This window comes from Callorhinus ursinus, unplaced genomic scaffold (assembly GCF_003265705.2).
Source record: "Callorhinus ursinus isolate GAN/ISIS: 27379988/994484 unplaced genomic scaffold, GSC_fseal_2.0 scaffold13, whole genome shotgun sequence".
NCBI lineage: Eukaryota > Metazoa > Chordata > Mammalia > Carnivora > Otariidae > Callorhinus > Callorhinus ursinus.
The window spans coordinates 8,445,283-8,588,286 of record NW_027397075.1 but is presented as its reverse complement, the minus strand read 5'-3'; the positions used below and the strand labels follow the sequence as shown (position 1 = coordinate 8,588,286).

General features: G+C 47.2%; 1 protein-coding gene, 1 long non-coding RNA gene and 1 pseudogene across 3 annotated transcripts; 1 reads left to right on the top strand and 2 right to left on the bottom strand.

The window, feature by feature from the left end:
- Positions 1-41,246: 41,246 nt before the first annotated feature.
- Positions 41,247-59,931, bottom strand: LOC112814616 (uncharacterized). The gene is made up of 5 exons (XR_003205818.2): positions 59,210-59,931; positions 58,739-58,817; positions 56,667-56,784; positions 44,338-44,438; positions 41,247-44,162 (listed from the first exon to the last, which is right to left on the bottom strand). It is a non-coding gene; the product is annotated as an uncharacterized lncRNA (long non-coding RNA).
- Positions 59,932-60,308: 377 nt separating this feature from the next.
- On the top strand, positions 60,309-115,912 carry HAPSTR1 (HUWE1 associated protein modifying stress responses). 2 transcript variants are annotated; one of them, XM_073899528.1, is made up of 4 exons: positions 60,309-60,976; positions 61,641-61,721; positions 72,546-72,821; positions 115,778-115,912. In XM_073899528.1, exons 1-4 carry the CDS (start codon positions 60,751-60,753, stop codon positions 115,786-115,788), a joined length of 594 nt encoding a protein of 197 aa, XP_073755629.1. In that variant the 5' UTR covers positions 60,309-60,750; the 3' UTR covers positions 115,789-115,912. The 2 variants fall into 2 exon arrangements, with proteins under 2 accessions (XP_073755629.1, XP_025716006.1); XM_025860221.2 differs by lacking the exon at positions 115,778-115,912 and adding an exon at positions 84,913-87,999 and having other exon boundaries at positions 60,311-60,976.
- Positions 110,077-110,967, bottom strand: LOC112814622 (PIH1 domain-containing protein 2 pseudogene; annotated as a pseudogene).
- Positions 115,913-143,004: the final 27,092 nt, after the last annotated feature.

Sequence of the window (143,004 nt, the reverse complement as noted above, 5' to 3'; positions counted from 1 at the left end):
TCATTCTTCAGAATAGTTTTTGAGCCCCAATTAAGGGCAGGCCCCAAGGAGATGGTGAAGAGGCAGAAGCAGCTCTTCCTGCCTCCCGGAGCAGACCGTCAAGGGGAGATGGGAAGTAACCATCTGAACAAAGGGTTATGGTTATGATCATGGACCTATGTATAGAGGTGAGTTGGCCGTATGCCTCACTTCAAGGTACAAGATTGGAACGTAAGCCACGCCTCTCATTCTCTTGTTTCCTCCTTCTCTTCCCTCGCTTCCCTTCCCCTTTTCCTCCATTCCCGCCCCTCGCTTCTTTGAGGACTTGACTTTTTAAGCCGTGCCTTGAAGGTACGCAAAGAAGGAGCAGAAGACCCCCAGAAGCTCCAGAAGGTGCAAGACAAGGATGGGGGTTCCTGGCCGCCCCTGAAGCCGTGGGAAGAACAGGATGGGCTCTCGGTTGGCCGGTGCGATCAGTCCGGGTGGCAGAGAGGAGATCGGGTTAGGTTTCTAATCTTGGTTCTGCTCCCACACCTTGGGCTTGACCTTGGACCATCTTTCCTCTGAGAAGGAAACATGTCCTTCTCTTCCTTACCAAGGTGGTCCTCAGAAGACTTCCTAGGGCTGCTCCCAATCATGTCGGGAATGTTCCCTGTCTCTGCAGCCCAGCGTCCAAGCACCATCACCCCACCCAGACTCCTGTAGTAGACTCTCACCTGGCCCCCACGGGTACTCTTGTTTCCTCCCATCTGCAGGGTGATGTTAGGACTTCATCTTCAACAGTTGAGTGTCTGTCTATTGAACACCTATCAGATGCCAGGCCCTGTTTTATTTATTTATTTATTATTTTTTAAATTTTTTTTTATTTTTTGAGGGAGAGAGAATGAGAGGGGTGAGGGTCAGAGGGAGAAGCAGACTCCCCGCTAGACCTGAGCTGAAGGTAGTCACTTAACCAAATGAGCCACCCAGGCGCCCCTGCCAGGCCCTGTTTTATGTGGCAGGGACACTGTGGTGAGAAATGTCCTTGGCTTTGAGGTAGGTGGAGAGAGAGAAGCCGAGAGGTGAAATGCGTAGGGTCCCAAGGGGTCCCTGGAGAGGAATACAGGTGGGGGGAGGCAGAGGTAGAGGGCTGTGTGCAGGTCAGATGCGTTGTGTGTTTGGTGGGGGGCTGAGAGTGCGGGGAGTCTTGTCCAAGCCCCAGCAGACACCATCGCTGCTGATGGGAAGTCCAGGCTGGGGAGAGGTGGTCCTTCCTGGGGTGAATTAGGTCCCGGCATTCCCTGGCTTCACACCCTCAAAGGCCCCTATTACTCTTAGGACAAAGACAAAGCTTTCCAAGGGGGGCAGCCTGCGTGTGTGACTTGGCCTCTGTGGTCCTCCCACTCCTGGCTTCTTCCATCTCCTCTACCCTGTCCCTGCCACACAGGCCACAGGGTCTTTGCACAAGTGGCTGCTTCCTCCACCTAGAATGTTCCTCCCTTCCCACCTCTGCTCGGGGACTCCTACTCATGTCTCAGTTCCTGACTGTCACTTCCTCCAGGAGGCTGTCCGCAAACTCCCCTGACTAGCTGGAGTCGGTTTTCATGCCCTTTTCCAGGTACTTTCCTTCTCAGCACGTGTCTCCGTTGTGAATACACATCCATCTGGGCGAGTGGGTGAACGGTCTCTCTCTCTCTGTCTGCTGAACCCCAGCATTTGGTACAGGACCTGGCACATAGCAGGGGTGCAGCTCATGTTTCTCGAACGAAAGAACTAAAGGATGAAGGGGTGAGGGGGCAGCCGCGGTACCGCCCTGTGGTGCTTGGTGTTCCTGACAGTGTCGAGCACGCTGGGACACAAGGCAGGCTGAGCTGCTCCCAGCGCCGTGAGCCTGGGCAAGCACAGGTGTCTCTGAGCCTTGCTTCCTCTCATTTGTCATATAGGTGTGATCACCACAGCTCCTAGGAAAAGGAGCAGGCATGTGCAGTTTCCCCGGCCTGCCTTATGCCCAGGTGTGTGTGCGTGGGTGGGGAAAACCGACATAACATCGCATTTACCGTTTCAACCATTTAAAGCACACAGTTTGCAATTGGGAGGCAGTGAGGACATTCACAAGATTGTGCAACCATCAACGTTATCTGGCATTTCCATAACCTATTGTTTTGTTTTAAGTGATCTCTACACCCAATGTGGGGCTTGAACTACAACCTCGAGATCAAGGGTCACATGCTCTCCTGACTGAGCCAGCCAGGTGCCCCCAGAACCTACTGGATTTTTATGAAGATTATATCACATACCTAAAGCTTTCAGGGGTTCAAGGAGGGCTTGTTAAGTATGTTTAATTATTACTAAGCAGTACTGGTAATGGTACCAAGAACACTTAATTCTCACCTGCGGAATCACAGGCAGCAAGCACTCTGGGCCCATGACATACATTCATACTCATTAACTCACTCAATCCTCACCTCAACCCAAAGTGGTGTAGGCCCCATGATCCCCGTTTTACAGGTAAAGAAACCAAGGAAACAGAGCGGTTCGTTAACTTGCCTAACATCACACAGCAAAGCCAGGGGTTCAACCTGGCTCCAGAATCCACACTCTTGACAGTTCTGTGTAATGCCGAGCTCAGGTGAAGCCAGAGCCCTCTGTGTTTTCCCAGAAGCAGGGAAGAGCAAGTTCAGGTTTCCCAAGTGAAAACAGGGGACAGTGTTCTTGGCTCACTCCAGGTGCCCCCTGTAGGTGACACAACCCACGGCTTGCAGGAAAGCAGGGCGGGTGCACAGAAAGCATCTCCTCCCTCCTTCTGCCGGCCTTCTCTTTGATGTCTGGCCTTGTACACCATAGCTGTCACCTTGTTAGGCTGCTAACAGGTCGCTGAGCCTCGAATTGCCTTTGCCCCGGGGACCCTGAGGGACCAGCTGTGGCTCTGATGGGCTGAGCTGCGGCCAGACAGGAAGGCAGGAAGCACCCATTTGCTCCTGGCGTGGGCTGGCCGGGAGGTGATTCAGATCCAGCACTCAGCGTCCCCTCGGCACGTCTGCCATCAGAGGGATGCCAGGCAGCAGCGTCCAGAGAAAGGAAAATGAGCAGGCATGTCCAGTTTCCCTGGCCTGCCTTATGCCCAGCTGCTCGTGACATCACAAACAATGGGCTGTAATCTTCTGAGGTTCTTTTTTTTTTTTTTTTAAAGATTTTATTTATTTATTTGACAGACGGAGACACAGTGAGAGCAGGAACACAAGCAGGGGGAGTGGGAGAGGGAGAAGCCGGCTTCCCGCGGAGCAGGGAGCCCGATCCCAGGACCCTGGGATCATGACCTGAGTCGAAGGCAGACGCTTAACGACTGAGCCACCCAGGCACCCGATCTTCTGAGGTTCTTAAAAAGAGAGAGCAGTTTTTCAATTTAGTAAGCCTAAGAATCTCTGGGGAGTTTTTTTAAAAAAATGCAGATTCCTACATCCCGCCTCTGGTCAGGCTGGGCTGAGGTCTGGGCATCTGCAATTTCCACCAGCACCCAACCCATCCCAGCCACACACACACACATACACACACACACACACACACACACACACAAAATGACTCCAATAGTTGTGGTTTTTGTTTTTGTTTTTGTTTTGTTTTGTTTTTTTAAAGATTTTATTTATTTATTAGAGAGAATGAGAGATAGAGAGCACAAGAGGGAAGAGGGTCAGAGGGAGAAGCAGACTCCCCGCCAAGCAGGGAGCCCGATGCGGGACTCGATCCCGGGACTCCAGGATCATGACCTGAGCCGAAGGCAGTCGCTTAACCAACTGAGCCACCCAGGCGCCCAATAGTTGTGGCTTTTGGACCATGCTTAGGGAAACGTAGGAATACAGCATGGATTTTCATTTTATTATCATTATTATTGTTATTGGTATTTTATTTTAGTTATTTTTTAAATTTTTATTTATTTTATTTATTTATTGTTTAAAAGATTTTATTTATTTATTTGAGAGAGAGAATGAGAGAGAGAGAGAGAGAGCATGAGGGGGGGAGGGTCCGAGGGAGAAGCAGACTCCCCACTGAGCAAGGAGTCCGATGCGGGACTCGATCCCAGGACTCCAGGATCATGACCTGAGCCGAAGGCAGTTGCTTAACCAACTGAGCCACCCAGGCGCCCCTAATTTGATTTTTTTAAAGATTTTATTCATTAGAGAGAGAAGAGAGGGAGAGCATGAGCGGGGGGTGGGGAGAGGCAGAGGGAGAGGGAGAAATAGACTCCACACTGAGCCGGAAGACTGACATGGGGCTCCATCCCAGGACCAGGAGATCATGACCCAAGCCGGAGGCAGACACTTAACCCCTGGCATTTTTATTTTAAATAGGGATAACTAACTAGCTATAGATTTTCCTTTCTCTTTATTCACGTTTATACCAACCGATGGGACCACCTGGGTCTAGAAAATGTACCCCCTCTTAGTTTCCTATCACTCCTATTGAGATAATAGTAAAACCAAGAGCAAACATTTATTTAGGGCTGACTAGGCAAATTTGCATGACATTTGCATTTTTACCCTTGCAACACTCCCAGGAGACGGTACTATAATTATCATGTCCGTTTCTTGAGAGGAGAAAATAAAATAACCTAACCAAACTTACCCAGCCAGTAAGAGGCAGAGCGAGGATTTGAATTCTGGGCTGAGTGCTCAACCACTGTGCCACACTGCCTTCCTACCTGGGGCACCCTGAACAGGAGGCAGGCTCCGATGTGCACCACACATCGTGTGGTGTGGGCATCCCCAGGGAGATGTTTCCCAGGGCATAGGGTTGGCATCCAGACCTCGTTTGTCTTTTCCTCCAGTGGCCACAGAGACATCTCTCAGACATCCCATCAATCCCAAGGACACCATTCACACCAGGAAGGGAAACTGGCTGGGAATTCTGTGTGTGGGGCTGGGTTGGTCAAGGCCACAGTTTGGATCCAAAAAGCACTAGGTATGTTCTCAGCATGGTGCCACCCACAATAGGGTAGATTTTTAAAAAGATTTCATTTATTTATCAGGGCGCCAGAGGGGCTCAGTCAGTTAAGCATCTGCCTTTGGCTCAGGTCATGATCCCAGGGTCTTGGGATCGAGTACCACATCAGGCTCCCTGCTCAGCCAGGACCCTGCACCTCCCTCTCCCACTCCCCCTGCTTGTGATCCCTCTCTTGCTGTGTCTCTCTCTGTCAAGTAAATAAATAAATTAAAAAAAAATAAATTTTAAAAAATTAAAAAATTATTTATCTGCAAGAGAGAGAGCTTTTTAAGGTGACTCAATTAACTGTATCAGTCAGGATAGGGTTCCACTGCATAACAAATTACCCCGAGAGCCCAGTGACTCCAGCAGCCAAAAACAACAAAGGTTTACTTCTTGCTCACACTACACATCCATTGCCAGGCGTCAGAGGCTCTGTTTCTCATGGTGACTCAGGATCCAGGCTAACATGGCTGGATACAGTGCCAGAGAGAACGGGAGCCACTAAATGTCTTACACAGTCCCTTTCACGCACAACTCGGCGGCTGGACGAATCAGGGAGCCTCACATATACAGCAAGGGGCAGGAAGTGCCATCCCACTGTGTCCCCAGAAAGGGGGAACTGGGAACATGACTTCACACACGACCCTCCTCACCCTTAGCAGAGAGTTTCTGGAAGCCATGTTTGGATGGCATGCCCCCCGTACCACTTACTAGGCTAGGGTTGTATGTCTGACTCCTTTGGGGGCAAAGAGGAATTCTTTTCCTGGGAATTTGGAATTGGGACTGAGTAAGAATTGGACTCTGGAGCCAGGTTGCCTGAATCCAAATCCAAGCTTATTACCTGGGGGGTCCTGAGGAACTTACTTTTCCTGCTTGGCCTCAGCTTTCACATCTGTGAAATGGGGATAATTACAATAGCACCTACCTCATAGGGTTGTCATAAGGAGTAAATGAGTCTACACAAAACGTGCTTTGAACAGGGCCCGGCACATAGAAAGTGCTCAGATATGTCTGTTCTTGGGACAGCTGTTGTAAGTTAGGGTTCTTTGGTTGTAAGCAGCATACAACTTTACTCTGACTATCTTAAGCAACAAATAGGCATTTGTTGCAAGGAGAAAGGATAGATCAGACAATCAAAGGAAAAGATGAACAGGGACAAGAGCAGCCTTGCGGATCCAGGAGGCAGGATCAAACAGTCTCTCCAGGCACTGCTGCTGGGCCAGTAGGCTCCCAGATTGAGATTCCAAGACAGACCTAACTTCAGCACATCCTTACCCTTTTGATACCTTGATTGACAATCCCAACCAAGCTGCAAGTAGCTGGGAGAGAACAGTTCTTTGAAGGGATTCAAGGGCTGTGACTGGAAGATGAGTCCAGAGTTCACCCTGGGTGCCACTAACCCATCCAACAGCTTTGATGAGTTAGGGGAAGAACTTCCCTGTGGGTGGAAGTGCCCCTGAGCCTGTGCACATGGCTTGACAAACACAGGGGGGGTCTTCTAGCTCAGGAGTCCTTGTCCAGTGTGGAACCTGCCAAACTGTCCATGGCGACCCTACCTCCTTTGCCAGGCCGCAGAGAAAGAGAGTGAGAGAAAGACACCATGTGGCCAGGACTGAGCTCTAGACCTGCCACAGCCCTTGGGAAGTCAGGCTGGAGAAAGAAAGAAGAAATCCGACTTGCAGAGAAAAACAGAGCCAAGAGGCTCCTGAAATGAAAATCTGGTTTGCAATTCTGATGGCTTTCCATTTCTGGACCCTCCTGAGGCCTTTAGGTTCTGCAAGACGCTCCGTATCCTTATAGTAAGCCCTCCCTTTTGCTTAAGCTAGCTGCATTCCAGCCCCAGCCGACTCCTAACAAAGGAGGAAGCATTTGGTTACAGCTATCATTCTCGTGGGTTGACAGGGAGACTCTCTTGCTGAACACCCCTGGGAGGTCAGATTCAGACGATATCCAGGGTACAAAGGGGAGCGGTGTGGTGGAGTTAGTGTTCCGGGAGGTCGTGATGAAAAATGACGTTGGATTCTCTGTGGATGATGGATGAGAATTTAGCTACTTCCACCCCCTGCACCGTAGCTATTCTCGGAACGCAGCTCTGGCAGCAGGGAGAAGCCTCTGTGGGTATATTAAACAAAATGCCTTTGATGAGACCCTAAAGATTCCTGCTAGACAGTCTGACACCAGGTCTTTCCCATTTTTTCTCGGTCGCAAGGCCCAGGATGATGAGTCCATGTCAAGCATCAGGGTAAACATGGCACTTTCTCCCTTCGCCTGTGAAACACCCGGGTGAGGCGCCTGGGTGGCTCAGCCGGTTAAGCGTCTGCCTTTGGCCGCGGTCATGATCCCAAGGGCTTGGGATCAAGCCCGGCATCGGGCTCCTTGCTCAGCAGGGACCCTGCTTCTCCCTCTCCCTCTGCCTGCCTCTCTGCCTACTTAAGCTCTCTATCTCTCTGTCAAATAAATAAATAAAATCTTAAAAAAAAAATAAACTTCAAGGTCCTATTTCCCTGACTGTGACTGGTTCAGGAATCCAGGCCTAAGCCAATCAGCTTCGGGCACTTCCCAATCCATGGGTAGGTATAAGACCAATTACACTGCAAAGATCTGGAGGGAGAGGGGGGCTCTCCATCGCTCATTGGGTATGAATAAGGCGTATAGCCTCAATTACCATGAAAAGCCACCCAGTAACCCACCAAAGAAGCTCAAGCTTAGCCTGAAGGCGAAGCCTGGATAGAGAAGGAAAGTTTCTGGGTTCTTGAGGACCAGATTCAGGTTCTGGATTAGCCATACCTGAAGGACACCCCATCTCTGGGCTCTCTGCTATGTGAAATGATACATTTTCTTATGGTTAATATAAATTTCTGCTCCTCCTAGACAAAAACATCTGACTGAAGCATGTAGATATTTACCTTCATTTTACATTCGAGAAAGCTGAACTCCAAGATGTTATGTAACACAAATGAGTCACTCGGGTAGTGAGTGCCGGATCTGGGGCTGTCTGACTTCCATGCTAATGCCTTCCATCATGCCAGTGTATGGATTAGCTTGAGCATCCATGTCCCACTTCCCCCATTTCTGCAAAGCAACTAATGACAACATCAACAGCAATAATTATGATAGCTAATACTTGTTGAATTGTCTATATGCCAGGTACCGTTCTAAGTGATTCACCTTTGTAAATTATTACTTTTTTTTTCTTTTTGAGAGAGAGAGAGAGAGCACGCTTGAGCAGAGGGGCAGAGGGAGAGAGAGAATCTCAAGCAGGTTCCACACTCAGTGCGGAGCCCGACGTGGGGCTTGATCACAAGACCCTGAGATCATGACCTGGGCCGAAATCAAGAGTCAGTCGCTTAACCGACTGACACTTGGCTGAGCCGAGAAACTTGTGGCCACAGACCTCACCAATACCCTATCCTAACACTCAGGCTGCTTCACTTATTGGCAAAACCAGCTAGCTCCTAAAGGCATAGAGTTTCCAAACCTTGATGCAGAGCAGGGAGGCAAAAAATAACGGGCATTATTTTTCTATATCCATTTATTTCCTGGTTGATTTTGCTTGTTGGCTAGCTTTTTCCAGCTTACTTTTGTATCTGCACTGCCACCCACTTCCGTATGTTATGACTTAAAATGAATTACATTCTTGGAACATTCACCTCCCTTCTTCCCTCTCCTGTCTGAAGCTCAGTAAACCCAGTTGGCAAGAGGTTCATCTCCTCCTTGTTTCTTTTTTTCTTTTTTTTTCTTTGGACAGAGAGAGACAGTGAGAGAGGGGATCACAAGCAGGGGGAGTGGGAGAGGGAGAGGGAGAAGCAGGCTTCCTGCTGAGCAGGGAGCCCGATGTGGGACTCGATCCCAGGACCCTGGGATCATGATCATGACCTGAGCTGAAGGCAGACGTCTCACGACTGAGCCACCCAGGTGCCCCTATCGTTTTATTTTTAGAAAAATTTAAATTACATACATGTCTTACATTATGTTTCTATTGGATGTCACCCTTCCAATGCCCCTTCCTCCAGGAAGCCTTCCTGAACAACCTCACCTAGAGTAAGCCCCTTTCCCTTAGATGGGTTCTAACCACAAGTATTTAGTTCTCTGTCACCTATCGGTCTGAACGTGGGCAGTGCAGAGCTGGGATGGGGCTTCCTGGTGTCTGGATTCCAGGCTCCTTCTAACTTGTTGCTCTGCTGTGCATAGCCTTCCTTACATGGTTAAGATGGTGCTCCAGCATTCGCCTTTCCAGCAGGAGAAGGACCTGCCTGCTCTTTCATGACACTTCCCCATCAGCTTCCATCTCATGGCCAGGACTCAGTCACATGACCATGCCTGCTGCAAGGGAGCCTGGGAAATGTTGCATGGCCATGTGCATGGCCAGCTACAAAGTGGGGGACTCCATGACTATAAAAAAAGAAGAGAGATGGGAGAGACAACCAGTCATCCCTGTTCCATCTCCTAGAAGCAGCCTCCTCTTGATTTCCTAGCACAGGTTACAATCTATTACTATTTTGATTGCTTATCTCTTTCCTTTGGGACACACTCCCTCCTTTGATAAGTTCTAAGAGGGTAGAAACTTAAGTCTTTTAAATTGGTTCCCACTAATGGTGATGTGCTACCCAGCACAAATGAGGCACATAGTGGCTGTTTGTTTCTTAGATCAGTGTTTGTTTGGGGGCACCTGGGTGGCTCAGGTAGTTAAGCGTCTGGCTCTTAATTTCAGCTCAGGTCTTGATCTCAAGGTCATGAGTTCAAGCCCTGTGTTGGGCTTCACGCTGGCCGTGGAGCCTGTTTAAGAGTCTCTCTCCCTGGGGCACCTGGGTGGCTCAGTCATTAAGCGTCTGCCTTCGGCTCAGGTCATGATCCCAGGGTCTTGGGATCGAGCCCTGCATCGGGCTCCCTGCTCAGTGGGAAGCCTCCTTCTCCCTCTCCCACTCCCCCTGCTTGTGTTCCCTCTCTGTCTCTCTCTGTCAAATAAATAATAAAATCTTAAAAAAAAAAAAATAAGATTCTCTCTCCCTCTGCCCCTCTCTCCCTGCTCACATGCACACTCTCTAAAAATAAATAAATAAATAAAATAAAAATAGAGCAACATTTATAAAAGCCCAATCATTTCTAGGAGAGCCATCATGCAGGTAATGAGTGGGGTCTATAGCATTTTGCCTATCACAAAGTCAGGGTACTAAAAGAGATAGCATTCCAGATGATTGCTGGGCAGGTGTGGGGCTGACATTACTCTAACTTCCCTTTACTACTAAATCAGAGCAGTGCCCCAGCGGGAGTTTTTCCAGAGAGAACAAATCCTACCTTTGCGTGGCTAAGGGCCTTCACCAATCTTGGACACCTCTTAGAATGTTCCCTGGAATGATTATGGCAACCCACCAAGACTCCAATCCTTGCTGTCAAATTCATCTCCCTCAATCCTACTTAGCTCCTTCCCCCAGCCCCAGTGTTGTGATGTGTGTGATCAAATCCCAGCTCCCACAACTGTCCTTCAGGGATTTCTCTCATGACCACACCTTAAGGAGGAGTGGCCCATTCTTGCCAATAATCCCAACGATGAGGAGGAGGATGAAACAACTCAATTCTGTGTCAGGCGCTGTCAGAGCCACAATAACACTTTTCATGGGCTTGGGGCACCGGGCTGGCCTGGTCAGCAGAGCATGCCACTCTGGATCTTGGGGTCGTGGGTTAAAGCCCCACATTTGGGGGTAGAGATTCCTTAAAAAAAAAAAAAAGACTTTCATGGGCTCTTCCCTTTTAAAAAATATATTACATCTTGTGACTGTGTTGTTACAAAGATAAAAACCAAGGGGGATGCCTGGGTAGCTCAGCTGGTTAAGCGACTGCCTTCGGCTCAGGTCATGATCCTGGAGTCCCGGGATCGAGTCCCACATCGGGCTCCCTGCTCAGCGGGGAGTCTGCTTCTCCCTCTGACCCTCTTCCCTCTCATGCTCTCTCTCTATCTCATTCTCTCTCTCAAATAAATAAATAAAATCTTAAAAAAAAACAAAGATAAAACCAAGGTAGGTGGGATTATGTTCATTTTTTCTTGATATTAAAATGAATTAAAATAGTTCCCCAGGCCCCTAAAAGTATCAGGGCACCTAGGCCTACTGGAGAACCAGCCCTGGACACTGTCCTAAACCAAGTCTCACTTATTTGTCACGACAGCTGCCTGGAGCAGGGACAGGACGGAGCACCTTGCATGTCTGGGATTCCTTCGTAAAGATGTGGCATGGTTTTAAAATTTATATAATTTACCATAAAATCCAACCCAAATTGGCAAATACTTCTATTTCCCAAAGACACGATATAGCAGGAGTCATCAAACCATATTCAATATCCTGAGCCTCACATTCCTGGTCATTTTAGAAATTTTATGATTCCTGACACATTTAACATTTGAGAGGCCATAAGGGCTGCAGGAGCTCGAGGGACTTTACTACAAGCCCCCCAAGGAGGGCGCTGGGCAAAGCTGCTGGCTGCTGGGTGCTGCTAGCCCCCGGATGCCGGAGGAACAGGGCCCTGAAGAAGTATCCAGGCATACTCCAAGGGCCTGCCAAGTAAGCACACGGCCCCAGGAAGTAAAGCCCTTTCCTCCTGGAGTGTCTCTCTGGTGCTGTCCCTTGACAAAGCTTCAGCACCAGGTGGCCCGGGAAACGAAGTTTCAAAGGGCCCAGATCCATTTTCACAGGGCCGATAAAAAGGGTAAATTTTGGTAACTGGCATACACTATAATGATTAGGATTCTTCTGGTGGCAAGGGACAGATATCCAATTCAAACCTGCTTTTTAAAAAGCTGTATGTGGGGCGCCTGGGTGGCTCAGACGTTAAGCGTCTGCCTTTGGCTCACGTCATGATCTCAGGGTCGTGGGATCAACTACAGCACCAGGCTCCTTGCTCGACAGGGAGCCTGCTTCTCCCTCTGCCCGCCACTTCCCCTGCTTGTGCTCTCTCTCTTTCTCTCTCTAAATAAATAAATAAAATCTTAAATAAATAAATAGATAAATAACATTTTTTAAAAAGCTGTATGTGTTGGGGTACCTGGGTGGCTTGCTTGGTGAAGCATCTGGCTCTTGATCATAGCTCAGGTTTTGATCTCAGGGTCATGAGTTCGAGCCCCACATTGGGCTCCATGCTAGGCATGGAGCCTACTTTATTTATTTATTTATTTATTTATTTTAAGATTTTATTTATTTATTTGACAGAGAGAGACACAGTGAGAGCAGGAACCCAAGCAGGGGGAGTGGGAGAGGGAGAAACAGGCCTCCCACCGAGCAGGGAGCCCGATGTGGGACTCGATCCCAGGACCCTGGGACCGTGACCCGAGCCGAAGGCAGACGCCTAATGACTGAGCCACCCAGGTGCCCTGGAGCCTACTTTAAATAAAAAAATTTAAAAATAAATTAATAAAATAAAATAAAATAAGAAGCTATGAGTACGTGTAGAGGTGGAGGTATACAGAGTCTTAAACTATCACCCCACAGGTTACCTATCAAGTACCAATGACAGAAGATGCCTTTATGGGGGATAAATCTGGAAGATGCCACCTTCAATAAATGGCCAAATTTAACATCACCAACGGTGAGAAAAATCAACATTAAGTGCCCTCTGTTGGTGAGGAACTAAGGGACACAACATCACTTAGGAAGTACTCTCACTAAAAACATTTCATCAGCATCTTAACAGTGGAGGTGCGCCCAGCTGGCTCTGTCGGAAGAACAGGTGTCTCTTGATCTCAGGGTTATGAGTTCGAGCCCCACACTGGACACAGAGATTACTAAAAATATAAATAATAAATAAATAAACTTTTTGAAAAAGAATCTCAGCAGTAGAAACCAATTTTACAAATCCAAATTGAGATACTCTACAAAATAACGGTCCAGACGGAAGCATCAGTGCCACGAAAAGCAAAAATGGTTGGAGAACGGCTGTGGGTTGAAGGAGACGGGGGATCTGACAGGAGAGTGCAGCGTGTGATCCTGAACGGGAGACAAGAAGGACGTTGTGGCAACAACTGGGGCAAATTGCCTGTGAACTATCTATCAGAAGACAGTAGGGCGTTAATGTTAAATTTCGTTCTTTTTTTTTTAAGTTGAAGATAGTAATAGACAAACACAACAAAGAACTAAAGAAATGTAGGAAAAAATAATTTTTAAAACAGGAGCAGAAGAATTTGACCCACACAACTGAAAAGGCATATACTAGCTTCGGGCATAGTCGGATACACGTGTCAAGTAATGTGTCAGGAATCTGTCTTTCTTTTTTTTTTTTTTTTTTTTTAAAGATTTTATTTATTTATTTGACAGAGAGAGAGAGCAAGCACAAGTAGGCAGAACAGCAGGCAGAGGGAGAGGAAGAAGCAGGCTCTCCGCGGAGCAGGGAGCCCGATGCGGGGCTCGATTCCCGGACCCTGGGATCATGACCTGAGCCGAAGGCAGGCGCTTAACCGCCTGAGCCACCCGGGCGCCCAGGAATCTGTCTTTCTCTATCATCTCTGCTTTGCTCCCATTGGTTCTCCAAGCTCATACCCTACCAGCTTAGCCAGGCCAGTGGGTAGACAATATCTCTTTCCAGGGCTGATGCTCATTGGACACACGGGTCACATGTCCACCCCCAAACCATTATGAGGATGGGGTGCCCTGATTGGTTAAGTTGGGTCATGGGTCCACCCCAGGAATCTAGGAATGGGATCAGCCCCAAAAACACAACTTGAGCTAAGATGAAGGACTGGTCATTCCCCAAAGAAAATTGGGGAAGGTGTTACCAGAAGAAAGAAGAATCAATGCAGGGTAGGTAAAAATAACATATATGGTACATACATATATATATATATATATATTTTTTTAACTATCTATACTTTACATCCTTTTCTGAGACTAACATTTTTCTTTTTTTTAAGATTTTGTTTTTTTAAGATTTTATTTATTTATTTTAGAGAGATAGAGAGCATGAGCAGGGGGAGGAGCAGAGGGAGAGGGAGACAATCTCCAGCAGACTCCACACTGAGCCCAACACAGGGCTTGATCCCACAACCTCGAGATCATGACCTGAGCCGAAACCAAGAGCCAGATGCTCAACCAACTACACCACCCAGGCACCCCAAGATTTTAAGTAATCTCTACACCCAATGTGGGGCTCAAACTCACAACCTCAAGATCAAGAGTTGCATGCTCCACCAACTGAGCCAGCCAGGCACCCTGAGACAAACATTTTTCATTCATCAAGATATCACTATCAATTATATCTCAATAAAGGTGGGAAAAAATATTCATCACAGACAAGAACAAAATCACGGACAGTAAAGAAACCTGAGAGACATTACCTCATCCAGGTCATCGTCAAGGTCAACACCAACAGTGAGAAGTTACACTGGTGATCTGCACCCTTGATTTGATGCAATGAGAATGGCACTTCATCTCTGTGGTCTTCCTCCCCAGCTCCATCATCCCAGGCTCTTCATGTGAAAAACATCAGACGAATCCCAACTGAGGGGCATTCTGCAAACACCTGGCTGGTACTCGTCAAAACTGTCAAGGTCATCAAAGACAAGGAAAGTCTGAGAGGAACCTAAAGAAAAATGACAAATAAATGTAAAGTAGTATTCTGGAGGGGACCCTGGAACAGAAAAAGGACATTAGGTAAAAACTAAGAACATCTGAATAAAGTTTGGATTTTGGTTAATAAAAACGGATCAATATTAGTTCATCAGTTGTAACAACTGTACCATACTAATGTAAGACAGTGATAGGAGAAACTGAGTGCAGGTAGATGGGAACTTTTCATGCTATCTTTGCAATTTTCCTGCATCTCTAAATAAATTTTATTTTTTTTTTTTTAAAGATTTTCTTTAGCGTCTGCCTTCGGCTCAGGTCACGATCCTGGGGTCCTGGGATTGAGCCCCGCATCGGGCCCCCTGCTCAGCAGGGAGCCTGCTTCTCCCTCCCCCCACTCCCCCTGATTGTAAGCTCTCTCTCTGTCAGATACATAAAATCTTTAAAAATAAATACATAAAATAAACCAGGGATCAGCAAATTTTTCTACATTGGGCCAGAGAGTCAATTTTTTTGGCTTTGTGGGCCAGGCTTTCTTGCAACTATTCTGTTCCTCAGAGGCAAAAGTAGCCACAGACAGTACTGGGTGAATTGGTGTGGCTCTGTTCCAAAAAAAACCTTGTTTGCGAAGACAGGTGGCAGGCTGAACTTGACCTGTGAACCATAGTTTTCTGACCCCAACCCAAACCAATAGAGCTGGGCCCATATCAGTCTGCACAACATCAGGATGCTGTGAGCCAGAAGAAAGAAATGGTTTGCTGGCAGGGGGAGAGGCGGGCATGATGGTGAACTTCTCGAAGACAGGAACAGTGTTTCCTTCATCTAGTTGTGTACGGTCTCTAGCACAGGGGCTTCTAGCTCAGGCAATGTTTAGTTGAATGAAAACAACCAAAGTGAGTAGTTTATGGAAAGGCTTGCAAAACATTTTTCCTGAAACACGATTCAGGATCAGTCGAATCTCCAAAAATGGTTTGGGAAGAAATGTAGTAAGATCGGGCAAGTGTCTCTCTTCCTACCCTACGGTAGGCAGAAGAATGTCCCCCAAAGATGTCTGCGTCCTAATGCCTGTAATCTATGAAGACATATGTTACTTGGCAAGGGGGAAATTAAGGGTGAGCATGGAATCAGGGTCGCTAATCAGGTCACCTTGAGATGGGGAGGTTATATCTGGATTATTTGGGTCGATCCAGTGTAATCATAAGGGGCCTTCTAAGGGGAGGCAGGAGAATCAGAGAATTAAAAAGGGATGTGTTGGTGGACGCAGAGGTTGGAGATGTGCTTTGAGGAGGGAGAAGGGACCACAAAGCAAGGAATTCGCTGGTGTCTAGAAGCTGGGAGAGCCAAGAGAAAGGATTCTCTCCTAGAGCCTCCAGAAAGGAAGTCATCCAGGGCGCACTCTGAATTTAGCCCAGGGAGACCTGTTTTGGACTTCTACCCTCCAAGACAGTCAGACAATAAATACATGTTATTTTAAGCCATTAAGTTTGTGGTGCATTGTTCTAACAGCCATAGGACACTAGGACATCATCTCTGGTGTCCAGACCCCAACAGGGGTAGCTCCCCCGCCACACACTGAGTCTGCATTGCCTGGGGCTTCCTAGTGGGCAGTGACAGATGAGATTCGAGGTCAGCTCCAGACCCAAGCCTCAGAAGGGCTGGTGGCTCCACCCTGCACTTTTGGGGAGACCCCAGTTGCAGTAGACAAAGCTCTTCGGTCCTGCTGGAGGAAGCTGGTGGACAGGAGAGATCCTCAGGCAGGCAGCTTGGAGTGCAGAGGGGCCCAGTCTTCTCAGGGTCCCCCTGGAGCCTCCAAGTGACCCCAGCCTGTCAGACCCGAGGTGAGACCAGCCTGCCAGGTCCACCCACAGAACTGGAAGGATAATAACATGGTTGTTTTAAGCCACTGTCTAATTTTAGCTACCATGAATTGAGGCCCTGCTGTGGGGAGTGCTGGGGAGCCATGGTCTCCTATCACTGTCCTGAATGTCACCCCCACTTCCAGGATGAAGAAACTGAGGCCCGCAGAGGGAAAGTAACAAGAGCTGCTGGTAGATAGGAGAGCTGGGTTGAACCCAAGTGCGTCCACCTCCAGAGCCCCAGGCCCTTAGCACCTCCCGGTGCCAGTTCTCCTCTATGCTCCTAGGCCTGGCCCCAGCCACAGCTTCAGCTGCCCGTGGGGGCCGCCATGTTGGTTCAGGCGAACTCAGAGCTATGCTTCTGCCCTTTTCTTCCTCTTGCTTTCAAGACTCACCGGAGGCGAAGCAGGATTACTTACAGTAAGTGAAAACCAAGACTTAGGGAGGAAGCACAGCCTGATCCATTACAGGGTTATTCTAGCCCCGGAATGGACCTGCGTGCTCTCAGACCCAGCCAGACTGTCTGGAGAGGGGCCGGGAGGGTTTCAGGCTGCCCTGTGGCTGCTCCTGGGGTCCCGGGCTCAGGAATGCAGAAGTGAGGGGACCACAGAGGGTGTTGCTCCGGGTCTCCGGGAACTGCCACCCCACACTGCCAGTCAGCCTGGCTAGAGGAGCCACCAACAGATGCTCTGCCACGGAATGTGTTTACCTGCCGTCCTGGGGCTTTCCAGAACCTGCTGTTGCTTCCCCTGTCAGGCTGGGAGGGCCTCCCGGGGCTGATCACTCCCCTGGGCCTGACTCCAGCGGCCTGGGCAGCGCCAAGGTCCAGCAGCAGCCCGTGGTCCTTGCACCCTCTAGTGGCCGTGGGGAGAAAAGGGCCGCTTGGTAACAGGTCCGCGGAGATCAGGGAGCTGGGAGGTTGTCCCCGCCGACATTGCAAAGTCAGACTCTCCTGTCCCTGAGCTACCAGGTAAACAGAAGAGACAATTCAGAAGAACGGAGGGCCCCAGTCAGACCTCTCTTCTCTGGCGCTGAATAAATGCACGTGTCCATGGCCTCGAATAGATTGTTCCAGACAGATTAGCTGTGAAGGGAATCTTGCTTTCTCATTGTTTTTTCTTAAGACTCTATTATTTTTTGTAGAGCAGTTCAAGGTTCACAGCAAAATTGAAGGGAAGCTACAGAGATTTCTCATACATCCCCTGTCCCTACACCTGCACGGCCACTTCTCAACATCCCCGCCAGAGTGGGGCATTTGTTATGGTGGATGAGCTTCCATGGACACATCATCATCCCCCAGAGTCTGTCGTTTTCATCAGGGTTCACTCTGGATGGTGTGCATTCCGTGGGTTTGGACCATGCATAATGACATGGGTCCATCATTGCAGTATCATGCAGACTAGTTTCACTGCCCTGAAAATCCCCTATCCCTCCCTCCCTCCCTCCCCAAACCCTTGGCAACCACTGATCTTTTTTACTGTCTCCATAGTTTTGCCTTTTCCAGAGGGTCACATAGTTAGAGTCATACAGTATGCAGCCTTTTCAGTCTACCTTCTTTGACTTCGTGTTGTGCATTTAACGTTCCTCCGTGTCTTTTCATGGCTCAATACTTTCTTTTTAGCATTGAATAATATCCCATTATCTGGATGTACAGTTATCCATTCACCACCTACTGAAGGACATCTTGGTTGCTTCCAAGTTTTGGCAATGATGAGTAAAGCTGCTCTAAACATCTGTGTGCAGGTTTTCGGGTGGACATCACTTTTCAACTCATTCGAGTAAATACCAAGGAGTGAGACCGCTGGATCATATAGCAAGAGGATGTTTCCTTTTGTAAGAAATCTCCAAACTGTCTTCCAAAGTGCCCATACTACTGTGTGCATCCGCATCAGCAAAGTAGGTGAGTTCCCGTTGCTCCGCGTCCTCGCCAGCATTTGGCGTTATCCGTGTTCCTGAGTCTGGCCATTCTTTTTTTTTTTTTTTTTAAGATTATATTTATTGATTATTTGACAAAGAGAACAAGGGAGCACAAGCAGGGGGAGCAGCAGAGGGAGCGGGAGAAGCAGGCTCCCCGCTGAGCAGGGAGCCCCACACGGGGCTGGATCCCAGGACCCTGGGATCATGACCTGAGCTGAAGGCAGACGTTTAACCGACCGAGCCACCCAGATGCCCCCTGAGTCTGGCCATTCTAGCAGATACGTAGTGATGTGTCTCTGTTGCTTTTCTCATTGTTTTTCACCATAAAATCAAAGATCGATTCCCATGAGTTAAAAACAAAAAAACCAACTCTTAGTTGACTACTGGGAAAGTGTTCTCTAGATACATCTGACATGACTTTCCCTTTTGCAAGTGGCTCCCTATCACCCAAAGTGTTTCTCAATCTGGAGCCCATGGAACACCAGAGGGCTTCAGAGAGAGAATCCTCTGAAATCGTCTGTTAAACTGTTTGAGTGGACTGGGGGAGGAAGAGTGTCTTCATCAGCTGCTAGTAGGGGGTCTCTGACTCCAACCCCCTCAAAAGTTTAAGAAAATCGCTGAAAATCCTGGTTTCTTAGCATAGCCTCTCCCTCCCTCATGATCCAGCCTGTTCCTACCTCTGATCACCTTCCAAAACCAAAAACAAATAAACAAAAGTCACCCTCCTTCCTTGCCTGCTGTATTAGTGGAGAGAGGACAACTGTGTAAATCAACCCCCACATCTCAGGGGCTTAACCCCCCTCCTGCCACACACACACACACACACACACACACACACACACACACACACACACACCCACACCATGCCTCAGCCTGCCTTGGCCCTGATTCCATTAGATTAATGCTCCTCAAACTTTAATGTGCCGTCAAATCACTGTGGGACTTTGAGAAGATGCAGATTCGGAGTCAGTGAGTCTGGGGTGGGGCCCGGGATTCTGCATTGCTGACAGGTACCCTGGTGATGCCAGTGCTGCTGGTCCATGGACTGAACTTGGTGGAAGCAAAGAGTCAGATGCCTCTCACCTCATGTCCGTAGCCCCCCGTGCTTTCCTCCATCAAATCACCATGTGGCTGACATGGTTTATTCCTGGGGCTGTCTCCCAGTCTCCCCGAGACCAGGCAGCTGCATCTGTTCATTGTTGGGACTCCTCCAGGCTGAGCACAATACCTGGCCCAGAGTAGGAGCTCAGGGAATGCTGTGGTGTGAACGACAGATGAGTCTCCTCCTTTGTAATTTGAGCTTCCCCCTTCTGGCCTCCTGGCAGAGCCACAGTGGGGTTGGGGGACAATTTGAAATTGCCAAATTGATCAGCGGCCGAGCTGGCCCCTTGAGGTACGCTACAATGCTGGAGGAACTGGGAAAGACCCTCTGGGTTCGGGATCCGAGGTGGGCTTTGCAGTAAGTCCCCCACCCCCCTCCACCAGCCCCATCCCTGGACTTTGCTTCTCACAGAGCATCCCCTGGTCTCAAGATGCTGTGTTTTTGATTTCTGTTGTTACAGCAGTGACTCCCACCCCAGAAGGGGTACCCCCCTCCTCTTGCTGACTGGGATACCTGTGCTCAGGGGAAAGCCTCTTGGCCTCATGCTGTCTAGGCCACTTTCCTCAGAAGCAGACCTTGTGACAAAGATTTGTGGACAAGCATTTTTTTCAAGAAGGGCTCTCCAGAGAAAGCAGTAAGGCTGTCTCACGCTTAGGGCTTGTTCTGGCCTCAGATTCCTTGGGTTCAAATCCCAGGTCTACTTATTGTCTGCCTTGGGTCAGACACAGATTTTCCAAGTCGTGGTCCTGTGAGGATGAAATGAGCTGATGTGTGTGAAGTACTTAGCTTGTGGCGATCAATAGTGAAGATGAGCCATATCTACATTTAGCCCTTCAATAACCAGGGGTTAGGGGCGCTGACCCCCCCCACAGTCAAAAATCAGCATATAACTTTTGACTCCCCCAAAACTTAACTACCAGTAAACTCCTGTTGACTGGAAGCCTTCCGATAACACGGTCAATGAACACATATTTTGTATGTTATTTTTGTTGTATAGTGTATTTTTACAATGAAGTAAGCTAGGGAAAAGAGAATGCTGTGAAGCAAATCATAAGGAAAACACATTTCCAGGACTGAACTATATTTATTTATTTATTTATTTATTTTTAAGATTTTATTTATTTATTTGACAGAGAGACACGGCAAGAGAAGGAACACAAGCAGAGGGATTGGGAGAGGGAGAAGCAGGCTTCCCGCAGAGCAGGGAGCCCGATGCGGGGCTCGATCCCAGGACCCTGGGATCATGACCTGAGCCGAAGGCAGACGCTCAACAACTGAGTCACCCAGGCACCCCTGAACTATATTTATTGAAATAAAAATTCACGCATAGGTGGACCCACGCAGTTCCAATCCTTGTCGTTCAAGGACCAGCTGTCTATGGCAGGAGACACTGTTCTCCACTGAGCATAGGAAGAGAATGGGGTTGGAAGTCAGATGGACTTGCCCACAGCCACATGGCCTTTGCTTCCTGAGCCTCAGTTTCTTTGTCCGTGAGGTGGAGCTGAGTAGGCTTCATTGAGATGATGTATATAAGGCAGTGAGCACAGTGCTCATGTGCATTCAAAACGTGGTAGTTACTTCGTTTGAAGGATAATTGGCATATAATAAAGGGCACATATTTTAAGGGTACCTGTTGGTGAGCTCGACATATATACATACACCTACAACGCCATAGCCATGATCAAGAGGGTGAGCATCTCCATCCCCCCCTCATGTCTTCATGTCCTTTGTCACCCTCCCTCCCACTCTGCCACCCCCATACCCCACACCCCCACCACCCCCTCCAGACAACCAGTAGCACCTGCCTCCAGTGAGGGAGAAAGTAAAACAAACAAAGTGTTTGCTCCTGGGAGCTGCTAGTCTCCCCAGTGGCCTGGTAGCTCACACAGGTATTAGGGCTGCGGAAATGGACATTCTCAAGCCATCCAGAGGTTAAGCAGACATTAGCCCGTCTTAAAGTAAGTATGTTGGAGAGAGAGAGATGACACCAAGTGCAGGGGCTTCCAGGAAAAGCATCTGTGATTAACCAAAACATCTATAATACACGAGTCAAGGAACTGCAAACTGGCTTGGAGGTCTAGAGGGGGAATAGTCAAATGTGTTCTTCTTCTTCTTCTTCTTCTTCTTCTTCTTCTTTTTTTTTTTTTTTGATGGGCAGCAAAGCAAAATTTATTGAGCGATAGTACAAACCTCCCAAAGAAGGAGGGGACCTGAGGGTTGTCCTCAAAGGTGTTCTTGATGTGATCTGTTTCACACTAAAAACTCATCTGCCTTGTCTTTGGAGAGAAAGAGGACTTTTTCCCTGGTAGTGGTGGGAATTAGTAACAGGCAGAGGGAGAAGCAGGCCCCCCGCCGAGCAGGGAGCCCCATGCAGGACTCGACCCCAGGACCCTGGGATCATGACCTGAGCCGAAGGCAGACGCTTAACCGACTGAGCCACCCAGGCGCCCCATAACCTACTTTATATTCGTATCTGCACTGAGAAATGTCCGGAAGGATACACACCAACATGTCAATAGTGTCCATATGTCTGGCAAGATGGAATAGGAAAATGGTAGGAAAACCTTTTATTTCTTTGTTGTTTGAGTATGTTACGCTGAACAAGTACTATTTTTGTAATGAAAAGTTTCCTTTTATAAACATTGCCCCCATGTCATTAAGTCTTTGAGGAAAACATGATTTTTCAGTGACTGCATGATATCTGAAGGGCTGAATTCGGGCTGGGGATTAAATCCACTGCCTGCCTGCCCAGCCAAGCCCGACTCCTGGTTTCTCACTGGGTGGGAGTCCTACTGGAAAAAAGACTCATACACAGGGGAGGGAAGATACTCTCAGCTCCTTTTCTTGCATAAGGGATGCAGAGACGTGGGAATAAATCAGCCAGGCCTCTTCTGCTGAGGAATGAGCATGAGGTGCTCTGCTTTGGCACACCACGTTAAGCAGGTATGATGAAATCGCAAGCAGCTGGACAGTGGAAATAAGGAATTTGGCATCACCAGAACATACTCTAGAATATAGGAGGATCGTCCACCCCATTGTTCTCAATCCCGACTGCACCTTGGAATTACCTGGGGAGCTTAAAAAAAATCCTGATGCCTGGATTCCATGTCCAAGGAGTCTGGGGGCGGCGGGTACGATTTAATGCAGAGAAGAAAACACAAACGAATGGAGGCTTTAAACCGCAAGCATCCTATAAACTTGGGTTTGGGTCCTGACTTCACCTGGACGTCACAGGGGCCAGACTGTACACTGGTCAGATTTCATGACCTCCCTGATCAGTAATTACCTGTAACATGGGGTGGGAGGGGGGCAGCAGCAGCAGCGTCTCCAGAGACTTCTCTTGCTCTGAATTCTCCAGCCACACTGGACTTCATGTCCCCAGAGACTGGCACTTCTCAGGTCTTCATGATTCTACCTGGACTCTCTTCCCTGAGTGGCTCACCTCCAGTCCGTCTTCAATATCCAGTTCAAGTATCTCTTGCTCTGAAAGCCCTTGTGAGCACATGTAGTTCCCTCTTCCTCTTGCTTGTGGCAGAGACCACTAACTACACCCTCGTATTCATTCTTTTCTGATTCCTTTAGTACTAGATTCCTGAGTGATAACTGAATATACAGACACTCAGCGGAAGGCTATATTTCTCACTTGATTGAATTGTGGCTAAAGGAATGTGAGTCCTGTGATGTCCAACTTCTAGGTCATGGCCTTAAAGGAAAGAAGGGTGCTCTCCATTTTCCTTCGTGCTGTCTGGAATGTTAGTGTGATGGCAGGTGCTAAAGCAGCCATTTTGGATTATGAGGTAACAATTTGAACCCCTGACACCGAGGAGCTGCCCTATCAGTCCTGGACTGAGGTAAGTGAAATAAGAGAGAGAGAGAAAAAAGTTAAATGAGAGAGAGAGAGAGAGGATGAGAGAGAGAGAAACTTCTGTCTTGTTCTCTCCCCCATTAATTTGACCTTTGTTGCAACATCCAAACCAATATCCTAACTAACACACCACTCATTCCCTGGCTAATATCTACTTACTCTTCAAACCTCAATAAAAATATCACTTCCTCGGAATGCCTGGGTGGCTCAGTCAGTTAAGTGTCCGTCTTGGGCTCAGGTCATGATCCGAGGGTCCTGGGATGGACTCCAGCATCGGGTTCCTTGCTCAGTGGGGAGCCTGCTTCTCCCTTTCCCTTTGCCTGCTGCTCCCCCTGCTTGTGTGTGCTCTCTCTCTGACAAATAAATAAAATCTTAAAAAAAAGATTTAAAAGTATCACTTCCTCAAAGAAGTCTTCTCTAATATCTTCATATCTAAAATAGGTCCCCCTTCATACCTACGCCTCCATCTAGTGTGCTAAGTATTTTATATACACTATATCTTTGAAGTTTTTCAGATCTTAGGAGGCAGATCCTCATTAATCCTATTTTACAGAAGAGAAAGTAGAGCCACAGAGAGATGGTCTCCTAGGCTAGTCTGATTCCAGGGTCCATTACTACAATATACAGGCCACAAATGCAGGTGTGCAAAAGCAATTACTTCCTTAGTGTTCTAGAATTCAGGTTCACCCAAACCCCAGTCCTTCCCGGGATTCCCACCCCTCTCCGTGGTTGTGCCGTGGTCTTGGGGTCTCGCCCATTGCCGAAGTGGCCCTCTGTCATTGAGCCACACTGGTTGCCACGGAGACTCCCACCATCTTGGTGTATGTGTCTAAGGCTCTAGACTTCTCTGCTGCTTCTACATCCTGTTCAGGGCTCCAGGAAGCCTGGCTTCATTCGTCACTCTGCCACTTGCAAGTCCTTTCACCTCTCTGGGCTTTGGCTTCCTCACCTGTGAGATGGGGATGGAAGAATCTGCAGTCCCTTTTGCTGGGGTGCACCACCCAACCAATTCCTCCCCAGTATCTTGCATCCTACCCCCTAGCTCTGCCCAAGGCAGAGCCCTCACTTCTGAGACCCACAGACCTCTGCTCCCACCACTTCTTTTCCTTCCGCCCTCAGCCAAAGGAAGTCTGTTTCTGCCCTGGATTGAAGCACCACCCTTATTTCTCTTTCTGCCTTTGGCTGTCTGACTTGACCAGTAAATCCATTTTACAGTAAATCCATTTTCCTTTTTTTAGGAAAGCCATTTATATGCTTAACGTACATAAAAGGATACAATGAGGAGTCTTCCTCCTTCCTCCTTCGCCTGTCCATTTCCCTCCAACTCCTGACCCCGGATGTCAACCTTGTTACCAACTCCTTTAGTCTTTCCAGAGACAATCCATGCAGATCCTAGCAACTAGTTCTATATAGCTTCCCTCTCCCATGTGTGCACACCGTTATTTAAATATTTTTTTAAGAGAACTTTTTTTTTTTTTAAAGATTTTATTTATTCATTTGACAGAGAGAGAGAGAGACAGCAAGAGAGGGAACACAAGCAGGGGGAGTGGGAGAGGGAGAAGCAGGCTTCCCGCTGAGCAGGGAGCCCGATGCGCGGCTCCATCCCAGGACCCTGGGATCATGACCTGAGCCAAAGGCAGACGCTTAACAACTGAGCCACCCAGGCGCCCCCGTTATTTAAATTTTTTGAGGGAAATTCCAAACACACGCCAAAGTCTAGGGAACAGCATAATGACCCCACCCTGTGCCCATTGCCCGGTATCAACCACTTCCACTCATGACCAGCCTTGTGTCATGTGTGCCCCCACCCACTAGATTAATTTGAAGCAAATCCTAGACACTTTAGTATTTCATTCATAAATATTTCAGAATGGACCTCAAATATATAAGGACTCCTCAATGCAATAAAACATCAGTGTTCAAATGTCCCAGGTTGTTTTACTGTTTGTTTGGATCAAGATACAAATAAAGGGCCTATGTTACAATTGCTCCATGTGGCTAAGTCCCTTTTGATATTGGTTCCTTCCATCTCTGCTTTTTTCCCTTGTAAGAATTTGCTGACTGCATGCCCAGTTATGTCACTTCACATACTCCTCTGTTCCCTGTGCTGCCATCAAGATGGCACTTAAGATCTGACCCGCATGACAAGGCTCCTGGCGATGCAATCCATGCCAGGCTCTCTCACAATCTAGAGATCTAATGGCTTCATCAGAATCAGATTCAGATTTTGTGCCAGACTGCTTCCTCAGGGTGGTGCATGCAGCTTGTCCGTCACACTGGATACCGTTAGTGCTCTTTGCCTTCATCTATACTAATTCATTAGCAGTTGAAAACCGCGACACTCTGACTGCATCTATTCCTCTTCCTGTGTGAGGTGGAATCTTCCCTTAATCAACTCTTTGCTAGGGTGCCTGGGTGGCTCAGTTGGTTAAGCGACTACCTTTGGCTCAGATCATGAACCTGGAGTCCCGGGATCGAGTCCCATATCAGGCTCCCTGCTTGGCGGGGAGTCTGCTTCACCCTCTTTCCTCTTGTGCTCTCTGTCTCTCATTCTCTCTCTCTCAAATAAATAAGTAAAATCTTAAAAAAAAAAATCAATTCTTTGCTTATCCTCGGAACTAGAAGGCAGAACAAATGCTCATTTCTTTGCTTTTATTTACCAGTTTTCAAAATCATGAGTTAGTTTATTACCATGTGCCAAGGTGAGGCTTTTTTAAAACTATGATTATGAGTTTATAGATTTATTTTTTTAAAGATTATTTATTTGAGGGGCGCCTGGGTGCCTCAGTCTTTAACCATCTGCCCCGCATCGGGCTCCCTGCTCGGCTGGGAAGCTTGCTTCTCCCTCTTCCGCTCCCCCTGCTTGTGTTCCCTCCCTTGCTGTTTCTCTCTCTGTGTCAAATAAATAAATAAAATCTTTTTAAAAAGTAAATAAAGATGATTTATTTGAGAGAGAGAGAGAGCACGCACAAGCAGGGGGAGGGGCAGAGGGAGAGGGAGAAGCAGACTCCCCACTGATCACAGGACTTCATCCCAGGACCCTGAGATCATGACTAGAGCGGAAATCAAGAGTCAGATGCTTCACCCATTGAGCCTCCCAGGCACCCCAAGTTTATTGATTTAAATATATTTGCTAAATTTTAGGCTGTTTGAGTTATCCTTATTGCTACTCAAATCATCCCCTCTTTGGCCTATGGAAGGCTCTTGAACTTGGCACCTGAGATGATTTGATAGGACTCCAGTCATCTTTGATAGCTGCCATGCTCACCTTGTATACTTTCTGCTCCAGACCTAAGATCAGCCATTTCTCCACGGAGCCACCTGAGCACTAGGGTTACACAGCTCTGTTTTCCACACACACAAACTCAGGCGAACTAACCAAGCCCTTCTGCATCTTCTTCATAAGACGGCGTATCTTCGATATCGTTCCACATACGTACTTTCAACTTTGGAAAATGAAAGTCCCAAAGATTCCTTCTATGTTGTCCCCTACTACATCTCTCCCCCCTGAGGCAGTGAGCCCCAGGCTTACTTCAGTGTGAATTCAGAGAAGAGGAAGGGGGAGATCCAGGGAGAGAACTCAGGGTATATAAAGTGCATAGCATGTGAACTAGGTGGTAGATAAATAATTAATCTCATCCTTCTTATTTGCTCTTTCCTCACATCTTTTCTTTTTTGGAAGATTTTATTTATTTATTTGACAGAGAAAGACATAGCGAGAGAGGGAACAGAAGCAGGGGGAGTGGAAGAGGGAGAAGCAGGCTTCCCGCGGAGCAGGGAGCCCAATGTGGGACTCGATCCCAGGACCCTGGGATCATGACCTGAGCCGAAGGCAGACGCTAAATGACTAAGCCACCCAGGCGCCCCTCTTTCCTCACATCTTTAAAAAAATACCTTTCAGGGCGCCTGGGTGGCTCAGTTGGTTAAGCAACTGCCTTCGGGGGCGCCTGGGTGGCTCAGTTGGTTAAGCAACTGCCTTTGGCTCAGGTCATGATCCCGGAGTCCCGGGATCGAGTCCCGCATCGGGCTCCCTGCTCGGCGAGGAGTCTGCTTCTCCCTCTGGCGCTCGTCCCCTCATGTACTCTCTCTCTCTCTCATTCTCGCTCTCTCAAAAAAATAAATAAATCTTTAAATAAATAAATAAATAAATAAATAAATAAATAAATAAATAAATACCTTTCAGGGGCTCCTGGGTGGCTCAGTTGTTAAGCGTCTGCCTTTGGCTCAGGTCACGGTCCCAGGGTCCTGGGATCGAGCCCTGCATCGGGCTCCCTGCTCGGCGGGGAGTCTGCTTCTCCATCTCCCACTCCCCCTGCTTGTGTTCCCTCTCTCACTATGTCTCTGTCAAATAAATAAATAAAATCTTCAAAAAAATAAAAATAAAAATAAAAATAAAAAAATACCTTTCAGTTCAATGATTCTTAGGAGCATTAACACAACTACTTCTTATTGGAGAGGGGAAAAAATGCACAGAATCCAGTGGTTACACTGTAAGACACATTGCTGAGAAATGCCTTCTCTGATCTCATGCAACTCGGTGGCTTGCCAAAATTGCTGGCTCTGTTTGGGTGCTTGAAGAAAACAGCAGTCTGTCCATCTCCTGTTCCTCAGAGCCTCCTAGAACTTGCTTTCATGCCCCAACATTAGATTTTGTTGCCGCAGTGCAAAATTGAGTCCTGGAAACTCCTCCGTGCTCTCTATTCTCCCTCCACACCTAACCCCTCCCTCCTCATCTTGTCAGCTTCTGACAGGTGTTAGAGAGTATCTGAAGTTCAAAAAGGCAAGTTCGTGGAACTAAATGCCAAAGAGCCTTGTCATCTAACTTTCCTGTTTTTGGTAGACAAATGGGTGCTGAGAAATATTGCTGTGTGGAAGGAAGAAGAGTGATTCTGGTCATTGAGCCTTTGAATTGATCTTGTGTATATGGTGTGGATGCAACTTTTGCATGTGGTTATCCAGTTATCCCAACCTGTTTGTTGGCCTGCCTCTGTAATTGGCAGTTCCTCTGTGTTGCAGTGTCTCTGTGAATCTGTTAGATAAATATCTTTGGGGGGCGCCTGACTGACTCAGTCAGGAGAGTGTGCGACTCTTGATCTCGGGGTTGTAGGTTTGAACCCTACATTGGATGTAGAGATTACTTAAAAAAACTGGAGCCCCTGGATGGCTCAGTTGGTTAAGCAGCCGGCTCCTGTCATGATTTCAGGGTCATAGGATTGAGCCCCAGGTTGGGCTCCAAGCTCAGCAAGGGGTCTGCTTGAGGACTCTCTCCCTTTGCCCCCCTTCGAATAAATAAATAAACCTTTAAAAAGATTTAAAAAATCTTTTTAGTGTCATGTTTCTAATGTACAGTCAAGACTGAGATTCACTTTACTGAATCGTTATCAAAATTATTTCACTAATTATTCTTATGATTTCTTTTAAAAAGGATACAGCAAGGGGGTATGTCATGACATCCCACATAATTTGGTTCCTAGTTTGAAGTCCTCTGATAAAGATAAGGAACTTTGATGCAACAAGGTTATTATTACTGAGCAGTGAATGGAGATTTAGTTTCATAAAATGTGAAAACAGGGGCGCCTGGGTGGCTCAATCAGTTAGGTGTCTGCCTTCATCTCAGGGTCCTGGGATCCAGCCCCGCATCAGGGCCTCTGCTTCTCCTTCTCCCTCTACCTGCCATTCTGCCTATTTGTGCTCTCTCTCTCTCGCTCTCAAGATAAATAAATGAAATCTTAAAAAAAATAAAATGTGAAAACAAATCTCCTAACCCTTTAAAAAATAGATCTGACCAACTCCTGGTCAAAAGAAAATAAAAAGGGAAGTGTCCCATCATTTTTTCCCCTTTCTTTGTATACAGAGATCTACTGTGAATATTTCTGATCATATTTATGACCTCCCCAATAATGCACAATTACCTTTATGTCAGTAAAGCACACAACTGTTAAAAAGAGACATTTTGGGGTGCCTGGCTGGCTTAGTCAGTAGAACATGCGACTCTTGATCTCCGGGGTTGTGAGTTTGAGCCCCACATTAGGTGGGGCTTTTTAAAAAAGAGAGACACATTTTGTAGTGGGGAAGCAGACCCCGATTGTGGTGGTGTTTACACAGATCTGTAGACATGTGGTAGAATCCCATATGTTGGAGCACACAGACAGAGTGCATGTAAAAACTGGTGAAACTGGATGAGGTTTGCAGTTTGGCGAACAGCATTATACCGGTGGTAATTTCCTGGTTTTGATAACAGACTACATTTATTTATGTGAGATGTTATCATTAGGGGAAGCTGGGTGGAAGGTATATGAGAAATCTCTCTACTATTTTCTTTGGAACCTTTTGTAAGCATAAATTATTTCCAAATAAACACTTTATTAAAAATGGAGAAGGGGGGGCTCCTGGGTGGCTCAGTCGTTGAGCGTCTGCCTTCCGCTCAGGTCATGATCCCAGGGTCCTGGGGTCAAGCCCCGCGTCGGGCTCCCTGCTCCGCGGGAAGCCTGCTTCTCCCTCTCCCACTCCCCCTGCTTGTGTTCCTGCTCTCACTATCTGTCAAATAAATAAATAAAATCTTAAAGAAAAAAATGGAGAAGGAGGATCTGGCTGGCTCAGTCGGTGGAGCGTGTAACTCTTGATCTCAGGGTCATGAGTTCAAGCCCCACATTGGGGTAGAGATTACCAAAAATAACAAATCATTAATTTTAAAAAATGGGGAGGGCTGTGGCACCTGGGTGGCTCAGTTGTGAAGCGTCTGCCTTCAGCTCAGGTCGTGATCCCAGGGTCCTGGGGTCAAGCCCCGTGTCGGGCTCCCTGCTCCGCGGGAAGCCTGCTTCTCCCTCTCCCACCCCCCCGCTTGTGTTCCCTTTCTCTCTGTCTCTTTCTGTCAAATAAATAAAATCTTTAAAAAAATTTAAAAAATTGGGGAGAGCACCTGGGTGGCTCAATCAGCTAAGCGTCTGCCTTCAGCTCAGGTCATGATCCCAGGGTCCTGGGATCGAGCCCCGCATCAGGCTCCCTGCTCCGCGGGAAGCCTGCTTCTCCCTCTCCCACTCCCCTGCTTGCGTTCCTGCTCTCACTATCTCTCTCTCTGTCAAATAAATAAATAAATACTCTTTAAAAAAAATGGGGAAAAACTGAAGAGCTACTCTTTAAAAAAAATGGGGAAAAACTGAAGAGCTACTTTGGGCATGTTTATTTTAAAATAAACAAACAAAACAAAGAAAAAAATAGCAAAATTTCAGTGGCTTCCTGCTGCCTTCAGAATTCAGTTCAAAGCCCTTGGGATGGCATTCGAGGTCCTTCCTGGTCTGACTACTGTTCCCAGATCATTTAAGGTTTGGAACACACAATCAAAGTGTGTCATCAGTAGACAGCCTAGAAACCCAGATGGGAAAGACAATTAACAACTTTGCTCCTCAAGGTCAACCCGAGAGCTGGGCCAGGTCAGAGCTGGGTCATGTGGACAGTTCATCGGATCCACAGCTCCCTTTTAGTGCAAATATTTTATGACCTCACTTAACTATGCTGAAAGAAAATTCGTGAATAAGGTAGCCTCTCTCTACACACAATTTACAAGACTCATGATAATTCCCCAACTATATTCTAAAAAGGAAAAATGAAAAGAAAGCCATTTGAAAAATAAAAAATAAAAGAAAGCCATTTCTAATAAAAAGAGCATGCATTTTTGTAAGTAAATGCTTCAAGTTTATTTATCTTTTTTTTTTTTTAAGATTTTTTATTTATTTGACAGAGACACAGCGAGAGAGGGAACACAAATTCCCCAAATGTTCCCCTCCTGGGAGGGGTGATCATTTCTAGTTGAGAACCAATGTTCTTTTTTTTTTTTTTTTAAAGATTTTATTTATTTATTTGAGAGAGAATGAGAGATAGCACGAGAGAGAAGAGGGTCAGAGGGAGAAGCAGACTCCCCTGCTGAGCAAGGAGCCCGACATGGGACTCGATCCCAGGACTCCAGGATCATGACCTGAGCTGAAGGCAGTCGCTTAACCAACTGAGCCACCCAGGCGCCCGAGAACCAATGTTCTAAAGCTGTGCTTTCCCATATGGGTGCCACCAGCCACACTGAGTCTTTGCAATGTGGGGAGTCCCCCAACTGAGATGTGCTGATATATATATATATATATATATATATATAAAAACACACACAGGATTTCAAACTCAGTATGAGAAAAAAGGACACAAAATATTTGTGTCCTCCTCAAATTCATGTTTTTGGGAGGTGAGTGGTCATGACGGTGGAGCCCCCGTGATTGGGATTAGTGTCCTTATAAAGGAGACCCTGAGAGTTCTCTCACCACCACGTGAAGACACAGTGGAAAGACACCGTCTGTGAACCAGGGAGAGCCCCTCACCAGGCGCAGGATCTGCCAGCACCCTGATCTTGGACTCCCCAGCCTCCAGAACTGTGAGAAATAACGTGTGTTCTCTCAGCCCCCACCTGTGGTATTTCTGTTATAGTCTGTCCTATACAGACTTCCATACAGGAGACTTGGACTTGGACTTAGCCCATCGGATTAAGACAGTAATTACGGTTCTGATTCTGTCCCACTTGATTTCTTGCTTAGGTAGGGAGAGGCCTGGCCTTCGCCTCTGTCCACCTTGGGGCCTGAAGTCTCTGAGGATTTGGTTTATCTGTAGAGGCAGGTTGGGAGACGCTTTGAGAAGGTGGAGAAGAAAGAAGAAGCACCGACGGGTCGGGGGCCTGTGGTCACCAGAGTCCTGAAGGCCCTCCCAGGTCACCCGGGGCACTGACCCAGTGAAGGAAGCAAGGCTGTTTCAGGACCTCCTGGGGAATGATGTGCAGCTCTGGAAAGGCATCCACAGAGTAATGTCCTCCCGCTATTGAAGGGGATGGTGATAATGACAAAATGTGCTCGTTTGGTGAAATTAGCCGGGAGGCCTGCCAGCAGCCATAGAGAGCAGACTCTTTCCTGTGGAGAAGGCCTCCCCCTCAGGAGACAGGCTAGCTGGACAAGGCTGGACGAGGCTGACCGGTGTCGGGGTGTGGGTGCCCTCGGCAGTTTGGCATCACCACACTCTCAAGGGCACGTTGTGGGAGCAGAATGGGAGTGGTAGGCAGGGCCAGGGCATGGGGGTGGCCTGAAAGTTAGGTTGGGGACAAGGGTGAGGATCTCTAGCTGCACCCCAAGTCTGGTGGGTGGCCTGAGGAAGGTCAGATCAGCCATTTGGTAGAAAGATGACGCTGACTGCAGTATGGAAAGCAGCCAGCGGGGGGCAAGAGGAGGCCAGCAGAGGTCATCCTGGGACGTCCACCTGCAGGCCTGGGGACACCCCAAATAAGGGCATCCTCTTCTGGATGCCTCCACAGACAAAAGCCCATACAAGACGTGGCCATGGTCCTCAAGGGTGTTACAGGAGACATGTGTCCATTGTCCCTGTGCTGAAATAAGTAAAAGATGAGTGGGTTTCAGCAGAGTTCTTACTGCAGCATGAATAAATAAATAGCCAGATGACAGGCAAATCTGTTGTGGGAATGTGCTTAACCCCCCAAGCCCAGCTGACTGAATGTCGTACCCAGCCACAGGCATCTGTGTCCCAAATACCGTGTCTAGAGCTTTTCCTGGAAGGCAGTATGATGTGTACTTGTAAGATCATGACCATTCCCTCCTGTTAATTCACCTTTCAGAACTTTAGTTTCTTTATCTGCAAAATAAGATCACAATTGCCACCATAGCGTGGTGATGAGGATTCGCTGAGATGATGCACCGAAGTGCTTAGTCCAGTGCACCAAGAAATGATAATAATTATCATTATTGGTGTTATTTTTTTCTTGAATAAGAATGTAATCCACATATATTATTATTAAGTCATTGTTCAACCACATAGGCTGTTTCTCCCATAGGACTGTGAGCTCCCCAAGGGCAATGGTACATGTTAGCCACCCGTGTCTGCCGTGATGAACCTATTACCAGGAGTGGGAGTGGGGGAGTGAGCCTGCCCCTGTCCACAGTGCTGAATTTTTATGGCTTGGCTAGTTCCTGTGATGTTTCCTCTCCAATCCATTCACATCATGTTCTTTGCTGATATGCCCTCTGGAGTGGGGCAACTCAGTGGCCCTGGGCCTGATCTACCACATATGTTAACGTGTAGGAAAATACCGACTGATGTCACTGTTGAAAAACACACTGTATGCACATTCATTTTTTTTTTAAGATTTTATTTATTTTTTGACAGAGAGAAACATAGTGAGAGAGGGAACCCAAGCAGGGGGAGTGGGAGAGGGAGAAGCAGACTCCCCGCTGAGCAGGGAGCCCGATGCGGGACTCGATCCCAGGACTCTGAGATCATGACCTGAGCCAAAGGCAGACGCTTAACGACTGAGCCACCCAGGCGCCCTGCACATTCATTTTTGTAGAATACACATTGGGCACAAATTACTGAACATGTTTATAGAAATATGTAAAAGGAGGGGCGTCTGGCTGGCTCAGTCAGAAGAGCATGCGACTCTTGATCTCGGGGTAGTGAGTTCGTGCCCCATGTTGGGTGTAGCGCTTACTTAAAAAGAAAATCTTAAAAGAAGAAAAGAAAAGAAATATGTATGATATATACCAAACTGTTAATGGTGGTTGTCACATTAAGGTGGGAGTGGTGGGGTCCCTGGGTGGCTCCGTTGGTTAAGCGTCTGACTCTTGATTTGGGTTCAGGTCTTGATCTCAGGGTCATGGGATCAAGCCCCAGGTCGGGCTCCGTGCTCTGCTTAAGATTCTCTCTCCCTCTCCCTCTGCTCCTTCTAGGAGCTGTTAGTGATCCTTGGAGTTCTTTGCACCCCACCGGTTTCTTCCATTGTCATGTGGCATTCTTCCTGTGTGTGTCTGTGTCTCTTTGCACGAGGTTACCAATGATTGGACTTAAGGTCCACCTTAATCCCATTTGACCGCATCTTAATTTACATCTGCAAAAGACCCAATTTTCAAACAAGGTCGCATTCACATCCGCCAAGGGTCAACACTTGAACATATCTTTTTAGGAGACACCGTTCAACTCACAACAGCCTGTTTCAGCCATACCAAGATGCCTCATTGTTCAATAATAGCTATTAGGAACAATAAATTCTAATTTTTACTGACCACTTGGTACATCATAGGCACAGTGCTAAGCACTATAAATACATCCTTTTATGTGATTCTTTCTTGACACGGTGGACACTATTATTATCCCCATTTTACTGATGAGAAAACTGAGACCAGAGAGGTGAAGCAAAGTGCTTGGTATCTTTTTAAATTTATTTATTTATTTTTTAAAGATTTTATTTATTTATTTGAGAGAGAGAGAATGAGAGAGAGAGAGCACGACAGGGAAGATGGTCAGAGGGAGAAGCAGACTCCCCGCTGAGCAGGGAGCCCGATGCGGGACTCGATCCCGGGACTCCAGGGATCATGACCTGAGCCGAAGGCAGTTGCTTAACCAACTGAGCCACCCAGGCACCCAAAAGTGCTTGGTATCTTATATAGTTAGTGTGGCAGATTATCATTTTCCAAAAATGGTCACAGCAATATTTCTGGTTCCATGTGCCTTTCCAGAACCTTGTGACTCCCCGTCAAGAAGCAAAATCTACTTCTTCTCCATCTGACCTTGGGCAGGACCTTGGAACTGCCTCAATTAATAAAATATGGTGGGGGGGTGCTGGGTGGCACAATTGGTTGGATACCTGACTCCCTGGTTTTTGTTTTTTTGTTTTGTTTTGTTTTAAAGATTTTATTCTTTGACAGAGAGAGACACAGCGAGAGAGGGAACACAAGCAGGGGGAGGGAGAGAGGGAGAAGCAGACTTCCCGCCGAGCAGGGAGCCCGATGCGGGGCTCGATCCCAGGACCCTGGGACCACGACCTGAGCTGAAGGCAGACGCTTAACAACTGAGCCACCCAGGCGCCCCTGACTCTTGGTTTTGGCTCAGGTCATGAGCTCAGGGTCCGGGGATCAAGCCCCACATCGGGCTTCATGCTCAGCACAGAGTCTGCTTAAGATTCTCTCTTCCTCTCCCTCTGCTCCTTCAGCTTATGCTCTCTCTCTCAAATAAATGTTTCAAAGATAAAATAAAATAAAATATGGGGGAAGGGATGCTACATAACTTGCAACACTAGGTCATGAATGGCAATACAAGTTCCAGCTGCCTCTGTTTCTCAGGATGTTTGGCCCTGGAATCCAGGCACCATGCTATATGAAGGCCCAAACCAACCACGCGGAGACACCCGTGTGGAGAGAAACTGAGGCCTAGCCTACAAGCAACCTCAACCGCCACCTATGGGAGTAAGGGAGCCTCCCGAAGTCTTCCATCTGCAGCCCTGCAGGTAAGGAAGCTCAGAGACAAGCCACCATTGCTGGCGTGCTCTGTCTGAATTCCTGACCCACGGTGTCGGTAGGCATAATAACTGGTTGCTCTGTGGCACTAAGTTTGGGGGTACATTGTGTTGTAATCATAACGACTGGAGCAGCTTGCAAGTGGGGGAGTCAGGGTTTGAAACTGGGAGTCGCCAGCTCTTTCCTTTCTCCTTCTGCCTTTTCCCTGCCCTTGCTACCTGGTGAACCTGCCGTGTTGTCAGCAGTCAGGAGCCTCCCCTCTCCTAGCCTAGGTATAACCTCGGACTAATCTCAAGAGCAGTCATTTGTATTTGGAAAAGAAAACCCAGAATTCAAAGATGATTATTTGCAGAATGTGTAAGAGTCTCCCTTGGTGAGAGATGTGGTTCTTTCCACAAAAGGAGAGCGTCCAGCCCACGGTTCGCCTACACCCACGCCAGAAAACCTGAGTCAAACAAAAAGTGATGAGAATGGCTGGCTCTTCATTCCTGCCGCCCCTGCTCTTTGCTCAGATCACAAAGGCTCCTCTTTCTTGTTTTTTTGTTTTTTTAAATGAAGTCTTCAAGCATCTGCCAAGGCAGGCATTCTCTTTTCTATGCCTACCTTATCTCCCCCACTCTCGCAAAACAGTGGGGCTCATTCCTTCCATTTGGTTTAGCATTTTAAAAAAAATTGCACTTAACTTTTCCTGGGCATGCCTAGAAGCACATCTGTGCACCTTCAGGCTGGAGGGCTGAGTTTGGCTGAATGTGAATCTGTTTTCTTCCTTTGGGCATGAGGATGGATTAGGATGCATTGCAAGGTGGGAAACGGAAAAAAAAAACTAAAAAACTAAAATCCAACCATCTCGACTTAAGATCTTTAAAAATAAGGATAATTAAGATAAAGAAATGCATTCATTTATACACCACCAGGAAGTTCAAGCATAATTTGACTGTGGACAAGGCTGGACCCAGCAGCTCAGACAACACCATCCAGAGTCAGAATCTCTGCATTCCTCAGCTTTGCCTTCTCTGTGATGTCTTCATTTCCTGGCTCCTCCTGGGGCTCCAAGGCCATTTCAGGTTTTCCATATCACTGAACCCAAAGCAGAGGAAGACAGAGTTCCTCTGTCCAATGGCTTGAAAAGACTTCAAAGATTGGAGACTTGTTTTCTCTGGCTGGCCCTTCTTGGGTTCTAAGCGCTGTCTTAACCGATCAGCATGGCCCAGCGACCAGAATGCAAACTCAACGGCTGTGAGTTTGAAAGGGTTGGGGACAGAGGGCCTGTTATCCCAGGAAAGGGGAGAGGCTTTGGACAGCAGAACATAAGTGGCCACGACTGGATGGAATTGGGATGTGCAGAGAAAGAAACATTAAAAATTCACAGCCTCTAACAGAAGATATCCAGGGGCGCCTGGGTGGCTCAGTTGTTAAGCGTCTGCCTTGGGCTCAGGTCATGATCCTGGGCTCCTGGGATCGAACCCCGCATCGGGCCCCTGTTCTGCGGGAAGCCTGCTTCTCCCTCTCCCACTCCCCCTGCTTGTGTTCCTTTTCTCGCTGTCTCTCTCTGTCAAATAAATAAATAAAATCTTAAAAAAAATTACCCTAGTAATACATGAATATATTTTTGTGAGAGAGTCTAACAATTCAAATCTATGTAGAGCAAAATATGTTCCTCTTCATCAGCTTCTACTATCAACAGTTTGAAGCACATCCTTACAGCCTCTTTACTTCGCATTTATGTAGATATGTGCACAGGGCTCCTAGCTAAAACTGATGGGGCACTTACTACCTGTCAGGCACTGCTCCAAGGAATTTACATAGATTAATTTGTTTAATCTCCACAACGACATGAGGCAAGTTCTATTATCTTTTATTTATGTATTTAAAGATTTTATTTATTTGAAAGAGAGAGAACACGAGCAGGGGGAGGGGCAGAAGAAGAGAGAGGGAGAAGCAGGTTCCATGCTAAGCAGGGAGCCCGATGCAAGGCTCGATCCCAGGACCCTGAGATCATGACCTGAACGGAAGTCAGATGCTCAACCTTCTGAGTCACCCAGGCACTGCTCTATTATCTCTTTTACAGAGGAGGAAACACAGGTCCAGAGAGGTGAAGTTACCTCCCCAAAGCCACACAGCTTCAGAGAGGAGGAGCTCACATTCAAACCCAGATAGCCTGGCCCCAGATTCTATATACCTAACCATTGCATTCTACTCTCTTAAGAGTTTTCTCTTTTCCATAAAGGGGATCATACCTTGTGTATCCTTGGCATGTTGCTGTTTGCATTCGATACCTTTTAGAGAGCATTCGTGTCAGTTCATGCGGGTCTTCTTCTCTCACTTCAAGGACAGTGCAGTACTGGATGGTGTCCCAGCACGAAGATGCTCTAATGTATCTGTCCATTTCTTGTAGACAGACCGTCAAGGGGTTTCTACCCTTTCATTTTGACAAGCAATCCTTTGGCCCTCATCACTTGTCCATATGTCTCTGGGCACTCACAGCGATTTGCGGTTTACACCCCACTATCAGCGTATAAGCACCCAATCCCCACACTCTTGCCGGTGCTGGATGGGTACAGCTTCTGCTTACAGCCCCTGGATGGGGGAGGTGGGAAAGTTATAGCTCTTTTGATGTTTTGCTTCGCATTTCCCAGATTACCAGTGAGCTCAGGCATCTTTTCAAGTGTTTACAAGGACCATTTCTGGATTATCTTCTGTGAGTGGATATCTTTTTTTTTTTTAAAGATTTTATTTATGTATTTGACAGAGAGAGACACAGTGAGAGAGGGAACACAAGCAGGGGGAGTGGGAGAGGGAGGAGCAGGCTTCCCGCGGAGCAGGGAGCCCGATGCGGGGCTCGATCCCAGGACCCCGGGGTCATGACCTGAGCCGGAGGCAGACGCTTAACGACTGAGCCACCCGGGGGCCCCTACTCGGGTAATCGTTTTAAAGCTCCCACCCTCCAATCCCTCGCCGTGATATCCATTAATATGCTTCCTTTTGTGGAATATTCTCATTCCGTGAGGGACAGGGCAGGGTCTGGCATGGTCCAACCCCCACTCTTGTGCAGCTGGAGAAAGGGAAGCTGCTAGAGGTTAAGCTATGGGTCCAGCCTCAAGCTTTGACTCAGCAGCCAGCCTGGGGCCCCCACCCAGAATCTTGTTACCTCCATCTCCACCCCACAGCCACCTCTGTCACAGAGTTTAGTCCTCAGCATTCCACTGTCTTTATACCCTTAGAGCATGTTTTCCTCCTTCTTTGGGCTGTGCAAATAGCCCTCACTCAAAATGCCCCGTTCTGTCCTCTTGCCAACTCTCAGAAGCAGAAGGTATTTCCTCATTTTCCAGATGAGGAACCTGAAGAACAGAATGCTCAAGTAGCATGCCCAAGGGCACGCAGCTCATAAGCAGCCGAGCTGCATCTCAAACCCATCTCTTTCTGGTGTTAAGGTTTGTGCCTTTTTTTAAAAAGTTAGATTTAGGGCGCCTGGGTGGCTCAGTCATTAAGCGTCTGCCTTCGGCTCAGGTCATGATCCCAGATCCTGGGATCGAGCCCCACATCGGGCTCCCTGCTCCGCGGGAAGCCTGCTTCTCCCTCTCCCACTCCCCCTGCTTGTGTTCCCTCTCTCGCTGTGTCTCTCTCTGTCAAATAAATAAATAAATAAAATCTTTAAAAAAAAAGCCTCAGAAAATAAATAAATAAATAAAAGTTAGATTTAGGGGCACCTGGGTGGCTCAGTCGTGCACCGGGCTCCCTGCTCAGAGGGAAGCCTGCTTCTCCCTCTCCCACTCCCCCTGCTTGTGGTCCCTCTCTCACTGTGTCTCTGTGAAATAATTAAATAAAATCTTAAAAAAAAATAAAAGTTAGATTTAATTAGTGTTTTAAATAAGTTACTCCTGGTGCCATCCATCCAAGAAAACCTAAAAGCAGGAGTGTATTCTGAGGTCTCACACTGCTGGTGTTCAGAGCCCACCATGGCTTCGGATCCTTGTGTCCAAATCTGCACAGTCCCCTGGGCATGGCTGGCCTGGACTGACATCTGTGGTTTCATCTGCATCATAATGTCCCAGCCAAGAGGGCAGAGTCAAGATGAGAAAGGAGCCTTGGACTATGTGAGCCCCTGGCCTCACCCCAGCACAGAACTCGTGGAGGCCAAGGCCTGGAGTATGAACGAGTCAGCACAGAGGGAAGCAAAACTGATGACTCAGCTCCAGGTCATGATTTCCCTCTCCCTTGCCTAAGAGATGAGTCATGGCCTAATGCCTTTAATTTTCAGACTTCTAACTCATCCCAGCAGGGACTAGGAAGCTGATGAGGGAAATCTCCCTGTAGCATAGGCTCTGCCACCGGATGGCCTGAGTTCAAATTCTGTCTCTGCTCCTAACTAATTCTGGGACCTTAGCAAATCACTGAACCCGCATTTCCCCACCTGTAAATTGCAGATGCTAACCCCTCTCTTGTGAGGTAATCTATACTTAATCTAACCCACCTAATCAATAATTCATTGAGTACCTACTATGTGCCAGGCACAAGGAATGTGGTAGTAAACAAAACAGACAAAACTCCTGCCCGGGCGAAGCTTACATTCCGGGGAGAAAAAAAGAAACAATGATCAAATAATGTGTGTACATTGTAATGTCAGCTGGTGATAAGCAAGGTGAGGAATCAAACAGTGAGGTAGGACAGAGGGTCAGGAGAGTTGACAGAGACAGTTCCTATGAACTACTTGGCACAGGGCCCAGCACATAGTAGGGCCTCCACAAGGAGATCTGAATTCCCCTCCTTGTGGTTTAGGGAGTAAGAGCTGCATGGTCTGCAGAACTGAACAGGCCTCTGCTCGCTGGAGGAGACAGAAGGTCATTCCTAGCTGCAGGGCAGGAAAACTCTTTGCTCAGTGTGTGTGTGTTTAAGATATTTTTTATCGAGATGAAATTTACGTAGCATAAAATTCACCTTAACCACTTTCAAGTGAACAATTCAGTGATGTTTAATATGTTCACACTGTTGTGCAACCATCATCTCCATCCTCTTCCAAGATGTTTTCATCACCCCAAAAGGAAACCCGTGTCCGCCAAGCAGTCAGTCCCCGTTCCCAGCTCTCCCCTGTCCCCCACAACTATTAGTCAGTGGCAGGGGCAGAGCAGGATTCAAACCCAGAAAGTCTGTGCTTGTCATGACCACTTATGACTCTTGCCACTCCCCTGCCGTGTCTTGCTTCCTGTCATGCCTTCCATACATGCAGAGCGCCGACTCTACCAGCTGTTCCCTCAGGTCTCAGCTTGGGGACCACCTCCTCTAAGAAGCCCTCCCTGATCACCTCTTCTACTAGTACCTGTGGCAGAGTCCTGTTAATTTTCCTCATAGCACTTAGCAGTTTGTAATTTTTTTGTCTGCTGCTTTACCTACTGACTGCCTCCACCCCTAGACTATAAGCTTTGTGAGGACAGGGGCCCCTCTGCCTTGTTCACTTTGTACTCCCACTTTTTATCTCAGGGCCTACCTCAGAAGAGGTACTTAATAAATATTGAGTGCACCTGGAGAGTAGTTGAATAATTAAATAAATGAACCTAACATACAAAACATACTGATGTCATGTTTCTATAGGCCTGACATATACAAATTACATTGTTTTCCAAATATTAATTAATGAAGCCTTTGGAATGTCCCCGAGGGGTTGGCCAAGGGTGCTTCCATGCAGAAGATCCAAGACACAAATAGAGTGAAATGATTTATTCTGGGTCACTGATGACTCAGTGTCTGGGAATAGAAACATACTCCAAAACCTTTGCTCTAATTAGTCAAGGTAATTATTGGGCACAATAATTAGGCACAAATGACCTCAGCCAGGCTGTTTTGCAACCTTGGGAATTTAAGACCTGTACTAATTTTGCTTTAATGACTATTTGTTGCGGCTTGCCACCCCAAACCTTTTCTGCTTTTTCTGAGCGAGCAAACATTTGTCTCAAAACACAGTCTTTTGGGGGCACCTGGCTGGCTTAGTCAGGGGAACGTGGGACTCTTGATCTCGGGGCTGTGAGTTCGAGCCCCGAGTTGGGTGTAGAGATTCCTTTAAAAATCTTAAAACACACACACAGTCTTTTCGATAAGAGATGCTTTTCCTCACCCACTGTCACATTCGGGAGTCGTCCCTCAAATAATTACCCTCTGTTACAGTTTTTGCTTTTGTGGGATTTTTAGGTTTGGGGTTATCGTAAGAGGTGAATTCTGGTCCATAGGAAACTCCGGGCTTGTTCGCTGGTTGAGTCAATATTTACTGCGCCCCCTACCGGGAGCAGAGCTCTATGCACCACGCTAGAGCCAACGGGGAATAAAACAACTCCCACCCCGGGGGGAACTTTCTGGGCGTTCCTGGCAGTACGAGGAGGGTTTGCAGCATTTTAGTGGTTTCTTTATCGTACTCTTTTTTTTTTTAAGATTTTATTTATTTATTTGAGAGAGAGAATGAGATAGAGAGCACGAGAGCGGGTAGAGTCAGAGGGAGAAACGGACTCCCCGCCGAGCAGGGAGCTAGATGCGGGACTGCGGGACTCGATCCCAGGACTCCAGGATCACGACCCGAGCCGAAGGCAGTCGCCCAACCAACTGAGCCACCCGGGCGCCCTCTTTATTGTACTCTTAACCCCGCATCACAGCCAGCCTTTCCCGAGGCCTTTCTCTATATAAAGCATGGCATTGCGTGAGTTGAGTCAAAACAGACCTATGAGGAAAGTACTATTATTAGTGCTAGTATTACCACCCCCATTTTACAGATGGGGAAACCGAGGCACTGTTAAGTGCCTTGCCCAGATTCACACAGCTGGTAGGTAAGTGATGGTGGCAGGATATGAACCCAGCTCTCAGAATGGGTGCTCTTACCCACTTGACTGGACTCACCGTACCAACATTTTGGATTGTCCAGAAAGCCCCCCAAATTCTCTGACATTGCACACCCACTTCTATATTCACACGCAAACATCTGCTGGGAACTCTCTGATGGGAGGCAAAGAGCAGGGATATGTAGATGAACCAGAGCACATCCTTTCCCCATTCTGAAGTGCTCCACGCAGTAGCTGGGGTAGAGAGGGTTTTGAAAAACCTGTTCAGGCCACTGCCTACTGAAAATCTTTTGAGGTTCCCAAGGCTCCTGGACTGGAACCCAGAGGTATCTGGATGTACCTATCATCTCCAGGCTGTAGGTGGCTCCATGGGGCAGAGACCCTTCTCAGGAACCACTGCGGTGCTAATCTAGCACGCTCTTCTCTTAACCTACCCGCACCCCCATCCCGGAGTACTGCGTGCAAACTCCTGAGGTGAAGGAGGAGGGAAAATGCATGGGGATTTAATGCAGTGGGCGACCACCAGATATCCATCTGCCTCTCTCCAGCTTCCCACATCCACCCCATCTCAGCTACCCTGGCCCACACAACCACCACTTCTTGCCTGCACGATTGTGATAACCTTCTTGCTGGTCTCCCAGCTTCCCCATTAAAACTAACAATCGCAGAATTTTTAATATGAAAAATTTCAAAAAAGTAGAGAGAATAAGGACGCCTGGCTGGCTCAGTCGGTGGACCATATGCAACTTCTGATCTCAGGGTCATGAGTTCAAGCCCCACGTTGGGTGTAGAGCTTACTTAACAAAAAAGAAAAGAAAAACAAAAACAGAAATAGACTGGAATAATGAAGGCAATTGCAACAATGATTAGCTCCTCAGCTCACCGCCAACCCTGTTTTTCCCCTTCTTTAGCCCCCTGGAATTTGTAATTCCTCCTCTCTGGGTTTTTGTTTTTGTTTTTTGTTTTTTGGACATTTTCACCCTCAGGGACAGGATAATATGACTTTTCATCAGTTCCCCCCACAGATGTATTGTCTGTTGTGGCAGAAACTTTATTCCAAGATTCCTTCAGGGATTTGCTTTTGAATCCAAAGTCTTGCTACTCAAAACCAGTTCAGAGACGTTTAAAAAAAAGAGCCTCTTTTGCGAATCTTGCAAATCAAAAGCCTTGGCTTTCAAGGTTATTATCTCTGCCATGAATTTCAAAAGCCTGTTTAGGAACTGGTGGAAGCCAAGAATTTGGCTCTTTGGCGCTTTCTTTTTTTTTTTTTAACTGGTTTGGGTCAAGCCTCTCCAAGGGGTGTGTATCCAGAGTGATTCAGGCCTGAACTTCAATACTGGGTTTTGTGGGGAGAGGGGTCACAGGATTCCTCTTAAAAAGGGAACAAACATAGCATTGCTTCATGTGCAGAAAATGCTACTCATTGCTATTTTTGTTGTTGTTAGAATAATCTTAGTGAATTTAAATGATTTCTCTGAATGCTCACAGATGTGATGTCCATTCCCTCCGTGTTTCCCTCTGGTTTTAAGCTCTTCAACTATAATTTCTCCTAATTTAAACTTTCACAAGACCCTAACTCCCACCTCTGGGGCAGTTATTTTCTACTGAATAAGTCAGGTTCCTAGGTGTTTCTGCAAGAGCGGCTTCTCAGGGCTGGACCAGTGTGCACTTGCAAACCAGCGGGCCTGGCTATCACCTAAAGCCCCATGTCATTTCAAAGTCTGATGCTCCTGCTTTGCCTTGCATCATCTGATTTCCTGTTATACGCGTTGGCATTCATGTTGAAGTTAGTCACCTGTTAAAAAAAAAAGTAAGATTTTTCTTTCCAGGCAAATCCACTGAAATTTCCCAATGTTTTCCAACACCAAGAGTCTCCCAGAATCAGGACTTAGCCAGACAGGATAATTCAGGCCCAGACATGATACACACTGACAGGGAAGGAAGGATGGTTAGCGGTTAGAGCCACTTACTGAGAATAGAATCGCTGGTGTTTATCCTCAGCTCAGCCAGCAGCTTCCCTGGTGATCCCACATGCCCACAGCGGGGCTCTGTTTCCAAAGGGGCAGTTTTCCTTATGAAAAAATCAAAATAGACTTGTGTTCTTAGAGCTAGAGGCAAGAACCCTTGTATTTTTTTTTTAAGTGGCCCAAAAGGTTGCAATTGGGTGTGATTTTTTTTAATAAACTTCTATTTTTTTAAAAAGATTTTACTTATTTTATTTATTTGAGAGAGACAGTGGGAGGGAAAGGGAGAGAGAATCTGAAGCAGACTCCCATGCAGAGCACAGAGCCCGATGCGGGGCTCAATCCCCCAACTGTGAGATCATGACCTGAGCTGAAACCAAGAGTCGGACGCTCAAATGACTAAGCCACCCAGGCACCTCTAAAAATAAACTTTTAGAACAGTTTTAGATTTACAGAAAAGCTGCAAAGATAGTACAGAGAATTCCCACAGACCCCATACTCACTTTCCCCTGATTTTCCTGTATTATAAACATCATACATTATCATATATTTGTCACAATTAAACAACAAATGTTGATACGCGATATTAACTAAAGTCTGTACTTTGTTCAGATTTCCGTAACTGTTACTGAATGCACTTTTTCTGTTCCAGAATCCTGTCCAGAAAACCACATTACATGTGGGTGTCTTGCCTCCTTAGACTCCTTTTGGTTGTGAAGGTTTTTCAGACTTTTCTTTTTAATTGAGATGTAATTCATATACTATAACACACACCCTTTTAAAGTGCCCATTTCACTGGGATTTAGTATATTCAAAAATCGTGCTAATTTGGGGCACCTGGGTGGCTCTGTCGTTAAGTGTCTGCCTTCGGCTCAGGTCATGATCCCAGGGTCCTGGGATTGAGCCCCGCGTCGGGCTCCCTGCTCAGCAGGAAGCCTGCTTCTCCCTCTCCCACTCCTCCTGCTTGTGTTCCCTCTTTCACTGTGTCTCTGTCAAATAAATAAATAAAATCTTTAAAAAATATAGTGTATGTAAAAAAATTGTGCTAATTCTAGGACATTTTCTTCACCTTGATAAGAAACCACATATGCATGTAGTCATTCCCCATTCCTGTCACTCCCCATTCCTGCCACCTTGAGCCCCCTGGCAACAGCTGATCTACTTTCTGTCTACGGATTTGCTTATTAAGGATATTTCATATACATGGAGGCATACAAGGGCGCCTGGCTGGCTTAGTGGGTAGAGCATGAGACCCTTCAGCTTGGGCCTGTGAGTTCGAGCTCCACGCTGGGTATAGAGATTACTTAAAAATAAATGCAGGGTGGGGCGCCTGGGTGGCTCAGTTGGTTGAGCGACTGCCTTCGGCTCAGGTCATGATCCTGGAGTCCCTGGATCGAGTCCCGCATCGGGCTCCCTGCTCGGCGGGGAGTCTGCTTCTCCCTCTGACCCTCCCCCCATCTCATGTGCTTTCGCTCTCATTCTCTCTGTCTCTCAAATAAATAAATAAAATCTTTAAAAAAAAAATAAAATAAAATAAATGCAGGGTGCCTGGGTGGCTCAGTTGGTTAAGTGACTGCCTTCGGCTCAGGTCATGATCCTGGAGTCCTGGGATCGAGTCCCACATCAGGCTCCCTGCTCAGCAGGGAGTCTGCTTCTCCCTCTGACCCTCCCCCTTCTCATGTGCTCTCTCTCCGTCTCTCATTCTCGCTCTCTCAAGTAAATAAATAAAATCTTTAAAAAAAAAACAAAAAAAAAATAAATGCAGAATGTCCTGCATTTGGGATTTGTCTGATGTGTTTCTCGTGATTATGCTGGGCTTATGGATTTTGGGGAGGAAGATCACTGAGGTAAAGTGCCCCTCTCATCACTCATGTCAAGGATGTTGTACTACCATTAGGATTTTTCACTTTTTTTTAAAGCTTTTATTTATTTATTTATTTGTCACAGAGAGAGAGAGAGAGAGAGAGAGCACAAGCAGGGGGAACAGCAGGCAGAGGGAGAGGGAGAAGCAGGCTCACACCGAGCAAGGAGCCTGATGCGGGACTCGATCCCAGGACCTTGGGATCATGACCTGATCTGAGGGCACACACTTTAACTGACGGAGCCTCCCAGGAGTCCTGATTTCTCACTCTTGATGTGAAACTTGGTCCCCTGATGGACGTAGTGTCTGTCAGATTTCTCCACTGTAAAGTGCCTAATTTTAATAGACAGTTACATTGATTTCCTCTTTACTTTGGCCACGTGGTTATAAATCTAATATTAGTTTTTGTGACATAGATCTATTTAAATGAAGGCTAGTTTTTTTTTTAAAGACTTTTTTAAAATTTTTGTTTATTTGAGAGAGAGAGTGAGAGAGAAAGTACAAAAGCGAGTAGGGTCAGAGGGAGAAGAAGACTCCCTGCTGAGCAAGGAGCCCGATGCGGGACTCGATCCCGGGACTCCGGGATCATGACCTGAGCCGAAGGCAGTCGCTCAACCAACTGAGCCACCCAGGCACCCCTCAAATGAAGGCTAGTTTTAACATACTTCATTTGGATTCACACTTTCAAAATTTGGGAGGCAGGGCTCCTGGCTGGTTCAATCAGAAGAGCATGCCACTCTTGATCTCGGGGTCATGGGTTCGAGCCCACATTGGGGGTAGAGATTACTTAAATAAACTTTAAAAAACTTTATTCATTTTTTAAAAGTTTTATTTACTTGTTTATTTTTATTTTTTTAAGATTTCGTTTATTTATTTGACAGAGAAAGACTCAGCGAGAGAGGGAACACAAGCAGGGGGAGTGGGAGAGGGAGAAGCAGGCTTCCCATGGAGCAGGGAGCCCGATGCGGGGCTCGATCCCGGGATCCTGGGATCATGACCTGAGCCGAAGGCAGACGCTTAACGACTGAGCCACCCAGGCGCCCCATTACTTGTTTATTTTTAGTAATCTCTATACCCCACGTGGGGCTCGAACTCACAACCCTGAAATCAAGAGTTCCATGCTTCATTGACTGGAGCCAGCCAGGCACCCTTGGATTCACACTTTATTATTATTTTTTTTTATTTTTTAAAGATTTTATTAAATCTTTAAAAAATCTATTAAAAAATAAATAAAGATTTTATTTATTTGACAGAGAGAGACACAGCGAGAGAGGGAACACAAACAGGGGGAGTGGGAGAGGGAGAAGCAGGCTTCCCCTGGAGCAGGGAGCCTGATGCGGGGCTCGATCCCAGGACTCTGGGATCATGACTTGAGCCGAAAGCAGACGCTTAACGACTGAGCCACCCAGGCACCCCTGGATTCACAGTTTAAATAAAGACCTTTTATTTTTTCAGATAGAAGACATTAAATTGCATTAAAAATATCACGCTGAAGCAATTTGCACAGATTTTTAAACAAATATTTAATACCCAGTGTTGGTGGGTATATAGAGAAAATGGGCATTTCACACTCTGTCCAGGGTGAGGGTGGAGATGGGGAGGACACTCAGCAATTCACCTCCGAAGGCTCGAAATATGCCACCTGAACCCTTCGATTCTATGTTTAGAAATTTATATGAAGAAAACAAATATGTATGCAAAGATTTGGTCAAAAGAAAACCCAACCCAGCTCATTACAGTATTATTTGTAAGAACCAAAAACTGAAAATAAACTAAGTGCCCCAAAGAGGAAATTAGCTTTAGCATTGATGACACAACCCGCCAGCCCAATACCATCTGGTGTCAGAAGTGTTCTGTGGGTAATGTCAACTATACTTCAATTAAAAACATAAATCATAAACAAAAGTGTTCTGTGGATAGAAACATCTTAGGAACCTCTTTGAGCCTCAAGTCCTCATCTTTATTTTTTTTAAAGATTACTTATTTATTTGAGATAGAGAGAGACAGACAGAACACAAGTGTGAGGAGGGGCAGAGGGAGAGGGAGAAGCAGACTCCTCACTGAGCAGGGAGCCCAATGTCAGGCTCGATCCCAGGACCCTGGGATCATGACCTGAGCCGAAGGCAGACACTTAAGGACTGAGCCACCCAGGCACCCCAATTCCTCATCTTTAAAATGGGAATAAAAATACAAACCTCAGGGCATCTGGGTGGCTCAGTCAGTTAAGCAGCCAGCTCTTGGTTTTGGCTCAGGTCATGATCTCAGGGTCATGGGATCAAGCCCTGAGTGGGTTTGGCGCTCAGAGAGCACCTGCTTGAGATTGTGCTCTCTCTCCTTCAAATAAATAACAAATAAATCTGCAAAAAAAAAAAAAAAAAACCAACCTCATTGGGGAATTATTGGGATCAAATAAGTTAATACAAAGGCCTTACCATAAATATTAAAACATATGGAATCATATGTGTGGCAGGGGGACCTTCTCCGAAAAAGGTTATTATTAATGCTAACTTATTCTCAGTTGTAAGGAGATACCCATCCCAGTGTTAGGCGGGGTCATATGACCTGCTCTGGCCAACAGATAATGATCAGAAGTGATGTGTCACTTCCTATTTGAGGCAGCAAAAAGTCTCTGCAAGACTCTCCAGGCTTCATCTTCCCTTTTGTGGAGGTTGGAGTCACAAGACAGAAGCCGCCTGTATCCCTGAGTCACTGAGCATCGTCCCGGGATAGGAGCCGTGGATTGTTGCCTGGACCCAGAGCAGGCTATGCCTCAGTAAGAAACAGATGTTTGTGGGGTTAGCTGATTAGCTCTTTTTGTTGTTGCTTGGTGATTGACAGCAGCATAACCTCTCCTGACTATTATAACACATCTGAATGCTTCTGGACAATAACCCAGACAATGTGTTTGGACGATGCAGGGCACCGCCCCTCACATCCTTCATCCCACAGCACATCTCGGCTGTTGTTTCAGCCGTCGGGAGAAACCACAGAAACAACACGCTGAGAACAACCGTATTGGCACCTTCAGCTCTTATGACCACCGGGCAGTCAAAAAAATTAAAAAAAAATTTTTTTAAAGATTTTATTTATTTATTTGACAGAGAGAGGGAACACAAGCAGGGGGAGTGGGAGAGGGAGAAGCAGGCTTCCTCCCGAGCAGGGAGCCCGATGTGGGACTCGATCCCAGGACCCTGGGATCATGACCTGAGCCAAAGGCAGACTCTTAACAACTGAGCCACCCAGGCGTCCCTGGTGCTAATTTTTTTTTTAAATTGAGATATAACTGGCATTTGACGTCTAACGTTGTATTAGTTTCAGGTGCGTGACACAGTAGTTCAATATTTGTATATATTGTTAAATGATCACAGTAAATTTAGTTAACATCCATCACCACATGTTGTTACAATTTTTTTCCTTGTGAATAGGACTTTTAAGATTTACTTTTTTTTTTAAGATTTTATTTATTTATTTGACATACAGAGAGAGCTAGAGAGGGAACACAAGCAGGGGGAGTGGGAGAGGGAGAAGCAGGCTTCCCGCTAAGCAGGGAGCCCGATGCGGGGCTCGATCCCAGGACCCTGGGATCCTGACCTGAGCTCAAGGCAGACACATAACGACTGAGCCACCCAGGTGCCCCAAGAGTTACTCTTTTAGTAACTTTCAAGGGTACTGTTTTTTTTAAGATTTTATTTTTAAGTAATCTCTACACCCAAAGTGGGGCTCGAATGCACAAACCTGACATCAAGAGTCTCAAGCTTTACCCAAGGGAGCCAGCCAGGCCCCCTAAGGGCTGTTTTTTGTTTTGTTTTGTTTTGTTATTTAAGAAGGAATGAATATGTCCTTGTGAAGTGATTCTGACCTGCCGGGCCATGGTTAACATTCCCTCATTTGGGCAGAGCTGGAGAATCTGTATGTTTGCACCTGTTCCTTGTGGTGGGCAGCCTCTGAGCGGGTCCACAAATATCCACGACTCTCAGTATTCATGCCCCGTTGCAATTCCCTCTCCTATGGTGTGGGTTGGATTCGCTGATGTGCCTCCGATGAATAGAATACCGCAGAAGTGATGTATGTCACATCCAGGAGTAGGTTATTAAAAACTGTCACATCTGCCTCGGGCACCTTCTTGCTCTCTTCCTCTGCTGAAAGAAGCCAGCTGCCAAGTCGTGAGCTGGTCCCTGGAGACTTAATTAACATAACTATCACCCCAACTGTTTCCTTTCCCAACCGGGATTACAATAGGATCCCCTTGTAATCCCTCTTTCTGGTCCTTCCCTTCATCCCCAGGCAACCTTTGCTCTGTTTTCTGTGACTATAGATTTGTTTGCATTTTCTGTAAAGGGAATGAATCATAAAGCGTGAACTTTTTTTTTTTTTTTTTGGTCTGGCTTCTTCCACTCAGCATAATTATTTTGAGATTCATCCATGTTGTATCGTGTACTGAGAGTTCATCCCTTCTTATTGCTACACAGCCATCCGCTCTGTGGATGCCCCACAGTCTGTCTATCCTTCCACCTGTTAAGGGATCCTTGGATTGCTTTCTGTTTTTGCTTCTTGCAAACAGGGCAGATATGAACTTGTGTGTATAGTGTGGGCATAGGCTTTCTCTTCTCTTTGGTAAATACCTAGATGGAATGGTGGGGGTCTCACTGTTAAGTGTCTGTTGAATTTTATTTTATTTTATGACATTTATTTATTTTTAAAGTGACCTCTACATGGGTAGAGATGACTTAAATCTCGAATTCACAACCCTGAGATCAAGAGTCAGACAGATGCTCTACCGAGGGAGCTAGCCAGGCGCCCCTGTATGCTGAATTTTCAAAGAAACTCTTGACTTACTTTTCAAAGTGATGGTACCATTTTACAATCCCACAAGCACTCTGTAGGATGTTTTAATGACCCTGGCACTAACCCCAGTAAGTACCAGGGGTCCCAGTCACTGTGACACCCAACTCCCACCACCCCCATTTCCAAAAATGCTCCTTGGAATGGGACAATACCGCCACATCTGAGAACTGCTAGACCAGAGGCATTTTTGTTCCTGCAGTAGAAACCCCCCACTGACAAACGATGAAAGAAAGCTCCTGAACCCGTATTATCTGAATGGAGTTCATGGTCGCTTGAGGCACAAGATGGTGGCAAGAGCAGGAGGTAGCTGCTGGTGGTACACCTTGCCTTGACTTTGCGTTTTGTGGTTCTTCGACTTCTGAAAAGACCAAACTGCTCTTTATTTAGGGAACCAGAGTTTATATGTAGTGGAGAAGCACCACGTGGTGGTTGGAACTTAGAGTTCGGACCCATTTGCTTTCCATTCTTCACTTTAGATCTTTTTGTTGTTGTTTGGTCATTGACAGCAGCATAACCTATCCTGACTATTATAACACATCTGAATGCTTCCGGACAATAACCCAGACAATGTGTTTGGACGATGCAGGGCACCGCCCCTCACATCCTTCATCCCACCACTCGTCCCAGAGCCTCCCTGGGGTAAAAATAAGTGGTGTTTGGTAATCCTGAGCTGAAAGGTGGTACTTAAGTCCAAAGTACACCTGAACTCAGTTAATTTGCTCTAATCACCTATACTAGCCAAAGATGCGTAGGCGGGACACACACACACACACACACACACACACACACATCATGATGCAACCACAACCACGCATTGCAGTACAAAGCCACCAAACTCTATTGTGATTTCTAAAAACCTTCATCCCCGGCCCCCTGTCAAACTGCATCATGCATCAGAATCCCCGGAAAGGCTTGTTAAAGCATGGACTGACTGGTCCCACCCAGGAGATTCTGATGTCAGGTGTCTGGACAGGTGCCTGAGAATCTTCATTTCTAACCAGTTCCCGGTCAGCACGGCTACTACTGGAGTCACTCTCTGAGACCCGCTTCCTTGTTTGTTTGTTTTTTTTATTTAAGCATTTATTTGTCGATATAAAGTCCAGCTAAGGCAGTGATCTTCCACCGGGGTGATTTTGCCCACCAGGGGACAAAATCTGGAGACATTTTTGGTTGCCCTAACTGGGATAGTGGGCACTACTGCTACTGGCATCTATTGGGAAAAAAGCCAGGGATGCCGCTCAACATCCTACAATGCATGAGACAGTCCCCCCACCCAAGAATTATTTGACCCAGAATATCAACCGTGCCAAGGCTGAGAAACCCTTAAGTGCCGAGGAATGCATAAATAAATTAGATTATTATCAGAAGGGATAAATATTATGCAGCCACCAGGAAGAACGCTCCTGAGACCTTTTTAAAACTTGAGCAACTGTTTTTGATATGTGAGGGGGAGAGATAAAAGGAGTACATTCAACATATCAGTGGTTTTGTTCATTTTCTTCATACCGTCTGCTTCCTAAAATTTTCTTGTTTATGTGTTTACTTATATATCATCTGTCTCCATTTACTAGGACGTAAGCTCCTGGTGCACTTTAGGAGAGTGTTAACTAGTTGGGATACATGACTGGAGAAACCTGATGTCGTGTAAGTTAAATCAGTGGTGTACTGGTAGGCTGTTAGCAACAGACTCTCTGGGGGCACCTGGGTGGCTCAGTTAAGCATCTGCCTTCAGCGCGGGTCATGATCTTGGGGTCCTGGGGTCGAGCCCCGCATCGGGCTCCCTGCTCAGGGGAGAGTCTGCTTCTCCCTCCCCCTCGGTGCTCTCTGTCAGATAAATAAAATCTTAAAAAAAAAAAATAACAACCAACTCCCTGAAACCGAAAATCTCTCATTTGTAGCATTTCCATGGCGTAAATGTGCCCACCGTGGCTGATTTCAAGTTACTTCATGATGTCAGCAGAGGAGGAGTTCGATAGATGGACACAACTGGCTTTCTAAGCTCGGAGCCAGCTCCAGCACACCACTGGAAATAATTACATTAATATAAAAGACTGGAAGGAAAAATGCCAAAAGGTTAATGGTAGTGTACTGGGATCATGCATATATTAGAAACCAAGAAGCTCCAGCTTGCTAGGAAATGAATTTGAGGGCATGGCTCCTGGGCTAGGGTTATATCCTCCAAGGAGGAATAGAACAACCTAGCCATTAATATGACTCCACTCCTAATTTCTGGTCTCAACCCAAATTCTAAATTTGTGATTCAGAGAATCAGTTGACATGATCTTATGGGAGTTTGGGGTGGGGGGGTGATGCATATAAACATTCGGGGCATAGGCAGGCCCATGAGGTGCAGGTGAAATTTGGGTGAAGTAGAAAAGCATGGGGGCCCGGAGACTCTGCTATGGACTGGCTGGTCAAGGAGGGCTGCTCAGAGGAAGTGACATGTGAACTGAGATCTGAATGACAAGAAGGTGCCCAACAGAGACTGGGACTGTATTGTGAGAAGAGCCAGCAAGTGCCTTCCCGCTCAAGACACACTCGGTGCCCCAGGAGCACCGGCATCGTTGGGAGCTTGTTAGAAATGCAGCTACTGAGGGCCCACCCTAGCCGCACAGAACCAGACTTGGGCATTTGAACGAGATCGTCCAGGGATTTGCGTGAGGATCGCAGAGCTGTGGATTGAATTCGAGAGCCTGCATTACTGTTTCAGGATGCTGGCTGTGGCCAGCCACTGGGACTCCATCGCCTAGACATCTTGCCCCAGTGAGAAACTGGTTTTCTCATGACACCTGTCTTGGCAGATGGACCCGAGCCTTTGTTTTTGTCTTCAGAGCTGTGCCATTTTAAAACAGATTTTAGGAAAACCAAGGAATCACTTAGCAGGGGCACCTGGGTGGCTCAGTCGGTTAAGTGTCTGCCTTCGGCTCAGGTCATGATCCCAGGGTCCTGGGATCGAGCCCCGCATCGGGCTCCCTGCTCAGCAGGGAGGCTGCTTCTCCCTTTCCCTCTGCCTGCCACTCTGCTTACTTGTACTCTCTATCTCTCTGTCAAATAAATAAATAAAATCTTAAAAAAAAAAAGAAATCATTTAGCAGGCAGAAATGGGAGGCCTGAGAAAGAGTCTATCGTGAGGCTCCTTTCACGGTGATATCACTGCTGTGCTGGAGCGTGCCTCCAGCCCCAGCCCTGAGCACCACCTGCAAAGCTGTGGCAAGTTGGGAAGGCCATGGGCAGTCTTTCTGAAAATCCATTAACTGTCTATGATTCACCCTTCAGCTAGCAGTCAGAAGGAGAGATCATTCTTAACCTGACTACTATTTCATAACTAGCAACAATTTGCAACTTCAGTTTCAGGCTGAACACCAGCCTTGCAAGGAACACACTGTTGTAATGGGGAAACGTTTCATAAAAAGTGGGTAAGAGCAAAGAGAAAGCACAAACAGCAACCTCAAATCTCCCCAAACTACAGAATATTACCTTTATTTAGCAGCAGTGTGAAGATTACTATGAGCTTTACATGCTATAATGAGTAATGAATTGTGTTTAGGTGTTGGTGTGGAGACCTAACCACAGCTGCTTATATAAACTAAAGGGTTTTTCCTCCACTTACTAAAAAAAAAAAAAGTTTAGAGGTAGTCTAAGGTTATCCACAAGTTCATCAGACTTCCTCCTTTCTCTGCAGATGGCTTCCACCATTCTCTGCATATGGCTTCCTTCCTTAAGGTTACCTCATGGTCAAAGATGGCTGCTGCAGCCCTGGCTATCTTATTTGAGTTCCAGGCCCCAGGAAGGAGGAAGTAGCAAGAGCAAGAAACCAAGCTAAGTCACTTCCTTTTAAATAGCTTTCCTGGAAGCCCCACCCAATGACTTCCTCTTATTATTTCATCATCCTCCCTTCTTTGCAGAGGAGGCTGGGAAATGTAGTCCTTGAGCTGGGCACACTGCCCACTTGAATACAATTTAGGCTCTGTTAGCAAAAAATAACTGTGGAATGTATATTGGGAAGGGAGCTAGCTGGCTGTGTTATGTTTATATAATCCCATTTTATGCTCAGTTTGGAGAGACCCTTTGGAGAATCCACCATTTCCTGCATGAGGCCTTAGATTCTTGGACACTTTTTCTGTGTCACAGACAACAGACTAGCAGTATTTTCTATTGCTTTTTTAAGATGCATAGAATTTGCTTGCCCAAGGTAAGCTGTGTTTTATCCCAAAGCGGGGAGAACATACAAGGCTTCCAATTTTTGTTAAAAATCTCTTTCTTCAGGGGGCTCCTGGGTGGCTCAGTTGTTAAGCGCCTGCCTTTGGCTCAGGTCATGATCCCAGGGTCCTGGGATCGAGCCCCACATTGAGCCCCACATCAGGCTCCCTGCTTGGCGGGAGGCCTGCTTCTCCCTCTCCCATTCCACCTGCTTGTGTTCCCTCTCTTGCTGTGTCTCTCTCTGTCAAATAAATAAATTAAATATTAAAAATAAAAATCTCTTTCTTCAAAACTTAATTTTGTTTCCTGTGTTTCTATTGAAAACAAGAGTTTAGGGAGAAACACATCCCTTCAGTTTACCAAGTAAGGTGAGCTGTGAGCAGATTTGATCATGAGCTTGCCTTTTGTGCCCCAGGAAAGGTATGAAAAAGGATCAGAACACATCGGTCCCACTCTCCTTCCCACACCTCACAGAAGAGCAAATGGTTGTTTTCTGTGCATGCAGACTATGAGATGGCATGGTGGGTCCACCCTCAACTCCCAGCAAGTCACTCCACCTTTGGAGTCTAGGACTACAGGGAGAGTCAAAGAATCTCACCCTCAGTAGGGAGCTGAATGCAGCACGGGGGTATATTTAGTATGTCAACATTGGTCCCAAACTTGAACGGGGCATATATTAAAACACACAAAAACACTGCTCTTGTATAAACGTATGTGCTGTTAAATGTTAAATAAAAGATGTCTGATTCTATTGTTATTTTGATTGGCCTTTTGTGCTCACAATGTTATTTGACTTTTCTCATGTCTTTTGACTCATGCCCTTGAGTCTAACTTTGGCCTTTTCTGGCAGCAGTTACTCTGTGAGGCCACTTATACTCCTTACTGTGATGAATGCATGCATTATATATCATGAGAAGCTGTTGGCATCATGCATTCTCTTGACATTTCTGTGCAGTAGGGGAGGAAAAAGATGGGCTGCCATTTCAGTTTTAATTCAGTTGTGTTAACAAATAATCTTGGAGTGTGGAAAGCCTTCCTAAGCCTGATGCAAAACTCAGAAGCTATAACCCTAACTGTGTGTTGTGGAAATAGAAAAGATGTCCAAGATCTATTATAAAATGGAAAATAAAAGCTCAGTTTCCTAACACGCTGTGTAATACATCTTTTATGGTTAAAAGTGTTTACGTGGGGTGCCTGGGTGCCTCAGTTGGTTGGGCGTTCAACTGTTGATTTCAGCTGGGATCATGATCTCGGGGTCCTGGGATTGGCCTGCATTGGGCTCTGCACTCAGTGGGGAGTCTGCTTGAGGATTCTCTCTCCCTCTCCCTCTGCTCCTCCCCGTGCTGGCGTACACTGTCTCTCTCTCTCTCTCTCAAATAAATAAATCTTTAACAACCACAACAAAATAAAAGTATTTACATATACATACTTAGAAGTCTGGAAGGATGTTAAAAATGAAAGTACAGGGACACCTGGCTGGCTCAGTTCATGGAGCATGTGACTTTTGATCGGAGTCGTGAGTTCCAGACCCACGTTGGGTGTGGAGCCTATTTAAAAAAAAGAAAAAAGAAAGTATACATTAACCCACATTTTCTTGAGTCATCAAACGCTAATTACTTCAAATGGATGTGAAGTTTCCAGAGCTTAGCTGAGAGATGTCATATGCGCTGTTGCTTGTCCAGGCCTTCCAATTCCAAGGTTGGAGGCTAATGTAGGAGCACTTTCTCAGGCCCCTAGAGTGGTAGTCTTTATTGAATCATTTTGTGGACTGGTATGGCACTCAGTCTTTTTCTCATTTATTCTCATTTAATCCTGAAAACAAACCCAAGGAGTTTCTATTACCAACTCCATTTATGATGCTCAAAGAATCATAGTAATTTGCCCAAGGTCACTCAGATAGGAAGTGCTTATAAAATTTAGAAAGCCAAACTAGGGCGCCTGGGTGGCTCAAGATGGTTAAGCGTCTGCCTTCGGCTCAGGTCATGATCCCAGGGTCCTGGGATTGAGTCCCGCATCGGGCTCCTTGTTCGGCGGGGCGTCTGCTTCTCCCTCTCCCTCTGCCTCTCCCCATGCTTGTTCTCTGTCTCTCTCGCAAATGAATAAATAAAATCTTAAAAAAAAAAAAAGAAAGCCAAACTAGATGGTACTATCTCATCAACAGAAAGAAAATGTTAAGTCAAATGAGATTATTCCTGGTTCTTTTTTTGGGGGGTACAAAAAGGGTGGTTTTATTATAGCATGGGGACAGGACCTATGGGCAGAAAGAGCTGCCAATTCCTGGTTCTTTTAGCCTTTTCCACCTCTGTGCCTTTGAATCCACGCGTCCCTCTGTTCTGAGGGGCCTCATCCTTCCAGGAACCTTGTCTGTGCTTCACGGCCTAGCAAAAAATGCTTCCTACCCCAGGAAGCCCTCCGTGATTCCCACCACTGGGAAGTAACCTTTTATACTCCTTACACATCTTACTTTCTGCCCTCAAGACATGTTGCTTTTCACAGTGGCCACTGATAAGTACATCCTTCAGCTCTTGCAGGTTGACTATGAGCATCCATTAGGTATCGATGTGTAATAACGTTGCTTAGGTTTTATAAAGGGCAGTTTAGAATGAAACTGACCAGTAGCCTGGTGTCCAGCCATCTTTGTGTGTGTGTGTGTGTGTGTGTGTGTGTGTGTGTGTGTGTTTCTTGGGGGTAGGGAACAGGGGGAGAGAGAGAGGGAGAAGGAGAGAGACTCATTTAAGACCACGGCAGGTCTCAGAAAAATCTCTATGAAAATGCACTCAGATTAAAACTTTTTTTTTTTTTGCCATAAAAGCAACAGATTTTCAGATGTTTTTCTATTGTAATCGTTATTCAAAATTTTCTTTTTTTGGGCGCCTGGGTGGCTCAGTTGGTTGAGCGACTGCCTTCGGCTCAGGTCATGATCCTGGAGTCCCGGGATCAAGTCCCACATCAGGCTCCCTGCTCAGCAGGGAGTCTGCTTCTCCCTCTGACCCTCTTCCCTCTCGTGCTAGCTCTCATTTTCTCTCAAATAAATAAATTCTTAAAAAAAAAGAAAAAAAATTTTTTTAAAAAGATTTTTAAAATTTACTTGAGATTTTAAAGATTTATTTATTTGAGAGAGAGAGAGCACAAACAGGGCAGAGGGGCAGAGGGAGAGAAGGAGGCTCCCCGCTGAGCAGGGAGCCCAATGCGGGGCTGATCCCAGGTCCTGGAGATCATGGCCTGAGCAACAGGCAAACACTTAAGGGACTGAGCCACCCAGGCGCCCCTGAAAAAAAATTTCTTTTCATATGATAGTCAATAGATTGTTTTTGTAGTCTTGTACAAAATAGGTAAACCCTAGGCTGTGTGCCTCTGATACTGGATGGACAAAGTACACCAGCCTGGTGCTCCCACTCTGGTTGCCTGAAGAACTGGGGGTTCCCCTATGACCCCTACTTTTGCCTGGCACGTCCTTTCTATGGTGGCCTCTAACCCCCTTTCTTCCTACACCCCACTTACCAATCTTTTAAAGATTCAACCAGGAACAAGACTGCCAAGATTCTCCCCTCCGAAAAGTTACTTTTTGGTGACAAGAGACCTGTAAGTAAACACATCAATAGTAGGATCATTTCAGGCAGTGATGCAGGGTATGAAAAAATAAAACCAGGCAATAGGCGTGTGGAACCTCTACTTTTAACAAGGCCGGTATGACAAGGGCTCTGTGCTTACAGGCCATTTGAGCAGAGCCTTGAGAATTGAGGAGGAGGAAGATTCCAGACAGAGTACTGTTAAGGTAAAGGCCCTGGGGCAGAGAAGAGCTTGGTGTCCTGGGGAAACAGCAAGAAGGCCAGTGTGACTGGGCAGCACAAGCCAAGCAGAGGACAGCGTGAGATGAACAGAGGACGCGGGCCCAGATCCTGCAGGGACTGGTAGGTCGTAATGAAGAGATCAGCTTTTAGTCCAGAAGTGACGGCTGTAAAGCCACCTTACTTTGCAGGAGCGCGCTGTGGCAGCTCCTGAGGGGTGGTGCCCTGGCCGGCTTCTGCACGCCCTGGTGGCTCCTGTCCTTGCCACCAACATCTGGAGGGTCGGTTTTGCCTCTGTGCGGTCACGGCTCGTTTGCGTGGCCGCTTCCTCCAGGGGCTGGAGCCGCAGGCAGGGGTGACGGGGACGCCTCGCGGCGCAGGTTAACAGGAGGTCGGGCGGCCCACCCCGCGCGGCCACGCGGGTTCTGGCCGGGGGAGGTGGGGGTTGGCACGTGACGCAGGCGGCCACACGTGGCCCCTGAGTGTGCTCCCCGGGACAGGTGCGGGGCCGCCACCCTGGCCGGGGTGTCCCGTCCTGCGCTCCGGTTCGCTGGCGGCTTCTCGGGCGGGCTGGCGGCCGCGGCGGGCGCGTCACAGGACGCTGTCCCCGAAGGGCACTGGGCCGCAGGAAGGGCCTGCTAGCCTCGCCACTTGCAAGTTTTTTCTTGGGGCTCGGAAGCCCAACTTGCCCATCCGAGAAATGGGACTCTGAAATAAACAGATGGGGGGGCGCACTCTGCCAACTTGGACGTTTTATTCTTTCTCTACGTCCCTACCCACTTTGGAGCCCAAGGGGCTGGAGCAAGCGGACTGCCACCCCAGACACCCAGCGTCCCCGGCGGGCGGTGGCCCGACTTAATTTTGCGTCCCCTGAGGCTGGGAAGTGCCTAAAAAACCCCCGCGGGGCGCGGTCGCTGGGTCGAGTCACGTGACTCTCGCTCGACGCCCCGCCGGGGGGCGGAGGAGGGAGCAAGCGGGCCTCTTTTTCCCCCCCCCCCCCCCCGCTCCCCCCGTTGGTTTGGACGCAACCACTGTCAGCTCCTCCCCCTCCTTTTCCTCCTCTTCCATCCTTCCTGACACACGCTCCCTTCCCCCGCCCATTGGTTACGTCAGGCAGACAGGACGGTGAGCCAATCATGGTGCTGCGTCCAGAGGCCGGCACGAGAAACCGGTCGGATCGGACCAATGAGGGCGCTCGGAGCGGGCGCGCCCCAACCGGGCAGGGGAACCGAGGCCGAGTGGGCGGTGCTTCACCAGTCAGCATGTGGGCGGGGGAGGGCGGGGACCAGCAGCCGCAGAGGCGTCGACGGTGGTAGCGACGACGACGTTCTTCAGTGTTCGGGGTGGGCTCGGCGGTGCAGGCCGTGTTGCGCGGAGGGTTCGGCGGTCAGCGGCGGCGGCCCTAGGGGGGCCGCGGCGCCATGGGCAGGCGATAGACGGGCTCGGGCCGAAGAGGCGAGGGGCGGCGGCGGTCGTCCAGGCCGCGGCGACCTTCGGCGGGGCCCGGGGGTGGGGAGGCCCGGGGCGGGGGTCGTCCCGGACAGCGCGGGGCCGCGGGGCGGGTCTCGCAGGCCGTCGGGGTGCAGGAGGCCTGGGCCGCCGCGAGGAGCTGCCGCCGGCCGCTGGGCCCCGCCGCCGGGCCGCTCGACGACGACGCTCCCGCGGGGGCCCCGCCTGAGGAGGACGCGGCGGCGGCGGCGGCGAGGCCGCGGGAGGCCGCGGAGGATGGAGGAGCGGAAGGAGGAGGGCGAGGCCGAGATCCAGGAGCACGGGCCGGAACACTGGTTCTCCAAGTGGGAGCGGCAGTGCCTGGCTGAGGCCGAGCAGGACGAGCAGCTGTCCCCCGAGCTGCAGGAGGAAGCGGCGGCCGCCGCGCAGCCCGAGCACAAGCAGCAGAAGCTGTGGCACCTCTTCCAGAACTCGGCCACCGCCGTGGCTCAGCTCTACAAAGGTGAGGCCCGCCGCCGCCATCTTGCCGCTGTCGCCGCCCCGCTGCCGACGCCGCCTCGGGGTCTGCGGGTCGGCGGGGAGCCCCGAGGGCGGCCGTCCGCCCACCCGCCCGCCGGGCCGGGTCGGGCCGGGCCTCCGCGCCACAGCCGCCCCGCCGCCCCCTCCCCACAAGATGGCGGCGCGGGGGGCGGGCCCGGCGGGCAGCCGCGGCCGAGCGGGGGGGCTGGCGCTGGGGGCGCCCCCGTTTGGGGCCGCTCTCGGGGGCCCGCCCGCTGCTGGGGCCCGGCTGCCGGCGCCCCCGGGCCGGGAGGACAGGGGAGGGGCCCCCGGTCACAAAATGGCGAAGTGAGGCGGCGAGGCCGGCCCATTGTGCCCGGAGCGGGCCTCGGGGCGGAGACTGGGAGGGGGCGCTTCCATCGGCCGCGGTCGGTCCTGGGGCTGCGCCTCTGGGCCTCGTGGCTCGCCCTGGCCCCCGTCGCGACCCCCTTTCTGCAGTCCTCGCACTTGAGAGTGGGATCCTGAAGCCCTGGAACAAAATGGCGAAACCTAATATGGCCGTTCCGGAGTGATTGACGCCCAAATAACATATCTTTCTGTCTCTGTCTCTCTTTCTGTGTCTTTTGTGTTTTTTTTTTTTTTTTTCCCCTCCCTCCCCGCTTTTTCAGACCGAGTGTGTCAGCAACCAGGACTTTCTCTCTGGGTCCCCTTCCAAAACGCAGCCACCGCCGTCACCAATCTCTACAAAGGTAAAGATAACCTTGCTGCATTGTCGGCTAAGAGGAAGGGCAGCCTGCGTCAGGGTTTGAGCCTTGCGCCGCGAGCGTATTAGACGCCCTTTTCCGGATTCAGACTGCCGGAGCCTTTGCTGCTGCGGAGTCCAGCCACCAAGTGCCCCGGAAACTTCGTTGGTTGAGAACTCCCGGGGTGGTCTAGCTAGATCCTGCATCTCGGTCGGGGCGTTTGACCCCGACCTCCCCCCGGGCACGTTTGACACTGGGGGCAGTTTTGAATGTCATCCCGAAGAGGGGGCTGCTGAAAATCCGGCCTTGCACAAGGCAGGCTTCCCCGCCCCAAATGCCAGTAGTGCGGAGGTTGAGAAGCCCTGAGCTGGGAGACGAGTGAGGCGTGTTTCTTCTCACTGGAGAGGGCACCCAGGGAAGAAGGGGGTTTCTGGTGCCACAGAGAGGTGAACACCTCCCAGAAGAGTCTTTGAGTTAGGCGGTTTAGACCAAGGTTATTTTCGTGGCATTTAAGTCCGTTGAAAACTAGCTGATTGGAATAAACCGTGCACATTAACATACTTCTCTTTCCTAGCAACTTCAAATACTTGCTTTCAAAACTACGGCGTATCCGAGTGTATAGTGTTAGCAGGAAATGTGTGATCAGAGTTTGCATTGATAGATGGTAGCGTCTTTCTGGAGCTAATCCTCTCCCCTCCCCTTGACATGAAGTTATGTCAGTGAATGTTCTTGTTCATTGTGCTCAGTAACCATGGCTTTCGATTTTGTGTCTTAATGATTTTGAAGTTTTGGAAATTTGGATTTGATACTTCTTTGGGGCAAGGTTTCTATGGAGAAAGGATGTGAATTTGACTGTTAATCTTAGTAAAAATGTAATTAAATGCTTTCAAACTTGGAGAGGCTGCGCATAACAGTAATGGACTTTGTGCATTTCAAAATGATCAGAACAGGTTAAAACAGGCTGTGGAGCGACTTCTCAGATTCTTTTGCGTAAGAATGTGCAAACGATGGTAGCATTCTATAGGAGAAATAATTTATTGTGAGATGTCTTGGGTGGAATTTGCAGTTTTTTGGGATAGTAGTTTGAAAACATAAAGTGAAACTGGTGAATAGAATGTTGATTTTAGGGAAGGAGGAACTCAATCTACGCCTGGTAGAATGGGGAAACACAGATGGTGCCCCAGTGGTCAACTTTGATTTTATGTAGCTGAGTTTCTTAAATTTTGACTCTTGAGTAAATTACTCTAACATCATCAGTGCTTGAGGGTCTTCAGCATTGTCTGGATTGGCTCTTGGCTTCATCCAATTTTGAATAATGCTTAAAACTTGTTTTGGGGGCCCTGGGTGGCTCAGTCAGATAAGCATCTGCCCTTGGCTCAGGTCATGATCCCAGTTCCACAGCTGGCTTCTTGCTCAGCGGGGAGCCCCCTTCTCCCTCTGCCTGCTGCTTCCCCTGCTTGTGCTTTCTCTGACAAATAAAATATAAAAAAAAAAGTTTTAAAAACTCATTTCTTGGAGTATAATTTGGATACTGCATAATTACCTTTTTAAGAATCATAGCTTGAATTTGACAAACGTACTGTGAAGACATAGAGCATCTACCTCCAGCCCAAGCCCCTGGCACCACTGATGTAATTGCCATATATATATATGGTTTCCTGTTTCCATAAGGTCTTGAATACATACAGCCTATGGCACAGTTTTTTGGGCCTGGCTTCATCCCCTTCCCATGTTTCTGAGATGGATCCAAGGAGTTCATGCTGCTGGTGTTAATAAGCAGCTCAGTGTCCATTTTGGCCCTCTCCCCCACCCCAACCTTTTTTTTTTTCTTGAGTAGCATTCTGTTGTCTGTGGGGTGCTACAGTCTGTCCATTTGTTTGTTGCAATTGATTTTTGCTTGAAGTGGGGGATGGCACCATTTTTGGTGGCTTTTGTATGCCTCTCTTTGCTGAGGCCATACAAAAGTAGGAACATTTTTTAGATACTCTGTTTAATTTTTGGTTCTGTTGTGTACTGTTACAATGTGTCTTTTTAGGACTAAAGCTGACACTTTTGTGTAGTGTTTCACATAAGAAGATGAATTCAGAAGCTGAACTCTGAAATCCCAAACTGGATTGCTTGATTTGAAATTGCTTTTTATAATTTATTAGTTTTCTTTGTTCAGAAGATTTAATGAGAGACATTTTTAAAAAAATGAAAATCACATGTTCTTGTTATTGCAAATGTGTTAGATTGTTAGAACTGGTTTTATTTTACATCCTATTTTTGTAAAAGTAAATGCATCCTTTTTTACCTGGTAGGAAAGGTAAGTTGTCGTTTGTGGAATTTGGTAGTGTAGCAAGGTACTCAGATTATCTGATTGAAGGAGAGGAGATAATGCTCTGCAGATACACTCACGTTGCTCTTTTTCAGGGTGAAGTCTTTGGAGAACAGGACTACAGCTGTAGGAATAATTAGATACCTTAAATAGAACCAGTACAGTAAGCAAGGTAGTGTCACCAGTGCCTGCAGCCTTAAGTAGTGGTAAATCTAAGTCATTGTTCATAGCTCTGATTAAATATTTACATGTAATTTACAAGGGGGAGGGCTTGTAAATTTGGAGGGCTCTCTTTAAGTGGGCAGTGCTTCTCTATTTTGTCTGATTACATGCTTATCTGGCAAGCTAAAAACGGCTCATTTTGCAGACTGGGGAGAGGTTCTTGATAACTCCTAAAAGGAACACAGGGGAAGTTCAGAATGGAGGTAAAAGCCTAGCTGATGGCCCCTTTTGATTGCTTATGGGCTTTTAAAAGTTGAACACTCAGTTATTTGGTTTGGCTGGAAGGATTTAGAGGAGAGTGAGTTGTTCCCTCACTGTGGACAGAATTCAGCAAAATGAAGTGTGTGGTTCCTTCTACTCTCTGTTGTAGGGCCAAAGTTTGGTATTCTCTTTTGGAAAGGGGAGGAGAAAATCTTGGTTGTTGGTTCTTGTTTCTACCTTGATTTGGTAAATCTAAAGAGGGTGATGTTTGTTTAGGTTTCATTTATGTTCTCTTCCTGGCCTAGTAGATTTTTTGATATCTGCGACTGAAGAGGGGAGTGAAAAGTTACTGAGGTTGTTTTAATTTAGCCTGGGTTCATGCTTACCTGGGAAATAATTGGCCACACCTAGTGGTTTGCTTTTTAAAGCCCCCTCCTTGCATTTTCCTGGGTGCCAATTGTTATCTCTGTCTCCTGACTGCTTATTAGGAAATTATTCTCCTTGTTTAATGCTAAATTCCTTCTGTTTGGGGTTCTTGCTCAGAAGAGAGGTTGGACTGGTGGTTGTCCTTTGGGACAAGGCTATCTTAGGAGCCCCAGTGGTCAGCCTGAGGTGGGTGCTGATACCTTAGCTCTTCAGCAGTGTCCTTGACCCAGTGCTTGATCATACCCCATAGGGTCACTTCTCAGCACTTACCTTTTTCTCAGGTTTTTAATGTTTTTTTCTTCTTTGACTTTTATTTTATGCTAAGTTCCATTTCTTTGCCTCCACTTTTAATTAATTACTTAGTCTTTAAAAAGTATTTTTAATTCAAAAAAAATTTTTTTTTTTTAAGTAAGCTCTACATCCATCGTGGGGGCTTGAACTCACGACCCTGAGATCAAGAGTCACATGCTTTACCATCTGAGCCAGCCAGGCTCCCCTGCCTCCACTTTTAAAAACTGCATTTGAGACCTTTGTTGCATGCTGAGTAGTGTCACATATGTTGAGAGCTTTCTCTTGATATTGTTTGTGTGAAAGATGTTCCTGGTTCTCTCCCTGAGCAGCATGTGCCCAGGGAACATCTGTACTCTAGCAGTGTTTGAAGAAGGCCAGCATTGTTAGAATGGTGTCTACTGCTAGATGGTCTCAATTCTGGTTTTGGCCTGTCATTACTTAGCTGTGTGGTCCTGGAGGCAGATGATGGAGCTAGGTGCTGCACCATGGTGTTCTTTTCATTCTCTCAACTGAAACTGGGGATAAGTTACCCCTACTTTAGAGGACAAGATCTGAGTTTAATGCAGGTATATGGTGAGTATTGCAAAAGCACTGACCTTGTTGGTTTTTTTTTTTTAAGATTTTATTTATTTATTTGAGAGAGAGAAACAGTATGAGAGGGGAGAGGGTCAGAGGGAGAAGCAGGCTCCCCGCTGAGCCGGGAGCCCGATGTGGGACTCGATCCCAGGACTCCGGGATCATGACCTGAGCCGAAGGCAGTCGCCCAGCCAACTGAGCCACCCAGGTGCCCTGACCTTGTTGGTGTTTTAAGTTCTGTTTTCTAGGTGTTTCTGGCTATGGGCAGTCCTTAAGATGGAAGAAACTCTAGGTTATTTTTTGTCTTTGCATTTCTTGTGTTGAGCTTGTTTGGAGGTTCTAGCAGGGGAGTGCAGCTACTTGTATACCTTTGACCGAAGAACAGTTCTCTCCTCTATTGGGGAAGGTCGTCCTCTTCAACCAAGCACGCAGCTTCGGGAGGGACGCACGTGGAGCGATGAGGGAGGAAGGGGACACCCGCCTAGCCAGCCAGATCAGCCGAATCAACCCTGGCGATCAGTGGGGTGACAGATGTCGCAGCCAGATCGCCCTCACATCCTCTTCTTGTGTTGAAATAAGCTTTGTGGTGTGGCGCTTTCCTCCTTCATCTTTCCCTAAGAGGGCTAAATGAAAATAGAATTGACAGGTGATAAAAATGGTATGATGCCCTTTAAGTCCTTATTTTTGAGATCTCTTGATACCAAATCCCTTTATAACATGCTGTCTTACTTCAGTGTGGCCATTTTAGACTGTACGTAAAGTGAAACTGAGCAGGATGTGCTGAAAATTGATGGGCCCGGTGGTGAGTGAGTGACATAGAAACAAATGGTCAGAGAAAGCCTGTTCCACCTTGAGACCAGTAGTAGAATTTCATTTCCTTAAAATTTGACTTTCTGGAGCTGGTTTGTGACTCTCCATTTTGCAAAAAACTATTACTGACCTTTGAGAGTTTGTTCAAAACACCAAAGTATGGATTACAATTAGAAACCCTAAGTCTTAAGTTTTATTCTTTAATTTTTGCTATAAGGAGCAGTAACCTCAGTCATTCCTAACACCATTTGTAGATTCTGTTTGTAAATTTTTGTGAAAGACATTTTCTTCTGTATAACTTTTCGGGAAGGGATGTTTTGATTGCAGGTAAGCAGAAATTACAAGTCAGGCTTCAGTGGTGTGGACATGGATTGGCTCCTATCTGACTCGAAGGTTGAGGGTAGGATTGACTTCATTCAGTGGCTCAAACTGTCCTGCTCTGTAGTCTCTTGGCCAGAATTGGGTCACATGCTTACTCAGAACCAGTGTCATAGCTACCGTTTGGGGCTATGTGGATTAAATTAGGACTAAACCACATGTTCCACCCTTTGAGTAAATGTGGAGGAAGCTCACCCCAGAGCTGTCCAAACAGCAACTTGGGAGTACCTTTAGGAGAGGGAGGATGAGGATTGGATGCCAGGCAAATGGGGTTGCTACAGTTTTTCCCTGGCTCCTGTCCTTCCTGTGTGTGCTAGGTGAAAATTAAGTAATTATCTGAGAAGCTAGAAGTTGATGCCTATTTTTGGATAATACATTGTCAGGGAATGCATGAGTCGTTTTCTCAAAACAGTTGGAAAATGGATTTACTTTGCCTACAATTTAGATCTTTGTTCCTTTTTTCTTTTTTTTTTTAAAAGATTTTATTTATTTATTTGACAGGGAGAGAGGCAGTGAGAGAGGGAACACAAGCAGGGGGAGTGGGAGAGGGAGAAGCAGGCTTCCCGCAGAGCAGGGAGCCCGATGCGGGGCCGGATCCCAGGACCCTGGGATCATGACCTGAGCCGAAGGCAGACGCTTAACGACTGAGCCACCCATGTGCCCCTCAGATCTTTGTTTCTAATGAAACATTTTTAATACTTTTTTCCCTGTGGCAGACTGGGTGACTAATGCGGATTGAATTTCTAAGTTAAACTATTTTGTAGTCATTAGTATTCTTTGGAAATGTTGCTTTGATCTAGCAATGTGCTCTTAGAGTTTATAGATCCTCTAAGGAGGATGGGGGGGATGGTTTCTCTTTTGCTGGGGAAGAACTACATTCTAGGAGGAATCTCTCAACTTATCTAACTTTGGGCAAGGCCCTGTGAGCCTCTCAGTTCCAGTTCCTAGTTTAAGAAATTGGATGTCTGCTCTGGCCAACTCACATAAGGTTTGTGAGTATCGAAAAGCTATAAATGGTTCTTCGATTCTTTGTCTTAATCTTGTCTGTGTATCATGTAAGAAAGCTCCGCATTTGGTCTCCATCTCAGAAATCAGGTGATGCTGTGCCTGTTGTCCCTTGACAGTGGTGAGAGGATTAGACTTCTAAAAATCTGGAATTCCATTTCAGCTGCTTCTATAAAAACAGTTTTTTAAAAAACGTAAGAAACATGGGACATCTACTGTGACTTGGCTGCATCAGTTTGTTTCTTGAACAGGGAAATGAATGTGTTGTGCTTAAAGGTTAGATTGACATTTTGATGCCCTTGGGGTTTGCCTAACCTTCTAGCTTATGGCCCTATTCCACAATGGCTTTGGCTTCAGTAAAATAGTTTTGGACGTACAACTGTCCCCACAGTTTTTGTGCTCTGCATTTCTAGAATTTGGATGTCTATTTGTCAAGGTTCAGATGTATTTACAGCAGTCTTTGGCAGAGAGCCTTCAGAAAGCCATCCTTGTGTGTGTTTATTGTGCTGCTGTACAGTAAATCAGCCTATGGTCACATTAAAATCTAGCCTAGTCATGCCTAGGATTCTCCAATACGTATTCACATCTCTCCAGTTCAGGGTATGATAGGAGAGTTTTATTTTCAGTCAAGTAACTGTTTAAAGTCCTAAACATAAGGACTGTATTTGAAATGCTTTTGTGTCAACATGAGATTTTCTCTTTAGGGAAGTAACTGAAATTGGATTAATCTGGGTGGTAAGGTAATTGGATTTGGCTTTCAGGATGTGCTGTGAATGGTATAAAACCAAATTATGCCCAGGCGGTGCAAAAGCAGGTACCCGAAGACCTTAAATGTCATATCTGCTTTTCTCTTCTTGTACCTTCTAATTTGTAAAAGTGTTTGGAATGCCTGATAAATTTAGTTTGTTCTTGCTTGGTTCTGATGTTGAGACTTGCTCAGAATTTCTGAGGAGAAAAGATTTGGTCAGTTACGTAAAAAAATTTTTTTTTGGTTGCGTAAATTTTAAAAGAGCATCACAACTCATTCAGATAACTGTCTTTGATCTAAACCAGGGAATATTGCATTTTCCAACTTTGTTCAAATCTGTGATTGAAGCATCACGCCCTCCCTTGGGGCATCTGGCTGGCTCAGTAGAGCGTGTGACTCTTGATTTTCAGGGTTGTGAGTTCAAGCCTCAGGGCGTGGAGCCTACTTAAAAAAAGCCTCAGGCCCTTGCAGATCTGATTTTTGGGACTTGTGTCCTCAAACCACAACGTAGCCAGCTTTCTTCCCTGGGTTGTCAGTTTTTTAAATAACCACCTCAGGTCGCCCCCTCCCTTTGGTTCTCTTGAGTTTTGTATCTAGTTGAGGGAGAAGGTTTTGCTGTCTGTTTGCCAGGTGTACCATTTACATGCCTGCTTCATCCTGCTTTGCACTGCACAAGCCTGCTTTGGACTTGTTTCTTACAGTCCTTCTGTGCTTCCAACATTTCCCCTGTCTACTTCCAGTCTGGGCCTACTTCCATTTGGGTCTTGAAAAAATAGATTTTCCTTGGTCATTCTGTTTGGAACCCACTTCTCCACTTATGAGCTTGAGTATAACAGTTCTTTCAGTTAGGGCAGGTTTGTAGAAACCTGGTTGCTTTGAGGTTCACATTTTGCATTTCTCCTTTCTGTGGTGCTATGGGATGGGCTTAGGTTTTGCTCGAAGCTTTGATTTCTCTTCGAATGCTTCCAGCTCTTTCAGAATCACTCTTCTAGGTAACAGCTTTGCCAAGGTCATCTTGAGTTTATATACCCCTAAGGCTGGCTTTATCTAAGTCTTTAAGAGATTGGAAAGTACTGTGTTATTCTTTTAAATGTTATTTACCTTTTTCTTAAAAAGATATATTTAGAGCACAAGTTGGGGGTGGGGAGAGGGAGAAGCAAACTCCCTGTTGAGCAGGGACCCTGAAATCATGACCTGAGCTGAAGGCAGAAGATGGCTTCACCGACTGAGCTACCCAGGCATCCCAGTGTTACTTACCTTTAAAATGGAGTTCATGCCTGCTTTGTTTATGATGAAATGAGAAATCAGAAGCCATTGGTTCACATTGTAACTTGGCCATTATTTTAGTAATCAGACAGAGAAATACTTCATTCCAAAGGTGCTTTTTATGTCTTTAGAATAAGAATAATCCACTTCTCAAAGTTGTGATGGAGTTGACTATTTTTTTTTAAGATTTTATTTATTTATTTGACAGAGACAGCGAGAGAGGGAACACAAGGGGGAGTGGGAGAGGGAGAAACAGGCTCCCTGCTCAGCAGGGACTTGATTCCGGGACCCTGAGATCATGACCTGATCCGAAGGCAGACGCTTAACAACTGAGCCACCCAGGCGCCCCTGGAGCTGACTTTTTTTTTTTTTTAAGATTTTATTTATTTATTTGACAGACACAGCGAGAGAGGGAACACAAGCAGGGGGAGTGGGAGAGGGAGAAGCAGGCTTCCTGCTGAGCAGGGAGCCTGATGTGGGCTCGATCCGAGGACCCTGGGACCATGACCTGAACCGAAGGCAGACTCTTAACGACTGAGCCACCCAGGCGTCCGCTGACTATTTTTAAGAGTGCTCCCATCTTCCATTTTTTTGTTTGGAAAAGTTTTTAGCAATAAGTCCTGATCATCTAAGGAATGGGCCTTGTGATAAAGTTCGGCTTGTGCTGCCCTCTTACAGTCTTGCTTAATCAAATTCATGCAGCTTGGGATCCTTTTTTTTTTTAAAGATTTTATTTATTCATGAGAGAGAGAGAGAGAGAGAGAGGCAGAGGGAGAAGCAGGCTCCCAAGGAGCAGGGAGCCCGATGCGGGACTCGATCCCGGGATGCTGGGATCATGACCTGAGCCGAAGGTAGACGCTTAACCATCTGAGCCACCCAGGCGCCCCAGCTTGGGATCCTCTATACTGTATTATTGTTTCTTTCTGGAGCACAACTCTATTATTGCTTTTCCTTTCAGAGTCTTCTGAGTTACGTGTTTTAGATAAGGAATTAAAAAACATGGCCCAGGGGCGCCTGGGTGGCTCAGTTGGTTAAGCAACTGCCTTCGGCTCAGGTCATGATCCTGGAATCCCAGGATCGAGTCCTGCATCGGGCTCCCTGCTCAGCAGGGAGTCTGCTTCTCCCTCTGACCCTACCCCTCTCATGCTCTCTCTCTCTCATGCTCTCTCTCAAACAAATAAAATCTTTAAAAAAAAAAAAAAAGGCCCAGAAAAGTAATAGAGGAATGATTCTTTGTGCTACAGAAGAATTCTTGCTCTTACAAAAAACCCAGGGATAAATGGAACTGTTGTCTTTAATGTCATTAAAGGTATACTTGTGAGTTTCTTTGAGCCTAGCAGTTCAACTAAAAATAAAGGGTAGTGACTTAAATTTCCTAATAGGTCAGGGATCATTTGTTGAAAACGTGCGTTCTGTATATACAGGGGTAGTATTTATTTACAGGGAGACTGGAAGGCCAGTCTGAGAGATTTTTAAGGCAAGGTCTTTTGGGAATGTTTGAGTTATGGGAAACTGTTGGGAACTGGAAGCACAAAGAAAGTACATGTAGGGAAATGAATGTTTCCACTGTGCTGTTTGGTTTTGGTGTTGAGTAGTCAATCAGTTCTTCCTCTTGATTTCTAAAATGTTTGCTGCTGCCTTCAGTGTGTTCCCAGTTCTGGGTACTGAACCTGTCAGTAGGAGTGCATCCCCAAAATGACATGGTAAATGCAGGTAGCCTGAGTGATCTGTAATATTTAGTCATCTGTTGAATGATAAGATGCTCCTACTTAGAATTCATTGTGAGAATTCTCGTTTCTGCAGGAGAGTAGAGCTTAGTGGTAAGAACCACAGACTCTGGAGCAAAATTTCAGCTCTTGTATATATTCTGTGACCTTGCTAGAGTTACTAAGTGCTCAGTAGCTGTTTCCTCTTTGCAATAGGGGGATCCCTAGTACCACTTTCAAGGTCTTTTTTTTATTTGAGCAATCTATACACCAGTGGCGGGCTCGAACTCATGACCCCAAAATCAGCAGCCCCATGCTCTATCACTGAGCCAGCCAGGTGCCCCTCAAGGTCTTCTTGCTACCTTTTTTCTCAGGTGAAGCAGAGTATAGTACTAATACACATTTAATAATTTACCCATCATTAGTATTATTAAACAGGCTAGCAAGATTTTTAAGGGAATAACATTTTAAAAATGGTAACTTGGCTTTCTATTTAAAATTACTATTTTTGGGGGGCACCTGGCTGGCTCAGTCAGAAGAGCATGCAACTTTTGATCCTCAGGGTTGTAAGTTCGAGTCCCACGTTGGGGGTAGAGATTACTTAAATAAACCTAAAAAAAATAAAAATTTTATTTTTTTTTTTAAAGAACAAGGCAAAAGCTCTAGGACTATGTGATGTGTTAACCCTGAATTTAGACCACTGAGATTAAATGCCATGTGTAACACTTCAAATGTAGATGAAATACAGTTTAGTTTAATGGATTACCCCATACTTCATGATTCTCATTCTGGTTAACTTGTAAAATGGTTTTCTTTTAGAAGAGAATGCAGCCTGGCTCTACTGATCATCATGTATCTTTTTTCTTGTTCTTTTTTCCTAACAGAAAGCGTGGATACTCATCAACGAAGTTTTGATATTGGAATTCAGATTGGCTATCAGCGACGCAATAAGGATGTGTTGGCTTGGGTTAAAAAACGCAGAAGAACTATTCGTAGAGAAGATTTGATCAGCTTCCTGTGTGGGAAAGTTCCTCCACCACGAAACTCTAGAGCTCCCCCAAGACTGACTGTAGTGTCCCCTAACCGAGCTACTTCAACGGAAACTAGCTCATCTGTAGAGACTGATTTGCAACCCTTCCGGGAAGCCATAGCTCTGCATGGTAAAGCCGTTTAAACATATTTCTTTGGAAAAATGGTTAAGAGTGTGCCTGTGGACCCATTTTCACATTTAGGTTTAGATCCAGATATATTGTCTGTGTTTTGTCTATTATAGTAACTACGTGCTCTAGAAATGTTTAAGTAGAATGTAAGCTAAGAACTTAACGTGGGCAATTTTTGAATGTTAGCTAGCCCATCCTAAAAAATGTTTTTAGAAAGCTAGTTTGAGCTTATCAGTGTCACAAATAACAGAATCTTTTGCAACGTTGATTAGACCTTACTGCTTTACACTTACTATTGTACATGTTTTCTTACTATTCTGAGTCAAAGAGGAAGTTCTTGTGTGTGAAGAATTCTGTTACATTACTGACTGCCCGGAGAGCCTGGTCAGTGGCAGGCAAGCGAGGCAGGTAATTGTTGGGCTGTTATCGTGGAACTCCCTTTGACACTCTTGAGTTACTGAGTGTGCCTGTAAAGGGGGTGAGAGTTGATGACCCAAGTGGGAATGAACAGATGTAAGAATAAGTGACTTTGCTTACGTCTGTTGTCCCTTAGGTCCTTGCTTTGATAGTCAGGACTGTCAGGACAGTCTGTCACCATCTCCCCAGGCTAGACCTGCCAGACCTCAGGGCTTTATTAAGTATTACTGAAGAAGCCTGGGGGTGTGTAGTCAACAAGTCTGTTGTTGTTTGTCCCTCTCTAATACAGATTTACAAGTAGAGCTGGAAGAGGTATTTACATGATATTTAATATTGCTGTAAAAATAAAAGAACAACAAAGTAATGAGACTTTTAGTTGGAACTGAACAGGAAACATGCATGATGCAGGTGATAGGAGAGAAGTAATTAGTGAGTTAGGTCAGGAGGCCTGTTGAAAGTGAACATTTCTGGACCGTAGTATAGGTCATCTAAAACTAAGTAACCTGGTGTTAAAAAGGGTGGGATAGAAATGCAGAGGGCTTCTATATCCTTGAAGCTTTAAGGCTTGTACAGATTCTTGTTCTCTTTGGCAGACCCTGATTCTTTACCTAAAACCCTAATCAGATCATGGGGTTGAAAATGTTTTTTCCTCCTGATAGTTTATGATAAGTTGAAAACACAAACATTTATTGCAAGAAAATCCCTGATGTGTGGATGCAGTACTTAGGACTGCTGGCTGTTTCTAATGTAGGGGAATAGTCATGCCATCAGAACTTCTCAAACTCAGGCAAAAACAAGGTTGATCTGTTCTTACTCAGTTACAGATTTCACCTCTTTCACCATTAAGTTTGGAACAAATGACTGGAAGTGTGTGTAGTGTCAGGTGACCAGCCTGTCCACAACGGTATGGCTGGATGTGGTTGTCTCTAAGCATTCTGATTTTCTTTGTTGTTAGGTGCATTTATGATTCATTCCATACCTCTCTCGTTAGTTTTTTTTCTGTATCATACTATACTTTAGAAGATAGTTTTAAGACACACAAATGCCACTCCTATTATAAAATCTTAGGGCAGTTGTATATCCTTGTAAAAAGTGCCAGGTTTCCCCCCCTGCCCCCCCCCTTTTTTTTTTTGACTGTTAAGCTTGTGATTTGTTCTTTTCCTGAATTTTTGGAGTTCTAGTAACACTGTAGTTTTAAGAAGAGACTTTATAATCTTGACTTATATTTAAATTGTGAGGTTCAAGAAAGTTTAAGGCTGTGTAGAAAAGTAATCTTTCCCTTCAGTAGATCTCAAGTAGCACCGGTCCAGGATATACTGGAGACTCTGTGTACTCTTAACTCCTAAGGTTCCTACACTGAATTCCCGTAGTTAAAACACTGTTGTGGTCAAGTAATATGGCCCCTTGGAAGAGTATACAGAAACATAAATTACACTGAGTTTTGTGCTTAGTGGTTTTAGAGAACATCAGTATATTGAGGAGAATGCTAGTCTGGTTTGAGTGTTTAAAGTAATTTGAATGATTTCTAGTGATAGGGCATTGTTGACTAAATTATAAAACAGATTAATGACCAACTTTGTAACCAGGTGGCTTTGTGATCTGAGTTCCTGGATAGTCTGTAAATTGAAGTGAAAACTGCCCAGATGATCTTCTAAAATGTATTTGGAGACATCTTCAGTAGGGTACATTCTTGTCAGATTTAGTTGCATATAAATGCATATAATTGCTTAGCCAGATCTGTGAAATGTAGTTGAAGTCAAATTGAAGTTCTTAAGGATCTGCATTGGAAGGAGAGTCTAAATTCATGAGGTTTTGGACTACAAGGTGGGGAGGGGGATATAGGAAAAGAGTTGCATGTTGAAGTATACTTACCAAGTTTTTAAAGAGCAAACATGAGTGTAGAAGCTCACATCATCCTATATCTCTTTTTATGAGAGGACAGTTTTCCCCCATAGTTTTTCTTAATCAGCTCCTGAATACTCACCAGTACCAAACACACCTACATACATCTAAAATATGCATTTTATTTGAAGAAAAATGGCAAAGATGTAAGATACTTGTAGAACATTTATTTCCTTAGACACTGAGGGTGTGATAATGAGTAAGATCTTCTGATTAGTACCTTTTCAGCCTCGGACTTAACAAAATTTCAGTCATACATACATTAGTTAATGGTTATCCAGCAGTTTCAGTCAAATCCGTTGGTTATTGAGGCTTAAAGAATATCATCATCCAGTGCTTTATTTGGCACTGGTCTGCAATATAGGTTGCTTTTTTTCCTGTGTACCATGGGATCTAGTCATTTGGATATTAAACTTCCCAAGAAGTCAGAGAAATACATAAGTGTGTGCTCACCTGATTTTTGTCCTTGCCTTGTTAATCCTTGTCTTAAAATAAGAACATCAAAAAGTTATCAAGTGCTGAATTAGTACCTGCCACCTGTTTTTAATGTAACAGAAGATTTCAGATGGACCTAAAGTCCTCTGGACTGTTTTGTGGTTCTCAGTCTCCCTTTCTCATTCTACCTCTCAGGCATCTTTTCTCATTTGGAGCTTTTCTTTTCTTCATTATTATTATTATTTTTTTTTTCTTCATATGCTCTTTCAGCCTCGATCTTTCCTCAGGCTCTTTCACTGACTTAGATTACACTCTCCAGGTCTGAAGCCCTAACCACCTGCTGCAAGGCCCCGTACTTGTAGGCCCCTGTTCCTGACTGCCTGGTGCATGTGCTCCATTGTCCTCTGGCAGATGTCCATACCACAGCATCCCTGCATCTGTCTCACATAGATGTCTGTAGTCCCTTCCAGCCCTGTTAGCAAATACCCGTCTTTTCCTCATTGAGCCATTCAGATGGATATATGTCTGTGCTATATCTGGAAGAGTATAAATGAAGAGTGAGTGCTTCCTTTTCTGTTGAGGCCAACACATACTTGGACAATTTATTTTAATGGCATGAACGTGGTATGTGTAAGATATTCTAGGGGCAGAAAGGGACATTTTACTACGCAGCCTGGCTGTGCGTTAAGGCTTTTTGGAGGATATGAGGACTGGGCTCCTGGAATAATCTGCTTCCTGCTCTTGCGTCCTGGCCCTGGGATGACCCAGTCGCCAGTCCATGTTTCTTGGGGCCACTGGAGTAATCTTTTCCCATCTTGTCACTTCCCTGAAAAATAACTTTTGTTTACAGCTGATAGGTTGCAGTCAGAACTCAGCATGGCGTTGCAAGGCCCTTCTGATTGGGTCTTGACCTTGGGTCAGATACCTTAGCCATACTGTCTCATCTGTGGAACATCTCCATGCTCTTTTCCCAGATCTTTCCCTCTGCCTGCTCAGACTTAAAGATGGATCAAGCGCCTCTTCCAAAATGAAGCTTTCTTGCAGATCTCCCTTCTGAAGCCTTCCTTGAGCTGTTCGTCTGTTCTCCCCTTGTGGCTGTCCCTCCCAATAGATTGGGGCTACCTGAGGGCAGGGCCTTGTCTTAAAGCTTCTGGCTTTAACAGAACTGGCAAAGAACCTGGTGTAGATGTGTTCTGAGTTAACAGAGTTCAGAGGTCTGTTATGTGTATGGATACAACACAGTGGGGCCAGAGAACCTTTAGGAAGAGTTGAGGATCACAGATCTCGGGATGAGTGCAGTGAGGGTAGAAGGAATGGTGTGTACCTTAGGAGAGCTACGAAGGAAACTCCTTAAATTAGAACTACTAAGACTTTGAACGGGGCTTGATGATGATGCACCATTACAGCTATGTTAGTGTTTACTTTGTGCCAACATTCTGCTAAGGAAGTTCTCATTTAATCCTGCACTTGCCTTGCGTTATTGCCATTTTGTTGATGAAGAGAGGGGGCTTATTTGGCTTCGATGGAACAGATTAGTAAGTGGTAGAATAGATACTCCAGATCTGCCTGTCTCCAAGTGCATGCTCTTAACCATTGTGCCTCCATATTTATACATTTGTGGTCCCTCCCCCATGGGTCTGGGGGTTGGGTAGGAAAGAAGATTTTTCTTCTCTAAAGACATCAGACAATATATGCATTTTCTGTCTGTCTCAGGTTTCTCGCCATAAGTGAATCTCGTTAAGTAGGCTTGAAGTGAATGGTTCATGACTTGTATTTCTGGTTCACTTTAGTAGAAAGAGTAGTTAGGCTTTTTTGTAGGTAGACTATATTCTCAGTATGACCTTGGGCAAGATGGTTAACTTTTCCAAGGCTCTCCTCCTTTGTGGAAGGTGGTATACTTTGTAAGGTGTTAGATTGAGAGAAACTAAGCAAAGTACCTACCTACCCTTTCACAACACTGTTTTTTACCTTGAGAGAAGGGGGACTTTTGATTAGTTCCAAGTCCTATGAGTGCCCTCTTTGCCTCTGGGTGGCATTTCACTGCAAAAGTAGACCTGGAACTCGGGTAGCCTCTGAAGATACTTTTTTCCCCCTCCCTTTTCAGTAAAGGGTGGCCTTTTAAATTACGTATGTCACTACAGAGGGGAAGGATAATGTAAAACTTACTGTTAATTACTTATGTTACTTGCTAGGATCTGGAGCTTTTTTTTTTTTTTTCATTTTTCATGTTGATATAATGAAGTTGGTGCTTTTCTCTTTCTGCTGGATGGACAGATTCTCAGTTGACTTGCCCAAGCTAGTGTTGTGTCTGGAAAGCCTTAGATTGAAATCTGGTCTCCTCGTTCTGAGTTTTGTTCATTATTGAGGAAGGGGTTAGGTGAAAAGGGTCCAGGGTAGGAATGGGGCATGTGTTCATGGAAGGGAAGTGAGAGACCAGGCTGAGAGGAGCAGTTGGATGCCAAGGCAGACTTCACTCTTTTGATACCTTATTTAAAGCCTCCTCACTCACATCCTCTCATAGATGGTCTTTGTAGGTTCCTGGCTACGGTTCAGACTGTTCCTATACAAATCAGAAACACTTGGTTTTAGTTCCAAAAGTCATTTTGATGACATTTTTTTTTTTTTTAAGATTTTATTATTTGACAGAGACCGCGAGAGAGGGAACACAAGCAGGGGGAGTGGGAGAGGGAGAAGCAGGTTTCCTGCTGAGCAGGAGCCCGATGCGGGGCTCGATCCCAGGACTCTGGGATCATGACCTGGGCCAAAGGCAGACACTTAGCGACTGAGCCACCCAGGTGCCCCATTTTGATGACATTCTTGACTGAGGTACTAGGAACCAACCTCACTAGGCCTGGGTTGTCCCTTCTGTAAAATTCCATCCATTCACACTCACAGGCCCCTAGCACGCAGGGTGTGGTGTCATAATAGGCGCTGGTGGGAATTGCTGTCATTGGCACTTGGCTTTAGGATCTCACTTTGCCCAGTTTTAAGTTCCTTTCGTGTTTAAATTCACTAGTGTAAGTACTGAAAGGGGCTTAGGCAGGCTAGCCTTTAGTGTGACCCTGGAGAATTTCAAACAAAGGAAAGAAACAAAGTTTGTTGTTTTAAAGAAAGCACTTAGTGAGTTAATACAACAGCTCCTAAGTATTGAAGTCTGCCATCTGAACCCTTTTTAGTTTGAAACCCTCCCTTTTGGTGGATGTGGTGTTACTAGTTCTCATTTCTGCAGTTCAAATCCTTCTGTGGCAGTGGTGGTGATTTAAAAATAAAGTATATATTGTCATTTTGTAGCCTTTTCTAGTGCCCAGCATTTACTGAACACTAAACACTAAGCACTGTTTATTAGAGGCTAGTGGTAGGGGCCTGTGATACAAAGATGAGTTACATAATATCCTTGAGTTTCTAGCCTGGTAGAATTGTATTAGAACATTTGAAGTATATGAATTGAGAGATTGAGACACAGTACCATTGCCCTAGGAGTGTTAAACTCCCATTTCTGGCTCCTCCTTTGTTGCCTAACAAAGTCTTCTCTGGGCTAATTTACATGGTTATCCTTAGTCTCTTAAATAAATCATTAAATTGCTTGAAAGGGTCTTGGATCTGGAGGACCTGGGTGTAAGGCTTTTTCAGAAAATCATAAAAGGTCAGAGGAATTTTTACCTAGGAAAAATGTAAGGCAAATTCCTAATTTGTCATACTCAATGTATAAAACTAATCCCTTCTTTTCCTAGTGTTTATGGAAACCTGTGGATTCCAGGCAGCTTGAACCAATAGGGTTTTTGTTCCCTGAGCACAGGTTTTTGTAGCTTTTGCTAATTTATCAGAAAACATTCTTTGGACCTGTGTTGTGCACTAGAGCAATACAGAAGAAAAGTTAAGAAATTTTGGTGAGAACAAGGCCTCTTGATAGAATTTGCTAGATACCTGAGATCCAGTACATTTAAGAAGAAATTTTAAGTATTTGTGCTTGGTTCTGTTTCTTCCCCTTTCCTTATCACTCTTGTCCCCTTCTATCCATAGAGCTAAATAATTTAGAAACAAATATTTGATAGCTAACAAGTATAATATAAACGAAACTCCTTGTAACTTTCCGTTGCAGAGGACTAACTGGAACTGACCTATGGGGGATTTTGATGCATCCGTCACAGTCCCTTCTTTTGCCTGTCTGTACTTCCAGTACAGCATGTGGAACACAGTAGTAGGGACTTAATAAATGCGTGTTGAATGTTGCAGTCTGCATCTTCATGAAGTAATAGAACTGTTGATAGTTACTTAACAGTAAAATATTTTAAAAACTTATTTGGAAATTAAGATGTAAGAGATTAATGCACCAAAGCAATCTCATCACTTAATTGCTTAAAATTGATTATTTCACAGAATCTTCTTTAATTAAAATCCCTTGCAGGCTGGAATTTCTAAATTATGGCCTTTGTTCAAGCCAGCTTTTGAGAACAAGAACAATGAAGGCAATTAACACAGCATTAACATTTTTGATGAAAAGTTGGCATTTTCTGTATATTAAGATTAGATATTAGCTGCTGAAGTTTCTGGGGTAGGACTTAACTAAAGCTACCAACATCATTGATATGAAATTGTTTTGAACTTGCAGTAAAATTTTGTTGGACGTTTTCTCATTGACGTGAAAAGGAGTCCATGTAGCCATGCCTCAGTCAGTTTACTCACCTAGTACTGGTAGTTATGAAGCACTTTAACATTTGAGTTTAATTTTTCCGCTAGTTTTCTGATTTATAAATACCAGTCTCTTGGAAAGTTTGAAAATTTCCGAAAAGTAAAAAATTCAGTATCTTGTTATCCCACTATATAGAGATAACTACAGTTAAATGTTTGGTGCATTTTCTTTCAGTCTTTTTTTCAATGTATAAATATTAAAACTATTTCATAGTTGAGATCATACTGCATATATGGTACCTGTATCTTGCTTTTTTCATTTTAACGTCGTGAGCATTTTTCCCATGGCATTAAAACTGTCTTTGAAAAATTTGAAAGCATTGGGCTGTCAGCATAACTGAAAATGTTTTCTTGGTGTGACACATGTATCTTTGTAATTGGTTTGATTTAGTGTGCTTTACTTCAATAAAAATTCAGTATTACAATTTACATATTGGGGTGGGGAGTGGTATCTACTTCAAATTACTAAAATCTTAGTAGAATTCCTTTTTCCATGATTTGAACTCCTTCCCTGGTGCATTTAAACACGACATTTTACACACAAGTGCTTGCTTGCTTAAAACCTCAGAACACCACTCTGCAAAGGGAGCGCTACCCACTTGAATAGCGCAGTTCATTTGAAATGCAAGAATGCCAGTGTCCTGGGGTTCCAGTCAGGAAGTTCTCACTTTGTTCAAATGGTGGGGATTTCAAATCCCCCCTTTCATACTGGAGATGGGAGAACTGGTGGAGCATATCTGCCCAGGGCCCTGAGCCTGTGCTGAGTGGATCGACCGTAATGACAGCCCGTGTATTCTCCTCCAGGGCTGGCCCTCTGCCCTCGCAGGCTGCAGGGGGTTGGGGAGCAAGTAGACAGTGTAGATGCAGCCCCCAGGCCACGGGCTGCCGGACAGAGGAAGGGAGGTGGGCCGGTTCTGCGCTTGATCTTTCCGTGCCTGTGACCTGACTCCGTGCTGGGAAACTGGAATGACATGGAATTAATTCTGGAAACAGGATTTTCTTACTATCTCAAGCATGAATTTGGTATGAAAATAATAGTTATGTGCTACTTTTAACAACTGACCATGTAACATAGATTCCTATAACCTGGACTGTGACTTTGTTTTAGCTCCAGTGGGAGCTTTCTTTTCAAAGTATGATGAAATCAGCCTAATCTTTTTTTTTTTTTCCTACTCCTGCACTAATCATTTAAATTGGATGCAGAAACTAAAACTGATTGAGTTTATCTTGTATTAAGCAATGGAGACTTTTCTGTCTAATCATACTACTTGTTCTGCTTTTGTCAATTGATAATCCCATAGCCCTTTTGAAAAAGTGTGTTTTGGTAGAAATTAAGTTGTAAGCCCTTGGGCCGTACAACTTAGTTTTTAGTTCTGAAGCATGTTTAGACTCTGTACTTGTATAGGCCTGATCATTGGCTTAGCTAAGGTTTCCTGAAGCATCTTCCAGTAGCTGTCATTGGTTTATAAAATAAAATTTGGGCTGTTTAAAATAATATATTTTTTGGTTGTTCATCTTAATTTTTTTTTTTTGACACTTTTGAAAAGTCTTTTTGGGGAAGATTTTAGATCATTAAACTTTGAGAAGAATTTTCACTGCTGAGAGTAGATAGGAAGCAGGTAATGTGGCACATTGTGACTTGACTTTAGCTTCCAAACTAAGCCCCGAGTCATACACCCAACAGAAAAAGGATTGTGATTTTCCAGCAGTTACTGGGGAAATTTCAAATTGACCAAATTGATAATTTAATATCTCTTCTTTTTCATGGAGAATAGCAGTGGAAGCAATAGAAGTATTTGCTTGATGTGCCTGTTCACTTCTGGTGGAGTATTCTGTGAGCCTTGGGTATTTGTCCCTTAGGTGTTAAACACGTTGCTATGTTAACAAGAGGGGTTCTGGGGCGGGGGGCGGGGGTTGAGTTCTCTTGGTGGTTTCAAATGATAAAGGGATCCTCAGTTTAATTATTGAAGTAGCCCAGTTTCGTGCAGAAGGCCCACATTTTGCAGTGTAATCTCCTTAGGACTTCCTGCATTATGAAACAGCTATGAAAAGGTTATTGTCTTAAGTTCTTGGACACCTTTTAGTAGTTGGTTATGGACTGCTAGGTTAGAAAAAAGAAAGCACAGCTCTCCCCTCAAACTGTGATGGAGAGCTGGAAAAAAATGCCAGCAATTTGGGAATAATTGAGTTTTTTAAAACTTGATGGCAAAGATTTAAGAGAGGAAAACCACCTGGGTTTGTTTCCTGGTGTTGGAGAGGTGAATGAACGTCAGCAGCTTTGGATTTCAGGGGGTTTCAAAATGGGCAGGACTTTGACGCACCCTCCTGTTTTCAGAATTCGGTGAATGCTGTGTGCCGGGCACCGAGGGCGAATATTAGGTAGAGATGAAATGACCCTGTCAATAGGAAGAGACAAAAGATCCTACTACACTGTGTAAGATGAGCCCAGGATGTTTCTTTCCCTTCTTTTTCTTTGTGTTTAATAAACCCATGTGGGCTGAGGAAGCGTGGTTCATCTTTGGTGTTACACTGGAGATGTCCAGCAGGCAGTTAGAAATACGGATGGGTCCTTGAGCTCAGGAGAAATGCCTGCTCCTGTGGAAAACGATGCCTGTAGGTAAGCTCAGGGGTCAAGGACACCACCCTGGGGGACACCAACCTGTCAGGGGCAGAAGAGAAGCCCACAGAGGCCACTGATGGAGCTGGCAGGCTGGAGAACAGGAAGGAGTGGAGAGTTTCAAGCAGGAGGGAAGAGGAGCCAGCAAGATACTAAAAAAGGAGAGAGGTAGGAGAACCAGGAAAGAAGCCTGAGCGGGCAGGAGCTGCTGAGGAACTAGGGGCCTCAGTCGGCAGGAGCAAATATTGGGAGGCACAGGCCCGACCCTCAGAAAGAGATCCTCAGAAGGAACCGCAGATCCTTTGCTTTGGCAGCGCACATCCACACTCTCCCGGTGGGAGTGCAGAGGGCAAGAAGGGAGAGAAGCTAACTGTTGAGTGAGGCCTGAGGCAGGCCAGACCCTAGACCCTGTCGCCACTTCCTGCTGAAATGTTGACCTTAAGAAGGGGCAGGGTCACAGTGAAGGGGAGATCTTAGATCGTGCTTGAGTTTGAGCCCCAGCTCTTGCTCACTGGCTGTGTGACCTTGGGTCGCTTGCTTAACCTTAGAGCATTTTGGGCTCGGTTTCTCATTAACCTCGGTTTCTCATCCACAAAACTGGTAATACAGATGGCAGAGGATTATTTTGAGGATGAAATTTAAAAGTACGTAGCGCCTAACACAGGAAGTGCTCCAAGATTAGTGCCTTTGTCTTTTTTTTTTTTTTTTAATAGGCACCAGCCTTGGAACAGTATGGAGCTAAAGAGGGGCGTGATCAGTCTTCCTCTGGCCACCAGTGGGGAGGGAGGATGCATCTTCCACAGGGAGAGCAGTGAGGGGGCTGATCGGTACCAGGGAGGGAGTTTGAGAGCAGTCAGAAGAGGTGTGGGCTGCAGAACAGGATCATCCTGAGGGTGACTGTTGAGGCCACGGGCCTGAGAATGTTCACAGAGTATTTGTAGTGTAAGAACAATGTCGAAGGGAATTTATTAATTGATTTGATGTGGTAGAAAGCAGAGGATTTTTTCTCGACTTAATGTTCAAATTTAAATCACATTTACAGAGTATAAAATTAGAATGGGCCCCTACCAAACCAACTAGGATAATGTAAGGGGAAGTTGATAAGGCACATCCACTGTCCGTGATGTGAGGTTTTCAAATTCAACACTATGGTTAATGTTTCCTGGCCTCACTTGTTCCTTTCACAGGTTTATCCTATACCTTTCAGAGTGGAACATAAGTTTGCCTCCTTAGCTATTCCAGAGTCTAAGGAATGAGTGTCCCAACGATGAGTGCTGGGTCTATTCTGGATTTAATTCAACCTTGAAAGCAGCAGGATTTTTTTTTATACCATCCTTGTGTTCCCTCCTCTGAGGGATTGTATATGGTAATAAGGCTGTCCAAAGGAGTATCTACCAAATACAGTCCAGACCTTGGGTGATCATATAGCTTGATTTGTCCAAGGGCAGACTGACTGTACTTGATGTCCCAGCACACTTTTTAATAATGACCCCTTTTTTGGGCTCAGGAGTGCACTGTTTTGGATGATAAATTATAAAGTCAACTTTTGAAGGGGTAGTTGGAACAAGCCCACTCAGGCCTGGAAATGATTGCTTGCTCCCTTGTGTGCACATAAACACACTGGAATGATCTGTTGGGGATGGTAACTGGATAACCAAACTGACCTGTTTAAAAGCAAGCACCTGGCTGTCCTCAGCCATAAACTACAAGTAACATACATAACGAGTAGAGTAGGTGGGAGGGTTTTGTGATATGTGTGTACACCTAGCAAGGTGCTTACGACCTAATATGCTTCCAGTAATTGGTAATTATCAATATTGTAAATATTGGTAGTATTAACAATAATAAAACATCTACATCAAAAGCCCATTGATTCGTTTTTCCAGAAGAAAACAAACTGCTCCCTGGTGACCCCCCCTTAAGAAAACAGGGAGACATCCTTTGATCCTATGAAACATTGAACGTAAAGTGGGTTGCTTTCAAGAGGGTTCAATAATCGAGCAACTCTAAAACCTTTTTTCTTCTTCCTAGGTCTTAGTGGTGCAATGGCTAGTATAAGCGTGCGTTCGAGTACCCCAGGCTCTCCTACACATGTAAGCAGTGGATCGAATGCTAGTCGAAGGAGAAATGGACTCCATGATGTCGATTTGAACACTTTCATATCAGAAGAAATGGCACTCCACTTGGACAATGGTGGAACTAGAAAGCGTACCTCAGCCCAGTGTGGCGATGTCATTACAGACTCACCAACCCATAAACGCAACAGAATGATCTAAACTGCAAACATTTTCACACCCACCATGCTGCTTGAAAGCCACTTGATCCTCAACATATATTATTGCAAAGGAAACATGAGGCCATCTTCCCTTGTTCACTGTTTAAGACAAGTGAATTCTGTAGTGGTTGCCATAAAAGGAAGTTCTAGGTATTTACAGTAGATGCCTCTTGTAACTATGGCTTTCCTAAAACTATAATCCTAGCAGAGGACATCAGAATCGTGTAGTCATTAGCAAGATCATCATAGGCAAACATATATCCGTTCCAAGGCTAAAAGTGACCTTAACTGTATTTATTCTCAAAGGGAAAGGAAATATCAGATGTTTATTTGGTTATGGAATGCCTTTTTTCCCCCCTCTTCCTCTCCTTGGTCCATTTCCTGCTGTGTTGAGTATTTTGCTTCAACAGTATTGCCAGGTTCCTAAAATTATCTCAAACCCACGATTTGGCTTCCTTGTCAAATCTGCAGGCTTCCATTTTTTTTTTTTTTTTTTTTGCAGCACTAGATCATGCACCTGCGCTCTTTGGAGTCACAGCGTGCGACTTCTAATGATTGGACTGTGCCCTGTTTTCAGTTTTCCAAGCAGTTTCTAATTCTGGTGATTGTGATGTAAAGAGGTGCTATGATGGTCATGCAATTAATACTTAATATTGAATCAATACACAGAACTTTATCGGATTCACTTTGTGTGTGTTAGCGCTCTAAAAGTAGCAATACTATTAAATTGCCCCCATACTGACCCTGTAGGCTTAAAATACTCCCGTTTTAAGACAAGTACTACTTCCCACGCAGGGTACTGTTCCTTATGGTAAATGTAAACACGTAGACTGCATTCAAGGGGGACCTAAAGTAGAGAGATCATGAACTTTGAGGATGGGCTTCCTTTTCGGTTCAGTATTAGTGAGAGGAGATGGATGGTGGGGGAGGGTAGGTATTCCAGTCTTTTCGTGTCCCGTAGTACATTTTTCATGAATTGCCCTACTTTGTGTGCAGTTTCCATTGGAATGGCAGAAGATAAAGGTCTTTTATCTGCTAATAATGTGGTCACAACTTAAGTAGCACTCTCTGGTCCCTCTCCCCTAACAAGTGCAGTTTGGAATGTCATTCTCTAAGAGATGGAATCGCATGGAGGCTCTCTAGGTGTTAGGTAGACCTAAATAAAGGTTCCGAGTAGATCCTCTGTTGAGTCCCTGTAAGACCTCTTGTAGCCACAATGTTTTAGAGCATGTTTGATTGTTTCCTCTTCATTTTTAATATCTTGAACTGAATGATAGTCTTTTTTAGATGAAGAACTGATGTCAGCCTGCCAGGTACTGTAATTTATTCTATCATATTATTATATTATATATCAAGTAGGACAGTGAAAATGTTTCCTTGCAAACTTGTAGTCCAGTATCAGTTAACTTCTGTTTTTATCCTGAAAAGACCATTGCAAATCAGTGTAAGGGTTTTTCCAGTAATTACTCACAGCACTTTGTTAAAGTTTGCAATTCCTTCAGCCATTTAATAATAATCTTTCTGTGAAGAAACTGCTGAGTTAACCATAAAATTCATTGACTGGGTGGGAGGTGAATGGAATGTGTGAGCTGAAGTTCTGTACTCCTTATAGATCTAGACCTTATTTAAAAAAAAAAAACCAAGTCAATTCCATACTAAAACTAGGAACGAAAGTGAGGTATTTCTAAATTTTTGCAAAAGTGGATGAGTTTTTGTTTGATACATTCAATCTGTCATTTTACCTGAAACAGATAAGCCTATGTATTAATGAATACCTTTAAGCTTCCCTTTGGACCATGCCTAGAAATGCATTTGGAGTTACCGCTGTTTTTCTATCGTCAATTTAGATTCTGGAATTGGCGTTTGGTGGTGTGAAGCGTTGCCCACAAGTGGCCGGAACTCCTCTTCGTAAAGGATTTTGAGATTGAGGAACAGCTGTATAATACTCCCCCTTATGCCTCGGTTCTAGTTCCTCCCTCTCAGTTGAATAACAATTTTTTATTTTTGGTTGTTTTTGTTTTAGTTGGTGCTCTGACGCTTAATCTCAGTACCCTTTACTCTTGATTGTCAAATTTTGATAAAACATGTGCCATTTTCTTTGGTAAGAGAAAGCAGGTCTTGTGTCTGCCAGAACACGATTTATATGCCTTATTGGCTCCATTAAACTTTTTAAAAACTTTAGCACTCGTTACTTTTTTCCACTGCATTTAATCTCAAATGCTCTTTGTCAACCTCCTCGTAACTCCTCTGCGTGCTCTGTCTCATTGCTCTCTCCCGCGCCCCCTGAGCACAAAGTAACTGTTAAGATCTAGGAGTAGAAAGGGAAATGATTTCGTCTCATAGAAAGACTTAGTTCTGACTGCTAGATTTTTGAAGCCTTTGATTGTGCCATTTTAGATCCAAACAAATCATGGAAGATTGCATATTGTGTGGTACTTTTTTAAATAACATTGAAAAAAAAATTTTTTTTTTCAGTCTCTTGAGAACAGTGTAGGCTGAATTTTAAAACTTAACAGTTTACTTTGGGGGAACAGAACCTCCCTTTATCTTTTAAGCTAGATTCTCGGATTCTTTTAGACATCATGGCTCGTTAGATCTGTTCTCGTCACCCTAACTTGGCATGAGTGGGTTGAGTTCATCCTTACACTGCAGTGTTCTGAGCATGGCTGAAGCATTAAAAACTTAATTATAATGTTTAGTATTTTATAGAGCAAAATTAATGGAAAGCATTTGGCTGAATCTAAAGACCCGCAGTCAAATTCTTCAATGTGGTTTACCCAACTGGAGTAGTGGTACACACCTTTAAATCATTCAATGAATAAATAATTTAAAAAACCGAAAAACTATGGGGCTTGTCTGCAGTTTTGTTTTGGTCATCACATCTGAATTAACTTTTTTGATGTAATCAAGTTCAGGCTTTTAGAAAAGAACCAACCTTCTTAATTTTTTTCCCCCCTAGGGGCTATTGGAACACATTAAATTGGCCTGTGTCTTTGGGCCGTAGGGGTTCCCTCCAGCCGTGAAAGTGGGGCTGGCTTCTTCCTGTGTAAGTCAGAGGGGGTGGCCAAGGCCTGACAGAGGATGAGCCAACCTCAGCGCAATGAAGGTGCAAGACACCAAGGGATGATTTGGAAATGGAGAGAGCTGGGGACCTAGTTGGAAACACGGGCTGCGGAGTTAATTTTAGAAGAGTATTATGAATGAATCACTAAATTTTTGGCATGATCTTTTGAGGGGTATGGTGACTATGTTAGGATATTTACTTCACTCGTCGCATTTGATTCCATATTGTTAGAGCCTGCTGCTTCATGAGAATGACTACCTAGGTGTCTAGTTACAGGGTGGGGGATCTTCAGAGATATATTCTGGACTCTCCGGGTTGGGGTGTTGGGGGGGTGACTTGAAATGTTCTGCCAGAGAAGCCGTTGTTTATTCTAAAGTTACAAGAAACTGAAGGTTCATCCGTTTAATTTAGTTAAAGGAGGTGGTTGTGGTCAGATGTCTGTAGTATCTGCTCCCCCTCCTTGGAAGTTGTTCCCACTCTGTTCAGATGACCTGACCTCACCACGGCCAGCTTGCAGACTCCTCACAGCAGTGTTTCTGCGGTGTGTAACATTTGACATCTCAGAGTGAGCAGCAGGCCCACACCCCCAGGCTGGCCATCCTGTCTCTCTGAGTTTGCACTGAAGCATGTGATGCGCTGAAATCCAGGCTTTAACTTCCTGCTACACTCCTGCACGTTCTCTGTGAAGTTCAGCAGACGGCAGCCTAGGTAGGACACCCAACAGGTTTGGAGGGTCCAACATGGATCGGGTGGTCCTTGGGAAAATTGGGAAGTCTCCCTGATGCTGTTCTGCGTTTCCGAGGACCTCTCTGTTGCATTTTTACGGCATTAATGCTTTGAAGAAACACTTAAAACTCCCCGAAGTCCAGCCACACAGCTGCTTGCAGTGTGTGCACAGATCTTTCCTGCATCAGAACATATATGCTGATGATTTTATGACCGAATGGTACTCCCTTGTATGGATGGGCCTTTAGCTTCTCCTAATTAGCGGTACTGCAGTAGTGAACATTGTAGTTTCTTTAAATTTCTGTAGGATCCATTTCTGCAGGTAAAAATGGTCGGTTCAAAGGAATTCAGATTTAAAATACTAATGGGTCCTACCGAAGGACCTGCTGCAAAGTACCGGTTAATGAAAGCATCCATATGGTTCTCCCTACATCTGAGCCAGGGTCAGGTATCTGTGCCATTTGCAGGTAGGGGTGATCTTTCCATTTTCATTTGCTTTTTGCCCCCTTGTTTGAAGGAAGAATCTTTGCTCGAAATCCTGTGGATTTGAATGCTGACTCCACCACTTAAACTGGGTGTGAGAACCTGGGTAAGTTTGCCTCTTTGGGCTGGTTTCATCGTCTGTGAAATAGGTATATTGGAAGAAAATAAATGATGTGAAGCTCAATGACCCCAATTCCTTGGGTGCATTTACATCTACGCCTATAAATCTGCCTCCCCATCAGGGGAGCCCTTGAGTGCTCTGGGATGTGGCTGATAATTTTTGCAATAGCACATTAAGAAAAACTAACACACATGCATTTTTATAAGGAGAATTAAAATGTTAGACATTAATATAAAGGCTCTTGTAATTTGTCCCCCCCAAAGGTAAAACCTGAATAGTTTTGGAGTGTAACCTTCCTAATACTTGTCTTTCATGTATGCAGCCATTAAAAAATACGCAGGTTGATTGATGGATATTTAGGAGTTGGCATTGGGTAATACACTTGGGGGGACATAAGTCATTGTGGGAGATGAACTTAGAATCTCCAGTCTTGGAAATGGACTGATTTCACCATGTTCCAGTGCAGTTTAAAACCGGAGGCATAGGTATTAAACACGTGGTGGAGCTTTTGTGCTGTGAGGTGGTTAGTTTTCAGGGCAAGAGTTGTCCACACGTGAGCGTGACCCTGTTTTCAGACAGACTGAGTGCCTACTCTAGGAGATACTACAGGCCAGCAAGTACAGGTGGCCTCGTTCTTAATCCTCAGGTCGGGGGGCCGCACACCTTCTGAACCCAGGTTGAGGGGGTGTTTGTGTTGCAGAGGGTTTTGGTGCAGACCTCTGTCTCAGCACAATGTACCAGTTAGGGCTGTGGCTTTCCTTTGTTTTAGGTTGGGGTTGTGCCACTCTGAGCTGCCAGAAGTGTTTAGGGCTCCCGATCCCTCACAGAGCTGCCTCTGAGAGCTTCAGGAGTCTTAGGTTGGATCCGGCTTCCACAGTGGGCAGGCTCAGCAGGCTGAGAACGGTCTTGCAGCTGACTGAGAAAGAAGGCTTGGGTACCTGGGGCAGCCTGCCACCACCGTTCTCTGGGCTGCGGGCCGCTTTTGGCCACCTGGGCCAGTGAACTCCTCATCCTGATGTCTTCCAGAAATACCCACCAAGGTATGTGCCACGGTAACTTTGAGATTTGAGGGACGAGTCTCAGACTGTTGATAATCCTTAGGGGTGGTGGTGCCGGGGCTGAGATACCTTGGGGGTGGGAGGGGACAGGAACACCTACCAATGGTCCCTGAGTGCCGTGGGAGGAGGCCGATAGCTTCCCTCATCTCTTCCCCCAAAGCCAATCTTGTAACCACCATGGCAGGGCTGGTTTCAAGGTGTATCTAGAAATTGGTAACTACCAAGAAGTTCTGATTTGCTGTTTGAGGCTTAGGTGAACCTAAACATCTGGCATTGTGTTTGCTTACACTTGTATTTGGTATGTGGAGGCTTGTCTCTTGCCCATCTCAGTGTTTGTCAGATGTGCTGGACTGGAATCCACAGTAAGAAATACCTGTGGCCACCGAGACTGAGCATGGAGATAGACACATACATGCCGTACTAAGAGAGCTGAGCAGTTCCTCTCTCTCTCTGTCAGTGCACACCACTCCACAGTTTCCTGCTATCTCACTGGACCAGATTGCTGTTTGTGGTCCTACTACATTGATTTCACCACCATATCGGAAACCCAGGCTCTCTGGGCATCCGTGGCTGGCGTACCTGGATAGTAGGTGCCTGGACAGTTGTTGAACGAGCGAGTAGGTAAAAGGTGGCTTGAAATTTTCTAGGTTTTCATGAAAAGTCCCTAATTTTTCCTCTTGGGCTTTCACAGTGTGTCCAGAAGCAGGGTGTGGTGGTTAAGAGATGGATCTTGGGGTCATTGACGGGGAGGCAGCCGTGCCATGGGTCTGGGTCTGGGGGAGGGGGAAGGTGCCTGCCATGGCAGCTGGTGCCTAGTGAGCACACACACCTGTTAGCCGCTAAGTGCGGTCCCCATCCTCTGTGTGCTTGCATAAAAGTCCCTCATCAGAGTCTAGGAGGGATCTCCCTGGGGTTCTACACTAGCTTGCAGCCTCAGTGTCCCATTTCCTCTCTTCCCTCAGATTGCATGGTTCTCGGGCTGCCCGCACGTCAGAGTCAGCCGTGCTCAGGCTGTACCCAAGGCAAACTAGATGGTTCTCCTTGGGGTGGGACGCAGGTGCCAGCATTTTCCAAGCTCCTCCAGCTGAGGACCACTGTACGAGGACCCAGTTGAGTCCTGCAGAAAATGTAGAAGGGAATGTTGCTTTGGCCCTTTCCAGATTGTTTCCTGGGCAGGTGGCCAGTGGCATGGGACTCTGCCATCCCTGAGGCTGAGGGCAGCTGGTGCTGTCAGAGGACTCTGGCCCTCCCCTTGGGCTGCCTGCCCATCCACCTTCAGTCCCTCAGGCTTGGAGGAAGTCTGGACTTGACCAGTGTGTTTCTCTGGGGCTGGGTGCTTTCCTGGGCTTGGCAGGAGGAAGTTTGCACCCACCAGCCTTCAGGGTGTGGTGAATCATGGCTCACCAGGAGTGACCCAGCAGGTGTGCCCCCAAGATGACTGTCCTGCACCTGCTTGGGAATATGTCCCCTTGGAAGGGATTAATAGAGATTCCTGGGCTCTCCACCCACATACACTGAACGCAAAGGTCTGGGGCTGGGGACAGGGTGTCTGTAAAAGAATAAAACAAAAATGGATCCTCAGTCCTGGCACCTGGTTACCTCTGTTTACATTTTAAAGATGACATTGATAGTATGTGCATTTGAGGGAAGATTGGACAGGAAGGTCCCAGGTGAGGAGTCTTCCTCTTCTGAGCAGCTGCCTGGGTCCCTGCATGCGCAGCTGAGCTTGGAGTCGTGTGGCCTGCAGCTGAGCGGGGAGCTGGGCCGTTGGACCATCTCAACCTGGAACCCTGTACCAGGGACTTGTCACGAGGACCAGTCCCTGTCCCCAGATCGCAGGGTGGGGCGTGCCCACCACACCCCGAGTCTCCCTGCCTTGCCTAGAGGTACTGGGTGTCCTTTATAAAACATGGCTCTGTGTGTGCCTACATATGTGTGTATCTGAAAAACCGTATACGGAAGGGTTCCGATACACCCCAGACTGCACTTGGGTTTCCCAGAAGTGCCCGTTACCAGCCCGTGCAGATGTGCATCTTGTGCCTTGAATGTTGCTTGGAGAACATCCAACCTTCTCCCCATTTACCAGATGAGGAGCTGAGGCTTCAGTGACTGGCTCTGTGGCCACTGCCCCGTGTGGGGCCTGGAGCCTCGTGCCTATGGTGTCACCTCTCTTGGCAAGTTCTTGAGCCACCCTGCCTCGATTTCCCCATCTGTAAAGAGGGTTGTGCGGATGAACTGAGGTAATGCCTAAAACAGAAGGGTCCCTGGCACCGTAGCCCTGAGATGCCGTGCTTTCCGCTTCTCCACGGGGGAGCTGAAGTGATCTCCTGGGGCTGGTAAGTGGTGGGTTGGAAGCTGCCCCCAATGGAGGAGAGAGCGCTCTGGGGGAGGAGTGGGGTGCGCTGAGGTCAGCGGACAGTTCAGGTGCACTGAGTGTCACCAGGAATGGTTTAGGTGACACTCCTGGGCTCGGTCTGGACCCACCTCCAAGGGCAGGAACTGTCGTTCCCAGTAGCGCACGGCCTCGACCTCGACCTCAACCTCAACACAGGAGCAGGTGGGCTCCCGCGGAGCTGCCTGGGACCTGACATCCCAAAGAAATCCCATGTCCAGTCAGCTCTCCAGCAGGGCTGCCTCCCCGCCCCCCCCCCCCCCCCCCCCGCCCATCCACCGCGTGGGCTTCACTCCAGCGGCGGAAGCCAGAGTGCCGACAGATGTCCCCAGCACGGGTAACTGGCCAGCAGGGTCACCAGCCCAGTGATTGCAATCCTGCCCGTCTCCCAGCCCAGCAGGTGGGGAGGCCCCAAGGAGACAGCGGGGCGGGGGGGGGTCAGTTTCCAGATCCCCAGCGTGCAGCTGACAGGCCCTTTCTGAGGCCTGGGAGGAAGGACCGAGCTTGGGCTGCAGGCACTGGCACCCCTGCCGGCATTCCCAGTTGGTGCCAACAGTGAGGGTTTCCCGGCCTGGGCGTGACCTGGCAGGGTCCAGTGTCCACCCCACTGGAACCTTCTCCCGCAGACGCCTCTCCCTCCTTTTAACATTTACTCGGTTCAGGGGCTCTACAGGACGCAGTTCTTCGACGCCTGCCCCCCGAGCTGCCCTTCTGCCCACTTTTTTGTCCCCTTACTTTCCTCTTGCCCGTCCCTTGCTGGGAGACCCCTTCTGACCCTCCCCTCCTGCATTGTTCTCTCTGCTCGTTGTTTCTCATTATGTCTTGGGGATTTTATTTACTGGTCTGCCTTCCCTGGAGGCTGTGTGTGCTCCCTCGAGCCTGTCCCGGGGCCCCTCACCGGAGCAGACAGTAAGCAGTGGTTGGAAGGATGATGGCATCTCCACTGAAAGGGCCGGGGAGTGGCCAAGCCAGGATCCTAATCCAGATCTGTCAGGCTCCCGTCCTATAGAAGGCACCGGCGTGCTCGGGTTCAAATTCACGAGGAGATGGGGAGTGTGGGGTGGTAGGACTTGGGGCAGGTTCCCTTAACCCAGGCTTCAGTTTGCTCTCCTGTAAAGTAGGGTGACCGCCTTGCAGTGCTGTGAGCACTTACAAATCCGTTAGTGCGGTCTTGGTATGGGTTCCACAACCCCTGCTGTTGGGGGTCTGGCCAGTGACCGAAAGAGATGCCCGTGGGACCTGCCCGACCCTGGTCAATTCGGATGAGCTTGGATTGAGTGTGAGACCTTCTGTCACTTGCACACCAGCCAGCGATGGAAGCAGATGCGGAAATCTTGTCCCACGTCGCACCGAGCCAAGCAGCCCACAAAGGCCTGACCCCCACCGGGGGACCTATGGTTGCCCTTGAACAGCTCCCTAAGGCCGGGAGCCCTGCATTCTCCTGCAGTGACTCACTTCCTGTTTGGGCCTGGAATTTGGAAGACTGAGAAACAGAGAGCTCCATGGAAACGGCTGGGCCCACCCACCAGAGCCTTAAAGGGACAGTTGTCCAGGCTAGGGCTTGTGGCAGGGGGTGGGCCCCTGGTGGTGGGGCTGGAGTGTTGCCGAAGTGAGGATTTGAACCCAGGGAGTCTGCTGCCAGATCCCACAGCCCTCCTCTTTCTCTCCTAAGGAGCCTCCCCACCCCACTTCTGCGATGCCCAGTCCAGTTGATGGGCTGGTTTGGAAGGACCCTCACTGCCAACACCTTACTGTCTGATCTTGTCAAGCTCGTGGCCTGTCTTGTCCTTTGTTGCCTGTCCTAGCAAGCTGGGTAACCATATCCCAGGCTGATGGTGAAAATCCTATGAGATCCTGTTTGTTGGGGACGGCACACACTCAGATGCTGCTGGGGACAGATGAGTGGGGCTGGCAGCCCAGAGACAACTGACTTGCAGAGTGCACGTCCCCTTCAGTGCATGTCCTCAAATTCATGTGTTCGGTCCAACTGAGCACCTGTGGGTGAGGCTGACCTTGGCCTGCCTTGGGGTCAAAACCTCAGGAGAATGCCTGGGTGGATGCTTTTCTAGGCTCCTTCAGAAACAGCAGTCTGGTTCTCTGGGCCTCACCTTGTCCACCTGTAAAATGGACCCTCTCCCCAGTCCTGGCTTTGGGGTCTGGGACACTGCGCAGTCAGTGGGCTGTAACTTGCGAATACTTGTCCTCAGGGTTTAGACCTTGCCTACCCCCGCTCCACCTCCCTCCCATTCCCAGGCTGTACCACATGGGGTACTCGTGGTGCCCTTGGCCTGGTCATCTTGGGTTCCTGTAGTGGCTGTAATTCTTCCGTTAGCCTGTGGCAGAAGGTGTCTGTGGATGTGGACAAAGCAGGCTCCGCCTTCTCAGTGTGCAGCTAGCTGGGGACCAGACAGACAGGAATGGACCCTGCCAACCGTGTAGGAATTTATGTAATGGGCACAGGAGAGGGGCCAGGCATCCTCATAGCCCCATTTTTCAATAGTCTCTTGTAAGTTTATGGCAGCCCCTGAGGCATGTGTGTTCTAGCCTTTTTGCCAGTGGAGAAGCTCAGAGAGGTTGAGTGACTTGTCTGGGAGATGCCCAGCTATGACTCAAACTTGGGATTGCATTTCTCTAAAAGGTTCGGACTCTGCTCTCCTGTGTGACTTTCCTTACCTGAAAAAGGTACAATCCTTGTCTTCCCTAGAACTTGGGATCCAGTGGGCAGCATGACATTGACATCATCATTTTATGTGTTTAACTGCTTTTTTATTCACTCCAGTCAGATGGTGGTGTTTTGTGGTCTCAGCATGAAGAGAGAAAAATTGCATCTTTTCCCACACAGTCATGCTTTTTCTTTATTATAAGAATGGAGTTCTTTATCAGAGTGGCTGGTTTAGGGACGCCTGGGTGGTTCATATGATGAAGCGTCTGCCTTCGGCTCAGGTCATGATCCCAGGATCCCGGGATCGAGTCCCACATCGGGCTCCCTGCTCTGCGGGGAGCCTGCTTCTCCCTCTGCCTGCCCCTCACCGTGCTTGTGCGCTCTCTCTTTCTCTCTCTCTCTCTCTCTCTCTGACAGGTGAATAAATAAAATCTTAAACACAAAACAAAACAAAGTGGCTGGTTTCGAATATAGAAGCACACTACACTATTCAAAGAAATAGAGCACAGTCTCCGCACGTAGACTGCCTGGATATGAATCCTGGCTCCACTGGCGAGCTGTGTGACCTTGAGCAGACCCACCTACCTGCCCTGTGGGCCTCAGTCTCCTCATCTGTAAGATGTGCAGAACAGCAGCTTCTATTTCACGTTCTTAGGAGGCTTACATGAGTTTAAGGAGTGAATATTTATAAATTCCTTAGGCTGGCCTTGCCATATACTCCTACAGACCTTGACACATGACAGAGCTCATAGCCTCCCTTGTCCCCCCAAGCCCCGATCCTGCTTCTTCTGCTCTGATTTGGGTAGCCCGTCTTCTTTCTGGGCCAGGTGTCCGAAAAACTACAGCCTGAGGGCCAAATCCAGCTCACTGCCTGGTTTTGTAAACTTTTATTTAGACTTGTTCACGTTATTGCCCTGGGCTGCTTTGACGCTTCAACGGCAGATCCGAAGAGTTGGGAAAGACGCCTTTACAGTTCACAAAGCCCAAAAATATGGACTGTCTGGTCCAAGGAAGCGTTGGCTGCTCTTTGCTCCTAGAGCACGTCATGTGATTTAAAATGATAGACGGGCTCATAGTGTAGGCATTTGTCTCGCCGTCTGCTCGTCTTCACGTTCCATGGAGAACCTCCTTCCTGCTCTGTGCACGTGGCTCTGCTGTTCCTTCCTACCCACCTCTGTGATGTCAGCTTATTTCATGGGAGACCATTGCATGAGGTGCTGCAGCGCACATCTTCGTGCCCACGTGGGAGATTTCTAGACCCCAAGAAGCGGACATTCTGGGTCACAGCATACGTACATCTAACAATGTACGATCGCGGGGCGCCTGGCTGGGGCACTATCGGAGGAGCGTGCGACTCTTGGTACCGGGGTTGTGAGTTCCAGCCCCATGTGGGGTGTAGAGATTGCTTAAATGAATAAGAAGTTAAAAATAAAAGTTTATGATTGAGACTATATATTTATCTTCCTAGAAGGCCAGTTTTTACTCCCTCTGGCTCTGTCTGCAAGTACCCGTTTCCCCCTCTCCACCCCGAAGGGCCGATTCTTTTCAAATTAACTTATAGTTGGGATTCATAGCTCTCATAAAAGCCCAAAGGGACTTTTGGAAACGGATCAGAAGTATTTAAGTTCAGGCAAAAGAATTCACAGCTGAGAATAGCTAAAGAAATTTTGGAGAAAAAAAATTAAAATAGTAATAAGTAAAAGTTAAGTATTAGCACCAGTGGTAAGACGGGATAGAACACTCCAGAAAATACCCAGGTTTATAGAAGAACTTGGTAGTCCATCAGGAAATAGCACAAAATGACAGGGAGGGGATGGATTGGTCAACAGGTGGCATCAGGAAAGTTGACTGTTGGGGGAAAATTTTTGTTAGAGGATCACTTCATGCTCCCACATATATTGACAGATTAAAGAGTTAAATGTAAGACAAGCTCAGCGGGAAGCCTTCTCCCTCTCCCACTCCCCCTGCTTGGTGTTCCCTCACTTGCTGTCTCTCTCTGTCAAATGAATAAAATCTTAAAAAAAAAGATACAAACAATTAAAAGCTGAAGGAAAATATGTGTGAATATTTAACTTTGTAAATATAAAGGTATTGGGGCAATATTTGTGTGTGTGTGTGTGTGTGTGTGTGAGAGAGAGAGAGAGAGAGAGAGAGAGAGAGACAGCTTGAGGGTGCCTGGGTGGCTCAGTCTGTTAAGCATCTGACTTCAGCTCAGGTCATGATCTCGGGGTCCTGGGACTGAGCCCCGCATCAGGCTTCCTGCTCAGCAGAGAGTCTGCTTCTCCCTCTGCACCCCCCTCAAATAAATCTTTTTAAAAAAAAAGTTTAAAATAAAAAGCTTGATTATAAGTGTAAATTTAAACATTACCAATATAAATAAACTTGAAAGTATAAAGGGACTGTGATAAGTATGATAAATTTAATGTATATATGTATATCTATCAATAAACACGTGTGCACATGACATACATGAATAAGAAAGTAATATGCCTAAAAGGAAAAAATAACAAAAAATATGAACAGGGAGTTTTCAGAAGCAGAAATACAAATGACCAATCAACATACGAATCACCAGTTCAACTTACTTTGTGAAACTCAGATTTGAAAAGGAGATAACTGTGTTTTGAATACGTTTTTGAGAAGATCCATTGCTACCACCCAGGACCGGGAAGTCTGAGATGATGTATCCCCAGCACATGCTTTTCCTAACAGGACAGCCTGTCTACCACACGTTGAAAAATCAGTTGGCCACGTACATGAAGATCTTCAAAGACAGTCCTAATTTCCTATCCTCTAATTCTAAGTGTTAATCCCAACAGGGGGGTTAATTAATTGTGGAAGGCAATTCTTAAGCAACAATACAAAGTGTAGTGTTTGGAGTAACAAGACAACAGAAACCTGATGATAGGGGACTGATCAAACATACCAGTTTCACTAGGTGGTTAAGCCTTTATAAAGCACGCCCTTGACGGGTGTCTTGAAAGATAGGAGAATGCTCTTCACATAACATACGTACAGCATGATCTTAATTTGCCTAGAACGGTGCCAGGCAGCAAGTTTCCAATAAATATTAGCTATTATGATTACTGAGGATTGCAAACCCTCAAAGGATCATTCACTCATTCGTTCACGTATTCGTTGCTCCGTTGATGGGCATCTGGACATCTCACTAGTATGTGAGCCAGCTGGGGAGGGTTGTGGGGGCGGCAACCCTGGCTTCCCTCTTCCCATTAGGCGGCTCCCTGGGCCTCCAGCTGGCTCTGTTTCTGGCTGGGCACTGCCATCTAGAGGCTCCTGGCCCACAGGACAGCTGTCCCTTGTAGCCCCTCACCTGGACACGGGGCCCAGGTTTGCCCAAGACCTCTCTCACTGCACAGGCACTGCCTGGGGAGAGCTGCTTGTTTTCTGGAAGCCTCTGAGAACAAAGCCTCTGAGACCATACTAGTTCCTTTATGCCAAGATCTTATGTGGAGCAAGGAGGCCTTTGGGGCAGGGTTTCTTAAAATGTGGTCCTTGAACCTGCAGCAGTATCATCAGTAGGTGGAGAACTTAAATAGTTCTTAAGCTCTTTGGCCCATTTTTAAATCAGGTTATTTGTTTTCTTATTGTTGAATTTTTTTTTTTTTTAAAGATTTTATTTTTAAGTAATCTCCACACCCAACGTAGGACTGGAACTCACAACCCTGAGATCAAGGGTCGCAGGCTCCACCAACTGAGCCAGCCAGGTGTTCCCTTATTGTTGAATTTTAAGAGCTCTTTGTGTATTTTGCATAACAGTCCTTTATCAGCTGTGTCCTTTGCAAATATTTTCTCTCAGTCTGTGGCTTGTCTTCTAATTCTCTTGATGTTGTCTTTTGTAGGGCAGAAGTTTTGTCTTTTTTTAAAGCTTTTTTTGTATTAGAGTAGAGGGAGGAGCAGAGGGAGAGAGACAAGGAAGACTCTGCTTTGAGTGTGGAGCCCAATGTGGGGCTCAATCCCACAACCCTGAGATCATGACCTGAGCCAAAATCAAGAGTTGGACGCTCAACCAACTGAGCCACCCAGGTGTCCCTGTGGGGCAAAAATTTTTAATTTTTTAAAAAATATTTTATTTATTTATTGGACAGAGAGAGAGGGAACAGAAGCAGCGGGAGAAGGAGAGGGAGAAGCAGGCTTCCCGCTGAGCAGGGAGCCCGATGTGGGGCTCGATCCCAGGACCCTGAGATCATGACCTGAGCCAAAGGCAGACGCTTAACGACTGAGCCGCCCAGGCGCCCCTAAAAGTTTTTAATTTTAATGAAGACCAGTTTATCAATTATTTCTTTTATGGATCGTGCCTTTGGTGTTTTATCTAAAAATCACTCTAAAATAAATAAATATAATATAAAATAAAATAATAAAATAAAATGCCTGGATGGCTCAGTCAGTTAAGCATCTGCCTTCAGCTCAGGTCGTGATCCCGCGGTCCTGGGATCAGGCTCCGCATCGGGCTCCCTGCTCAGTGGGAAGCCTGCTTCTCCCTCTGCCTGCCGTCCCCCCTGCTTGTGCTTGCTCACTTTCTCTCAAATAAATATTTAAAAATAAAATAAAAGTCGTCACCATACCCAAGTCATCTATCTGCCTTCCCCTATGCTGTCTTCTGGGAGTTTTGTAGTTTTACATTTTACATATAAGTCTGTGATTACAAAAAAATTGAGGTTATTTTTTGTGAAGGGTGTCTGGTGCTTGCAGGCATAGTCACAGTGAGTCCAGGATGGTGGGGTCATCTGCTGCTTGCAAACCCCCTGGGATGTGAGTGGGGCTGGCTCATTCACCTACAATCCCTGGAGAAGGAGGAAACCCTAGTTTTTGCTAGTCTTCACACTTCTCTGCCACAGAGATACTGCACTTTTAAAAATTTAAAATTTCTTTTTTTTAAAGCATTTTTTAAAGATTTTATTTATTGGGCGCCTGGGTGGCTCAGTTGGTTAAGCGACTGCCTTCGGCTCAGGTCATGATCCTGGAGTCCCGGGATCGAGTCCCGCATTGGGCTCCCCGCTCAGCGAGGAGCCTGCTTCTCCCTCTGACCCTCCCCGCTCTCATGTACTCTCTCTCTCTCTCTCATTCTCACTCTCTCAAAATAAATAAATAAATCTTTAAAAAAAAAAGATTTTATTTATTTATTTGACAGAGAGAGACACAGCGAGAGAGGGAATACAAGCTGGGGGAGTGGGAGAGGGAGAAGCAGGCTTCCCGCTTGAGCAGGGAGCCTGATGTGGGGCTCGATCCCAGGATCGTGGGTCAGGACCTGAGCCGGAGGCAGACGCTTAACGACTGAGCCACCCAGGCGCCCCTGCACTTTAAAAATTTCTATTTGATAGAATAAGCAGTGATTTGAGTGTAAAAGAGAATTCTAAATGCACTGTTTTTGTATAATTTCTCTCCTCCAAGCAACACAGAGGAGTTAATTACTAATACCTTATCAATACCAGATGTATGAGAAAAAGTATCACAAAATAGAAGAATCAGTCAAGAGAGTATCACAATCAAGAGAATTGACTGTGATCTTCGTCAAGTTACTAACTTCTAAGTTTTCTCATCGGTACAAGAGAATGAACAACAGTATCCTACCTGTGGCAAAAACTGCTCATTATCTCCCAAGATCCTTTCTCCCTTGATTTTTAGCTGGGGGCATATGGCTGCACCGAATAATGACTACACTTCCCAGCCTCCCTTGCAGCTACAGCCCGATAGCTGTGTAGCCATGTGACCAAGTTCTGGCCAATGGGGCATTGGTAAAAGTGGAATGAAAAACTTCTGTGGGGTGTTGCCTTTCTCTTCTTTCCTCCTTTCCCTTGAGCTGGATTGTAGGCGTAATGACTGGAGCTGGAGCAGCTGTCTGGAACATGAGGCCCTTTTAGGAATGGAGAATGGAGGGCAGCATAGAAGACCCCCAAGACAGAAGAAGGTCATTTCCCTGACACCATGGAGCTGCCACACCAGCCCTGGACCGTTTCATCTCAGATTTTTATATCACAGAAGTAATATTAGTACCTCCTGTAGTGTTCAGGTAAAATAACTGTCCCTCCTGTCCAGTGAGAGCTCTAGAGAAGGGGTGCTTCTGCAAGAAGAAAAAACCATCACAATTGTGTTGTTAACTTCCTTTTGGTTCCAAACAATTGCAAAAAAGAAAACATCATCATAAACAGCTAATTCCACTAGAAATGATTTCATTCGAGCCCCTCTGTTCTGTTTACTAGTTCTAGCTGACAAAGCCCTGCCTTACAAATTTGCATAGTATTTAAATTGGGAGATAAGTCACACATTCTTTTAAATAGCTGTGTTTACAAACACATAGCTCAGTTGTTCCACATTTGAAACCCAGGCTTTCAAAACAATTTAGTTCCATTCTTCTTGGCTTTCTCTGTTTTAAAACACAAGTGGGAATGTTTTCCAGGAGTCAGTGGTCCCTGTTCAACTTTGTGCCTTGTCACCTGTGGATGGTTCATTTATCAACTATTTAATTCTACTGTGTCTAATTAATGTCGTTCTAAGGTCCTGTTTAACTCTCAGGTTCTCTGATTTGGCAAAATGTTGCCAGTCCTCAGGACACAAACTTCGATTCCTAAGGAATTCCAGGGGTAAAACAAGGACAATCAAATTGAAGAAGGAAATTTGTCACAAGGTTTATTATCAATGGATGAAAGGAAAGAGAAGAGAAAGACCAAGAGTGTTACTCTTGGGGCAGCTGAGTGTCTCAGTGGGTTAAGCATCTGCCTTTGGCTCAGGTCATGATCCCAGGGCCCTGGGATGGAGCCCTGCATGGGGCTCCCTGCTCAGCGGGGAGTCTGCTTCTCCCTCTCCTGTCTCCTGCTCTGCCTGCTTGTGCTTTCTCTCTCTCTCACTCTCTGTCAAATAAATAAAATCTTAAAAAAAAAAGGTGGTTACTCTTTTTTTTTCTCAAGTGTTTTTATTTTTTTAAGTAATCTGCAGCCAACGTGGGGCTTAAACTCACAACCCAGAGATCAAGAGTCACACCTTCCACTGACTGAGCCAGCCAGACGCCCCTAATCTTCCCTCCTCTTGTGCTTTTTTTTTTAAATGGAAATATTGTCTTCCCATATCCTAGTCGTTTCCAGCATCCATTAGGGTGACTTGATTTTTATGTTATGAAATGATCCCCACCGTAAGTGTAGTTACCATCTGTTGCCACACGAAGTTGCTACAATATTATTGACTGTATCCCCTGTGCTATACTTTATACCCCCAAGACTGATTTTGTAACTGATTTTGTAATCCCCTTCACCTGTTTCATCCCCCTCCTAGCCTCTCCCTGCACCTAGTGGTGCTATATAGCTATGGGTCTCTATCTTGTTTGTTCGTTTTGTGTCTTAGATTCTGCATGTAAGTGAAATCATCAGGGTGTTTGTCTTTCTCTGACTTGTTTCACTTAGCATAACATCCTCTAGGTCCATCCCTGTTCTCCCAAATGGCAAGATTTTCCTCTTCATCTTGGTTTACACCTGTTTATTTTTCTTTAGGCTAATCCATATCAGGGTTTCAGCTGCCTTTCCCCAAAAGGTGTACAGAATCCTTTCAATCTGCTCGATAAGGCACCCATCCTTATTCATGAAGTTTTTTTAGTAAGTGTGCTCATTATTTGGGCAAAAATAAAATCTAATACGTCACAGTCTGCAAGATATGTGTGATCAGAACACCTTGCCTTGTGTCTTGAGGGGAGGCCATGAGGACTGGGGGACACCAGTGAATCAAGGAATGAGCACCAGGAGAATTTCTGAGACGGGGGACAGGACACATCCCATTGGGATTCAAGACTAGAACTGAAGTTCACCTGGGAACAGGACCTTATCTCAAGGATCACATGTCGAGTTGACAGTTGGCCTCGAAAGGACTTTAGTGTGTATGCAGTGACTTCTCTTGGTGACCATCTCTCTCCTACACTTTCCAGAGAACCCCACCTTTATTTGGTTAGGCACTGCAGTGGTTTGCTAAGGCCGCGGGTGCAAAGCGCCATGAACTGGCTTGGTTGAAACAACAGACGTTTATTCTCACTGTTCTGGAGGCTGGAAGGCCAAAGTCAAAGTGTTGGCAGGGCTTGTTCCTTCCGAGGGAAGTGAGGGAGAATCTTTCCTAGGCCTCTCCTCACTTCCGCGGCACTTCCGCAGCTTCAGGCATCCTTGGCTCGTAGGTAGGTCGTATCTTCTCTCTGGGCCTTCACATCGTCATCTCTCTGTGCACAGCTTTATGTCCAAATATCTCCTTTTTAGAAACATGCCAGTCTTCCTGGATTAAGGCCCACTCCCATGGCCTCATCTTAACCTGGTTCCCTCTGTTGGTCAGATAGCTCCATATGTGGTCACATTGTAAAGTCTCAACATCTTTTTTGGTCTCAACCAGTTCAGCCCATCACATCCACCCTCTTTAAGGGAGATCCCACAGTTGTGTGGCTAGGGCTACTCCCAGCCCTCTCTGGCTTTCCATATTCCACATGGTGTGTCTCTAGAAGTTTGAGCTCAGTATTCATCCATGCAGGAGGGGAGCAATTGTATGTGATGTTTAGTGCAGGAATACCTGAGGGATCTTTGAATGGGTCCAGATGGCCCGCATTCTGGGGGGAGCAGGTCCAGGACAGGGAACCTGTCCAGGGTTCCCTGGACCGAGGGACAGAACAGGATTCAGAGGAAAGACTGCCTGGGAAGCTGCATAGCCATGTGGTAGAGAAGGAAGACCTCAGGGACACCTGCCTCACCTGGAATCCAGCTCTGGAACTTGCAGCTAAGTGACCTTGGGCAAGTCACACGACCTCTGGGTGTCTCAGTTTCCCTGTCTTTAAATGGGGTCGATGATACTACTATCAGAGTCATTGTGTCAATGATGTTACTATCACAGAAAGTCATTGTGAGGCTTAAAGACCATTCCTTCATTCCACACATTTATCAGGGTCCTTTACTAGATACCCTAGAGTCTATCTAGAAGTAAACACTGAACAAGTTCAGGAGGGAATTATTTAGCAAGTTGGGAGGATGTAAGTGCTATAGGCAAAAAAAAAGGGGGGGGAAGAGAGAAAGTGGCAATTTTGTAAATGGACCTTCCAACAAAGACCTGAAGGGTAGGAGGGAGGGAGTTGTGAAAGCAGAGGAAGTGCAAAGGCCCTGGGGCAGGAGTGTGGATTTGAGGGACAGCAGAGAAGCCAGTGTGGCTGGAACAGAGCAGGGGAGTGGAAAGGATGAGGTGAAGGCAGAGAGGAACAGAGGCTGCTGAAAGAACCTTGGCCCTACAAAGAGGTCAAGTTTAGCCATTGGAAACATTGCCCTCATTTTTTGGGCACTACTTTGCCCTGGAAACTGTGCTGGATGTTGGGGCCTTGAAGAGCTTGACCCTGCACTTGGGGCCATCGGGGATTTGCAAAGAGGCCTTCTGGGGAGTCCTTGGGGCTGCATCTGAGTCTGCTTAGTTTGTGACCAGAAACTGGTGCTCTGAAAGCCTTTGAATAAATGCACCTTTTCAAAATCCAGTGGCTTATTTATTAGAGATGACTTAAAATTTTTTTCCTAGGGGTGGTGGAAGCCTGCTGCTCGCCTGGGTTACTTTTTCTCCTGCCCCCATTGGTGGCTGAGCTCAGGTCCCTCACTTCTCCGGCTGCACTCCGGGCAAACGCTGCCAGCCTATGGGATGGGCACAGATAATAATAATATATTCTTTTGAAGCACATTTTTATTATTATTCAAATCTTTAAAATGTTAGGCTGTTGAATTTGGAACTTGGCTCCAGTGGGGCCGCTGGACTGAGCTCTTCCCCGCCAACCTCCACGTCCCCCAGTTCCTTGCTGGTTTCGTTCACTCCAGATAGGACAGTCCCTGTGTGTGTGTCCCTGGGTCCCTCCCTGTTTCTGCGCTGTCTCCTTATCTCTCTCTCTCTTGACTCCAGCAATATTGACATTGGGGCTGGATGCTTCTGTGTTTGTGGTGTCCCTGCCCCCCCCCCAAACTAGATGCCAGTAGCATCTCCTCCCCAGTTGTGACAATACCACACGCCTCCAAATACTGTCGGCTGTCCTGGGGGAACACAGTTGCCTTGAGAACCACTGGTCTCAAGGTGTGACCTTAAGCAGATCACTTCACCTCTCTGAACCTCTGTTTCCTCTTCTATAAAAATAGGGATAATACCACCCAGTGGTATATGTGGCTTATATGACACCCAGAGTGGATCATTTTTAGCATCTTTCACTTACTTTTTTTTATGACAACTTTATTCAGATACAGTTCACATACCATATACTTCATCCACTGAAGGTATAATTTGATGGTTTTGGGCATATTACATTACTCATTTAAATATTTGTCGTAAAATATATATCACATAAAATGTACCATTTTGACCAACTTTAAGTGTCCAAATCAGTGGCATAATTACATTACTGACAAAATGATCTGCAGTAGTCTGTAGCAATCCCAAACACTTGATTTATCCATTCTTTTTGTCATTAAAAATCTATTTAAGATTTAAGTTTTTAATTGAAGTACCATTGACATATATTACTTTCAGATGCAAAACAGAGAGATTTGACATTGATGTACGTACATTATGAAATGCTCAGCATGACAAGTGTATTGCCACCTGTCACCACTAGTGTTATTACAATATTATTGACTACATTCTCTCTGCTGCACTTTTCATCCCTGTGATTCATTTATAACTGGAAACTTGTCCCTCTTCATCCCCTTCACCTATTTTGCCCATCTCTGCCATTACCCCTCCCAGCTTCCTTCCTTTTAAAAAACAAAGGATTAACAGCTCAAAGAGAAACATCCATTTCAATTTTCAAGACGTTACTCAAATCCACTAAACTGTTTCCTGTGTGAATTGGAATTTGCATTTACTGAACAAAAATAGCTCACCCCACAGAGCCCACCCTTTTGCGGGGTCCTAAGCTGTAAACACAAATAAAAACCCCCTAGTTTTTATGTGCCAACAGCATGCCAGAGTGGGATCGGCCCCTGCTCTGTGTTCCTGTCGCTGTGCCCCCCCCCTCCCCGCCCCCAGCCAGTGTGTTAACTCTGCCGTTTGCACGCAGGGACCCTAAGCACCACGCAGGTGTTGGAGATGTGCACTGCACCCAGACAGAGTGCCGAGGATCCCCAGCCACCAGAGGGATTTTCTCTCCAAACAGACGCAGGAGCCAGGTCTGTTTGGTTGTGTAGCTGGGCGTTCTCAGAATTAACTTCTGGAGAATGCAGTGTTTATGAAAGGGTAAGTAATAAAAATGTGCTGATTTGAAGTTTATGTATATATCATTAAAACTCAGAGGAGCATTGAATAATGTATAGAATTGTGGAATCACGATGTTATACACCTGGAACTAATACAACATTGTGTATCAATTATACCTCAGTAATACATCTAACCTCCCCCCATCCCCAACAAAGACCCAATGCTAACTGCAACAGGTGTTCAGAACTTAGAGCAACAAGAGGTATTTGGGGGGAAGAGGATTGCAGGGCTCACCTGGTGATGATAAAGAGCAGCCCAGCTTGGGGTTGGTTTTATTCTTGCTTTTAAGTTCTGTGTAGACAATGTGGTCCCTTATTGCCTGCCCCCGGGGTGGGCCACCCTACCCCGTGCTGGGTTGTGGATTGAGGGTCAGCATTCACGTGCGGTATGCACCCAGCACGCTGACCGTGTGTAGTGGGAATGCTCACACCCCACTTCAGGGATGAAGACACTGAGGTTAAGCAAGCGAGCAGATGTCTGTATGTCCAGTGCAGATCTCCCAGCTCCCAAGTCCTGGGGCACCCCACGTTTGAACACCTGGATCCCCTGAATTGTGTGTCTCTGTGTGTGTGTGTTGGAGGGGGGATTCCTGGTGGCTCTCGGTTTCTCCAGGCCTGTTCCCCACGCCGTGTCTGTCAGAAATCTGAGGTTAGCTTTGTTGGAAGTCTGTTGGGGTGTCCTTGTTGCCCCCCCACGCGTGGGCCCTGCATCCCTTTTGTCAGGGTGCCTTAACAAAAGACCACACACTGGGTGGCTTAAAACAATGGGAATTTACTCTCCATGGATCTGGCGGCCAGAGTGCGTCCACAGGGCTGGCCCCTGCTCCGGACTCTGAGGGGGAACCCATTCCATGCCTCCCTGCTGGCTCGTTGGTGCTGGCAGCCGTGGGTGTTTGGCTTTGCAGGTGCCCCACTGTTCCACTCCCCGCATCTGTGTCCAAGCTTCTCTCGTATAAAGACACCAGTCTTTGGATTTAGGCCTCTCCCCGATCGGTTTCATCTGAACTACTGCACCTGGAAAGATCCTATTTCCAGATAAGGTCACATTCTGAGGTTCCAGGTGGAGGAGGATTTTTTTTGGGGGGGGGAACACACTCTTTAACCCATGCCAGCCCCATCTCTGCCTGACGCCCATCCTACATCTGCTTGGTGACCCATCGGGGCGAAGGGCTCTGCTGAGGTATCTTCCCAGAGGGGCCGTTTGAATCCAGTGGCGCAAGGACCCCCGGCGTGGAAACCAGAGGGCTGAGAGGTGGCGGCTCGGTGGGGGGAGAGGATAAAAAGGGAGAGGCCACGTGGGGCTGGGGTTGGGGTCCAGAGCAAGGATAGGAAGCCAGCAAGGGAGTTGGAGATACTTTTTCACGTGGCTCCTGCTTGTGATGAGAGAGAGACAGAGACAGAGGACTTAGGGACAGCTAGGCAGGATCTGAAGCCAGAATGTTCTCTCAGAGGGGGATGTTCTCTGCTCTGGTTTGGAGCTGGGTCACAGGGAAGTGTAGCCTGGCCCCATACCCAGATCTGTGCCACCAGAACTACCTGGGGTGGGCCGTCCAGGGGGCTGCATTGTGCAGGGAAGGTTGAGTTGGAGGCCCAACCCGTGCAGGGGTTGCAGAGGCTCTCCTCCCACCCCCCCCCGAGTGCCCAGGTCAGCCGGCTCAGACAGAAGACTTTGAAAAACCCCTCAGATGGACAAGTACTCACCTCTGCAGGGCCCAGAGTGGGGGCTGGGGGTCCCGGGGTGATAACTCATGGAGAATGGTAGGGCTCGGGCAGGAGGTGTCGCTGCTGAAATTTAGCCAGGTCGTGCCGCTGACAGCCTGCTTCTCTCCAATTACCCTGGTGACTGCCGTGATAAATCTTGACCACTGAAGTCTTGGTGCCCAGCAGGCTGGGAGGATCCAGGGCAGCCACGCTGGGCCCTCCTCCAGCCCTTGTCAGTCCTCCCTCCCCTCAGAGTGGACTCTGGGCCTTCTCCCCTCTTTGCAGTCCCTCCTGTAGGACTCTGCAGGACAGACAGACAAGCCAGGTGCCCTAATGCTCTCTTTTGGGCTACACTGTGTCCCCTCTACACCCCTTGCCCCATTCACATGCAGAAGTCTGAGCTCCCAGCATCTCTGAAACATACTCTATTTGGAGATGGGGTTTTTAGAGAAGTAGTTAAGTAACAGGACTTCACTGGGGTGGGCTTTCATCCAGCATGACTGGTGTCCTTATAAGAAGAGGAAATTTGGACATAGATGTGCCTAGAAGGAGAATGCCACAGAAACACTCAGATGGAGTGTGGCCATCTCCACACCACAGAGAGGCCACAGAAGAAACCAGCCCTCGGGGATCTTGCCCCTGGACCTCGAGCCTCCAGAGGATAAAACTCTGCCGTTCAAGGTGCCGGGTCAGTGGCAGCCAGAGCCCATTCACTCACTCGGCCATGGGACCTGGGGCCAGCTCAGAATGACGCAGCCTTCCTCCGAGTGGTCATCTGCAAGCTTTATTTCCTTAACTGCACAGTTGACTTTTCCAGGGGAAATCTCATGTGGCTCCTCCATATGTGTACCAGAAAAGCAGAGCTGTTCTGGGGGATGGATGCCATGGGAGGGGCTGCCTGTTTCCTCTGTCTGGCAGCCTTATTCTCACGGGAGGGTTATACCCATTTTGCAGAAGAACCATCAGCCTGGGACTGGCAGGAACGACCTCTGCCGAAAAACATGAAATCCGTTACTTCCTTCCCTCTCGGTGCTAATACTGGGCATCATCTCTACAGAGAACCAGTCCCGTCCAGAGTCAGGAGTTGCAGTCTAGAATGGAGCACTGTGTTTGCAGGCAGATGCCAGGGGTCAAGTCCCTCCTCACCACTCACTGGCCAATCACCATGTGAACAAGTCACCTGAGCTCCATGAACCACATTTTCTCCTCTGTCAAGGGGGAGGAGATGCTGAGATTGTGAGCCTAGAGGCGACCTGGGGGAGTAGAATCAGTGTGAGTTTTGGAGTCAGATCTGTGTTCGAACCCAGCTCTGCCACCTCTTGGCTGTGTGGCCTTGGGCAACCTCTCTGAGCTTGTTTCATAGGCCACGAAAGTCTTTTGATTTTTTTAAATTAAGTTTAAAACTTTAATTCCAGTATCGTGAACATACAGTGTTCTCTTAGTTTCAGGTGTACAATATGGTGATTCAACAATTCTATACATTATTCAGTGCTCTCATCATGGTAAGTGTACTCTTTTGATATATATATTTTTTAATACCAGGTAATTAAAATTTTATTTCAGTTTCTAGAGGTTTCTCATTCTGGTCAGCCACAATTTTTAATTCATAGGCTGGTTCCTTCATCTCTACCTGGATCTCTGTACTGGAAATCTCAATCAGAAACCTTGTTTTGCTTGAAACTTCACCTTTTGGCAATAAAAGCTGAAAGTGATCTGGATTGCTCACAGTCCTATTACCTGTTCAAGGGTTAGTTCCTTTCTCATTTTCTTTCTTAAATCTGTGGGGTCAGCTTGCATTCCCAGCAGATTTTGTTTCATCCTTTGAATGCTTCCTTTTATTCTAAATTTAGTGATACTGTAAGAGTATGAGAGAGTGAACTGGAATTGTTCCTCAATGCATTCCATGGTCATCCGTATTAATTGATCTTTTTTCACTTGGTCCCTTCCTGCTGCCTGGAGAACATCAGGATTATAGGCAACATGGATGACTGTATAAACATCTTGATGTCTCAGACATATCTTCTGGTCTGCCAACACTTAGAGGTGGTGGATGAGTGGTTGACTGGGGACCTGGGATCCTTTTCCACTGACACAGGTGAATAAAAAGTACTTTTTCCTTTGGTTTCAGGATCTTGGTTTGTAGACAGAACTGTGCTTCTGGGGTGGCACAGAGCTGTTTCCCTTCTTTCAGCTGCTGTTGAATGAACTTCTCGTAGCTCTCAGGATTATTTCAGCCAGATCATCTAGGAGGTTCCAGAACTGAGTAACCTGGGTGAGCAGACCCTTTGAGGAAGACTCCATGATTGAGGTAAACAGGCCTCTTGAGTCTCTTCTCTCTGTTCCTTGACAAACTGCGACGCCTGTAACGAGGGTAACTGGACCGGGTACAACATCTTAATTGGAAATTAATTCCGGAAAGCTCCAGGAAGAAAGGATTTTTACATCCAGTTCTGGAATCTCCCACTTCTGGTGTCGGGCTTGCTTCTCAGCCGAGGCCGACCCGCTTCTTTTCCAGGAAGGCGCCCGCCTCCCTTCCGCACCTTTCGATCTTTAAAACGATTTTTTTTTAAAAGGTTTTCTTTGTTTGACAGAGAGAGAGAGACAGCGAGAAAGGGAACACGAGCAGGGGGAGTGGGAGAGGGAGAAGCAGCCTTCCCGGAGCACAGAGCCCAATGCGGGGCTCAATCCCAGGACTCTGGGATCACGACCTGAGGCCGAAGGCAGACGCTTAACGACTGAGCCACCCAGGTGCCCCTGATTTTTAAAAACAATTTAAAAATGTAAAAGTCATACTTACCTGTGGGTTGCCCAGAAACACAGGGGGCTAGATTTGGCCGGTGGGCCATAGTTTGCCGACCGGAGGGTTAGACTGTGAATTTCTCCAAAGCGCGTGCAATGTAACATAAAAATGTAACATAAAGATGTTCGCGGTGCCTCACAGGAGGGCGGACTCCTTGTAGCCCAAGCCAACGTCTGGTGAATGATTGAGACCGTCTCTCTACCTCTTAGGGACAGGATTGTGGCTATTGGTTGGGGATAGGTATGTGAACAGCAGGCATGTTGCAGGAGGTACTGAAGATAATTCTGGAAAGACGGAAGCCCCCTTCCAGGGGAGTTTGCATCTTCCCGGAGGAGTCAGGGAGATCTTGAAGTTCCTGCAATTCTGGCAGCACGGGCTTCTCAGCCATTCCCAACTCAGCCAGCAGGGGGCGCTAGGGGACCGCTTTCCTCTGCGTGTCTGGGCAGCCGGGATGTATGGTCGGAGGCGCCCTGCCGGGGAGGTGGGACATGCTGGGGGTGGCCCAGATGACCTCCGAGTGTCTTTCCTGCCCATTGAATCTTGGCTCTTTTTGCGGAGGGAGGCACAGGGATGAGCTGCCTGGAGCTAGCCTCAGGAGAAGCCCCCTGGCCCTGGAAATGCAGTAAAATGACATGGCCCATGGCGGCAGGGGGCTGTGATCCTGGGGTTTCAGTGTTTCAGAATTCCAGTGACCACTCCCTCTGGTGTGTACGGATGCGTTCATGGAGGGATTAGTGGGGGGGGGGGCGGGGAAAGACAGGGCTTTCTTTAATCACAGGCCGGTCCAGGAAGCACGGCAAATAGCAGGCAGAAAGAAAATGGTCAGATGGGCCGGTGTGGGCACTGAGGACCCACCAATGACAATCTCTTAGCCTTGCAAACCTTAGAGAAAGCCGAGAGGCGAAACTATCTGAAAAGTCCCAGCAGCTGTGGGCACTGTCAGGGCTGGTGTTGAATATGGGCTGCCCTGTGATTCTTCATGTCCCTGTTTGCAAACTAGGGAGAAAAGATCGCAGGTGGGTCCATGGTGTAGGGCAGTGTTTCCAAAACATGGGTTCCGACCAGCAGCATCAGCATCACTAGGAGCTGCTCAGATGTACACATCCTGGCTCCCACCCCCGGGACCCCTGCATCAGACACTGCAGTTGGGGGCTAGCAGCCGACCCCTGCAAGCCCTCCAGGTGAGTCTGAACCACAGGGCACCTGTAGCTGTTTTCAGCCTTGGCCTCCCCCTGGAACACTTTGGCTTTCAAGCCTTGATGGAGGGGAGGGGAACCACACCCCATACCAATTTCATCAGGCCCTCTGAGGTTGGGACCAGCCCCTGTGGTTGATTCTAACAGCCAAGGTCAAGCGCAGTGGAATAGTGGAAAGTGGTTTTAGGGTCAGCCAGACTCAGGTTCAAATCCCAGGTTTCTCACTTGCTGGCTGTTTGACTCTGGGCAAGGCACTCCCCTTTCCTGGCCCACAGGAAGCTCATAGTCTGAGGATTAAGATAATCTTTCCTGCCCTGCAGAATTGTTTCAAGGTTGAACAAAGCATCTGGTGCTTGGAAGCTCCTAGAACAGTATCGGGTGCTTCGAGGGAGTTAAGCACATGATAGCTCCCCTTTTCTGCTCCTGTCTGTTGCCCTATGGGATTTTTCCAGAGCAGAGACCACATTGTAGGTTTCTTTGCATCCCCAGCGAATAATTAATCCCACAGCTGAGAGAGCTGGGGAAATGGGCGTGCGACACAGCTACTGGACTTCCTCCCTCACAGTCTGGCTGCGATGGGTTCCGTGACCTTTCTCTGTGTTGTCCAAAGGTCAGCACTGATGTCTGTTTAAATTACAAACGCTCAGTCCCCTTGACCTTTAGGAAACTATCTGGTACAAACGAAATGGCCAGAATGTTAGAATATGTGTGCAAAGATATTTTATTGGTGTGTCTGCCCTGGTAATAATTGGAAACATAACTTTACCAACAGGTGAATCATAGAATAAATTATGGCAACATTCAGTATTGTAGAACATCATGAACCAGTAAAAAGAATTAGGCAGATCTATATGTAGTGATCTAAGAGATGTATTATATATTAAGTGATAAAGCAAATTGCTGATTCATGCCTGTGATGTGACTCCTTTTTTTTCTTTTTTTTTGAGGAAAAAGAGCCTCCATATTATGTGTTCACTCATTTGTGTGTGCGGTGTGGGGTGGGGGTGCATAAAGAAAAGCATGGAAGAATATACTCCAGGCTGTTGAATCGATTGCAGACAGGGGACAAACCCGTTCATGCATTTGTTTGTTCCTGGTTTTGCTCAATTAACATTTATTTAAGGTCTGCTATGTGTCAGGCACTGGAGCTCTGGGGATACAGCCGTGAACAAAACAAACTGAGTCCCTGCTTTCATGCAGCTGGATTGACCAAATGTCCAGGGTCCCAAGATACTGCTCGGGCCTGGGCAAACTAGGATATTGGGGGGGGTCCCCCATGGAGCTTGTGTTCCAGCCCGGGAAAGACAGGTGAACACCTGTTAGAGTCTGGCAGGTAGTTTGGTGGGAAACCGGCTGTTTTGAAGCTCTTTCAATTTGCTTACAGCGAAAATATCCCTCCTTTAAGTTCGGATCAGCTGTCAGGGGTGCTCTGAGCCGTCGGAATGCCCCCAGGGTCATTGGCCTGCTCTCAGTTTTGCTGAGTCGGCAGCAGGACCTAATTTGGTAATGGAGAGTAGATGGTCAGCTGTCCTCATATTTTGATTAACCTAATGGCCTTCCCAGCACGACTCGGTTTCAGCTGCAGACATCACTGCAACTTTTAATGAAATGATCTGGAGGACCATTAGGAGGCACTTCTGGCTATTAGGTGGCTCATCTGCACAGATCACCACCTAGCAGCTGAGCCGGCCGCCCCCGCGCCCCGCGTGCACTTGGGTTTGCGTTTTAAGGCAGGGCACTTGTCCCTGTAGTCATGCTTGACGGCTTGGGGGCTTTTCGGCTTTCACCCCATTTGCTCGGTGTGGGAAATGCAGCTAGGAGCTGAGGTCTCACGAGCTCAGAGGCTGTGGGGAAGCTGCTGGTGCTCTGCCCCAGGAGGGGGGCCCCCTGTGGCCCCAGGGGCCACTCGCTGTGAGTACCTGTGACTCTAGAGACTCTGCGCAGGGCTTTCCTCACTGGCCTGGGCGTGGCTGGAAGTGCTGGGAGGTATGTTGTGAGTTGGATTGTGTCCCCACGAAAGATGTGGAAGCCCTAAGCCCCCCGGGAAATAGGCACTTTGCAGATAGCGAGTTCAGATGAGGTCACTGGCTTGCACCCTAATTCAGTATGACTTGTGTTTTTATAAAAGCAGGAGATCTGGACACAGAGGCGGACTGCAGGTAGGAAAAAGGCTGTGTGAACGGGCAGGTATTGGGGGCAGAGATCAGGGTGATGCATCCACTGGCCAAGGAACGCCAAAGATTCCAGCACAGCCCCAGACACCAGGAGAGAGGCTTGGAGCAGATTCTCCCTTCCGCTCCCCAGCCTCAGAAGGCCCCAGTCCTGCCCATACTTGGATCTGGGACGTCCAGCCTCCAGGCTGGGAGACAGTAAGTGTCTGCTCTTGAAGCCCCCAGTTCGTGGGACTTCGTGACAGTGGCCACAGGAGACTCAAAGGGGGTCTACCCCCATGGAACATCCCTCCAGCAGGGTTGGATGGGAGTTGGTGGATAAATACCCCAGAGGGTGCTCCGTCTGCCAGAGGGCCCTGGAGGGGTGCAGTCCCCTCTGCCTGCCGCACGACCTGTGGACAAGCACAGTCTGGCACAGCCTACATGAAACGCACCCCCCCCCTTTCTCCCTGCCTGTGTTTCCTGGGATCCTGTCCCAGCTGAGCTGCTTACACTTGAATCTCCCTCGCAGAGTCTGCTTCTGAGACCGGCCCTGGCACTGGGAGGCCCGCGTGTGTGTGCCTGCACCATGTAGTGGAAAGACCCCAGGTCGCAGCCTCCAGTGTGCAGGAAAAGTAACTCTGTGTTCTGAGCGCTGCGTGCCTGGGACACCTGAGGGACAGCTGGCACTGGGCCGGGGGGTGGCCAGACCTCGGAATTCCTCCGCCGTCCTCACCCATTCCCAGTTCTGTCTCTCCCGTGTGACCCCAGCCAGGACTGACATTCCTGGCCAAGATCATGGCCGAGAGATCCTGTGGCCAGGGGAGAAGGACCTGCTCCCCTGGACGCATGATGGGGCTCAGGGTCATCTGAATTTTGAAAACGATGTCACTATTATTCAAATATATGAAAAACAATAACATGGAAACGTTTGGAGTCAAAAGTGGAAGGTGCCTTTAAAGGTAGTATTTCCTTGTCTCTTGGTAGTATTTCCTTTCTTTTCTATTTTTCTTTTTCAGATTTTATTTGAGAGAGCGGGAAAGCATGAGCCAGGGGAGCAGCAGAGGGAGAGGAAGAAGCAGGCTCTGCACTGAGCAGGGAGCCCGACGTGGGACTCTATCCCAGGACCCCAAGATTGTGACCTGAGCGGAAGGCAGATGCTCAACCAACTGAACCACCCAGGTGCCCAATAATATTTCTTTTCTTGACTTTTTTTTTTTTAAAGATTTTATTTATTTATTTGAGAGAGAATGAGAGCCAGAGAGCACGAGAGGGAAGAGCGTCAGAGGGAGAAGCAGACTCCCCGCTGAGCAGGGAGCCCGAAGCGGGACTCGATCCCGGGACTCCAGGATCATGACCTGAGCCGAAGGCAGCCGCCCAACCAGCTGAGCCACCCAGGCGCCCTCTTTTCTTGACTATTACATGAATCTGCATATAGATATATTCACAGACACAGATACAAATGTAGCTGTGGATAAGCCATGGATGTAGATACATACATATGTGTGTGGAGACAGGTTTGGATAGAGACATAGACCTTATTTGTAGGTATAAATAGACATAGGTCGTGTATTTTTAAATATACAAGTCATTGTGCTGTCTGTGTGGTCCGGCGACTCTCTGTTACACTGGACAGGTATCTTGAAGATTTCCCGAAATAAGAATGTCTATATCCACCTCACTCTTTCCATCCAGGCCCTGTTAATTGGCAATCACGTTGCTCCCATTCCTTCTGCAGCTTTTCCCTACAATGCTGCCACACACACATTTTAACGAACAGGTAGACATTTTTGTATTTGTGCATGGATTTCTCTAGAACAGATTCCTGGAAGTCGAATCCCTGAATTTAAAGGTAAGCACTTTTGAAATTGGGGAAGGCATTATTCAGTTGCCCTCCAAAAAGGTTGAACCAATTTCTGCTCCCAGAGTAATTTCATTTGAATATTAAAAAGGCCGGTGCTCTCGCTTTGTGTTTTAAGCTGGTGAAGTGGGGCAGGTCAGTGACATGTAAATGGGTTATTATGAATCAGGCAGGGCTGAACCAGCTCGCACTCGGCAATCCTTTGTTGTTTCCACTGTGCACACTTGAAAGAGAAAATAAACTCCGTTTCCTTCATATGTTTTATAATTTGAAATTCCTCTGATAGATGCAAGACTTTCCATCATGGCCACAAAAAGCATGCTCTGGGTAACTGCAGGTCCCAAGGAGTGAGAGGCATGTGGAACAGAGTCACTGCAGACCCTTGTAGCCCCGCAGCTTGAAGCAGAACTACCCCAGCTGAGCACAAAAATAATCACTTAGTACTGTGTGTCTTTGGAATGCTTGTTATGCAGCAGTAGCTGACTGATACAGAACTTTCTTCCTGTGCTCCCATTGACCATCTCTGTTTACCCCATCATCACTCTTCCTAAGAAACATTATAATAACCTGTTTCCTTCTCTAAGATCTTTACCAGACTGTTCAGAGTAGGCAGAAATCATGTGTATCTTGTTCATCTAAAATTCTACCTGGCACACGGCAGGAGCATGTTAAGTACAGTCATCCCCCCCTTATTCGTGGTTTTGCTTTCCACGGTTTTGGTTAACCACAGTGGACTGTGGTCTGGAGGCCGATGCTCCTCCTCCGGACACATCACTGGGGGGTTAGCAGTAGTCTAGTGCTACGTCACAATGCCTACGTCATTCCCCTCACCTCATCTTCTTGCTCATGTATTGTATCATCTTAGGTCATTATGGGAAAAAGGGTGAGTAGGGGACAATCAGATATTCTGAGAGAGACCACATTCACATTGCTTTTAGTTCAGTACATTGTTGTAACTATTTTATTTTATTAGGTATTGTGGGTCATCTCTGATGGTGCCCAGTTCATAAATTAAACTTTCTTGTAGGTATGTGTGTATAGGAAAAAACATAGTATATGTAGGATTTGGTGCTGTCTATGCTTTCGGGCATCTGCTGGGGGGGGGGTCTTGGAACATAGCCCCTGAGGGTAAGTGGGGACCCCAGTACTTGACGGAGAGATGAATGAATGAGAATGAGAATAAATGAGCTTAGGGTGCCCCAATTCTTTGGCTGTCCTTGGATTCTCCTAATTACATTTTCTTCTTTCTTTTTGAAAAATTACTCTAATTTTGGCCAGAGTCAGTTTTTATTATCCACCAAAGTCAAACGTGCACAGAAGCCAAACCTTAACTAATACTTACGTGCTCAGTGCTTAGTTTACTAAAGCACTCCACCCTCTCCTTTGCTTTTTTTTGCCTTTTACAATGGTCTCGTGTGGTCTTGTTCCTTCCCTTTCCCTGGGAGGCCCCGAGGAGCAGACAGGCCATGACTTATTCTTGTCTTCCCAGCTGGCAGGTGGTCTGACAGCCTTGCACCTGCCTCTGTCCCTCCTGCTCCGGGGTCTTCCCCCCAGCTGTCTCCTTTCCCAGAGGGTCCTGCCCCTCCCTGAAATGACCCGGGGGTCCTTCTCGGAGAACATATGTGTAGTGTTCGAGCCTGGCCCTCTCTCCAAGAATGTGTCTGTGTCCCCTGGGGTGCAAGAAAATAGAGTGTTACTTTTTTAGGGCCAAGAAAACATTAATGAAAAATGAACCATCAGTGAAATTAATTTCAAAGATTTATGCATTCTCCGTGACTAACAAGCCTGCACCTGTTCATTTGACACCCTTTAACAGCTCCCCACTCACTCCCCCCCCTTCCCAGCTTCTTAAAATTCTCCTCTTTCCCTGAAGGCACCTGGTTGGTGCGTTGAGCAGTGAAATAAATGTACAGTGGGATAGAGACACGACTTGTTAATTAAAAAGGTTGCTCTGGCACTTCACAGTTAGGAAAGGATGAGCCAGGCTGAGCAGCAGGAGTTCCTGACGAGGAGACACTGGCCGGGTTGTTATGTGCTGTGGAAAAGGCGCTGGTTCAATGGGACAGGAACACATCCATTAGCTTCCCCCTGAACTCCCTCTGCCTGCCCACACATCTTCCCTTTGTCACGGTAATGACGGGCATCCCTTGTTGGAGAAACGCTCAGCGAGAGGGTCACATGTCCCCCGCCTCCCCCTCCCCCCATCGTTGGTGCCCGCATTTTTCTCTCCCTGCCCTTATATCTTGTCATATTTCCTTGTGCACTTTGATGGATGGACGCCTCCAAGAGGTTGACTCATTGGGTCCTTTCTAGTTGGCGGCTCTCAGAGGTCAGAAGCTTGCCTTGTAGACTTTGTAAAAAGTGACACAGAAATCCAGAATTTCGATCGGTGACAACCGGGCTTTCTTTGGATGTGGCCCCATGTCTGCACACTTCACCCTCTGCCACCTTCTTTCAGCAACATGGAAATATTTCTACAAATTTCTCATCTTCTTGACTTTGTATGATCTTTGGCCTGGGGATGATTACCATCTTCCTCCTTTCAAAAAAAACCTTAAATCAAGGGATACCGTGTGTAGAATGTAAACCTCTTAGTATGTAGGTGGATGAATGTTTACATGTGTGTACACCTGTGCACCCACAACCCAGATCAGGATGGCATATGGAATATTTCTGCCTTCCCCAGAAAGTTCCTTCAAACATATAATTGAAGGTGATAGAAATCAGAAGAGTGGTTCTTTCTGGGGAAGAAGGTATTGAGACTTTTTGAAGGGCTTGTTCAGTATGTCCAAAAAACCTCAAGAGATTTTTGTCATAGTCAGAGGTCATTGTCAGAGGGTGGGATTTCTCTGATGCACATGGGTTTCTTCTGTGGTCACAGACCCTTCCCCTGGCAGGTGCCATCTCTCGTGTGACGCAGGAATAACCTGGATAAGACAAAGACAGAGCTGGTTGGAAGTAATTCTGGAAATGTTATCTCTCTGAAGTCAAGTCACTTTCCTGGGTGAGAGCCAAGTGAACTTCAAGTTTGCCTAAAGGGACGCCTTTTGGCTTAGGTCTATATAAATCACAGAGCCTCCTCTCAAATTCAAAGACTATGAAGACCGTATTCTTTGGAGTCAGATCCTTTAGGATACCATGGTTAGCCTCGACTCCTGATGTGTCCTTCTCTCTCGAAGCTTCTGAAAGCAATCTCTTTTTTGCGATCTCAATCTTTTCATGCCAGAGGGGACTCTAGGTCTTTATCTTGGTGACTAAAAGCTGTATTTCAAGAAGGGCAAAGGAGTTAGGCATGTCCTAAAGTCATTAGTTAGACCAATGGAAGGAACCAAAGGGAAGTCTGTGTGCCCCATGTCTAGGCATGCAATCCAGTCAGCCAACATCCCTAGCAGGGAATGGCGTGTGGTTGAGAATTACAAGCGATTGCTGCTGACCTGCAGGGTTAATTTAGAACGTTTTAGAATATTAGGCTTCTATAATTTTAATAGAGGTTGCAGCCCTTAGACATGGGGGATAGTGAAACCTAACACAGCGCCCTCCATGAGATGCATGGAGAGAAGACACGGAGGGAAGCGGGCAGAAAGGTAGGAAAGATCTGGGGTAGTCCCTTCTCTTTCCTCCCTCTGTGTTCTAGGAATGTGCTTACACAGGGGGCCGTAAGCCGAGGAGAGGGACTGAGAGCTCGTTGCTGGATGGTTTCCTTCCATAAATACCCACATGCAGAGAGTCCTGTCTATATCCAGTGTAGGTGCACACTAGGCTGTTCCTCTTGGGTTTGGAGGCAGAACCTAGGATGTGGTGACCTCCAGAGACTCCTGGGAACTGGGGAGCATCATCTCTGCTGTTGGGGGGGCCCTTGCTGGAAGAGCAGCAGCCTGTTGTCCATGGTGGGAGAGACCCCAGAGGGAAGGAGCACAGGCTTGGGAACCAGTCTACACAAGTTCGAATTGAACCCGGCCTCATCACGGACCAGCTGTGCCACCAGGAAGCTGCTTATCCTCGCTGTGTCTTATATTCTTCACCCACAAAACGGGACGATGATAAATAACAGGACCTGTCTCACAGGGTTGTTTTGTGGCTGAAATAAGCTGATGAGTGCATGGGACATCGTGAAGACTATAAATTTCTGTTCCTGTTATTTAGTTTCGGAACAATGCAGACTCAGTTTCAATCCCAGATCCAACCATTTATCAGCTGTATGACCTTGGGCAAGTCCCAGTTCAGGGGAAGCAATCATATAATCTCATAGAATTATGGGAACAATGAAAACAAGACCTATCACCAGTAAGGAATGCATAGCAAGTACTCAAGAAATATTACTCCTCCTCATACACTCGAGTGGGCTGAGTTCTAAAATTGTGTTGGAAGGCCGTGTTTTGAACTAGGAATGCCCTTTCCAATTGAAAGTCCAGGCTCTAATGGACTGGTCGTTTCCCAATATAGCCTGCTACCTTCTGTTTTTAAGGTTGAGAACATTTTCGTTATGCAATATTTCAAATCTTCAGAAAAGCACAGGAAATAATATGACACCCGTGTACCCACCCTCTGGAGTTAACAGATGTCAACATTTTGTCATATTTGCTTCAGATCCCTCCTTTACAAGAGGAAGAAAAAAATATTCTAGTTACAGCTAAGACAAGCTATTTCATCAAGAATGTAGCTGGATTCTGGTGATGAGCGGTCCTTCGCGGGTCCTGGGGATGCCAGCGTGAATAGATGAGTTCCCCAGCCTCCATGAGCTCATAGAGCAGTGAAAGGTGACTACAAATTGAGAACAGATCATTGTCCCAACTTGGGACCAGTGACACTACTGTGGAATTGCCCAAGAGCCGTGATACCGGGGGAGAGCGTGGGTGGTCAGAGAAGGTTTCCTGGACAAAGTGACATCTAAGTTGTACCTTGAAAAATTAAGTAGAATTTTGTTGGGTGGATTAAGGGAGAAATGGGCCCTCGGGATGGAGGTAACAGTATGTGCCAAGTCAGGGCGACAGGAGTCCTGACTTTTTGCACTGTGAAATGTATCTGTTTCTTGTGGCTTCTGACGCAAATTAGCACACACCGAATAGCTTAAAAAAATCAGAAATGCGTTGTCTCACAGTTCTGAAGGCTGGAAGTCTTAAATCAACCAACCGAGCCACCCAGGCACCCCAAACTATGACCTCATCTTAATTCAACTAATTACATCTTCAATAACTCTGGGAGCTCAAGGATTTTTTTCTCCCCAGGATGCCCTTCTCCATACCACGGGGTGTGTGCATGTTTGTATATGCCCGTGTGCACCTGCACAGATGTGTGGATGGAAAGACGTATTTTATACATTTTGTTTGTGCTCTGCTCTCCGTGTTGCCATTCTAGTTTGTAAGCACAGGGGAGACATTTGTGGCCCTCCTAAGTTTCAAGAGCAGGAATTCTTGGTTTGGTTTTGCCTTGATTTTTTTTTTTTAATTAAAACAATTTTTAAAAAAGATTTTATTTATCTATTTGAAAGAGCCAGAGAGCACAAGCAGGGGGAGCAGCAGAGGTAGAGTGAGAAGCAGGCTCCCTGTTGATGCGGGACTCGATCCCAGGAGCCTGGGATCATGACCGGAGCCGAAGGCAGACACTTCACCGGCTGAGCTACCCAGGCGCCCCTGATTTTTTTTTTTAAACAAATTTTTTAATTTTTATTTTTTAAAAATTTTTAAATTTTATTTTTTTAGTTTTTATTTTTTTAAGAGACTTTATTTGAGAGAGAGAATGAGAGAGAACGAGGGAGAGCACATGAGAGGGGGGAAGGTCAGAGGGAGAAGCAGACTCCCCACCGAGCAGGGAGCCCAGTGTGGGACTTGATCCTGAGATTCCAGGATCATGACCCGAGCTGAAGACAGCCGCTTAACCAAATGAGCCACCCAGGAGCCCCTAGGGTTTTTTTTTTTTTTTTTTTTTTTTTTTTTTTTAACAGAGATTTCCGCTGTGGATTTTGCCAAGCCAAGGAATCTAATGGATTATGGGGTGTGTCTGGGACTCGGGCTGGTTAATCTGATATTTCTGAGCATCTGCTAGGTGCCACATAATTAAGCTGTGGCTGATGCTTTTGTGCCATTTTTAGGTGGCTGGTTGATGAACATTCCAGGTGTCAGAAAGATCTAATTCATAAAAATGGGCTTGCGGTATGGTCTGAAAGCAGATGAATGCCAAGCGTGGGCAGATGGTTTCTGGAGCGTTTATGGGTCTGAGACAATGCACATAAAAGACAGTTAAATTTTGGGGTGTTGAAGTGAGCGTCTGGAACTGTCAAAACCTGAGGTTCGTCTGGGGAAGGCAGAATGCTCCATAACAAGGTGCCAGCATACCCCCTCCTCTGTGCAACACTTGGCAGTTGACAAAGACATTGATTTTGCACCTGTTCTTTCTGGGACCCACAGCATCTCAGGGATGTAAGCAGTTGCATATTTTATGGTTCACTCCAGGGATGAGAAAACAGACCAGAGAGGTGATATTGTGGAACGTTAGGACTTTTCTAGGTGACTATGTGGGGGGTGTTTGTAACGTTCCCCCCCTTTCCACGTCCTAATGGTGGGCCCAGGGCTCCTTCTTCCATTTGGGGAGGAGGTGTTGGGTGTGCTCTCAGGATGGGGGCTCACAGGGAGGACCCTCTTTGTCACAGATTCGGGGCATCCCAGAGTTCCCCTCAGATAGTCAGCACCCCCTGCCTCTGAGGCCCTTCATTTCCCTCTAAGTCTCCTCACATCCCCTACCACCACCCCCTTTCCTTAGTGGGGATCCGGGCGATCATCCACCCAACCCCTCCATGTGCCAGGCACAGTGTAGAACACGTTATTTCCATTTTAAACCTTCCCACATCACCAACAGGAGGGGATTGCTCTATTTTGTAGATGGAGAGATTGGGACAATGATAAAAGATGCTTGTCCAAAGCCACCTAACTGGATTAGAACCCATTTTGGTGAGGCAGGGGAAGCAGGCTTAGGGTTGGTTAGCTGGAATAGTTTCAGTGGGCTCTGGGGCATAGGGATTGCCCCAAGATGTGTGTTATCCTGTCCTGGAGTGATTCAGGCCAGAGAGGGTGGCCAGGACGGAGTGTGAAAAAAACCTGAATAAAGGACGTGGTTGGGGGATGGGCTCTGGACTGGCTGGTTTGCCTGTGGAATGTGTGCTTGAAGGCGACCTGTTTGCTACCTTTGGGAACCAGCTAGCCCTGGGAGGGTCCGTGCCTTCTGAATCAGCAAGGCTCCGAGATGTCAAAGCATCAAAAATAGAGAATAAAAAAAAAAAAAAGGCATGATTAATACCGAGCTCTTCTTTTGAGTACAAAACCACCTCCTTTATCTTGCATCCATCCATCCTTGTCAGAGACTGGGAGATACTTCCTTGAGGCCAAGAAGAAAGCAGCATCTTTTTTTTTTGGCCTATGAATAATTATTTCCATGTTCCAGAGTGCTCGTGCTTTCTCTCTCTCTCTCTCTCTCTCTCTCTCTCTCTCTCTCTCTCTGTCTGCATCTTACCTTCTTGCAGTCACTTTCTCTGGGATGTCCGACAAGGCACCGCTCTTTGCTGGGCCCAGACTGGGTAGCTTTCAGGTCTTTGGTTTAAAAGCATAGCACACTGGCCAAAGGTGCCATGACAGTAGTAATGAACAGACCAAAGGGTATTCAAACCCTTGAATTGCTTGCTGCATGTCTCTCCTAGGCCCAGGGCCGAGGCTGGGAATACTGCAGTATTCACTGTTCTGGGCTGGCAGGCAGCAGGACTCTGGGAAGCAGAGGCTTTCTCTGCCCCGCGCTTGGAGGGGGACTCCAGACGCTCTGTTTGCCCTGCCGCGGATCCCTGGGAACTTCCCCACGGAAGGTTTGGCTGAGCACCAGAGAAAGGGCAGAGAGACCTAGATCTGAAATGAGAGCCTGTGTTGGGAACATCAGCACATTCCCATCAATCCTTGCTCTGTAAGTCACGTAGTAAAAACGAGCATGATAGCTTACTTTTATGGAGCTCTTATCATGTGCTAAGCACTCTCCATGCATCATTTACTGAATTTTCACAGTGACTCTAGGTGGTAGGCATGACTCTTGCCTCCATTGTGTAGAGAAGGAGACCAAGGTGTAGAGAGACAAAGGACATGTAAGTAGCAATTAATTGGTGGAGGCGTGATTAAATTTCAGGCAGGTTGTCGGGGGGACGCAGACTCTGAATGCCATTTAACAGATGAAAAGCCAAGACTAAAATGTTAAGTAAGTGACTTATTATATGTGCTGTTGAAGTGAGCACAGTGACTTATTTCCTGAAGGTTCTTAACCCTTAGAATCCCTCAGGGGTGATTTTGTACCCACTCCCCCTTGGGACATCTGGCAATGTCAGGAGAAATTGTGGTTGTCACCCTGGGAGGAGGATGAGGGATGCTATTAGGTGGAGGCCAGGGGTGCTGCTAAGCATCCTACTACGGTGCACAAGACAGTCCCCACTACAAAGAATGATCCCACCACAAATTTCAGTAGTGCCAGGGTGGAGAACCTCTGCCTTAAGGTCACATGCTTAGAGCCAAGCCAGGACCTGAATTCTGGACTCCAGACCCCTAGCAAAGTGCTCATCATACTACTCCAAGCAAAGGTGATCAGTTGTTACCCTCTGCTTGTGCCAGTGCTTGTTACTGGCTCTCCACTCAGGGAGGAGCCTGCACCTCTTCCACGGGGCCTCTCCTTCACCCCCTGTGCTCCCAATTCCTTGCTGGGGGGTCTCTGTCGCAGTGCTCGTAACCTTGTCACAATCTCTCCCTTTGAGGGAGAGGCTGGCTGATGATGGTGATGATATGGTGATGATGATGATGGTGATGATGGTGGTGATGGGGATGGTGGTGATAATGGTGGTGGTGGTGATGATGATGCTGTGATGAGTCTTCCTGGAAGGTTGAGAGGGGAGCATCTGGGGTGAGGATATAGAATGAGGATGACTCTATCAAGGGAAAGCATAGCCCTCTTGGCTGTGGCACAAGACCTTTCCCCATATGTGATCTGTGTACTTCTTTCCTCTCAGACCATTCAGACCTCACCTTTTCCCTTAACTCAGGGCTTTGTAGCCTGTCTGAAGCCAGTGGCGGCTGGTGATAAAAGAATACTTGGCACAGCCTAGGGGCTACAGCCTGGAAAGCGGCGTGCATGAGCCTGGTTTAATTTTCCACCACATTAATATTAATAGGAGACAGTTGGCTCTGGGTGCAGTTGTGGGGGGGCGGTGCCCAAGGAACAAAGGCCGCTCACAGTTCAGGAAGTTGGGAAGACACAAGGAGCTTGGCTGGGGTTCCACTTCCTCACTGTGGACCTCAGGTGAACCCTGTGTAAGATGGGGGGGCTGGTTTGGCAGCTACTCCCCTTTCCCCAGTCTGTTCTGCTCTGACATTTTATATCAATCTGGCCCCCTACCATCTACTGTGTGGTCTTGGGGGATAAGTCATTATCAGCATGGATGTTGGCTCCTTCTGGTGACAGGGAACTCACCACCTTCTAGAACAGCCCCTTCTTTGGAAGTGCAGCCATGAGCTTTGCTGTTGTTATGGACAGTAATAGTAATAGTAGTGTTTGTGGGATGCTGAGCCCTTTGTGGCATGATTCCTCTTGGCCTCACAGCAATGCCTTGTGGGAGGCGTGATGAAGCTGAGAAAGGTCAAGAAAGTGACCCACACTTGTGCTAGGAGGAACTAGCAGAGCCAGACCTTAACCCCAGCTTGTTTGACTTCAAAGCCCTGGCATTTTTTAAATGAAGTAACTGCAGGACACAGGCACCCACATGGGTAACAGCTGGAGGGAAGGTAAGTCCCATCCTTGGCGAATGGCGTCGTTCCTGATGGGTGGCAGCAGAAGGGTGGAGAAGGCAGGGCCTTGGTGTGATACTACTGAGTATCCCTGACTGAGCACCTACTATGTGCCAGGTACTGTGCTAAGCACTCTGTGCTCATTAATACCATTTAATTTCTCCAACACCACCATGAGCTCTGGAGGTGAGACGTCTCAAGTGCCTCATTGGACTAGAATCAAGGTGTCGGCTGGGCTGTGTTCCTTCTGGAGGCTCCAGGGGAGAATCTGTTTCTTCCCCTTTCCTGCTTCTAGAGGCCATCTGCACTCCTTGGCCTGTGGCCCCTTCTTCCATCTTCAAAGCCAGCAGCGTGCCAGCCTCAAAACTCTTTCCAGCCTCAGCTTCTTCCTTCTCTGACTCTGACCCCCTGCCACCTCTTAAGGACCCTGTGATTTCCCTGGGCCGTCGGGTAATCCAGGATACTCTCCCCATCTCAAGGCCTTTAACTTAATCTTATCCACACAGTCTTTTTTGCCATATAGGCTAACGTATTCACAGGTTCTAGGGATGAGGACGTGGACACCTTGGGGCCGTGATTCTCTCTACCACATCCATTTTACAGGCCCAGAGAGGTTAGGGCACTTGCTCAGAGCTGCACAGCCCAAAGGCGGGGCTTGTAGGAGTCCAGGTTCTGATGCAGGTGGTCTCATATCTACCAATTGTGTCCCCTACCTGGCGTGTCAGCACCGCTCCTCGGAAAACTGTGTTCACAGAACAATACCTCCACTTGACTTTCCAACTGGGTGGGAACAGGTGGATATTTCTGAATGGACATTCTCGTACTTGGATATATGATGGTGGCACCCCAGGTTTCGTTCCAAAAATATTTGCTGGGGCTACAGTAGACACAGATCCCTGTTGGTGTGGCGTTTACAGTCTGGAGACGGAGACACTAGACCAAGAGCCAAATAAATAAGCAAATCATCTCCTAAGGCAGAGGTGATGGGTTCAGGGTGAGCACCTGGGTTATGGGTTGAGCCCTTCCAGCCAGTGGGCTCTGTGAGGGGCTGGGATGGGCTCTGCCTTCAGAAGCCCCCATCCCGCCCCGCCCCTGCCCCGCCGCCTGGCAGGGACCCGGGGACCACTGTCATGTCTTGACTCTTGTGAGCCAGGTGGGTCTAGAAGCAGTAGGTACCTCTGACCGAGCCCAAGACGGATGCTGCCGTTTGTTTTGGAGAGAGCTGGAAACTGCCGTGGTTTCTAACTGTCAGCAGCTACTGCTGCAGAGAATGGCTTTGCTGAGCCCACTCTTTCTGGGAAAAGGAGAAAAATGATGACATTTCCGATAGCCGCCTCCTGCTCTTCACTGAGGCCCAGCCTTAAACACCCAGAAGCTGCCTCACAGAGCTGGTACTTAATAACTTTTGACTTCGCAGGTGGTAAGAGCGAGAGAGGTTCAAAGTGAAGGTGCATTGGGTCTGACCTTGTACAGAAAGGTCTTCCTTTTCTAAGATTTTTTATTTTTAATTTTATTTATTTGACATAGAGACAGAGAGAGAGGGAACACAAGCAGGGGGAGTGGGAGAGGGAGAAGCAGGCTTCTGGCTGAGCAGGGAGCCCGACGCGGGGCTCGATCCCAGGACCCTGGGATCATGACCTGAGCCGAAGGCAGACGCTTAACCGTCTGAGCCACCCAGGCGCCCCCAGGTCTTCCTTTTCTAACAGGATCCTTTGGAAAAGGTTTGGGTTTTGGGGTCAAAGACACCTGAGTGTGAATCCTGGCTCTGAACAACATCCTTGCCTCCCTGGGGCTCAGTGTTCTCACTGACGGTGTAGGGAGGAGACTGCCCGCCTCACATGGCATGGGGAGGGCTTCGGGACACCGGGTGTGAAATGGCCAGTGTTGTGCTAGGGGAATACAGAGGAGAGACAAAGTCTAATGCTGGAGACAGACAAAAACAAGCAAATAAACACAGAAAACCGGTGATTAATGAGCACTCTTTATTTATTTATTTATTTTTAAATTTATTATGTTAATCACCATATAATACATCATTAGTTTTTGATGTAGTGATCCATGATTCATTGTTTTCGTGTAACACCCAGTGCTCCATGCAGTACGTGCCCTCCTTAATACCCATCACCGGGCTAACCCATCCCCCCACCCCATCCCCTCTAGAACCCTCAGTTTGTTTCTTAGAGTCCATAATCTCTCATGGTTCATCTCTCCCTCCGATTTCCTCCCCTTCATTTTTCCCTTCTCGTAATGTCCTCCATGCTATTCCTTATGTTACACAAATAAGTGAAACCATATGATAATTGACTTTCTCTGCTTGACTTAGTTCACTTAGCATAATCTGCTCCAGTCCCATCCATGTTGATGCAAATGGTGGGTATTCATCCTTTCTGATGGCTGAGTAATATTCCCTTGTATATATGGACCACATCTTCTTTGTCCATTCATCTGTTGAAGGGCATCTCGGCTCTTTCCACAGTTTGGCTATTGCAGACATTGCTGCTATGAACATTGGGGTGCATATGGCCCTTCTTTTCACTACATCTCTGTCTTTGGGGTAAATACCCAGGAGTGCAATTGCCGGGTCATAGGGTAGCTCTATTTTTAATTTTTTGAGGCACCTCCACACTGTTTTCCAAAGTGGCTGTACCAATTTGCATTCCCCTCAACAGTGTAAGAGGGTTCCCCTTTCTCCACAACTTCGCCAACATTTGTTGTTTCTTGTCCTGTCCATTTTTGCCATTCTAACTGGTGTAAGGTCGTATCTCAATGTGGTTTTGATTTGAATTTCCCTGATGGCTAATGAGGATGAACATTTTTTCATGCGTCTGTTAGCCATTTGTATGTCTATGTTCATGTCTTCTGTCCATTTTTTGACTTGTTTTTTGGGTGTTGATTTTGAGAAGTTCTTTAGAGATCTTGGATACCAGCCCTTTATCTGTAGTGTCATTTGCAAATATCTTCTCCCATTCTGTGGATTGCCTCCTTGTTTTGTTGACTGTTTCCTTTAATAAACACTCTTTAGGATAACATGCACTGTGTTTGAGTCTCGGGCAGGTGGGAACCTGCTCTTGCAAGGGGGCTCAGGAGAGGTCTCTTTTATGAAGGGACATTGAAGGTGAAACCTGGAGGGTGAGATGTAGTCAGTCATGGGGATGTTGGGGAATGGGAGACAGCACATGCAAAGGCCCTGGGGCTGGGAAGACATGAGCTTGTTCTAGTAATGGATAAAAAGCAGTGAGTGAGAGAGATGGGACATAGGATGAAGCAGGAAAGGGAGGCAGAGAAGAGTCACACAGCGCCTTGTGGGATTTTAGATTTTATTCTAAGTAGGATGGCATAGTACATTGAAGCGTTTTAAGCAGGTAGAGTGTCTTGACCAGAACTATGCTTTTAAAAGACCACTCTGGCTGCTGGGTATCACATGGGTTGGAGGTGGGCAGTTGGACACGTGTCCTACAGACCAGGTGTGGGGTGTTGCTGGCTGGGGCTGGGCTGGAGGTGGTAGAGATGGACAGCAATGTTTAAGTTCAAGATGTAGGTGTGTTTTAGATAGAATCAGTAGGACTCAATGTTTGTGTACGGATTCTTTTCAATAACAGGCTGGTCTTGTTTTTATAATCTGCAGTCTTCAAAATGTATGCGTCAGCACTAAAAAATTTGCCAGTCTTCAGGTCATGTCTCAGCAGCACTTTCTTTATGACACAAATCATGGTTTCTCAGTCTTGGCACTCTTGTCATTTGGGTTTGGGTCATTTTCCAGTGTGAGGGCTATCCTGGGCACTGTAGGAGGTTTAGCAGCATCCCTGGCCAGGGTGGAGGCTGGAGGCAGGGAGGCCCAGGTGTGGAGGAAGGAGCTCCTGCACCCCTGCCATAGAAGCAGCTTGCTTGGGAGAATGGGGCTGCTCATTGTTTCATTCATTCATTCCCTTGTTCATTTCACGGCTCTTTACTGAGGATTTCTATGCACCTGATGCTGTCCTAAGGCACCAGGCATGACGCTGTTTATAACCTAGTGGGATGAGACAGACGAACAAAACAAATATAGCAAAACAGTGACTGAACTATTGCGCAAACCAACCACCCCCAGAAATGCTGAGGCATGCTGGCAAGTTCTGTGAAGTAAATGAGGAGACATGGAGGCGGATGGGAGTGAAGCGACCGTCCTCCAGGTGAGGTGGCCAGGAGGTGCTCTCTGAGGTGGTGGCTTTCAAGTCAAGCCCTATAGAAGGAGAAGATGCCCAGGGGAAGCCCGGGGAGAGGTTATTCTACAATGAAAAATCTCTCCAGCAAGAATGACTTGGGCTGTTCTAGAAGGAGTGGGGGAGGCTAGAGTTGGGGAGTGGAGGTGGGTGGGGACTTGTGGGCTAAGGCCAGGAAGTTGGTTTTTCCGTCCAAGCACAAGGAGAAGCTGTCTGGAGAGTTTTAAGCAGAAGAGTGTTGTTGTCAGGTTTAGGAGTGGAAGGGTCTCTCTGGTGGTATTGGGGGAGATGGGACCAGTCTCTAGGAGGTTCTGCTGCAGATGCCTATGGGGACCTGGGGGAGGTGGGGTCTGAGCCAGGAGGAGGGCTTTGGTCTCCTATCAGGAGGGGTGGCCCCACCACAGTTTCCACGGGGCCCAAGGGCATCACCCTCAGACCCCAGAGCTGCTAGGACAGCCACCCTTCCCACCTCCAGGGAGTCGAAAGCAGGGGCTGACCTGGTGGGGGCCCCTGGAGACAGCCCTCCTGCCCGGGACCTCCCAGCCACAAAGTCACATGGCCTCATCTACCACCAACACATCTGCCTGCTGGAACTTTCCTCGCCGATTCTATTTCTGCTCCCCTTGGCAGCTCTGTGGAAATTAAAAGGCTATTTGCAGTGACTAATGTTGCTAATTCTGATCAAACAATTTAAAATTCATCCTTTGCCATATCGGAGACCTGCTAGGGAACAGAATTAACACATCATTCGTGGCAATTTCTATGATGGTTGGTAGAAAACAAAAAAAGACATTAGAACTGGTCTTAATTCAAACCGCTGCTCATTAAACTGCCTTCTCTATAAAATCCCATCTTGATCCATATGATCGCTCCCTGTCTGCTCCCAGCTTAGTAACTGAGAGCAAGGACCCTGACAGGCAGGCTGCTGGCTCCAAGGCACTAGAAACTTGCCTGGAATCTGGTGGGGATGCAACCTTCCTCCACCCTGCTCCCCTCCCTCCTCCCACCCCAAGCCAGCTCCAGCTGCCTTTGAGCCATCCTGTCCTGGGACAGGATGTGGCTCCTGTGGCCACAAGTTAAAATTCAGGAAGCCAAGTTTTAGAATGGAGTGTCCCTGTGTTCCCCAAACCTGAGTCCTTCAGGTACCACCTGTGCAATTGTGATGATGCCCATGTTCTATTATTTCCTTAATTAAAGTCAACTCATTTAAAAATGCAATGAATATATGAATTTGATTTATACAAAATAATTTATTTTTATAATGTAGATAATATATTAATTCTTATAACATAGATAATATATATTAATTAAATTCATATATTCATTGCATTTTAAACAGAGAACCTGAGAGCATTATTATAAATGGAAAGCCAACATCACAAATGATAAATAAATGCTAAATGTAAAAATAGATACAATGTTTTAAAAACATTAGACAGTTGATTTTTTTACCCTTGGGCTCTGTATGTGTGTGTTAAAATACATGTAAAAATGGGCAGTTCAAATGTAATCAAATACATATTTGTAAGCCTTTTGACCATTAGATAAATATGAAAAAATAAAAAGTGAAGTGAGAATTGAAACATAAAAGCTTACATGTGAAACAAGAACAAAAATAAGTACAATGGAAAGAGAAACAAGGTCTTGGATTCTAGCTGGATACATTTGCCAGTGAAGGCCACTTAGGGAAGGCCAAGAGGGGGCGGAACGCAGCCTCCTCTGGAGGACCAGGGAAGACTTCCTGGAGGAGGTGACCTACCATCCCAGCAGCTGTGTCTCTTTGGGGTCCCGAGGGACGCCTTTCAGCCAGCAGAATCTTAAAAGATTTGATTTTTTTTTTTTTTATCTCAAATACCCAATGCTGGCAATTACCCAGTTCTACCTGCCTTGGGCAGGTGTGTGTGTAAACTGACAAAGATTTTCTAAGCGCCAGTATTATGATAATGTCTAGTCTTCTCAATTCTGCCCTTCACGTCACCATGGCAACCCATAAAACAAAAAAGGCAGGAGGAATGGTGTTTGATCTTATCTTGCCTGGGGCTTTGTCACATCCTTTGATATTCCCTGCAACTGGACACCATCAGGAAGTTCAGCATTGTGTATTGAATACCCGGGGTTACCTGGGATTTATTCCTTCCGTGGTACTGATTCCTATCTGAGAGGTGTAGGGAAATAACTAGACATTGTAGAGCAATTAACTGGAAATCACAGGAAAGCCATTATGCAAATTGTGGCAGGTTGTATTTTCCAAAGATGGCTGCAACAGTGTTCCCTGGCCCACGCGCGTGCTAGAACCTTGCCAGCCCCATCAAGAGTCTCTGTCCCCTCCTTGTGAACCTGGAATGGCCTCGGTGGCTGTCTTGACCAACAGAGTATGGCAGAAGTGATGGTATATACAACATTAGGTCATAAAAATGCTATGCGCATCCACCTGTGCTCATTCTTGGAAACCAGCCACCATGCTGGGAGGAGGCCCAGGCATCGTATGGAGAGGCCCAGGTGAGGAGGAATGGATGTCCCCAGCCCTGGCCCAGGTCCCAGCAGAAAAGACAGTCTGCACTTGCCAGTCAAGGGAGCCCTTAATCTGGCTGCCCCAGTGCGTGTTGTACCTCATAGAGCTGAGCCGTTCCCACTGAACCCTACCCAGGTTATATATTTGTGAGCACAAGGAAATAAATACTGTTGTTGGATGCCACTAAGTTTTGGAGTGGTTTGCTACTTGGCAATAGATAATGCAAACCATCGTGTGTCTCACAAGCATTGTTGGCTTTGTGGAGGTACAAGACATGCCAGTTTTCTACCTGTCCATGTGCACTTCCAATTCTGTTTTTTTTTTTTTAAAGGTTTTATTTATTTATTTGAGAGAGAGAGCACGAGCAGGGAGGAGGGGCAGAGAATAAGGAGAAGCAGGCTCCCCACTGAGCAGGGAGCCCAATGCGGGGCTCGATCCCAGGACCCTGGGATCATGACCTGAGCCGAAGGCAGACGCTTAACGACTGAGCCACCCAGGCGCCCCCCCCCACCAATTCTGTTTTAAAATCAGACCTTATGATGCTCAACGATAGTTCTCAACAGTGACACCTAAGCAGAGGTTTGGAAAATGAGCTCAGCTAAAGAATGGGGAGCGACCTTGCAGGTGACAGGCATTGCTGGGCCAGACGCTCCAAGTGCAGGAGCACGGGAAGTCCAAGGCAGTCAGGGTTTTCTGCAGCATGAGGGGAAGGAACAGAGAAGGGGAGGAGGGATGCATGGGTCTGAAGGGCCACAGCCTGGAGAACCTGCTGGGGACGCAGATGATTAGAGGTACCAGTGACTTGCCCCCAGTCATATGGTAAACTCCCTGGGTCTGGTGCCCAGTTCTGGGTCTGTTGCCCCCCAGCACAGAACCTCACCCACTGTTTTTGGTTCCAGTACAAACGGCCCTGGCTGGCAGTTCCCTTTAAGGCCCTGAGGCTTGGAGTGAGAACAGGAGGGAGGTCCTGCAGTGCCACAACTATGACCTTGAGCTCCAAGTTCAACTGCCAGCTTCCAGATGCGTCAGCCAGCTGACCCACAACTAGTCTGCGTCTTGGTTTTCTCATTTCAAAATAGGGGTGACGATGATAGCGTGTACCTCACGAGACTGTTTTGCAGATGTCATGAATCCAGTGACATCAAACATTCAGCACACAGTAGGTGCTCAGTAAATGCAGCGCTTCCAACTTTGGAGGTGGAGGGGGTAGGAGACGTTAGGTAGGGTGGACACAGTGAATACAACCAGGCTTTATAGATAAGAACCTGTCAACTGAGAACCAAAATGATTTTCCGATCTCTCCAAGATGTCTTTTCAGATTTTTGAGACGTTTTAGAGTTGAGATGAGGTGAACAATGGACTTTCAAGTAGGAAATGCAATCTCACACTCAGAAGAAACAGCCTGCCCCCCGGGGGAGGAGGCTGTGCTTGATTATTTAATTGAGGTTAGACAGTCTGTGCCGGGTTGAGACTTTCCTCCGGATCCCTGGGTCTCCCCAGGAGAGTGACCCCTGGGGAAATCTGTGCTTTTAGGCTCCTCTCTCAAAGGCTCCTTAATGGACTTCCATCGTCTCGAAAGTGGAATGGGATTCTTTCTGCCTAAAAATGGAGGTGTGATTTCGAATACACACCCTATGCAGAAGGGGATTGCTCCTTCAAGTGCCAGGAATGGAAACCAGGCCAGGAAAGTTTCTCTTACCTTCCAGGGGTTCTGCCATCACTCCAGGAATGGAGGGAGGGGTGAGTATGTGAGGAGGGAAGGAATGAATGAGTGAGAAGTTGAGGTCATGAATGGGTAAGTGAGTGAGTCTGCAGCCTCGGTGAACCCCTGCTTTGCTGGTATTTTGCTTCAGGCCACCCCAGATTTTCACCTCTTCTCCCACCGCGGTCTGACTGGGTTTGCATATTCCTGAAAGTGGGGTGTGACGCAGGGGCTTGGGCACAGGTAGGTTGTTGGGGAAGTGACGGGGACAGGGTCTTGGAGCTGGTAAAAGGATGCAGGCACGGGGCTCACCTGCCTGGGACTCTGGAAGAACTGCTGAACACATCTTAGAACTGACTCACCAGATGATGGGGGGCAGGCAGGGGTGTCTACCCCCGTCTGTCGCCATCTCCCATCCGTGGAGGTTTGCCTCAGGTGTGGTCGCTCTACCTCATGTCTGGGATGAGTGGCTTTCCTTGGGCAGGGAACAGGGCACACAACATCTCCGGGCACCCTTGAGGTCGGCTGTGGCTGGCGCCCCTCACAGCCGAAACCAGGTGGGCCCAGAGACGGTGGTGCAAGGCTCCATGAGTCTCAGCGCTAGGATCTCATCTCCCCTCCTTGTATTCTCAACCCAGCAGTCTGATCATGGGACCATTGATTGTGGAAATTCCCACCCCACCCCCTGGTTTACAACACTTCAATGGACTCCCCTTTCTCTTGGGATAAAGGCACAATTTCTTCAAAGAGCCTGCAAGGCCTCCAGCTCTGCCTACCTCTCCAGCCTCAGGCTATGCCTGGCTTCCTCCTTGCTCCCTGAATTCCACCTATCCCGACCTTTTTGCAAATGTTTGTCCTTGCCATGCACACATCCTTCCTCAGGACCTTTGCGTATGCTCCTGCCTTTGTACCAAATGCTCTTTGGCCCAGTTCACTCCACTGTATCCTTGAAGTCTCATTTCAAGCATTGTTTCCTCAAGGAAGCCCCAGACCATGTCTGTTTCCTTTGCTACCCTGCTGACAGTACTTCTCCTTTCTGAGCCCAAGTAATGGTTGGGATTTTGGGTTCATTTGTGTGATCTTTTGATTCACTGGTATCCCCCACTCTGCCGTGAGCTCTGTGAAGGCAGGGAGTGTGTTTCTTTCTGCTTATTCCTGTCTCCCCAGTACATGTCCTCTGCCTGGGGGCAGACAGACGTCCTGTGCCTGGCATACAGTAGGCAGTCAATAAATACCCGTTGAGTGAGTGTGCACGGCACTTCTCACTTACTCCTCCAGGTTTCTACTCTTGCCTGTTTGCCTGCAGGGCTCTGATCTGGCCATGCTTCTGGTCTTCCTTAGAAACATCCTCATGGACAAGACATGCTTCTTAAGCTCTCCTAAGAGTCTGCGTGCTGGGGCTTGCCACCGGGGCAACATAAACAGCCCAGGTTATATAGTCATAATCATAGGTCCCCACGCTGTCACTCAGTGGCTGTGTGACTCTGGGCAAGGGTCCAGCTCCTTCCCACGTGGGTTTCCTCATCTGTAAGACAGATGCTGACAGCACAACACAGTGCCTGCACCGACTACCCTTCCTTGCATCTTGCTCCATCATGTTCCCGGGACCTCAGCCGGAGACAGGAGCGCAGGGGGTTGGCGGAGCTGGGAGAATGTACTGGAGGATCTCAAGGGGCTCTCTTTTTACTCCCTCTCCCTGGTTATCGATTGCTGTAACACTTGCAATTTTTGCTTCTTAAAAAAATTGCTTCTTAAAAAAAAGATCAATACTCAATTAGCTGACACCTCTCGTAGGCTGTCTAACACAGGCCACTGGGGGCGGGGCGCCCATCTCTGGGGCTGTGGGACCAGGGTGGAGCCTTGGCTCTTTTGAGAAGCAGCCAACTCTGGGGCACGAGGAGCTGATGGCTGTGTGGGACGTGGGATGTGTCATCCTGGCTGACCTCAGCCAGGAACTCTTGCCAGCAATCAGGAAATAGCCATGGAAGGAAAACTTGGAAGGGATTCATTCATTCAGCAAATATCGATTGAGTTCCTACTCTGAAGGGAGTGGATGTAGTGTGAGACAGGTGTAGGTTTCGATCCTGGATCATCTCTGCTCTTCTGAGTACTGCTGGTGTTCCTAGTGTGTGCCTGGCGTGTAGCAGGCTCCTGCCGGATGGATGGGTGCTGAGGGATGGAATGCATTTTGCAGCCATTGGCAAGACCCGTCGCTTCTCTGAAGCTTGGTCCTCCGTCTCTGAAATGGGCCCAGGAGTAGACTGTCCCCAGGGGTTATTAGGAGACCCTGCACATGATGTGCAGAGCTGGGTTCCCTACAAGTGATGGCTTTGACCAGGATGGGGACTCGAGATCTGTCGCAGAGAACTCTTTCCATCTGGAATTGCATTATATACCCGCACCTCACTTCTGCAGCCAGGAATCCAAATTGTTTCTTCTCTTCCCTAATTACATCTATCTGCTTTTCTCTGTCCTTTGTTACATAATCTGAGATATTAGACTCTTTGGCTGTGAAGGTTGAATTCTTTTCTAATTATAACAAAAAATATGGCTCGCTCTTCTATTAGTTCTGATGGAAATTAGCAGCACACCTCTCTCCCAGCTTTGGGGGTAAATCTTGGGCCTCTAGCGCTGGTGCTGAATGCAGGCATTTTGGAGGGGAGTGGACAAGCGTCCCTCCACTGCTGGAGGCCAGTGTTGTGGTTAAGAGTTGAGTAGACCTGAGATCGAATCTGATAACAAGCCGTGTGACCCAGGGCAGGCCACCTTACCATTCCAGTGTCACTTTTCTCAACTGTAAAATGGGACTAATGATCCTTACGCGGTGGCATTTGGGTGTGTTTTCATGCTGTTCTAAGATCTTGGAGGGTGAAGGTGGATTCTCTCTCTCTTCTCCTTTTTTTACGATTTTATTTTTTAAGTCATCTCTACATCTCATGTGGGGCTCAAACCTACAGCCCCGAGATCGACAACTGTGTGCTCCACCAATTGAGCCGGCCAGGTGCCCTGAAGATGGGGCACCTCCTTCTCCCACCTGTCACAGGCTGCATCCTGGGAGAAGCGTGGCCCACCCTCCGGGACATTCCCACGTCCCCTGGGGAGCCTGCTGTCAGAATTGCCAGGAGGCCAAACCAGTAACCAACGCTATATTCCCAGAGCCCCTTTCCTCAAGGTGTTTGGATCAATAGATCCGGGTAGTGATTTCTGGAGTTGACTCAGGCCTGCAGGCTTTATTACTCTCCCAAGGCCATGGTGGCTTCCCAGTGGCATCTTTTCTTCACACCAGAGTGATCGTCCCAGAAGAGAAGCCAGACTTTCAAGGACACATGTGAGGGATGGCTAATACGGCTCATTCCTCACCTTTGGTCTCCCACTAAAACTAAAGGGAGGGAAGGCTTGCTGAAGCTGAGGGGGGGAAGGAGGATGGACGATGGGTGTGCGGGACGAGAGAGGTCTGACAATCCCCACCCTCTACACTGTGGCTCAGTTTCTCCACACATGAGTTCTTCACCTGCAGTCTTGGGGGCGGGGGACCCAGGCCCCCATGCTCCAGATCTTGAAAGAGAGGCAGGGCAGGAAGGAGATCTCAAGAGACCCCAGGTGGAGTCCAGCAGAGTTTTGCTGTCTTGGCTCTGGGGCCCCTCACCTCTAACGCCACGTCCACGGTCTGTGCAGAAGGAAGCTGACAACTGGCTCTCAGGAGATCCCCACACAGCCTGCAAGTCTTCCCCATCAGCCGGGTCCCTGGAGTAGCTGGGAGGCAGAGGTGGGCAGGAATGGGCAGTGGGGTCTGGAAAGGGGAAGAGACCTATCCTTTCAAAGCCTTTCCTCTGGTGCTTAACAGGGGTGCCCTCAGGGAGGGAGGAGGCTGCGTGTTGGGCAGAGGCTGAGGCCTCTGAAGGCCCATGGTAGCCTCCCCTGGGCTCGCGCCTGGAGGAGCCTGTCTGTTCCAGGTCTCGACTCTGTCTGCAGCTTTCCTGGTGGGGGCTGGTGCTCTCCCCTGGGTCTGGGACATGGGCTGTGCGTGTGTGTGTGTGTGTGTGTGTGTGTGTGTGTGCGTGTGTGCGTGTGTGTGTGTGTGTGTGCGCGCGCGCGTGCGCGCACATAAAGGAGGGAGAGAATGGTCCACAGGGTGAGGGAGTACACAGAATTAAGAGGGAAAGCAGTAAGGAGGAGAAGGCAGCCGAGAAGGAAGGTGAAGGGAAGGGAGAGAGGGAACTGAAAAAGATCACCCCTTTCTCTGCTGCATTCTTTCCCTGCATCTTGTGGAGGGAAGGGGACCACCCAGCATCCCACAGCTGGGTGGGGGTGGCCGACTCTGGGCTGTCCGTGGGCTACACATCTGGTCTTTCAGCTTCCACTGGAGGGAGCACCGCTGGTGGACCTGGTCGTTGCTATTCTGCTCAGGAAGCAGGATGCTGCGGACCCACGGGGAAAGAATCTTCCAGCCCACCGGGCCCAGAGCCACCAGCCGGGCAGCCCAGCAGCCCTGGCAATGACGCTGACCTAGGAACAGCCCTGGCCTCCTGCGCTTGGTTCTTGGGGTGCAGAGTGGGGGAGGGGAGGCAGGGCTGAGCGGTGGGCACCATGCTTATGAGCTGCGCCGTCTGAGCCTGGCCCGACCTTTCTCGCAGCCACCGGCCAGGGGAAATGAGAATCCAGTGATGTCAGAGTCTTGGTGGGGGGGTGAACTTCCCGAAGCCTGTTCTGGCCCCGGGCATAGCCATTAACTGGCCTGGCAGCGTGGGGCCAGCTGCTGCAGGAGAAACGCATCACCTTCCTCTCTAGCAGGTGTCCAGGGTCAGGAGGCAGCCCGGCGCCGTGGGGGGAGCAGGATGTGGTCAGGCAGAGCCGGAGTCACATCCCAGCTGTACCGCTTTCCAGCTCTGCATGTCCCATAACTGCCCCGAGTCCCCGTTTCCTCATTTGTCATGTGGGGAAATAAAAATGCATAGTAAAAATCCATTTGCTGACATTTATGGAATACTTACTATTCCAGATGCTTTAGGGCATTAGCTCTAATTTATCCTCCTAACAAGATTGTCTGGGCTTCTATTTCTGCAGAACTTAGTGGCGTGATCCTTGTCTGTCCCACTTCTGTGGGCTGCCTGGGCTCAGCTGGCGCTCCTGGCTTGGGGTCTGCCATGCAGGTGTGGGGTCAGGTGCAGCTGGGCTGGAATCAGCTCTGGCCCCTATGGGGCCAGCTGGGCTGGATGTCCCAGCTGATTCTTTGCACCCAGGCGCCGCGGTGCTCCTGGCCTCTCTCTCCATGGGCTCTCAGCCTCCTGGACATCTCCCTGTGACCCTGTCACAGCATGGGGGTGTGTTCCTGGGACAAATTACCATAAATGTAGCAGCTTCAATAATACCCCCTTAGCAAGTCGCAGTTCTAGAGGCCAGAAATTCACGTAAGGCTGACTCAGAGAGTCCTTTGTTTAGAGTCTCACAAGGCCAAAAATCAAGGTGTGGATGGGCCGTTCCTTTTGGAGCCTCTGAGAGTGAATCCACGTCAAGGGCGTGTGGGTTGTTGGCTGAATTCAGTAACGCAGGTGGGGTCCTCATTTCCAGCGGGGGGACGGCCTTGGCTCCCAGAGGCTGCCCATGTTCCTCTTCACGTGGCCCCTCCAGCAACGATGGTCTGAGTTTCTTTCATGCTCTGAATCTCCCTGACTTTCTGCTGCATGTCTGTGCTTCTAGCCAGACAGTTCTCTGCTTTAAGGGCTCATGTGATAGACTGGGCCCGCCTGGATGGTCAGGATAATCTCCTGAGCTGGAGGTCCATAACCTTATCCCTTCTGGATAGCCATTTTGTTTTTAAGGTAACATGTTGACAGGGTCTGGAGATTAATCTCTGGACAACTTTGGGGGCTGTTCTGTGACCCCCTCCCCCAAAGAGGTCTCCACGTAGCTGCATTTCTTCCACGGCAGTAGATTTGCAAGCTGCCAGGCCAGTGAAATGCTTTGTCTCTGGCCCAGGGTCACTTCTGCTGTGTTCTATTGGGGCAGAGCATCACAGACCCCACACCAATCGAGGAGGGCAGAGAGGCAGACCCCCTGTCTTGATGGAGACACTCACTGCAGGAGAACGTGCAAGGGGCGTAGATATTTGTTGGGGCCATCTCTAGAATATTAAACTGGCGACACCACCCTCGCTCCTTATTATCTCCATCTATAAATGGGGAAACGGAAGCCCAGAGAGGTTACATAACTGGCCTACAGTCCAACAACCTGTAAATGACAGTGGGACTTGGAGGAGGCGGGCTCGGCACCCACACTCTGCACCATCAGGCAGATAGGAATGCGTGCGAGGGTCTGAGCATAGGGCTGGGGTGTGGCAAATACACGACCATTAGCTGGAGTATCTTTTATTAGCATTTGTAGGCACCTTCATTTTGGACTTCTGGTCTCCAGCGTTGTGGGAGACCAACCAATACAGCATGGCGAGAGGGCCTGTGGTTCCCATTTCTCTGCCTTCCCTCCCAGCCTGTTCTCAGGCGTCAGGTGGAGAGGGGCAGGGCCAGCTGGGGTTTGTGTATGAAAGGCATTCTCGAGGGCATGTCTTTTGCTATCAGGAGGAATTCGCTGTCTCTGCAAAGAAAGGCAGCCTTCCCTGGCTGACCAGGTCTACAGGATCCCAGAGGCCAGAGCATCAAGAAGACAGAAGACAAGCAAATAGAGTATTCCACAAGGCAGGAAGGATCCCACTCAACTTACCCATGAGAGGACCATGAGTCCAAGACAGGGTGGAACTTCTCCAGGGTGGCATCGCTTGTAAATGAAGGTGCTGGGTCACCTCTCAAGCCACGTCAAGGAAGTCCTCCCTGAATGAATAAATGCACAAGTGAATGAGTATTTGGATCCCATTGCCTGCTGAGAGTGGTGCTCCTTGGTAAACGGTAGGATTAATCTGAGGGATGTGTTGGCCACAGGTGTCTTTGGCTTGGTTAGCAAATCTCAATGGCAGAAATTATCGTGTCTGATTTGGTTTTTTGTTGTTTTTGTTGTTGTTAGCACGAGCTAGGCTGGGCCTGTAGGCGGTGAAAACTTTGGCTCTGTAACTTTTTCTACACATTTTGGTGCCTTGGGCACCTTTTCCAAAACGGTTGTTTCGTTAATGTCTGCGTGGAGTAATCGTAATTATAAACACAGATATCATTGACTGAGCTTCCATTATGTGCTAAGTGCTTCAGAAAGATCATCTTGTTCAGTCTGTGGGTAGCGCAGTGATCCCAACAGTAATGACAATAATATGGCCACAGCAATGGTACTCACAGGAGGGGTAATGACAATATTTATGTAGCATTAGTCACTCAGTGCCAGGCTCAGTTCCCCGGGATGTGTGCTCTCCCTGCCCCAGGCCCACATGGACATTTGGGCAGAATCGTGGATTCTTCCCAGTGCTCTGAGATGGTAGGCGTGTTTTACAGAAAGAGAATGGGCCATCCTCCTGCCATCTCTCCCAGGGGGGCTGGAAAGGGCCCCTCGCCCAGCGGCCTCAGACTGGAAGGCATAAGGGAAGAGGCCTGCTGGATTTGGGGGGCAGCCCGAGTAGTGCCTGCTCTAATCAGAGGGTACCCCGGCTCATGGGCAGACTGCTTGGGATTTCTAATAAAAGCAAAGGGCTCTGATGCCTTCACTGCTATGTCCTCAGCCCTTGGGACTGGAGTGACTTTGGCGGGGCGCTTGGGAGAGACGTCATGCTCTGTCTCCCTCATTCCCAGCACCCCACCAGCTCTGTTGTCCCCCAAGAAGACAGCAAGCCCCAGGCTGCCTCTCCTGCTGAAGACCTGGTATTGGGGGTGAGGGAGGAGGGTTACTCTCCTCCTTTCCTCCCTCCACACCGATCCCCTCCGTGTTTATATGACATGCTCTTGTAGCAACACTAGATTTTGAAAAAATAAAGAGAACCCTCTCTTGCCCACATCCTAGGATGATCATTCTTCCCATTTCTCTGCCTTCCCTCCCAGCCTGTTCCCAGGTAGTGAGAAAACCCATCTTCTGTTGAGCACCTGCTCTTTGCTAGCAGAGAAGGACACAGACCCTGGAGCTTGGCTGCGTGGGGTCCTGGTGCTGCCTCTCAGTAGCTGTGGGACTCTGGGCAAGTGACTGGGCCTCTGTGAGCCTAAATTCTGTCACCTGCAACATAGCGCAACAGCATTGCCAACATCCTAG

Excerpts from the sequence above, each read along its gene's own strand:
- HAPSTR1 (XM_025860221.2), top strand. The coding sequence starts at position 60,751 with ATGGAGGAGCGGAAGGAGGAGGGCGAGGCCGAGATCCAGGAGCACGGG. Across the intron at positions 60,977-61,640 it reads CGTGGCTCAGCTCTACAAAG|ACCGAGTGTGTCAGCAACCA; the intron begins GTGAGGCCCGCC and ends CCGCTTTTTCAG. Across the intron at positions 72,822-84,912 it reads GGAAGCCATAGCTCTGCATG|GTCTTAGTGGTGCAATGGCT; the intron begins GTAAAGCCGTTT and ends TCTTCTTCCTAG.